The sequence below is a fragment of the Somniosus microcephalus genome, unplaced genomic scaffold (assembly GCF_052327205.1).
Source record: "Somniosus microcephalus isolate GS21.2 unplaced genomic scaffold, FLI_Smic_1.0 unresolved_chr1, whole genome shotgun sequence".
Classification (NCBI taxonomy): Eukaryota; Metazoa; Chordata; class Chondrichthyes; order Squaliformes; family Somniosidae; genus Somniosus; species Somniosus microcephalus.
This window is the reverse complement of record NW_028225179.1, coordinates 24,391,273-24,535,451: the sequence shown is the minus strand read 5'-3', so window position 1 is coordinate 24,535,451 and position 144,179 is coordinate 24,391,273. Positions and strand designations below refer to the sequence as shown.

General features: G+C 49.1%; 1 protein-coding gene across 1 annotated transcript; it reads right to left on the bottom strand.

Moving 5' to 3' along the window:
- Positions 1–63,857: 63,857 nt before the first annotated feature.
- Positions 63,858–135,384, bottom strand: LOC147094288 (uncharacterized). Its single transcript, XM_085974218.1, has 3 exons — positions 135,335–135,384; positions 132,604–134,024; positions 63,858–64,993 (listed from the first exon to the last, which is right to left on the bottom strand). The coding sequence occupies exons 1-3, from the start codon at positions 135,382–135,384 to the stop codon at positions 64,023–64,025; spliced, it is 2,442 nt and encodes an 813-aa protein (XP_085830344.1). The 3' UTR covers positions 63,858–64,022.
- Between the last annotated feature and the right edge of the window lie 8,795 nt (positions 135,385–144,179).

The following is a 144,179-nucleotide window of genomic DNA, read 5'->3' as shown; positions in this document are numbered from 1 at the left end:
GTGACACCAGAGATTAACCTGGCCGTCCGGAGATGGGCGGCATTTGTATTATAGCTTTGTGTTAAGTTACCAATGTTTATAGCTTGCTTTTAAGGTGTTTAAATTTTAAGTTTGGAATGTAACTAGTAGTTTTAAGTTTAAGTTCAAGGTTTAAGTTTATAAGTGTGCCAAATGCTTGTATTTTGGTCCGAGGCCGAGTGACCCGACCATGTCTCCACCTAAGACAGCAGGTCAGTGAGAGACCTGGCTGCATGTCCTTTTAAGTTCTTTTGCAGGAGAGTGGACAAAGGAGCAGCCCTGTTCGCCCAGTCCGAGCTGAGCATCGAATGAAGATATGGTTATACAGAATGTTGGGGATCACCTCGCCACTGGACGAATCTAGGAGGAGACCCCGCAGCGACCTTCGGGAGAAACCGGACAGGGTCCGGAGGAACCTGCCTATTTATCCTACGTGGAAGAGATGGCCCCAGCTGGGTGGGGCATGGCCCCAACCCAGCACTATCCTGACCGAATTTCACTTGCGGGAGACCTCGCTATTGAGGAGTCATGGTGGGGAAGTGCGGGCGCCTTGTCAGATACGGACGCATTCCCCGGGAGTGGGTGGTGGTGGCCCGGGAAAGATTGTAAAGGGGAGGGGTAGACCCAAGAGTCACGTGGGTGCGTTCGGGGAAGGGAGGAACTCACCCAGGGCCCATGGGTAAAGTTGGAGTGTAAGTGTGGCTGGGAAGGATGAGTGGGTGGCCGGATCTGGGATCCAAGTTTGAGTGTGGGGCCAGTGAGAGCCGCCACACAGGCACCCATCATTTTCTGCAGCCAGTCGAGGGAAGACGGGAGGGAGAGGGACTGGGAGTCACAATCCCATACTCCCCGGTCTCGGTCTGTGAAACATGAGGGTTACCCAGCCTCCACAAAGGGACAAGGGAACGGCTCGGGGCTGGTGGATCAGACTGTTCTGTAAAATCCATTCTGTATGTTTTAAAAGCTTAAGACCTTTAAAGGGGGGGTGGAAGGAACATTTACTGCCCGGGTGGGAGGAGCAATACCCACTCGAATTTCGCGACCCATCATTGGCACGTGATGGTCGGGGTTTATTTTCGCGTTTTGTTTCAAATGTTTAATGAAGACTTTTGTATTTTGTTTTACAGTTCCAAGCGGTGCAGAGGCGAAGGACCCTCTCCGTGCTTGGCATCATTTTGATTACATTGTATAACCAAGATTGCAACAGTTTGTAATATGTTATAATGTAACAAGTGGTGCAGGGGTATGACACCCCTTATTGTAACATTTTGTAATTGATGTAACAGTAGATGCCTACCGAACCATGGTTTTTCTCGGATTTGAGGGGAATAGACGGGTCGGGGAATCAGTGATAGGTAGCTATAGGTAAATACAGGGGATGATTGTTTGTGGGGGGTCAGATAATTTGGCTCACTTCTTCAAGAGGATACTACAAGCAAGTTGGAAGTATCGAAGGGGGGAATGTAGGGGTCGCAAAATACCCTCAGCCCCCGAAGATTGGGAAATATTAATCCACATCGTGGACGAAGACTTGTGTGATTTAAATTGTCTCTGGGTTGGACAATGTTTTAAAACATACCCAGAACCGCAAAAGGCTGCGTTAAAAAGCTCGTAAGCTAGGCAGCACTTGGACACTGGAATCAAAGAACTTTGTGAAAATCGCACACTTTAAGATTGTACATTTTATTAAAAGATGTACTCTTGAGTTTTGGACTGTTTAAATTGCCCAGGGCATAAAAATGGCTGAACAGACCTCATGGAAACAGAATTTTAAAAGGCAGCAGAAAAGGACAGACAGGCTGTTAGCATATGAAAAGCTCAGCGCTGCCCTGTAGTAAGTTTGAATGGAGCCCGAGCTGTCAGTTACCCTGTAGTATTGGGCGGGTCCGGTAACCTACAAGCTGCTTGTTTACACTGGGGAGTAGCCCATTTGAATCAGCCAATCATCGGACAGCAAGCACAATGGGTTGTTTACACACATCCATTCACTGAAATTGACTCTACTACGTGATGTCTCCATGTATGAATGGAGGAAGTTAAAAGCCCTTCTCTTGTGTATTTGGACTTTTCGGCGCGAAATTGCGCACGGACCTTTTTGGCGCGAAAGCAGCAGGGACTCCCAGGGTATAAAGATTAAGCCCAGGAAGTCCTCTGCCCCCTTTTTTGTCTCTTACTCTTTGGACTGCAGGTGAGCAAGGTTTTGACCCACTAGCAAGACAATCTAATGAGAAGTAAAGGGGTGGTAATTTAAGGGAAATGTTGCTAAGATTGTAAGGTTAACATTGTAGCCATTTATCCCTCGTTTTTGCCATCTGCCTTCCCCTGTTAAGCAATTTTACCGTGATTACTTTGATCGTGTGGTGTAGTTTCTTTAGTTTTAATAAAATTTCACTTTCTTGCATCCATACCATTTGTCCGTTTTTAATATATCATTAATTATAAGTTCCTCAAGTCAGAACTGGAGGGCGGGGGGGTTAGCGATTCAAAACCGCTGATTGGAATTGGTCACAGTGCAGTGGCAAAGGCTGCCTGACCAGGTAAATTACCGTAAACCAGGTAAAGGATGTTCAGCTTGTGAGGGTGCCAGTCAGTTCCTTTTTGTAACCTCTAGATGGCACCTTCACTTTGTTCCTTTGTTAATTGTCCTAGTCTCTGGTGTTAATTGTTTTTAACCCTGTTAGTCTTAAACAGCCTGTTAGCTGTTTATGGGTGGCACCTGGTTTTCTTGGTATATAAGTTCTGTTGTTGTTTCACTCCGGGCTCAGTCCTCACTAGGGTGAACCAGGGAGTAAGTCTTGACAATGTTCCTTGTCTTGACTAGGTTCTCTGTGTGACTAGCCTTTCCTCTATGGCAGCTTGCCTTCACAAGCTGGCTGCCATAGTTCTCTTGAGCTATGTATCTAAGTCTGTGTTCTAGTTCTCTCGAGTTATGTATCTAAGTCTGTGCCATAGTTCTCTCGAGTTATGTATCTAAGTCTGTGTTCTAGTTCTCTCGAGCTATGTACCTAAGTCTGTGTTCTAGTTCTCTCGAGCGATGTATCTAAGTCTGTGTTCTTGTCTCTGGATATAAGATGTATTTAAGTCGGTTGTTCTGTTAAGTTGCTTGTCTTGGTAAGGTGCTGTTTGGACTAGCGTGTTGCTATGTGGGAGCCGTTGGGATCTTGTCTTGAGTCTTGCATTGATAAGCCGATTACCCTTGGGGTAGCTTGTCTGGAGTTGTGCCTCGGCAAGCCGGTTGCCCCTTGTGGTAGCTTGTCGCAAGCTCAGTATAGACAAGTGGGCTTCCTCATGGAAGCTGTCCTGAGTTCCTATCTTGACTAGCCATCTTGTAACTTGTCTCTAGTTCTCTTGTCTCTAGTTCTTATGTATATTGCTGTGTCCCTTGTGTAAATCTGGTTATGTGTAAATCTAGTAAAGTTCAAACAAAGTACTGTATATTTGTCTCTTGTCTGGTTTCTGCACTTGGGTCCAGATCCTACCTCGCCCGGAGAGCACGGCCTCGTATTTATACGGCCCCGTGGCTCCCCAACCCTGACACAGCTACACCACTGACATTAGACTGATTGGCCTGTAGTTACCAGGTTTATCCCTCTTCCCTTTTTTTAAACAGGGTGTAACATTTGCAATCCTCCAGTCTTCTGGCACCACTCCCATATATCTGAGGGAGATTGAAAGATTGTGGTCGGAGCTTCTGCTATCTCCACCCTAGCTTCCCTCTGCAATCTAGGATACATCCACCTGGACTGGGTGACTTGTTAACTTTGAGTGATGACAACCTATTTAGCACCTCCTTTCTATCCATTTTTATCCAATTTCTCTACTCCCCCCTCCTCTACTGCGACATTAACTTCATCCTCTTCTTTTGTGAAGACAGATGCTAAGTACTCATTCAGTACCTCAGTCATGCCCTCTGCCTCCGTATGATGAGCTCCTATTTAGTCCCTAATCGGCCCCACCATTCCTTTAACTATCCTTTTTACTTTTCATATGTTTATAAAAGATTTTTGGGTTCCCTTTTACATTACCCACTAATCTTTTCTTGTATTCTCTCCCTTGTGCCAGCTGGGGCTCAGTGGGTCGCACTCTCTAGGTGGGAGGGGCTAGGAGTGAGCCAGGTGTGGCTGGTTGCCTAATTGCAGCTGGGTGTTGGAGAAAGTTTTGTAAAAAGTTGGTGGAGGGTTTTGGGGTGTTGTTTTCAGGTTTTAGGGCCTTTTTGGCCCACAAAAAACAGCCAGATGGCTGCTGAGGGGTCCGGAGTGCCGAGCCCCTCAGAGGACAATATTCCCGAGAGGAATTTTATTAGGGAAGAAACTGTGGTGGGAAGGGGAAAAAAAAGGCCCAAAGATTTGGGCCGGGACCTCAGGAGGTTTGGTAAAGAAAATACGGTGGTGGTGCAATGTGAAGATAAGAAGATTCGAGCCTGGGATATAATCCAGGCGGTTCATGAGGACTGTGGTGAGGGAAGCTGTTTTGCCTGCCGACCAAAACCAAATGTGGGATTTGAGGTGACGGTCAGTGGCCGTTAGGAGGTGGAAAAACTGCTGCTCAGTCTGAAAGTTGGGGAGAAATTTTTGGAGGTGACTCTGCTATATTCAAAGGAGGTGGTGGTTTCATTTTTGAACTTGCCTGTGCACATCGAGGACGAAGTGCTGAGCAAAAAGTTGGAGTTGTGGGACATTAAAATCTGTTCCGAAATAAAGAGGAGGTACTATCCGGGAACACGGGTAGCAGACAGAACCCGGTATGTAAAGGTGCGGTTCCCAGAGGGGGTGAGGTCTTTGCCTTACAGTATGAAGTTCGAGACACTGGAAGGAGTACAGTACTTTCGTGTGCTGCACGATAACCAAGTAAAGGTGTGTTACTATTGTGTGGGACATGACCATCTCGTAAGAAACTGTCCTGATTTGTATTGTTACAATTGCGGTGAGTCGGGACATATCGCGCGGAGCTGCAAGGCGGAGAGCTGTGGGGTGTGTCGTAAAGGCCCCACCCGCTGTGAGTGTGTGGCAGAAGGGAGCGAAATGAGTGATGAGATGGGAGAAGGAGCAGGAGAGGAGTGTGGAACGGCCGGAGGTGCGGTGCAGTCGGAGGACACAGCCGGTAAAATGAAGGAAAAAGGAGCACAGGAAGAGGTAGAGGTTGGCGGAGCAGAGATCGAGATGGAGATGGCGGAAAACACGGCGAGTGCTATGGAGGAGAATAAAGACAGCAGCGGGCAGCAAGGGTCGAGTGCAGACTTGAGCCTTAGTGCAGTTCGGCTCCCCCTGGGGAGTCTGGTGTCTGCGGGGGGAGAGGAGGCAGGAGCGGGGTGTGTGGTGGAAGTAAGTGGTCCAGGGAGAGGCGGGGAGTCCCTAATCGGCCCCACCATTCCTTTAACTATCCTTTTACTTTTCATATGTTTATAAAAGATTTTTGGGTTCCCTTTTACATTACCCACTAATCTTTTCTTGTCTTCTCTCCCTTGTGTCGGCTGTGGCTTAGTGGGTAGCACACTTGCTCTCTGAGTCAGAAGGTTGTTCTAGTCCCACTCCAGGGACTTGAGCACATAAAGCTAGGCTGACACTCCAGTGCAGTGCTGAGGGAGTGCTGCACTGTTTCTGATGAGACTTTAAACTGAAGCCCCGTCTGCTCTCAGGTGGATGTAAAAGATCCCATGGCACTCTTTTGAAGAAGAGTAGGGGAGTTATCCCTGGTGTCCTGGCCAATATTTATCCCTCAACCAACATAACAAAAACAGATTACCTGGTTATTATCACAATGCTGTTTGTGGGAGCTTGCTGAGCACAAATTGGCTGCCGTGTTTCCCACATTACAACAATGACTCCACTTCAAAAGTACTTCATTGGCTGTAAAGAGCTTTGAGATGTCTGGTGGTCATGAAAGGTGCTATATAAATGCAGGTCTTTCATATGTCCTTTTTCAATTTCCCCCCACTCTCTGTATTCTCCTGGTTTTTGATTGTAGTCTGTACCTGACAGTTGTCGTAAACCTTTTTCTGTTTTATTCTAACGTCTACATCCTTTGTCATCCAGGGAGCTTGAGCTTTGGACGCCCCATCTTTCCTCCTTATGGGAATATGCTTGGTTTGTACCTGGTGTCAAATCTTGTTTTATAATGCTCCCGTGAAGCATGTTGGGACATTTTACTGCATTAAATACGTTCTATAAATACAAATCATTGTTATTGTCTGAAACTAACAAATTCCACAGAGGAAAAATAACAGTATTTTTACTCCCAAATATTAAATATTTTGTTCCACAAGATTTAACTGCTTTTATTGTTGAATTTAAAAAGTCTCTATTAAAACCTGAGTCAGTGTGTTGTGACACAAAGAGCCTTGTGTCCAATGCGGGGAATAAAGGCCCACAGCCTCCCCGGGCCCCGGGCCCTGAACAAGGGACTGGAGAAACTCGCTGCCCTGCAGATCAGACAATCAGCCAGCGCTAGTCCCGCCCCTCGGGCTCCCCGATTGGTTGGAGGACCCGCCGCCGGCTCGCTCCTCCAGCCCCGCCCATTGGGTGCCGCTAGCCCCGCCCCTCCAGTCCCACCCATTAGGTGCCGCAAGCCACGCCCCTCGGGCTCCCCGATTGGTTGGAGGACCCGCCGCCGGCTCGCTCCTCCAGCCCCGCCCACTGGGTGCCGCTAGTCCCGCCCCTCGGGTTCCCCAATTGGCTGGTTGACCTGCCGCCGGCTCCCTATTGGTCGGAAGCTCCCGTCAATCACCCGGGCAGTGTGAGCTGAGCATGCGCAGACCTTGGCCGCTGACACATCAGGTGAGAGAGCTCAGGGAGCGGGTTAATGAACCCCAGGGGAGGCTGTGAGATTCTCAGCAGCTGAGCTCTGCTCGGTGCTGTGTGAGCGGGCTGCTCCACACCCCGGCTGCTCACGGGGAATGCCAGTGCGGAGGGCCCAGTGCAGAAGGCCCAGGGTGGAAGACCCAGAGGAGAGTGTCCTAGGCGGGAGGCCCAGCACGGAGGACCCCAGGCGGGAGGCCCAGCACGGAGGACCCCAGGCGGGAGGCCCAGCACGGAGGGCCCCAGGCGGGAGGCCCAGCACGGAGGACCCCAGGCGGGAGGCCCAGCACGGAGGACCCCAGGCGGGAGGCCCAGCACGGAGGACCCCAGGCGGGAGGCCCAGCACGGAGGGCCCCAGGCGGGAGGCCCAGCACGGAGGACCCCAGGCGGGAGGCCCAGCACGGAGGACCCCAGGCGGGAGGCCCAGCACGGAGGACCCCAGGCGGGAGGCCCAGCACGGAGGACCCCAGGCGGGAGGCCCAGCACGGAGGACCCCAGGCGGGAGGCCCAGCACGGAGGACCCCAGGCGGGAGGCCCAGCACGGAGGACCCCAGGCGGGAGGCCCAGCACGGAGGACCCCAGGCGGGAGGCCCAGCACGGAGGACCCCAGGCGGGAGGCCCAGCACGGAGGACCCCAGGCGGGAGGCCCAGCACGGAGGACCCCAGGCGGGAGGCCCAGCACGGAGGACCCCAGGCGGGAGGCCCAGCACGGAGGACCCCAGGCGGGAGGCCCAGCACGGAGGACCCCAGGCGGGAGGCCCAGCACGGAGGACCCCAGGCGGGAGGCCCAGCACGGAGGACCCCAGGCGGGAGGCCCAGCACGGAGGACCCCAGGCGGGAGGCCCAGCACGGAGGACCCCAGGCGGGAGGCCCAGCACGGAGGACCCCAGGCGGGAGGCCCAGCACGGAGGACCCCAGGCGGGAGGCCCAGCACGGAGGACCCCAGGCGGGAGGCCCAGCACGGAGGATCCCAGGCGGGTGGCCCAGCACGGAGGACCCAGAAGAGAGTGTCCTAGGCGGGAGGTCCAGCACGGAGGACCCCAGGCGGGAGGCCCAGCACGGAGGACCCCAGGCGCGTGGCCCAGCACGGAGACCCCAAGCGGGAGGCCCAGCACGTTGGACCGCAGGCGGGTGGCCCAGCATGGAGGACCCCAGGCGGGTGGCCCAGCATGGAGGACCCCAGGCGGGAGGCCCAGCATGGAGGACCCCAGGCGGGAGGCCCAGCATGGAGGACCCCAGGCGGGAGGCCCAGCATTGAGGACCCCAGGCGGGGGGCCCAGCATTGAGGACCCCAGGCGGGGGGCCCAGCATTGAGGACCCCAGGCGGGGGGCCCAGCATTGAGGACCCCAGGCGGGGGGCCAAGCACGGAGGACCCAGAGGAGAGTGTCCTAGGCGGGAGGCCCAGCACGGAGGACCCCAGGTGGGGGGCCCAGGGTGGAGGACCACAGGCGGGGGGCCCAGGGCGGAGGACCCCAGGCGGGGGGCCCAGGGCGGAGCGGCTGGTCGACAGAAGCAGAGTCGGGAGATGCTGTGGGTGAGCGTGCTGCACGGTTTCTAAAGTTGAAGAACGGTCTCCGGCCCGAATGAGTTCCAGCGGCCCCGCCTGTGCTTCGTCTGGTGGCAGCTGTGAGGCTTTGTTTCGGTGATGGGATCGGGTTTGTGCGCTGCCATTTTGGTGGAGGAAAGACAGACTGTTCCTATCTATAGTCTGGTGATTGAACAGCCATAAGATGGGAAAAGAGAACGGGATAAAAGTGAAAAAGGAAAATAAAAGACAAAACAAGGTATATCGGCAAGGAATAACCAATGTCTTGATGGCTGGGTCCTGTGAGTGATTACAGCAAGAAGAAGGAAATTTGAGTACTCGTTTTCCTCTTTTACGGGATTTGAGAAAGTGGTCGGCTTCTTTTCTGTGGAATGGTTGAAGACTGTGGATAAGGATTATGACATTATATGGTTGGATAACATCAAGTGAAGACCAGGAGTTATTAGAGTGCCAATAGGACTGGCGTTGAACTGGTATTACTTGTTTTTTGAAGAAGTTTCAGGTTCTGGTTAAAAGTAGTTTACTTGAAGTCTTAAGTGATTTTTTGATATGGTTGTAGGACTTTGTATATTGTGGTGTTATTTAGTGTTAAATCCTTCCTTAATCGAACGAACGAACGTTCTAGTGAACACACGCATGCGGATACAAATATATGCATGTACTGTTAATCATAAAGCTGTTTTTTAAGGCTTAGCCTTATTGTGGTCAATGAATGTAATGGATTTATCATGTAATTGATCAGTTGTAACAAGTACTACCAGATTTAAATAAAAGAGAAAAAATGAACCCCGGGATCCCTGATAGCCAGCCAGGATCTTGTGCTGCTGCTGTGCCAGAAGAGAGGAGAGGAGAGGAGAGGACAGGTGAGGTCTCTCTCTCTGTATCCAGGAGGAGAGACCACATCTGTTGCTGCTGCAGCTACTATTGGGGTGCCAGAGGAGAGGAGAGGAGAGACCAGGAGACCAGACCAGAGCTACCAACAAAGGGAAGCCATTCCATCACTGTTTCCCCAACTGGTCTCCATTACAGGAGAGGGAGAGAGGTGAGAAAAACAAACATCCTACATCTGTTCAGAAGGAGGGAGAACTGTTGGAAAACTTCTACAGGTGGGTGTTTCAGGGTGCACTCTCATAAAGACTTTGTATTTAAGTGGGGGGGAGGAAAGAAGAAGGAGAAGAAAACATCCAGGTGTGTGTGTGAGTGTGTGTGGCTCTTGTAAAAATTAGGGCACACACACCACTAGCAAACACCCCTCCCTATTGCTTGACCTGGGACAGCTGGAGCTGCCCAGGTGAAGTCATCATTTAATTATCACATCATTAAGACCTGGTGGTGGACTGAGCCTGGGCATCTCCAGCTTTATTTTCCCAGGTGAAGACATCTTCTCCCCCCACAAGAAGACCATCAATAGAGACTTATTTTTTGGAGATTGCACCCCTGCGAGCACCCACCCACCATCTTCAGTGGAGGCCGAGCCCCTGCGGCCTCCCTCCTTCCCACCCCCCTTTCTCTCTCTCTTTGCCTCTCTTTGTCTCTCTCTCCATTGAGCACAAGATTCCTGGCTGGCTATCAGGGATCCTGGGGTTCATTTTTTCTCTTTTATTTAAATCTGGTAGTACTTGTTACAACTCATCAATTACATGATAAATCCATTACATTCATTAACCACAATAAGGCTAAGCCTTAAAAAAAAACAGCTTTAAGATTAACAGTACAAATACAATAATAAATTTTTCTAGACAAAAACAATGTCAACAATACAGGTACCCATAGTAAAAAACAATACATACCAGTCCTACTGGCAATCTAGTAACTCGTCATTTTTGCTTGGTATAACCTGTTGTCCTTTTTAAATTTTAACATTCAAGTACAACAGTACTTATACAACTCATCAGTTACATAGTAAATCCATTACATTCATTGACCAATTATGGTCAACAATATAAATACAACAATACATTTTACAGGTAAATCAATATTTACAGTACAAACTGCAACTATTTAATAAACCAAGAATCCGTACACACCAGTCCAACTGGCATCGTTCAATCATTCATTCCTCCATTCGTTCGCTCAAGTGTAAGTTCCATTGTGCATGACTGTGTACATGTCTGCCATTTCTATCTGCGTGCATGCGTGCGTTCGTTCATCCGTCCGGCAGGCTTCATGCTCACCAAGCGGGCCTTCATCCTGGGGAGCGAGGGCCCTTTATTCGGTCGAACGTAAGTTCCATTGTGTATGCGTGCATGCGTGCATATATTTGTATCCGCATGCGTGCGTTCACTAGAGCGTTCGTTCATTCGATTAAGGAAGGCTTTAACACTAAATAACACCACAATATACAAAGTCCTACAACCATATCAAAAAATCACTTAAGACTTCAAGTAAACTACTTTTAACCAGAACCCAAAACTTCTTCAAAAAACAAGTAATACCAGTTCAACGCCAGTCCTATTGGCACTCTAATAACTCCTCCTCGTCACTTGATGTTATCCAACCATATAATGTCATAATCCTTATCCACAGTCTCCAACCTTTCCACAGAAAAGAAGCCGACCACTTTCTCAAATCCCGTAAAAGAGGAAAACGAGTACTCAAATTTCCTTCTTCTTGCTGTTATCACTCACAGGACCCAGCCATCAAGACATTGGTTATTCCTTGCCGATATACCTTGTTTTGTCTTTTATTTTCCTTTTTCACTTGTATCCCGTTCTCTTTTCCCATCTTATGGCTGTTCAAGCACCAGACTATAGATAGGAACAGTCTGTCTTTCCTCCACCAAAATGGCAGCGCACAAACCCGATCCCATCACCGAAACAAAGCCTCACAGCTGCCACCAGACGAAGCACAGGTGGGGCCGCTGGAACTCATTCGGGCCGGAGACCGTTCTTCAACTTTAGAAACCGTGCAGCATGCTCACCCACAGCATCTCCCGACTCCGCTTCTGTCGACCAGCCGCTCCGCCCTGGGCCCCCCGCCTGGGGTCCTCCGTGCTGGGCCCCCCGCCTGGGGTCCTCCGCCCTGGGCCCCCCACCTGGGGTCCTCCGTGCTGGGCCTCCCGCCTAGGACACTCTCCTCTGGTCCTTCCACCCTGGGCCTTCTGCACTGGGCCCTCCGCACTGGCATTCCCCGTGAGCAGTCGGGGTGTGGAGCAGCCCGTTCACACAGCACTGACCAGAGCTGAGCTGCTGCGAATCTCACAGCCTCCCCTGGGGTTCATTAACCCGCTCCCTCAGCTCTCTCACCTGATGTGTCAGCGGCAGCTGCCAAGGTCCGCGCATGCTCAGCTCACAGTGCCCGGGTGATTGACGGGAGCTTCCGACCAATAGGGAGCGAGCGGGGTGGGGCTGGAGGAGCGAGGCGGCGGCGGGTCCTCCAACCAATCCGGGAGCCCGAGGGGCAGGACTAGCGCCGGCTGATTGTCTGATCCGCAGGGCAACGAGTTTCTCCAGTCCCTTGTTCAGGGTCCGGGGCCAGAGGAGGCTGTGGCCCTTTATTCCCCGCATTGGACACAAGGCTCTTTGTCTCACAACACACTGGCTCAGGTTTTAATAGAGACTTTTTAAATTAATCAATAAAAGCAGATAAATCTTGTGGAACAAAATATTTAATATTTGGGAGTAAAAATACTGTTATTTTTCCTCTGTGGAATTTGTTAATTTCAGACAATTACAACAATTTGTATTTATAGAACGTATTTAATGTAGTAAAATGTCCCAACGTGCTTCACGGGAGCGTTATAAAACAAAATTTGACACCAGGTACAAACCAAGCATATTCCCATAAGGAGGAAAGATGGGGCGACCAAAGCTCAAGCTCCCTGGATGACAAAGGATGTAGACGTTAGAATAAAACAGAAAAAGGTTTACGACAAATGTCAGGTACAGAATGCAGTCAAAAACCAGGAGAATACAGAGAGTGGGGGGAAATTGAAAAAGGATATATGAAAGAAAGACTTGCATTTATATAGCGCCTTTCACGGCCACCGGACATCTCAAAGCTCTTTACAGCCAATGAAGTACTTTTGAAGTGGAGTCATTGTTGTAATGTGGGAAACACGGCAGCCAATTTGTGCTCAGCAAGCTCCCACAAACAGCATTGTGATAATAACCAGGTAATCTGTTTTTGTTATGTTGGTTTAGGGATAAATATTGGCCAGGACACCGGGGATAACTCCCCTACTCTTCTTCAAAAGAGTGCCATGGGATCCTTTACATCCACCTGAGAGAGCAGACGGGGCCTCAGTTGAAAGTCTCATCAGAAACAGTGCAGCACTCCCTCAGCACTGCACTGGAGTGTCAGCCTCGCTTTATGTGCTCAAGTCCCTGGAGTGGGACTAGAACCCACAACCTTCTGACTCAGAGAGCAAGTGTGCTGCCCACTGAGCCCCAGCTGACACAAGGGAGAGAATACAAGAAAAGATTAGTGGGTAATGTAAAAGGGAACCCAAAAATCTTTTATAAACATATGAAAAGTAAAAGGATAGTTAAAGGAATGGTGGGGCTGATTAGGGACCAAATAGGAGCTCATCATACGGAGGCAGAGGGCGTGGCTGAGGTACTGAATGAGTACTTAGCATCTGTCTTCACAAAAGAAGAGGATGAAGTTAATGTCGCAGTAGAGGATGGGGGAGTAGAGAAATGGGAAAAAATAGATAGAAAGGAGGTGCTAAATAGGTTGTCATCACTCAAACTTAACAAGTCACCCAGTCCAGGTGGATGCATCCTAGATTGCAGAGGGAAGCTAGGGTGGAGATAGCAGAAGCTCCGACCACAATCTTTCAATCTCCCTCAGATATATGGGAGTGGTGCCAGAAGACTGGAGGATTGCAAATGTTACACCCTGTTTAAAAAAAGGGAAGAGGGATAAACCTGGTAACTACAGGCCAATCAGTCTAATGTCAGTGGTGTAGCTGAGCATCCTTTACCTGGTTTACGGTAATTTACCTGGTCAGGCAGCCTTTGCCACTGCACTGTGACCAATTCCAATCAGCGGTTTTGAATCGCTAAACCCCCCCCCTCCAGTTCTGACTCGAGGAACTTATAATTAATGATATATTAAAAACGGACAAATGGTCTGGATGCAAGAAAGTCAAATTTTATTAAAACTAAAGAAACTACACCACACCATCAAAGTAATCACGGTAAAATTGCTTAACAGGGGAAGGCAGATGGCAAAAACGAGGGATAAATGGCTACAATGTTAACCGTACAATCTTAGCAACATTTCCCTTAAATTACCACACCTTTACTTCTCACTAGATTGTCTTGCTAGTGGGTCAAATCCTTGCTCACCTGCAGTCCAAAGAGTAAGAGACAAAAAAGGGGGCAGAGGACTTCCTGGGCTTAATCTTTATACCCTGAGAGTCCCTGCTGTTTTCGCGCCGAAAAGGTCCGTGCGCAATTTCGCGCCGAAAAGTCCGAATACACAAGAGAAGGGCTTTTAACTTCCTCCATTCATACATGGAGACATCACGTAGTAGTCAATTTCAGTGAATGGATGTGTGTAAACAACCAATTGTGCTTGCTGTCCGATGATTGGCTGATTCAAACGGGCTACTCCCCAGTGTAAACAAGCAGTTTGTAGGTTACCGGACCTACCCAATACCACAGGATGACTGACAGCTCGGTCTCCATTCAAACTTACTACAGGGCAGCGCTGAGCTTTTCATATGCTAACAGCCTGTCTGTCCTTTTCTGCTGCCTTTTAAAATTCTGTTTCCATGAGGTCTGTTCAGCCATTTTTATGCCCTGGGCAATTTAAACAGTCCAAAACTCAAGAGTACATCTTTTAATAAAATGTACAATCTTAAAGTGTGCGATTTTCACAAAGTTCTTTGATTCCAGTGTCCAAGTGCTGCCTAGCTTACGAGCTTTTTAACGCAGCCTTTTGCGGTTCTGGGTATGTTTTGAAACATTGTCCAACCCAGAGACAATTTAAATCACACAAGTCTTCGTCCACGATGTGGATTAATATTTCCCCATCTTCGGGGGCTGAGGGGATTTTGCGACCCCTACAGTGGTGGGTGAACGACTAGAGACCATTGTCAAGGACAAAATTAATTCTCACTTGGAGAAGCGTGGATTAATAAGGGGCAGCCAGGATGGATTTGTTAAAGGTACAGCGTGTCTGATTAACCTGATTGAGTTCTCTGATGAAGTAACAGAGGGTTGATGAAGGTAGTGCAGCAGATGTTGTATATATGGACTTTCAAAAGGCATTTGATAAAATACCACAGAAGAGACTTACTCTGAAAATAGAAGCAGAGGGAATTAAAGGGCTGATGGTAAGTTGGGTATATAATTGGCTGAGGGAGAGGAGGCAGTGAGCAGTGCTGAGGGATGTTTTTCTGACTGGAGGGAAGTATGCAGTGGGCTCCCCCAGGGGTCGGGATTAGGACCATTGCTTTTCTTGTTATATATAAATGACCTGGACTTGGGTATAGGTGAACAATTTCAAAGTTTACGGATGATACTATTTACTATGTTGCCAAGTTTTGTGAGTGTAGTAGTAGCAGACTTCAGAAGGACAGAGACAGAGTGTGAAATGAGCAGACACAAGGCAGATGAAATTAAATGAGGTTAAGTGTGAAGTGATGCACTTTGGGTGAAACAACAGGGAGAGGCCGTATAATCTAAATGGGACTATTTTGAGGGGGTGCAAGAGCAGAGGGACCTGGGGGTCCATATTCACAAGTCTTTGAAAGTGCCACGGCAAGTTGGTGAGGTGGTTCAGAAAGCGTATGGGATACTTGGCTTTGTCAATAGGGCCATTGAATACAAAAACAAGGAAGTTACACTGAACCTTTACAAATCACTAGTTAGGAACATAGGACAGGAGGAGGCCATTCAGCCCCTCGAGCCTGTTCCGCCATTCAATGAGATCATGGCTGATCTGTGACCTAACTCCATACACCCGCCTTTGGCCCATATCCCTTAATACCTTCGGTTAACAAAAACCTATCAATCTCAGATTGAAAATTACCAATTGACCGAGCATCAATTGCTGTTTGTGGAAGAGAGTTCCAAACTTCTACCACCCTTTGTGTGTAGAAGTGTTTCCTAATTTCACTCCTGAAAGGTCTGGCTCTAATTTTTAGACTCTGCCCCCAGTCCTAGAATCCCCAACCAGCGGAAATAGTTTCTCTCTATCTACCCTATCTGTTCCCCTTAATAGCCTGAAAACTTCGATCAGATCACCCCTTAACTTTCTAAATTCCAGGGAATACAACCCTAATTTGTGTAATCCCTCCTCGTAACTTAACCCTTGAAGTCCAGGTATCATTCTGGTAAACCTACGCTGCACTCCCTCCAAGGCCAATATATCCTTCCTAAGGTGCGGTGCCCAGAACTGCTCACAGTGCTCCAGGTGTGGTCTAACCAGGGTTTTGTACAGCTGCAGGCTTTTGGCCTCAGCTGGAGTCTTGTGTACAGTTCTGGGCACCACACTTTAGGAAGGATGTCAAGGCCTTGGAGAGGGTGCAGAGGAGGTTGACCAGGATGGTACCAGGGATGAGGGACTTCAGTTATGTGGAGAGATTGGAGAAGCTGGGATTGTTCCCCTTAGAGCAGAGAAGGTTAAGAGGAGACCTAATAGAGATGTTCAAAATGATGAGGGGATTTGATCGAGCAAGTAGGGAGAAACTGTTCACTTTGGCAAGTGGGTCGGTAACCAAAGGTCACAGATTTAAAATAGTTGCTAAAAGAACTAGAGGGGAAATGAGGAGAATTGTTTTCATACAGAGGGTTGTTAAGATCGGGAACGCACCATCTGAAAGGATGCTGGAATCAGGTTCCACAGGAACTTTCAAACAGTAATTGGACGAGTCCTTGAAGAGGACTAGTTTGCAGAGTTCTGGGGATAAAGCTGGGGTGTGGGACTAAATTGGACAGCTCTTTCAAAGACACAATGGGCCGAATCACCTCCTTCTGTGCTGTTAGATTCTATGATCAGTGTGAAGTCGCTGGTGTCTCTTCAACACCCCGGAGCTTTTAAAGCTCTTCCCACACTCAGAACATTTAAAGGGTCTCTCGTTAGTGTGAACTCTCTGGTGCCCCTTCAGCTCCCCGCAGCTTTTAAAGCTCTTCCCACAGTCAGAACATTTAAAGGGCCTCTCGTCAGTGTGAACTCGCTGATGTGTCAGCAGGTTGGATGACTGAGTGAATCCCTTCCCACACACAGAGCAGGTGAATGGTCTCTCCCCGGCGTGAACTCGCTGATGTACCAGCAGGGTGGTTGACTGAGTGAATCCCTTCCCACACATGGAGCAGGTAAACGGCCTCTCCCCAGTGTGTAGGTGTTGGTGTTTCTTGAGCTCCTCGGAGCTTTTAAAACTCTTCCCACACTCAGAACATTGAAAGAGTCTCTCCCCAGTGTGAACACGCTGGTGACCCTTCAGCTTCCCAGAGCTTTTAAAGCTCATCCCACAGTCAGAACATTTAAAGGGCCTCTCGTCAGTGTGAACTCGCTCGTGTTCCAGCAGGCTGGATGACTGAGTGAATCCCTTCCCACACACGGAGCAGGTGAACGGTCTCTCCCCAGTGTGAACTCGCTGATGTACCATCAGGTGGAATGATTGAATGAATCCCTTCCCACACGCGGAGCAGGTGAATGGCCTCTCCCCAGTGTGTAGGTGTTGGTGTCTCTTCAAACCCCCGGAGCTTTTATAGCTCATCCCACAGTCAGAACATTTAAAGGGTCTCTCGTCAGTGTGAACTCGCTGATGTACCAGCAGGTGGGATGAATCAGTGAATCCCATCCCACACACGGAGCAGGTGAACGGCATCTCCCCAGTGTGTAGCAGCCAGTGTCCCTTCAGCTCCTGGGGGCTTTTAAAGCTCTTCCCACAGTCAGAACATTTAAAGGGTCTCTCATCAGTGTGAATAAGTTGGTGTCGCTTTAGTTCCCTGGGGCCTTTAAAGCTCTTCCCACAGTTAGGACACTGAAATGGTCTCCCATCAGTGTGAACTCCCTGGTGTCCCTTCAGATACCGAGCGCTTTTAAAGCTCTTCCCACAGTCAGAACATTGAAATGGTCTCTCATCAGTGTGGACAAGTTGGTGTAGCTTTAGTTCCCCGGGGCTTTTAAAGCTCTTCCCACAGTCAGAACATTGAAATAGTCTCTCATCAGTGTGGACAAGTTGGTGTTGCTTTAGTTCCACGGGGCTTTTAAAGCTCTTCCCACAGTCAGAACATTGAAATGGTCTCTCATCAGTATGGACAAGTTGGTGTAGCTTTAGTACCTTGGGGCTTTTAAAGCTCTTCCCACAGTCAAAACATTGAAATGGTCTCTCATCAGTGTGAACTCCCTGGTGTCCCTTCAGATACCGAGCGCTTTTAAAGCTCTTCCCACAGTCAGAACATTGAAATGGTCTCTCATCAGTGTGGACAAGTTGGTGTAGCTTTAGTTCCTTGGGGCTTTTAAAGCTCTTCCCACAGTCAGAACATTGAAATGGTCTCTCCTCAGTGTGAACTCGCTGGTGTGTTTGCAGGTGGGATGAACAAACAAATCCCTTTCCACACACGGAGCAGGTGAACAGACTGTCCCTGGTGTGACTGCGCCATTGAACTTCCAATGCAGACGGGGAACTGAAGCCCTTCCCGCCGTCCCCACCTTTACCCGGTTTCTCCCTGGTGTGACGGTGCACGTGTCTCACCAGGTCAGGCGATCGGCTGAATCCGCGTCCACACACTGAACACGTGTGCGGTTTGTCTGCGTTGCGATCCCTGCTCTCTCCTTCCATGTGCAAAGGCCGATGATATTCAGGTCCTGATGAATCCAGCGACTCTGTCAGATCTTGACGTGATGTTTGGTCTGAGCTTCCGGCCTGTGACTGCTCCACTTCTATAACCCTGTAAATTGAGATCAGAAAAGGATCAGAGGCAAACTGTTGTTTAATTTTCCCCTTTCCGAACCTAGGGGCAGTGAAGCCGATTTTCAGGCCCCAGCTGCTGCACAAGTTGGTTGAAAGGATCAGCAGTAATGGCGGCTGTAATACCCACAAGGCCCCGGCTCTGCAGAAAGTGCTCTGTTGACTGAGTCCCGCGCATGTGCTCATGGCCCCGCGCTCTCCCTCCTGCTCTACAATCGCCCGTCCCGATCGGTCCACAACACGCATGCTCAGCACACAAAACCCCGCGGTTGGAACATCGGGCGTGCATGCGGAGCCGCAACATCTGGTACGCGTGAGCGGCTCAGGTGGTGGCGAGTCGGTGTTTCGCCTCAGCCGCCAGGGAGGTGTGCATGCGCAGGACAACCCAACATTCTTCCTGTCAGCAATCACTCCCTCGTTTCTTTAATGAAAACAGAAAATGCTGGAAATACTCAGCAGGTCAGGCAGCATCTGTGAAGAGAGAAACAGAGTTAACGTTTCAGGTCGATGACCATTCATCAGAACTGCTTGCTCTTCAGTGTCAGCCAGTGGCTCAGTGGGTAGCACTCTCACCTCTGAGTCAGAAAGTTGTGGGTTCAAAGTCCCACTCCAGAGACTTGAGCACAAAAATCCAGGCTGACACTCCAGTGCAGTGCTGAGGGAATGCGGCACTGTCGGAGGTGCTGTCTTTTGGATGAGATGTTAAATTGAGGCCCTGTTTGCTCTCTCAGGTGGATGTAAAAGATCCCATGGCAGTATTTCAGGAAAGAAAGACTTGCATTGATATAGTGCCACCAGATATCCTAAAGTGCTTTACAGCCAATGAAGTACTACAATGAAGTAGTCACTGTTGTAATGTGGGAAAGAGCAGGGGAATTATCCCCAGTGTCCGAGCCAATGTTTATCCCTCAATCAACATAAAAAATGATAGATTATCTGGTCATTATCACAGTGCTGTTTGTGGGAGCTTGCTGTGCGCTAATTGACTGCCGCATTTCCTACATTACAACAGTGACTACACTGCAAAAGTACTTCATTGGCTGTAAAGTACTTTGGGACGTCCGGTGGTGGTGAAAGGCGCTATAGAAGTCCAAGTCTTTCTTTCTTCACTGGTCTCACCAGCGACCTCTTCTGGCGGTTGGTTGATTGACAGCCGAGCGTCCGCGCATGCGCACAGGGAGCGGCGTTTTGGGCCGAGTCCGGCACAGCAACCCGTCCCGGTCACCAAGGGCAACAACCGCGCATCCCCAGAGGAGACCAACCCCCCTCCCCCACTCGGAGCTGCACCTGCGCACTCGGATCCTGTCGGACAGAGTCGGCGCGGGGCCATTCCGGGGAAAGGCCTTGGTGTTGGTTCCAGAGTCGCGATCGGTGACGCGAAGTGAGTTTTCTCCGCTCCGATTGGGTGGAGAATCGCGCGGGGTGGATCGGGAGAGAATAAAGAGAGAAATAGAAAAACCTCAGAGTTCGCGAGGACCCGGACCGAGCGGCAGCAGTTGGACGGTCACGTGATCTCCTCGGGGACACGTCACCCGGGCCCGCGGCCTGATTGACGGGAGCTTCCGACCAATAGGGAGCGAGCAGGGCGGGGCTGGAGGAGCGAGCCGGCGGCGTGTCCTCCAACCAATCGGGGAGCCCGAGTGGCGGGACTAGCGGCACCCAGTGGGCGGGGCTGGAGGAGCGAGCGGGCGGCGGGTCCTCCAACCAATCGGGGAGCCCGAGTGGCGGGGCCTGCGGCACGCAGTGGGCGGGGCTGGAGGAGCGAGCCGGCGGCGGGTCCTCCAACCAATCGGGGAGCCCGAGGGGCGGGACTATCGGCACCCAGTGGGCGGGGCTGGAGGAGCAAGCCGGCGGCAGGGCCTCCAACCAATCGGGGAGCCCGAGTGGCGGGACTAGTGCCAGCTGATTGTCTGATCCGCAGGGCGGCGAGTTTCTCCAGTCCCTTGTTCAGGGCCCGTTGCCCGGGGAGGCTGTGGGCCTTTATTCCCCGCATTGGACACAAGGCTCTATCTGAGGCACAGGGTGACGTCACACTGAAACTTTCCGCCCTCCTTTACAAAGATGGCTCTTTGTCTCAGGCATAGGTTGACGTCGCACTGAAGCTTTCCGTCCTCCTTTACAAAGATGGCTGCCGTTAACCTGGGCCTGTAAGGGGAAGAAATCCCCACAACTGCAAACACGGAATCTTCAGCTTATTATTGGGGGCTTGCCTCCTGCACGAGTTGTTTATGAAGCCTCCCCACCCACCTACCGGTCCATTACTCCCTCCGTCGCGATTCTTACCCGCTGCACCATCGCCCTCCCGGCTTCAGCCCCTCTCAATCTCCAGTAACGCACTGCGCATGCTCAATATACCGGCCCCTCCCGCGCCTGCGCGCTGGGCTCTTGTAGTCTGGGTGCGGCACGTGGTCCACCGCGGGGAATGCTGGGTAAAAGACCAGATTAGTGAATGGAACATGATTTACTGTGATCAGATTGAGGACTGAACCATGTTCATTCTAGTAGTCATGGTTTGTTTCTGCTGATCTTAATAACTCCTGTATCTGCGCTGGAGATTAATATTCTGTTTAAATAGTGAATAAATAAAGCTTGAGGAACAGCACCTCATCTTTCGATTAGGCACGTTACAGCCTTCTGGACTCAGCATTGAGTTCAACAATTTCAGACTTTAACCCTTACTCCCATTTTTCATGCTGTATGATTTTGCCATTCCCATTTGCAACATTTTCCAAGACTCGGTTTCACAGCCACATCTCTTTCCTCAGCACCTGTCTCCGGTTCCAACTTATTCCCCGTGGATTTCAACTGAACTTCCACCCTTCGTGTTTCAGATCCACCCAGGATAACCTTCCTGCCTCTTACCTTAGTAATATCTGTTACATCTCCAGCTTTTTCCAGTTCTGATGAAGGGTCCCAGACCTGAAACGTTAACTCTGTTTCTCTCGCCACGGATCCTGCCTGGCCTGCTGAGTATTTCCAGCATTTTCTGTTGTTATTTCAGTGAATAAATAAGCTTTGTTTCAAACACACAGTGTGTCAAATATTTGATTTCTCCATGATAAGAGAAGACGAATTGATGTTCTGTTCCAGACTGTTTAATTTTTGGGCCTTTTCTTACTCGAGATTATTTCCATTCTCATCTCGTTCGCCTTCTACCACATCAAACCCCAAGCTTGATCCGTTTGAGTACACGACTTGTGGGTGTCATAGAATGAACTGTAGTCATAGAGTCATAGAGTTATACAGCACGGAAAGAGGCCCTTCGGCCCATCGCATCCGTGCCGGCCATCAAGCCCTGTCTAACCTAATCCCATTTTCCAGCGTTTGCTCCGTAGCCTTGTATGCTCTGGCATTTCAAGTGCTCGTCCAAATGCTCCTTGAATGTTGTGAGGGTTTCTGCCTCCACCACCCTTTCAGACAGTGAGTTCCAGATTCCAACTACCCTCTGGGTGAAAAAGTTCTTCTTCAAATCCCCTCTAAACCTCCTGCCCCTTACCTTGAATCTATGCCCCCTTGTTATTGACCCCTCTACTAAGGGAAAAAGCTCCTTTCTATCTACCCTATCTATGCCCCTCATAATTTTGTACACCTCAATCAGGTCCCCCCTCAGCCTTCTCTGCTCCAAGGAAAACAAACCCAGCCTGTCCAGTCTCTCTTCATAGCTGAAGCGCTCCAGCCCAGGTAACATCCTGGTGAATCTCCTCTGCACCCTCTCCAAAGCAATCACATCCTTCCTATAGTGTGGCGACCAGAACTGCACACAGTATTCCAGCTGTGGCCTAACCAGCGTTTTATACAGCTCCATCATAACCTCCCTGCTCTTATATTCTATGCCTCGGCTAATGAAGGCAAGTATCCTATATGCCTTTTTAACCACCTTATCCACCTGTTCTGCTGCCTTCAGGGATCTATGTACATGCACACCAAGGTCCCTCTGACCCTCCGCCTTACCTAGGGTCTTAACATTCATTGTGTATTCCCTTGCCTTGTTAGTCCCTCCAAAGTGCATCACCTCACACTTTTCAGGGTTAAATTCCATTTGCCACTGTTCCGCCCATCTGACCAACCCATCTATATCGTCCTGCAGACTGAGGCTACCCTCTTCACTATTTACCACCCCACCAATTTTCGTGTCATCTGCGAACTTACTGATCATACCTTTTACATTCACATCCAAATCATTAATGTAGACCACAAACAGCAAGGGACCCAGCACCGATCCCTGCGTTACCCCACTGGACACAGGCTTCCAGTCACAAAAACAACCTTCCACCATCACCCTCTGCCTTCTGCCACTAAGCCACATCCACTGCACTACCCTCATCCACACACCTAGTCACCCCCTCAAAAAATTCAATCAAATTAGTCAGACATGATCTTCCGTTGACAAAGCCATGCTGACTATCCCTGATTAATTCTTGCCTCTCCAAGTGGAGACTAATTTTGTCCCTCAGAATTTTTTCCAATAATTTCCCTACCACTGATGTTAGGCTCACTGGCCTGTAGTTCCCTGGTTTATCCCTACTACCCTTCTTGAATAATGGTACTACATTAGCTGTTCTCCAGTCCTCCGGCACATCCCCTGTGGCCAGAGAGGTTCTGAAAATTTGTGTTAGAGCCCCTGCAATCTCCTCTTTTGCCTCACACAGCAGCCTGGGATACATCTCGTCCGGGCCTGGGGATTTATCCACTTTTAAGCCTGCTAGAACCGCCAATACCTCCTCCCTCTCGATGCTAATATGTTCGAGTATATCACAGTCCCCCTGCCCTATTTCTATGTTTACATCGTCCTTCTCCATAGTGAAAACAGATGCAAAAAATTCATTTAGAACCCCACCTACATCTTCCGGCTCCACACACAGATTGCCACTTTAGTCCCTAATGGGCCCTACTCTTTCCCTAGTTATCCTCTTACCCTTAATATACATAAAACACCGTAGGATTTTCCTTTATTTTGCTCGCCAGTGTTATTTCATGGCCCCTCCTCGCTCTCCTAATTTCTTTTTTAAGTATCCCCCTGCACTTTTTATACTCCTCTAGGGCTTCCTCTGTCTTTAGTCCTTTGTCTCTGCCAAAAGCCCTCCTTTTTTCCTAATCCACTCCCGTATATCCCTTGACATCCAAGGTTCCCTGGGGTTTTTGGACCCGCCCTTGACCTTTACAGGAACATGTTGATGTGGAAACGTGAATAAAATGGACAATGAATTGGCTTACAAAAATGGTTTGGATTTGGAAATGGGAATAAAATGGGCAATGAATTGGCTCACAAAATGGCTTCACACAAGAAAAGTCTAGATTAGATTAAAAAGCAGCCCCAGCTTTGCAAAGTGCAAAAGCTAGCAGAACAGAGAGAATCTGCCTCAGCCTGAGGCCAAGTGTTAACGAAGTGCTAACGACCAGATCAGGGTCACTGAAAGGGCCTAACTGCTGACTAGAGAATGATTGACTAGCCATTGTTCGGTGCCCACAGCAGTGAGACAAGTCAGGACTTGCCTGCCAGACTGAAGACCAGATCATGGTCAAACCGAAAGGGCTTGAGTGATCCCTTATTGGAGAACGCTTGTTGCCAGGGAAGTGATGTAAGGAAACACTTGTTGCCAGGGAAGTGATGTAGTGACCCTTGTCCAACGGTATAATAGGGGCTTCCCCACCGGTATTCTCTCTCTCTCTTAGCCAGAAGGCGTGTGGAACATCAAGAGGGTCAGACATCTCCCGGGGACGTAAATGCTGGCACCACGTGTCTAACCCGATGTGACCCTCGGGACACGAATGTACTGTCGATATGCTGTATGACCACTCCGAACAGTAATGAATAAAATGATGTTGTTTTAACTCTCCGAACCCTCGAGCCTGGAATTCTTCGTACTACGGAACTCAAGAAGAGGACCAGAAAAACCCGGTTCTTACAACTTGGTGTAGTCACGGCAGGATCGCAAGACATCAAGAAAGGGGAAAAAGGTAAGCACTGGAATTTATTGTGCCCTTTTTGCACCCTGTCTCTGCAATCTTTATTGAACGAACCAACCGGGTAGCGTACCCTTTGGCTGGCGGTTAACGGAGCACAGTGTCCCATTGCTAGCTAGCACGTGGCAGAGTCCGGGACGACTCTAGTCTATTTTAAACTTATTCGTTAAGTCTACGACCTGTGGCAACATGATGGAACCAAGTAGAAAACCAACGACAGAAAAAGGAGGCAGAGCCCCTCCTGAGACCACGTTAGAAGAAATAGTAATCCAACTCAAGCAGTATATAGAAAGTACGTTCAATGTCCCACAACATGAATATAATATCGAACAAAAATTTGGTGCCTCAAAAGGACAATGGTCCCTTGATGATATAAAAAGAGCATGGGGCAAGACCACCCGTATGAAAGGAGGGAAAAGAAAAACGGGCTGGGTATTGGCCACCTTGAAACTGTGTAGGCAGAGAGGGGAAATAACTCGGAAGGCGGCAGAGGCCAAAGTGAAAGAACAAAAAACAGCTCTCCATGAACAGATAACAAAATACAAAACCGAGTTAGAGAAACACCAAAAATGCCTTGAAAAAGCAAACGAAAGAGCAGAAAAGTGGAAGGCAAAAACCAAGAAAGAAAGGGAGATACACAGGGAAAATAGGGAAAATCCCGGAGTGGTGACGACTACTCCAACACCCTTGTATCCTACCTATCCTGCAGCGCCCCCTACAGCCCCTCCGGCATATGAACAGCCCACACTCCAACCCCGATCAAACGAAGCCCATATTGCTAAAATAAATACCCCTCTTACGGACTCATCAGATGAAGAAGATATAACCAAGAAACCACCCCCACGCCTTGCCCCCATCAGGTTACAAAAACATGAAGTAGGCGGCTGAAATCTCCGAATTTATACCTATTACCCGGCCAACCCAAAAGATATAGATCAATGGGCAACTGATATGCCGCACCCAAAGAAAAGCGGAGTAAAAGCCTGGCAGCTCTTGGAACGAAAAAGAACAATCTATAACCTGCACCCATTTGATGGATGCCAGGTTATAGCAGTAGTAGTTAGTGCAAGAGAGTCGGCCGCCCTGACGGCAATAGTAAATATGGCCGTCACCAGACGAGCAAACGCCCTACTTAACGCAGCCAGACAAGCACACCAAGTGGCCTTAGCGGCGCATCAAGCAGCCAACCCACCTCCAGCTGCCGGAGCCGCACTCCCTGCCGTACCACCTCCAGCGCCACCAGTCCTAATAGTCCCCCCTGACCTAGCTCTGGTAGAATCAGAAGCCGATAGGACAGAAGGGTGGACGGCCATTAGGAATTGGCTACAGGAAAGGGGCCCGACCAATCCAGACTGGTCCAAAATAGCCTCCTGTGTCCAAAAAGAAAAAGAAGACCCCAATGACTTCGCCGGTCGTTTCGCCAACCAGTGGGTAGAGTACTCTGGCATGGGACAGAATACCGAAGCAGAGGTGGATGCCTGCACCCATGAACCATTGAAAAACGCCTTTATGAGTGGTTTGAGACCTGACCTGGCAAAATTGGTAAAATTAACAATGGCAAACTGGAAAACAAACGCAGTTTCTTTTGCGGACCTGACCCAACAAGCCGTAACCCAGGATAGAGAACACTGTGCCCAGCTCCGAGCCATGAAACTAAACCCCCCGGAGCGAGTAAACTCTGCACCCCCCTGGGAAAACCCAGATAAGAAACCAGGCAATTGCCACAAATGTGGGAAAGAGGGACACTGGGCTAGAACATGCCGAGTGGGCAACAGGGGTAGAGGAAGAGGTGGGGGAGGACAATGGCAAGGACAGGCAGTCCCAGATAATCAACCCGGCACAAATCCGTGGCAGACCCTGGGCGCCGCCGGCCTGTATGATACCCAGGCAATTACCCCCTCCCCACCGACCCTTAGCCCTGGAGAGATGGCGATGGTAGAAATGTACCGGAACTCAAACTCCACCAGAAGGGAAACCTTCGACAGCATAGCCAGACAGCATTCAAAAAACCAATAGACCCCACCAACGAACCCCCGAAGGTAGAGATACCTTGGCAACTGAGAGCTTTAATCACCCAAGCCAGGGACGGCCTCTATATGACTTCGTTGGTGGGAAAAACAGATAACTCACCCCCACTGGAAGTAGACTGCCTATTGGATACAGGAGCAGAATTGACGGTCCTCCCCACACAATATGCCCAAGACTGCCCGTTAGATGGAAAAACTAAGAAAGCCTTAGGGGCCAGCGGAGAAGACATCATCTTACATAGAACCCACCAAATGACCTTGTGTTTCGGCCCCTATGAAACAAGGGAACATATATGGATTGGGCCCGTCACCGCCCCCATCATAGGCTTGGACATATTGACAAAGCTAGACTTTAGCCTACACTTCACTGGGAATGGAGACATAGGCTGGACGATCCAAAACAGCCCCCGCAGGATAAGAACTGTGAAAGAGAATAGTAAGGATGAGTGGGGCCTGAAGGACCATCCTATCTGGGCGCGAGATAAATATGAGTGCGGAACCCTATGAATGGACCCCGTAACGTTCACAGGGAAGCCGCCACCTTCCACAAAACAGTACCCTATAAGCCCCGCTGCCATCGCCGGCATTTTGCCTATAATCGAACAATTAGAAAAACGAGGGGTGTTAATTAAGACACACTCTGCCTCCAACAGTCCCGCGTGGCCAGTGGAAAAATCCAATGGACAATGGCGACTGACCATTGATTATCGAAAGGCCAACGAGTGCATAGAACAAAAGACCCAATTGGTGGCGGACCCATCAGTTATCTTTAACTCCTTGGGATCTGAGGAAGAAATATTCTCAGTAATAGATATGGCCAATGGCTTTTGGGCCGTACCCTTAGCCAAAGAGGTGCAGCCGTGGTTCGCCTTTACGGTAGACCAACAACAGTACACCTGGACAAGGATGCCACAGGGCTTCCACAGTAGTCCTACGGTGTACCACCGAGCGATACAGAAGGACCTACGAGCACTGCCCTCTCTGGAATCTACGGTGATCCAATATGTAGATGATATCCTTATAGCCTCAAAGACAAAAGAGCAACACCAAAAAGATCTTCTGATAATCCTAGGGCACCTAGAGCGGGCAGGGCACAGAACAACGTGGGATAAAGCACAGATTAATAGAACCACAGTCACATACCTAGGACAACAGATATCCAAGGGAAATAGGGGACTGACGGAGGATAGAAAAAAGGCAATTCAAATGGCCGCATGCCCACGAACCATAAAAGCCCTGAGATCATTTCTAGGCCTGTGTAACTTCGGCCGCCTCTGGATAGAAGCATACAGCCAAAATGCGCAGCCTTTGACCAAACTGCTAAAGGACAATCCGGGTTCCAGGGATCAGATCGCATTAAACCCAGAGCAAATGCGGACGTTCGAAGAACTGAAGCGCGCTCTATGTAGCGCACCGGCTTTAGCCATTCCCGATGCACGGATGCCATTCCGCCTCTATGTACACGAAAAGGACGGCTATATGACAGCAGTACTAACCCAGGCCCACGGAGATAGACACAGGCCCGTAGGATACTATAGTACCCAGTTGGATTTGGTGGCCCAAGGATGGGGTAACTGTCTGAGAGCTATGCAAGCAACCTGCCTAGCAATAGAAGTTACAGCCCCGGTAGTTTTATCACAAAAGCTGGTGGTCCAATGCCCGCACACCGTCCATCCTATGTTAGGAATGAATAAGGTAGCTCAAGTGACCGCCTCTCGATGGACCCGATGGACCCCGATTATGGAAACAGATAATTTGACCATTACTAAATCCGGGCCGGGCAATCCAGCAAGCATGATGCCCCTGACAAACCCCGAAGAACTAGAAAGTGATCACGACTGTGTAAACCTGTTAGACGCCATGCAGCAGAGGGCTGAGACGCAGGAACTACCCTTACACAATCCCGAAATGGTCCTTTACACGGATGGGTCATCCTTTGTGGAAAAAGGAACCCGATTGGCAGGGTGGGCGGTCACAACAGAATTCGCAGTAGTACGAACAGGAAGTATGGGAGGAGGGGCCTCAGCACAACAGGCAGAACTAGTCGCCCTCACCCAAGCCTGTCTCTATGCTCGAGACAAGACGGCCAATATATATATCGATTCTAGGTATGCCTTTGGCATCGCTCATGACTTTGGACAACTATGGAAACAAAGAGGTTTTCTGACAGCTGCAGGTACACTCATAAAAAATGGAAGAGAGGTAACAGCATTAATGGATGCCACCCAGTTACCCGAAGAAGTGGCCATACTAAAATGTAAGGGCCATAACAAAGAAGATACCCCTGAAGCTAGGGGCAACGCTAGGGCAGACGAAGCAGCAAAATACGCCGCCCATACCATTACCGCCCCCAACACCTCAGGTGCGATATATCACGACAAACAACGACCAAGGGGACATCCTACTAATGCAAAGAGAGACCCCAAGGGAGGAACAATGGACATGGTTAGAAAATGGGTTGCAACCCAATAAAGATGGCATATGGCAACATCTCAAAACGGGAGCAGTAGGATGCCCAAAGGAACTGATGCCATTTTTGGCCCAACAAATACACTCGTGTGGACACATAGCCGCACAGCAAATGACAGCCAGATTCCAGAGAAACTGGTGGGCAAAAGGGTTTCGAACTCAAGCCCAAAGAATAGTGGAGCAATGTGTGACATGCCAAAAAGTAAATCCAGGACAAAAAATTGAAGTACCAATGTTAAAAGCACCTGCTCTGGCAGGGCCCTTCCAACATTTGCAGGTCGACTATATTTTCTTGCCAAAATGTCAGGGATATACAGATGTATTGGTGATGGTCGATCGCTTTTCACGATGGATCGAAGCCACCCCAGTTCGAAGCGCCACCGCTGCTGCAACCGCGAAAGTCTTGTGTAAAGATTACATTCCTAGATGGGGCGTGCCCTTATGTATTGACTCAGACCAAGACGCACATTTTACGGGGGAAATAATTAATGAACTTTGTAGACTACTACAAATACAATGGTCATTGCATTGCCCATACCACCCCCAAACATCGGGACAAGTGGAAAGAGCAAACAGGACAATTAAACAACGGATCACTAAGTATCACTCTGAAGGAGTGCCATGGCCTCAGGCCCTACCCCTCGTCCTATGTAGTATTCGAGCCACCCCGAATAGGACCACTGGACTCAGTCACTATGAGGTCGTTACCGGTAGACCAATGTCGCTACCCGGAACAATAGATCTACGTAGCGCTGACATTCATCTTCTAAGTGATACAGTACTAAAGTATTGTAAAGATCTAACAGATGCTGTCAGTTTTGCTTCCCAACAGGTCAGCGCAGCTTGGCAAGAACCCCCACCGGGAGGACACAGTTTAGTCCCCGGGCTACAAGTTTGGGTAAAGAAAATAAAGCCAGCCCCCCTGGAAGACAAGTGGGAAGGTCCGTATGTCATCCTGTTGACCACAGGAGCAGCCGTGAAAGTACAAGGAAAAAAAGCTTGGATACATGCGACACACGTGAAAAGAGATACGACAGGAGCCCCAACAGAAGAATAAATGCATCACAAACGTCAATAGTGAGAAACAAAATATCCAAGACGCTATAGACAAGATTAAAAATCAACTGGCCGACTTCATTGAAGCCGGAGGGGGTGAAGGATGGTTTGCATGGCTGAAAACATTGGGACAGAAATTACTGTATGGTTTGATTGTTATAAGTGGCGTAATTTTGGGAATTATTATTTTTGTAACTATTATCAAATGTTGTATAAGTCGTGCAGGAGCTACTATACTCCCTCGCCTCTCCCGAATTAGGGTAGAAGTAGACGCAGCAGAGGAGGGGAAACCCCCAGAGGAAGCCTGTTCGGTCCTACACAGTTATCTGTAAACTCGAAATTAAAACCCTTTTGGTTGTGTTCATGGCCAGAACACAAACAAAACGGAGCCACGGGGTATGGTCTTGATAAAGTGCACTATCAGGAGGATACCTTGTATATAATGATTCTTGGAGATTGTACAAAGAATCAAAGGGAGGAATGTGGAAATGTGAATAAAATGGACGATGAATTGGCTTACAAAAATGGCTTCGCACAAGGAAAATCTAGATTAGATTAAAGAGCAGCCCCAGCTTTGCAAAGTGCAAAGCTAGCAGAAAAGAGAGACACCTGCCCCAGCCTGCGGCCAAGTGTTAACGAGCAATAAAGGTCACTGAAAGGGCTTAACTGCTAGCTAGAAGATGACTGACTAGCTATTGTGCGGTGCCCAATCACGATCCGGTACTTCAGGAAGGCATATGCAGCAGTGAGACAAGTCAGGACTTGCCCACCAGACTGAAGACCAGATCATGGCCAAACGGAAAGGGCTTAAGTGATCCCCATTGGAGAACGCTTGTTGCCAGGGAAGTGATGTACTGACCCTTGTCCCACTGTATAAAAGGGGCTTCCCTACCAGTATTCGCTCTTAGCCAGAAGACGTGTGGATCATCAAGAGAGTCAGACACCTCCCGGGGACGTAAATGCTGGCAACACGTGCCTAACCCGGTGTGACTCTTGGGACACGAATGTACTGTAAAAGACCTCAGTATACTGTGTGACCAGTGCGAACAGTTGGAAGTAATAAAATGTTGTTTTAACTCACCAAACCCTCGAGCCTGAAATTATTCTTCGTACTACGGAACTCAAGACGAGGACCAGGAAAACCCAGATCTAACAGTGGGGTTACATTAGCTACCCTTCAATCCATGGGAACTGTTCCAGAGTCTACAGAATTTTGGAGGAAATACCTGACCACTCAAATTTAAAAGATCCCGTCAGTGATATACAGACTGAACCAATCACACAGCTCTGGATCAGTATGAATTATTCCTCTCTCCAACCGGTAACTGATGAAACTTGTAACACTGAGGCTGAAATTCCATTTCCGTGATACGGGGGAGCAGGCAGTGCTGGGCACAGAGGGAGCAGCAAACCGGGATCAGAGTGGGCACACTGGCTTTGCCCTTGGCCGGGGTTTTCCGATGAGCATATGCTAGGGCACAAGCTCATTGCCAACGCATGGATTCCAATTCTGCGACAGTACATGGGAATTCTAACCCTGGGACTGGACACGGCGATTCCAACCCTGGGACTGTACATGGGGATTCTAACCCTGGGACTGTACATGGGGATTCTAACCCTGGGACTGTACATGGGGATTCTAACCCTGGGGATGTACATGGGGATTCTAACCCTGGGACTGTACATGGGGACTCTAAACCTGGGACTGTACATGGGGATTCTAACCCTGGGACTGCACATGGGGATTCTAACCCTGGGACTGCACATGGCGATTCTAACCCTGGGACTGTACATGGCGATTCTAATCCCGGGACTGTACATGGGGATTCTAACCCTGGGACTGCACATGGGGATTCTAACCCTGGGACTGTACATGAGGATTCTAACCCTGGGACTGTACATGGGGATTCTAACCCCGGGACTGTACATGGGGATTTTAACACTGGGACTGTACATGGGGGTTCTAACCCTGGGACTGTACATGGGGATTCTAACCCTGGGCTGTACATGGGGATTCTAACCCTGGGACTGGACATGGTGATTCTAACCCTGGAACTGTACAGGGGATTCTAACCCTGGGACTGTACATGGGGATTCTAACCCTGGGAATGTACATGGGGATTCTAACCCTGGGACTGTACATGCTGATTCTAACCCTGGGACTGTACATGGGGATTCTAACCCTGGGACTGCACATGGGGATTCTAACCCTGGGACTGTACATGGGGATTATAACCCTGGGACTGTACATGGGGTTTCTAACCCTGGGACTGTACATATGGGGTTTTCTAACCCTGGGACTGTACATGGGGTTTCTAACCCTGGGACTGAACATGGGGATACTAACCCCGGGGCTGCACATGGGGATTCTAACCCTGGGACTGCACATGGGGATTCTAACCCTGGGACTGTACAGGTGGCTTCTAACACTCGGACTGTACATGGGGATTTTAACCCTGGGACTGTACATGGGGATTCTAACCCTGGGGCTGTACATGGGGATTCTAACCCTGGGACTGTACATGGGGATTCTAATCCTGGGACTGTACATGGGGATTCTAACCCTGGGACTGTACATGGGGATTCTAACCCTGGGACTGTACATGGGGATTCTAACCCTGGGACTGTACATGGGGATTATAAACCTGGGACTGTACATGGGGATTCAAAGCCTGGGACTGCACATGGGGATTCAAAACCTGGAATTGTACATGGGGATTCTAACCCTGGAACCGTACATGGGGATTCTAACCCTGGGACTGTATATGGGGATTCTAACCCTGGGACTGTACATGGGGATTCTAACCCTGGGACTGTACATGGGGATTCTAACCCTGGGACTGTACATGGGGATTCTAACCCTGGGACTGTACATGGGGATTCTAACACTGGGACTGTAAATGGGGATTCTAACTGGGACTGTACATGGGGATTCTAACACTGGGACTGTACATGGGGATTCTAACCCTGGGACTGTACATGGGGATTCTAAACCTGGGACTGTACATGGGGATTCCAACCCTGGGAATGTACATGGGGATTCTAACCCTGGAACTGTACATGGGGATTCTAACCCTGGGACTGTACATGGGGATTCTAACCCTGGGACTGTACATGGTGATTCTAACCCTGGGACTGCACATGGGGATTCCAACCCTGGGACTGTACATGGGGATTCTAACTGCGGGACTGTACATGGTGATTCTAACACTGGGACTGTACATGGGGATTCTAACCCTGTGACTGTACATGGGGTTTCTAACCCTGGGACTGTACATGGGGATTCTAACTCTGGGATTGTACATGGGGTTTCTAAACCTGGGACTGAACATGGCGATTCTAACCCCGGGACTGTACATGGGGATTCTAACCCTGGGACTGTACATGGGGATTCTAACCCTGGGACTGTACAGGTGGATTCTAACACTCGGACTGTACATGGGGATTCTAACCCTGGGACTGCACATGGGGATTCTAACCCTGGGACTGTACATGGGGATTCTAACCCTGGGACTGTACATGGGGTTTCTAACCCAGGGACTGTACATGGGGATTCTAACCCTGGGGCGGTACATGGGGATTCTAACCCTGGGACTGTACATGGGGATTCTAACCCTGTGACTGTACATGGGGATTCTAAACCTAGGACTTTACATGGGGATTCTAACACTGGGGCTGTACATGGGGATTCTAACCCTGGGACTGTACATGCGGATCCTAACCCTGGGACTGTACATGGGGATTCTAACACTGGGATTGTACATGGGGATTCTAAACCTGGGACTGTACATGGGGATTCTAACCCTGGGACTGTACATGGGGATTCTAACCCTTGGTCTGTAAATGGGGATTCTAACCCTGGGACTGTACATGGGTATTCTAACCCTGGGACTGTACATGGGGATCCTAACCCTGGGACTGTACATGGGGATTCTAACCCTGGGATTGTACATGGGGTTTCTAAACCTGGGACTGAACATGGCGATTCTAACCCCGGGACTGTACATGGGGATATTAACCCTGGGACTGTACATGGGGATTCTAACCCTGGGACTGTACATGGGGATTCTAACCCTGGGAATGTACATGGGGTTTCTAACCCAGGGAATGTACATGGGGATTCTAACCCTGGGGCGGGACATGGGGATTCTAACCCTGGGACTGTACATGGGGATTCTAACCCTGGGACTGTACATGGGGATTCTAAACCTAGGACTTTACATGGGGATTCTAACACTGGGGCTGTACATGGGGATTCTAACCCTGGGACAGTACATGGGGATCCTAACCCTGGGACTGTACATGGGGATTCTAACAATGGGATTGTACATGGGGATTCTAACCCTGGGACTGTACATGGGGATTCTAACCCAGGGACTGTACATGGGGATTCTAACCCTGGGTCTGTAAATGGGGATTCTAACCCTGGGACTGTACATGGGGATTCTAACCCTGGGACTGTACATGGGGATCCTAACCCTGGGACTGTACATGGGGATTCTAACCCTGGGATTGTACATGGGGATTCTAACCCTGGGTCTGTACATGGGGATTCTAACCCTGGGACTGTACATGGGGATTCTAACCCTTGGTCTGCACATGGGGATTCTAAACCTGGGACTGCACATGGAGATTCTAACCCTGGGACTGTACATGGGGATTCTAACCCTGGGACTGTACATGGGGATTATAACCCTGGGACTGTACATGGGGTTTCTAACCCTGGGACTGTACATGGGGATTTTAACCCTGGGACTGTACATGGTGATTCAAACCCTGGGACTGTACATGGGGATTATAACCCTGGGACTGTACATGGGGATTCTAACCCTGGGACTGTACATGGTGATTCTAACCCTGGGACTGTACATGGGGATTCGAAACCTGGGACTGTACATGGGGATTCTAACCCTGGGACTGTGCATGGGGATTCTAACCCTGGGACTGTACATGGGGATTCTAACCCTGGGACTGTACATGGGGATTATAAACCTGGGACTGTATATGGGGATTCTAACCCTGGGACTGTACATGGGGATTCTAACCCTGGGACTGTACATGGGGATTCTAACCCTGGGACTGTACATGGGGATTCTAACACAGGACTGTAAATGGGGATTCTAACACTGGGACTGTACATGGGGATTCTAACACTGGGACTGTACATGGGGATTCTAACCCTGGGACTGTACATGGGGATTCTAAACCTGGGACTGTACATGGGGATTCTAACCCTGGGAATGTACATGGGGATTCCAACCCTGGAACTGTACATGGGGATTCCAACCCTGGCACTGTACATGGGGATTCTAACCCCGGGACTGTACATGGGGATTTTAACCCTTGGACTGTACATGGTGATTCAAACCCTGGGACTGTACATGGGGATTATAACCCTGGGACTGTACATGGGGATTCTAACCCTGGGACTGTACATGGTGATTCTAACCCTGGGACTGTACATGGGGATTCGAAACCTGGGACTGTACATGGGGATTCTAACCCTGGGACTGTACATGGGGATTCTAACCCTGGGACTGTACATGGTGATTCTAACCCTGGGACTGTACATGGGGATTCCAACCCATGATCTGGATCAGGGAATTGGATGCAATATTTCCAAATTCGCTGACGACACTAAACTAGGAGGAGGGGTGGGCTCTGATGAGGATGTCAGGAGGCTACAGTGCGATTTGGACAGGTTGGGGGAATGGGCGGATATGTGGCAGATGCACTATAATGTGGATAAATGCGAGGTTATCCACTTTGGGGGTAAAAACAGGAGGGTAGATTATTATCTAAATGGCAATAGATTGGGAGATGGGGAAGTGCAGAGGGACCTGGGTGTTCTTGTGCACCAGTCACTGAAGGAGAGCATGCAGGTGCAACAGGCGATTAAGAAGGCAAATGGTATGTTGGCCTTCATATCAAGGGGGTTCGAGTATAGGAATAGGGATACCTTACTACAGCTGTACAAGGTGCTGGTGAGACCGCATCTGGAGTATTGTGTACAGTTTTGGTCGCCCCATCTGCGGAAGGATGTTCTTGCCATAGAAAGAGTGCAACGGCGATTCACCAGGCTGATACCTGGAATGGCGGGAATGACCTGCGAAGAGAGATTAAATAGTTTGGGCTTGTACTCACTGGAGTTTAGAAGATTGAGAGGGGATCTCATCGAAACATATAAAATTATGGCAGGCCTGGACAGGCTGAATTCAGAGAGAATGTTTCCAATGGCCGGGGAGCACAGAACCAGGGGCCACAGTCTAAAAATAGCGGGCAAATCATTTAAAACAGAGATGAGGAAGAATTTCTTCACTCAAAGAGTGGTGAGCCTGTGGAATTCCCTGCCACAGAGGGCTGTGAAGGCTAATTCAATAAATATTTTCAAGAGAGAATTGGATATATTTCTGAAGGCTAAGGGGATTAAGGGTTACGGAGAAAAGGCGGGGACGGGGTACTGAACTGGTAAGATCAGCTATGATCTCAGACGAAGATCAGCCATGATCTCATTGAATGGCGGAGCAGGCTCGAAGGGCCGAATGGCCTACTCCTGTTCCTATCTCTATGTTTCTATGTTTCTAACTGCGGGACTGTACATGGGGATTCTAACACTGGGACTGTACATGGGGATTCTAACCCTGTGACTGTACATGGGGTTTCTAACCCTGGGACTGTACATGGGGATTCTAACTCTGGGATTGTACATGGGGTTTCTAAACCTGGGACTGAACATGGCGATTCTAACCCCGGGACTGTACATGGGGATTCTAACCCTGGGACTGTACATGGGGATTCTAACCCTGGGACTGTACAGGTGGATTCTAACACTCGGACTGTACATGGGGATTCTAACCCTGGGATTGCACATGGGGATTCTAACCCTGGGACTGTACATGGGGATTCTAACCCTGGGACTGTACATGGGGTTTCTAACCCAGGGGCTGTACATGGGGATTCTAACCCTGGGGCGGTACATGGGGATTCTAACCCTGGGACTGTACATGGGGATTCTAACCCTGTGACTGTACATGGGGATTCCAAACCTAGGACTTTACATGGGGATTCTAACCCTTGGTCTGTAAATGGGGATTCTAACCCTGGGACTGTACATGGGTATTCTAACCCTGGGACTGTACATGGGGGTCCTAACCCTGGGACTGTACATGGGGATTCTAACCCTGGGATTGTACATGGGGTTTCTAAACCTGGGACTGAACATGGCGATTCTAACCCCGGGACTGTACATGGGGATATTAACCCTGGGACTGTACATGGGGATTCTAACCCTGGGACTGTACAGGTGGATTCTAACACTCGGACTGTACATGGGGATTCTAACCTTGGGACTGCACATGGGGATTCTAACCCTGGGACTGTACATGGGGATTCTAACCCTGGGAATGTACATGGGGTTTCTAACCAAGGGAATGTACATGGGGATTCTAACCCTGGGGCGGTACATGGGGTTTCTAACCCTGGGACTGTACATGGGGATTCTAACCCTGGGACTGTACATGGGGATTCTAAACCTAGGACTTTACATGGGGATTCTAACACTGGGGCTGTACATGGGGATTCTAACCCTGGGACTGTACATGGGGATCCTAATCCTGGGACTGTACATGGGGATTCTAACAATGGGATTGTACATGGGGATTCTAACCCTGGGACTGTACATGGGGATTCTAACCCTGGGACTGTACATGGGGATTCTAACCCTGGGTCTGTAAATGGGGATTCTAACCCTGGGACTGCACATGGGGATTCTAACCCTGGGACTGTACATGGGGATCCTAACCCTGGGACTGTACATGGGGATTCTAACCCTGGGATTGTACATGGGGATTCTAACCCTGGGTCTGTACATGGGGATTCTAACCCTGGGTCTGTACATGGGGATTCTAAACCTGGGACTGTACATGGGGATTCTAACCCTGGGACTGTACATGGGGATTCTAACCCTGGGACTGTACATGGGGATTCTAACCCCGGGACTGTACATGGGGATTCTAACCCTGTGACTGTACATGGAAATTCTAAACCTGGGACTGTGCATGGGAATTCTAACCCTGGGACTGTACATGGGGATTCTAACCCTGGGACTGTACATGGGGATTCTAACCCTGGGACTGTACATGGGGATTCTAACCCTGGGACTGTACATGGGGATTCTAATCCTGGGACTGTACATAGGAATTCTAACCCTGGGACTGTACATGGGGATTCTAACCCTGGGACTGTACATGGGGATTCTAACCCTGTGAATGTACATGGGGATTCTAACACTGGGACTGTACATGGGGATGCCAATCCTGGGACTGTACATGGGGATTCTATCCCTGGGACTGTACATGGGGATTCTAACCCTGTGAATGTACATGGGGATTCCAACCATGGGGCTGTACATGGGGATTCTAACCCTGGGACTGTACATGGGGTCTCTAACCCTGGGACTGTACATGGGGATTATAACCCTGGGACTGTACATCGGGATTCTAACCCTGGGACTGTACATGGGGATTCTAACCGTGGGACTGTACATGGGGATTCCAACCCTGGGACAGTACATGGGGATTCCAACCCTAGGACTGTACATGTGGTCTCTAACCCTGGGACTGTACATGGGGATTCTAACACTGGGACTTTACATGTGGATTCTAACCCTGGGACTGTACATGGGGATTCTAACGCTGGGACTCCACATGCGGATTCTAACCCTGGGACTGTACATGGTGATTCTAACCCTGGGACTGTACATGGGGATTCTAATCCTGGGACTGTACATGGGGATTCTAACCCTGGGACTGTACTTGGGAATTCTAACCCTGGGAATGTACATGGGGATTCTAACCCTGGGACTGTACATGGGGATTCTAAAACTGTGAATGTACATGGGGATTCTAACCCTGGGACTGTATATGGGGATTCCAACCCTGGGAATGTACATGGGGATTCTATCCCTGGTACTGTACATGGGGATTCTAACCCTGTGAATGTATATGGGGATTCTAACCCTGGGGCTGTACATGGGGATTCTAACCATGGGACTGTACATGGGGATTCTAACCTGGGACTGTACATGGGGATACTAACCCTGGGACTGTACATGGGGATTCTAACTCTGGGACTGTACATGGGGATTTTAACCCTGGGACTGTACATGGGAATTCAACCCCTGGGACTGTACATGGGGATTCTAATCCTGGGACTGTTCATGGGGATTCTAAACCTGGGATTGTACATGGGGATTCTAACCCTGGGACTGTACATGGGGATTCTAACCCTGGGACTGTACATGGGAATTCTATCCCTGGGACTGTACATGGGGATTCTTACCCTGGGACTGTACATGGGGAATCTAACCCTGGGACTGTACATGGGGATTCTAACCATGGGACTGTACATGGCGATTCTAACCCTGGGACTGTACATGGGGATTCTAGCTCTGGGACTGCACATGGGGATTCTAATCCTGGGACTGTACATGGGGATTCAAACCCTGGGAATGTACATGTAGATTCTAACCCTGGGACAGTACATGGGGATTCTAACCCTGGGACTGCACATGGGGATTCTAAACCTGCGATTGTACATGGGGATTCTAACCCTGGGACTGTACATGGGGATTATAACCCTGGGATTGTAAATGGGGATTCTAACCCTGGGACTGTACATGGCGATTCTAACCCTGGGACTGTACATGGGGATTCTAGCTCTGGGACTACACATGGGGATTCTAACCCTGGGACTGTACATGGGGATTCTAACCCTGGGAATGTACATGTAGATTCTAACCCTGGGACTGTACATGGGGATTCTAACCCTGGGACTGCACATGGGGATTCTAAACCTGCGATTGTACATGGGGATTCTAACCCTGGGACTGTACATGGGGATTCTAACCCTGGGACTGTACATGGGGATTCTAACCGTGGGACTGTACATGGGGATTCTAGCCCTGGGATTGTACATGGGGATTCTAACCCTGGGACTGTACATGGGGATTCTAACCCTGGGATTGTACATGGGGATTCTAAACCTGGGACTGTACATGGCGATTCTAACCCTGGGGCTGTACATGGGGATTCTAACCCTGGGACTGTATATGGGGATTCTAACCCTGGGACTGTACATGTGGATTCTAATCCTGAGACTGTACATGAGGATTCTAACCCTGGGGCTGTACATGGGGATTCTAACCATGGGACTGTACATGGGGATTCTAACCCTGGGATTGTACATGGGGATTCTACCCCCGGGACTCTGCATGAGGATTCCAAACCTGAGACTGTGCATGGGAATTCTAACCCTTGGACTGTACATGGGGATTCTAACCCTGGGACTGTACATGGGGATACTAACCCTGGGACTGTACATGGGGATTCTAACCCTGGGAATGTACATGGGGATTCTAACACTGGGACTGTACATGGAGATTCTAATCCTGAGACTCTACATAGGGATTATAACCCTGGGACTGTACATGGGGATTCTTACCCTGGGACTATACATGGGGATTGTAACCCTGGGACTGTACATGGGGATTCTAACCCTGGGACTGCACATGGAGATTCTAACCATGAGACTGCACATGGGGATTCTAACCCTGGGACTGTACATGGGGATTCTAACCCTGGGACTGTACATGGGGATTCTAACCCTGGGACTGTACATGGGGATTCTAAGCCTGGGACTGTACATTGGGATTCTAACCCTGGGACTGTACATGGGTATTCTAACCCTGGGACTGTACATGGGGATTCTAACCCTGGGACTGTACATGGGGATTCTAAGCCTGGGACTGTACATGGGGATCCTAACCCAGGGACTGTACATGGGGATTCTAACCCTGGCACTGTACATGGGGATGATAACCCTGGGACTGTACATGGTGATTCTAACCCTGGGACTGTACATGGGGATTCTAATACTGGGACTGTACATGGGGATTCTAACCCTGGGACTGTACATGGGGATTGTAACCCTGGGACTGTACATGGGGGTGCTAACCCTGGGACTGTACATGGGGATTCTTACCCTGGGACAGTGCATGGGGGTTCTAACCCTCGGACTGTACATGGGGATTCTAACACTGGGATTCTACATGGGGATTCTAACCCTGGGACTGTAGATGGAGATTCTAACCCTGGGAATGTGCATGGGGATTCTAACCCTGGGACTGTACATGGGGATTCTAACCCTGGGATTGTACATGGGGATTCTAACCCTGGGACTGTACATGGGGATTCTAACCCTGGGACTGTACATGGGGAATCTAACCCTGGGACAGTACATGGGGATTGTAACCGTGGGATTGTACATGGGGATTCTAACGCTGGGATTGTAAATGGGGATTCTAATCCTGGAACTGTACATGGGGATTCTAACCCTGGGACTGTACATGGGGATTCTAACCCTGGGACTGTACATGGGGATTCTTTCCCTGGGACTGTACATGGGGATTCTAACCCTGTGACTGTACATGGGGATTCTAACCCTGGGACTGTACATGGGGATTCTAACCCTTGGACTGTACATGGGGATTCTAACCCTGGGGCTGTACATGGGGATTCTAACCCTGGGACTGTACATGGTGATTCTAATCCTGGGACTGTATATGGGGATTCTAACCCTGGGACTGTACATGGGGATTCTAACCCTGGGACTGTACATGGGGATTCTAACCATGGAACTGTACGTGGGGATTCTAACCCTGGGACTGTACATGGGGATTCTAAGCCTGGGACTGTATATGGTGATTCAAATCCTTGGACTGTACATGGGCATTCTAACCCTGGAACTGTACATAGGGATTCTAACCCTGGGACTTTATATGGGGATTCTAACCCTGGGACTGTACATGGGGATTCTAACCCTGGGACTGTACATGGGGATTCTAACCCTGGGACTGTACATGGGGATTCTAACACTGGGACTGTACATGGGGATTCTATCCCTGGGAGTGTACATGGGGATTCTAACACTGGGACTGTACAAGGGGATTCTAACCCTGGGACTGTACATGGTGATTCTAACCCTGGGACTGTACATGGGGATTCTAACCCTGGGAATGTACATGGGGATTCTAACCCTGGGACTGTACATGGGGATTCCAACCCTGGGACTGTACATGGGGATTCTAACCCCGGGACTGTATGTGGGGATTCTAACCCTGGGACTGTACATGGCGATTATAACCCTGGGACTGTACATGGTGATTCTAACCCTGGGACTGTACATGGGGTTTCTAACCCCGGGACTGCACATGGGGATTCTAACCCTGGGACTGTACATGGGGTTTCTAACCCTGGGACTGAGCATGGCGATTCTAACCCCAGGACTGTACATGGGGATTCTAACCCTAGGACTATACATGGGGATTCTAACCCTGGGACTGTACAGGTGGATTCTAACCCTCGGACTGTACATGGGGATTCTAACACTGGGATTGTACATGGGGAATCTAACGCTGGGACTGTACATGGAGATTCTAACCCTGGGACTGTACAGGCGGATTCTAACCCTCGGACTGTACATGGGGATTCTAACACTGGGATTGTACATGGGGAATCTAACGCTGGGAATGTACATGGAGATTCTATCCCTGGGACTGTACATGGGGATTCTAACCCCGGGACTGCACATGGGGATTCTAACCCTGGGACTGTACATGGGGTTTCTAACCCTGGGACTGAGCATGGCGATTCTAACCCCAGGACTGTACATGGGGATTCTAACCCTAGGACTATACATGGGGATTCTAACCCTGGGACTGTACAGGTGGATTCTAACCCTCGGACTGTACATGGGGATTCTAACACTGGGATTGTACATGGGGAATCTAACGCTGGGACTGTACATGGAGATTCTAACCCTGGGACTGTACAGGCGGATTCTAACCCTCGGACTGTACATGGGGATTCTAACACTGGGATTGTACATGGGGAATCTAACGCTGGGAATGTACATGGAGATTCTATCCCTGGGACTGTACATGGGGATTCTAACCCTCGGTCTGTACATGGGGATTCTAAACCTAGGACTGTACATGGGGATTCTAACCCTGGGACTGTACATGAGGATCCTAACCCTGGGACTGTACATGGGGATTCTGTCCCTGGGATTGTACATGGGGATTCTATCCCTGGCTCTGTACATGGGGATTCTAACCCTGGGACTGTACATAGGGATTCTAACCCTGGGTCTGTACATGGGATTCTAATCCTGGGACTGTACATCGGGATTCTAACCCTGGGACTGTTCATGGGGATTCTAACCCTGGGACTGTACATGGGGATTCTAACCCTGGGACTGTACATGGGGATTCTAACCCTGGGACTGTACATGGGGATTCTAACCCTGGGAATGTACATGGGGATTCTAACCCTGGGATCGTACATGGGGATTCTAATCCTGGGACTGTACATGGGGATTCTAACCCTGGGACTGTACATGGGGATTCGAACCCTGGGACTGTACATGGGTATTCTAACCTTGGAACTGTACATGTGGATTCTAACCCTGGAACTGTACATGGGGATTCTAAGCCTGGGACTGTATATGGTAATTCAAATCCTTGGACTGTACATGGGGATTCTATCCCTTGAACTGTACATAGAGATTCTAACCCTGGGACTTTATATGGGGATTCTAACCCTGGGACTGTACATGGGGATTCTAACCCTGGGACTGTACATGGGGATTCTATCCCTGGGACTGTACATGGGGATTCTAACACTGGGACTGTACATGGGGATTCTAACCCTGGGACTGTACATGGGGAATCTAACCCTGGGACAGTACATGGGGATTGTAACCGTGGGATTGTACATGGGGATTCTAACGCTGGGATTGTACATGGGGATTCTAACCCTGGAACTGTACATGGGGATTCTAACCCTGGGACTGTACATGGGGATTCTAACCCTGGGACTGTACATGGGGATTCTTTCCCTGGGACTGTACATGGGGATTCTAACCCTGTGACTGTACATGGGGATTCTAACCCTGGGACTGTACATGGGGATTCTAACCCTGGGACTGTACATGGGGATTCTAACCCTGGGGCTGTACATGGGGATTCTAACCCTGTGACTGTACATGGTGATTCTAATCCTGGGACTGTACATGGGGATTCTAACCCTGGGACTGTACATGGGGATTCTAACCCTGGGACTGTACATGGGGATTCTAACCATGGAACTGTTCATGGGGATTCTAACCCTGGGACTGTACATGGGGATTCTAAGCCTGGGACTGTATATGGTGATTCAAATCCTTGGACTGTACATGGGGATTTTAACCCTGGAACTGTACATAGGGATTCTAACCCTGGGACTTTATATGGGGATTCTTACCCTGGGACTGTACATGGGGATTCTAACCCTGGGACTGTACATGGGGATTCTAACCCTGGGACTGTACATGGGGATTCTAACACTGGGACTGTACATGGGGATTCTATCCCTGGGACTGTACAAGGGGATTCTAACACTGGGACTGTACATGGGATTCTAACCCTGGGACTGTACATGGGGATTCTAACCCTGGGACTGTACATGGGGATTCTAACCCTGGGAATGCACATGGGGATTCTAACCCTGGGACTGTACATGGGGATTCCAACCCTGGGACTGTACATGGGGATTCTAACCCCGGGACTGTACGTGGGGATTCTAACCCTGGGACTGTACATGGCGATTATAACCCTGGGACTGTACATGGTGATTCTAACCCTGGGACTGTACATGGGGATTCTAACCCCGGGACTGCACATGGGGATTCTAACCCTGGGACTGTACATGGGGTTTCTAACCCTGGGACTGAGCATGGCGATTCTAACCCTGGGACTGTACATGGGGATTCTAACCCTCGGTCTGTACATGGGGATTCTAAACCTGGGACTGTACATGGGGATTCTAACCCTGGGACTGTACATGAGGATCCTAACCCTGGGACTGTACATGGGGATTCTGTCCCTGGGATTGTACATGGGGATTCTATCCCTGGGTCTGTACATGGGGATTCTAACCCTGGGACTGCACATAGGGATTCTAACCCTGGGTCTGTACATGGGATTCTAATCCTGGGACTGTACATCGGGATTCTAACCCTGGGACTGTTCATGGGGATTCTAACCCTGGGACTGTACATGGGGATTCTATCCCTGGGACTGTACATGGGTATTCTAACACTGGGACTGTACATGGGGATTCTAACCCTGGGACTGTACATGGGGATTCTAACCCTGGGACTGTACATGGGGATTCTAACCCTGGGAATGTACATGGGATTCTAACCCTGGCACTGTACATGGGGATTCCAACCCTGGGACTGTACATGGGGTTTCTAACCCCGGAGCTGTACGTGGGGATTCTAACCCTGGGACTGTACATGGCGATTATAACCCTGGGACTGTACATGGTGATTCTAACCCTGGGACTGTACATGGGGATTATAACCCTGGGACTGTACATGGGGATTATAACCCTGGGACTGTACATGGGGATTATAACCCTGGGACTGTACATGGTGATTCTAACCCTGGGACTGTACATGGGGATTCTAACCCTTGGACTGTACATGGGGATTCTAACCCTAGGACTGTACATGGGGATTCTAACCCTGGGACTGTACATGGTGATTCTAACCCTGGGACTGTACATGGGGATTCTAACCCTGGGACTATACATGTGGATTCTAACCCCGGGACTGCACATGGGGATTCTAACACTGGGACTGTACATGGGGACTCTAACCCTGGGACTGTACATGGGGTTTCTAACCCTGGGACTGTACATGGGGATTCTAACCCTCGGTCTGTACATGGGGATTCTAAACCTGGGACTGTACATGGGGATTCTAACCCTGGGACTGTACATGAGGATCCTAACCCTGGGACTGTACATGGGGATTCTGTCCCTGGGATTGTACATGGGGATTCTATCCCTGGGTCTGTACATGGGGATTCTAACCCTGGGACTGTACATAGGGATTCTAACCCTGGGTCTGTACATGGGATTCTAATCCTGGGACTGTACATCGGGATTCTAACCCTGGGACTGTTCATGGGGATTCTAACCCTGGGACTGTACATGGGGATTCTAACCCTGGGACTGTACATGGGGATTCTAACCCTGGGACTGTACATGGGGATTCGAACCCTGGGAATGTACATGGGGATTCTAACCCTGGGAGTGTACATGGGGATTCTAATCCTGGGACTGTACATGGGGATTCTAACCCTGGGACTGTACATGGGGATTCGAACCCTGGGAGTGTACATGGGGATTCTAACCTTGGAACTGTACATGGGGATTCTAACCCTGGGACTGTACATGGGGATTCTAAGCCTGGGACTGTATATGGTAATTCAAATCCTTGGATTGTACATGGGGATTCTAACCCTGGGACTGTACATGTGGATTCTAACCCTGGGACTGTACATGGGTATTCTAACCCTCGGTCTGTACATGGGGATTCTAACCCTGGGACTGTACATGGGGATTCTAACCCTGGGACTGTACATGGGGATTCTAACCCTGGGACTATATATGGGGCTTCTAACTCTGGGACTGTACATGGGGATTCTAACCCTGGGACTGTACATGGGGATTCTAACCCTGGGACTGTACATGTGGATTCTAACCCTGGGACTGTACATGGGTATTCTAACCCTCGGTCTGTACATGGGGATTCTAACCCTGGGACTGTACATGGGTATTCTAACCCTCGGTCTGTACATGGGGATTCTAACCCTGGGACTGTACATGGGGATTCTAACCCTGGGACTGTACATGGGGATTCTAACCCTGGGACTATATATGGGGCTTCTAACTCTGGGACTGTACATGGGGATTCTAACCCTGGGACTGTACATGGGGATTCTAACCCTGGGACTTTTTTAAAATATATTTTTGGGATCTGAGCATCGCTGGCAAGGCCAGCATTTATTGCCCATCCCTAGTTGCCCTTGAGAAGGTGGTGGTGAGCCGCCTTCTTGAACCGCTGCAATCCGTGTGGTGATGGTGCTCCCATAGTGCTGTTAGGGAGGGAGTTCTAGGATTTTGACCCAGCGACGATAAAGAATGGGCGATATATTTCCTTGGAGGTTAACTTGGAGGTGGTGGTGTTCCCATGCAGCTGCTGCCCTTGTCCTTCTATGTGAAAGAGTTCGTGAGTTTGGGAGGTGCTGCTGAAGATGCCTTGGCGAGTTGCTGCAGTGCATCTTGTAGATGGTACACACTGCAGCCACGGTACGCCGGTGGTGGAGTGAATGTTTAAGGTGGTGGATGGGGTGCCAATCAAGTGGGCTGCTTTTTCCCGAATGGTGTCGAGCCTCTTGAGTGTTGTTGCAGCTGCACTCCTCCAGGCTAGTGGACAGTATTCCATCACACTCCTTACTTGTGCCTTGTAAATGGTGTAAAGGCTTTGGAGAATCAGGATTTAATTTTAATTTGGAGTTGATTGTTTGTGCCCCTTTAAAAAGGGGGCCCTCTCAGTAATGTGACATCGATTGATGACAATATCATTCTAATTGGCATTTTAAAAGAGTTGAACATCCTTTCATGCCTCCCAGGCTTGGCAATTATCAAAGTCTGAGTTCATGGATACAGCTTGTTAGATTATGAGTCTTGCTATATAACTGTAAAATTGTAAGAATATTACAATATGTATTCCTTTGTAGCATCTCCCATATGAATCAGACTGGAGGAGATTGGTGTCAGTGACTGTGGGGTTGGTTTACATTGGACAGGAGGAGATTGGTGTCAGTGACTGTGGGGCTGGTTTATATCAGACAGGAGGAGATTGGTGTCAGTGACTGTGGGGTTGATTTATATCAGACAGGAGGAGATTGGTGTCTGACTGTGGGGTTGGTTTATGTCAGACTGGAGGAGATTGGTGTCAGTGGCTGTGGGGGGGTTATATCAGACAGGAGGAGATTGGTGTCAGTGACTGTCGGGTTGGTTTATATCAGACAGGGGAGATTGGTGTCAGTGACTGTGGGGGCTGGTTTATATCAGACAGGAGGAGATTGGTGTCAGTGACTGTCGGGTTGGTTTATATCAGACAGGAGGAGATTGGTGTCAGTGACTGTGGGGTTGGTTTATATCGGACAGGAGGAGATTGGTGTCAGTGACTGTGGTTGGTTTATATCAGACAGGAGGAGATTGGTGTCAGTGACTGTAGGGTTGATTTATATCAGACAGGAGGAGATTGGTGTCAGTGACTGGGGTTGGTTTACATCAGACTGGAGGAGATTGGAGTCAGTGACTGTGGGGTTGATTTATATCAGACAGGAGGAGATTGGTGTCAGTGACTGTGGGGTTGATTTATATCAGACAGGAGGAGATTGGTGTCAGTGACTGTGGGGGCTGGTTTATATCAGACAGGAGGAGATTGGTGTCAGTGACTGTGGGCTTGGTTTATATCAGACAGGAGGAGATTGGTGTCAGTGACTGTGGGGTTGGTTTATATCAGACTGGAGGAGATTGGTGTCAGTGACTGTGGGGCTGGTTTATATCAGACTGGAGGAGATTGGTGTCAGTGACTGTGGGGTTGGTTTATATCAGACTGGAGGAGATTGGTGTCAGTGACTGTGGGGAGTTTATATCAGACAGGAGGAGATTGGTGTCAGTGACTGTGGGGTTGGTTTATGTCAGACTGGAGGAGATTGGTGTCAGTGACTGTGGGGGGGGGGTTATATCAGACAGGAGGAGATTGGTGTCAGTGACTGTGAGGTTGGTTTACATCGGACAGGAGGAGATTGGTGTCAGTGACTGTGGGGTTGGTTTATATCAGACAGGAGGAGATTGGTGTCAGTGACTGTGGGGTTGGTTTATATCAGACAGGAGGAGATTGGTGTCAGTGACTGTGGGGTTGCTTTATATCAGACAGGAGGAGATTGGTGTCAGTGACTGTGGGGTTGGTTTATATCAGACTGGAGGAGATTGGTGTCAGTGACTGTGGGGTTGGTTTATATCAGACAGGAGGAGATTGGTGTCTGACTGTGGGGTTGGTTTATATCAGACAGGAGGAGATTGGTGTCAGTGACTGGGGTTGGTTTACATCGGACAGGAGGAGATTGGTGTCAGTGACTGTGGGGTTGGTTTATATCAGACAGGAGGAGATTGGTGTCAGTGACTGTGAGGCTGGTTTATATCAGACAGGAGGAGATTGGTGTCAGTGACTGTGGGGTTGGTTTATATCAGACAGGAGGAGATTGGTGTCAGTGACTGTGAGGTTGGTTTACATCGGACAGGAGGAGATTGGTGTCAGTGACTGTGGGGAGTTTATATCAGACAGGAGGAGATTGGTGTCAGTGACTGTGGGGTTGGTTTATATCAGACAGGAGGAGATTGGTGTCAGTGACTGTGGGGTTGATTTATATCAGACAGGAGGAGATTGGTGTCAGTGACTGTGGGGTTGGTTTACATCAGACTGGAGGAGATTGGTGTCAGTGACTGTGGGGTTGGTTTATATCAGACAGGAGGAGATTGGTGTCAGTGACTGTGGGGTTGGTTTACATCGGACAGGAGGAGATTGGTGTCAGTGACTGTGGTTGGTTTACATCAGACTGGAGGAGATTGGTGTCAGTGACTGTGGGGTTGGTTTATATCAGACAGGAGGAGATTGGTGTCAGTGACTGTGGGGTTGGTTTATATCAGACAGGAGGAGATTGGTGTCAGTGACTGGGGTTGGTTTACATCAGACTGGAGGAGATTGGTGTCAGTGACTGTGGGGTTGGTTTATATCAGACAGGAGGAGATTGGTGTCAGTGACTGTGGGGTTGGTTTATATCAGACTGGAGGAGATTGGTGTCAGTGACTGTGGGGGCTGGTTTATATCAGACAGGAGGAGATTGGTGTCAGTGACTGGGGTTGGTTTACATCAGACTGGAGGAGATTGGTGTCAGTGACTGTGGGGTTGGTTTATATCAGACAGGAGGAGATTGGTGTCAGTGACTGTCATAAACCGCAACTTCTACAAGAAGTACTACTGAACGGCCAGCTGAGGGCGCCGCCCGATGTGTGTAAAAACTCAGGCGTGGGCCCACCTTGGCCAGAGACAGTCTGGAAACAGGAAGCTAGTGACTACTAACTAAACCTCCATGTTTTGTTACAAGTGGATTAAAGCCTTGCTTTATGTACAACCAAGTGCGTAGTGAGTCTTTAATACATCAGTGACTATCTAACACATACTGTACTTGCCCTGGGAGTGTTTGATGGGACAGTGTAGAGGGAGTTTTACTCTGTATCTAACCCTGTGCTGTACCTGCCCTGGGAGTGTTTGATGGGACAGTGTAGAGGGAGCTTTACTCTGTATCTAACCCGTGCTGTACCTGCCCTGGGAGTGTTTGATGGGACAGTGTACAGGGAGCTTTACTCTGTATCAACCCGTGCTGTACCTGCCCTGGGAGTGTTTGATGGGACAGTGTAGAGGGAGCTTTACTCTGTATCTAACCCGTGCTGTACCTGCCCTGGGAGTGTTTGATGGGACAGTGTAGAGGGAGCTTTACTCTGTATCTAACCCTGTGCTGTACCTGCCCTGGGAGTGTTTGATGGGACAGTGTAGAGGGAGCTTTACTCTGTATCTAACCCGTGCTGTACCTGCCCTGGGAGTGTTTGATGGGACAGTGTAGAGGGAGCTTTAATATGTATCTAACCCATGCTGTACCTGCCCTGGGAGTGTTTGATGGGACCGTGTAGAGGGAGCTTTACTCTGTATCTAACCCGTGTTGTACCTGCCCTGGGAGTGTTTGATGGGACACTGTAGAGGGAGCTTTACTCTGTATCTAACCCGTGCTGTACCTGCCCTGGGAGTGTTTGATGGGACTGTGTAGAGGGAGCTTTACTCTGTATCTAACACATACTGTACCTGCCCTGGGAGTGTTTGATGGGACAGTGTAGAGGGAGCTTTACTCTGTATCTAACCCGTGCTTTACCTGCCCTGGGAGTGTTTGATGGGACAGTGTAGAGGGAGCTTTACTCTGTATCTAACCCTGTGCTGTACCTGTCCTGGGAGTGTTTGATGGGACAGTGTAGAGGGAGCTTTACTCTGTATCTAACCCTGTGCTGTACCTGCCCTGGGAGTGTTTGATGGGACAGTGTAGAGGGAGCTTTACTCTGTATCTCACCCTGTGCTGTACCTGCCCTGGGAGTGTTTGATGGGACAGTGTAGAGGGAGCTTTACTCTGTATCTAACCCTGTGCTGTACCTGCCCTGGGAGTGTTTGATGGGACAGTGTAGAGGGAGCTTTACTCTGTATCAACCCGTGCTGTACCTGCCCTGGGAGTGTTTGATGGGACAGTGTAGAGGGAGCTTTACTCTGTATCTAACCCTGTGCTGTACCTGCCCTGGGAGTGTTTGATGGGACAGTGTAGAGGGAGCTTTACTCTGTATCAACCCGTGCTGTACCTGCCCTGGGAGTGTTTGATGGAACAGTGTAGAGGAAGCTTTACTCTGTATCTAACCCGTGCTGTACATGCCCTGCGAGTGTTTGATGGGACAGTGTAGAGGGAGCTTTACTCTGTATCTAACCCGTGCTGTACCTGCCCTGGGAGTGTTTGATGGGACAGTGTAGAGGGAGCTTTACTCTGTATCTAACCCGTGCTGTACCTGCCCTGGGAGTGTTTGATGGGACAGTGTAGAGGGAGCTTTACTCTGTATCTAACACATACTGTACCTGCCCTGGGAGTGTTTGATGGGACAGTGCAGAGGGTGCTTTACTATGTATCTAACCCGTGCTGTACTTGCCCTGAGAGTGTTTGATGGGACACTGCAGAGGGTACTTTGCTCTGTATCTAACCCGTGCTGTAGCTGCCCTGGGAGTGTTTGATGGGACAGTGTAGAGGGAGCTTTACTCTGTATCTAACCTGTGCTGTACATGCCCTGCGAGTGTTTGATGGGACAGTGTAGAGGGAGCTTTACTCTGTATCTAACCTGTGCTGTACCTGCCCTGCGAGTGTTTGATGGGACAGTGTAGAGGGAGCTTTACTCTGTATCTAACCCGTGCTGTCCCCGCACTGGGAGTGTTTGATGGGACAGTGTAGAGGGAGCTTTACTCTTTATCTAACCCATGCTGTACCTGCCCTGTGAGTGTTTGATGGGACAGTGTAGAGGGAGCTTTACTCTGTATCTAACCCGTGCTGTATCTACACTGGGAGTGTTTGATGGGACAGTGTAGAAGGAGCTTTACTCTGTATCTACCCCATGCTGTACCTGTCCTGGGAGTGTTTGATGGGACAGTGTAGAGGGAGCTTTACTCTGTATCTAACCCGTGCTGCACCTGCCCTGGGATTGTTTGATGGAACAGTGTAGAGGGAGCTTTACTCTGTATCTAACCCATGCTGTACCCAACTTGAGATAGTTTGATGGGATACGTGGTGTTTGCCTCGATGACCACTTTAACCCAAAGCCGATGTGATATAAACGCATCAGCTTCTTAATAGAGTATTAAAGTTGGTGACACTGGACACCTGAACCTGCTAATTAATAGGGCAAGGGGTTCGCTCGAATCTCACCTCCCAAGACTCTCTTCTCTGCTCCTTTCTAAGTTTTACCATTTGATGCATATTTTTTAGATTTTAGCGGGAAGAAAAATGTATCAGCTCACATTTCTCTGCATTAAACTGCATCTGCCATCTCCCTGCCCCATTTATAACTTGTGTATGCACTGAAGTCACTGACAGGCCTTTCACAGTTGGCCAATGTCCCTTTTTTGGCATCATCTAGAGATTTTGATCTTGCCCCATAAACTCAAGCCCAGAACATTTCTCTATATTGAGAAGAGCCATGGTGCCAACACTGACCCTGGGGGACACCACTGTTTACATCCCTCCAGTCTGAAGAACATCCACTAACCACTACTCTCTGTTTTCTGCCCTTTACGCAACTTCCTATCCATGCTGCCCCACTCCCTTTAATACCGTGAGCCTTAATTTGATCAACAAGCCTCCGGCCCTCACCCGTGTTGTTGATGAGGAATAGCCGCTCCGGAGGTCCGTCCTGGTCCTGGTCCTGGCCACCTGATCGAGCTCTGCACCCACGGCACCGGCTCTGCCTCGCTGAGCTTGGCTTCCACACGACTCACCCTCAACCCGCTGCCCAACAGAGCCGTTGCTTCCAGCACCTGGCGCTCCACCTCCCGCAGGTCATCCCCGGACCTGGCCATCAGCACCAGGTGGGAGCCAGCCCGCAGCCTGGGAGCCAGCACCAGGGACAGCCTCTTCCCCAGACCCCTCGAGGCGCCCATGATGATGCACAGGCTCTTGCCGAGGACCCTCAGTCCTCCATCCATCCTCGATGCTTCCTTTTACATCAGATCCGACTCCTGCTGATCTGTATCTTGTCAGCACCAGCCATCTGCACTTTGATCAGATTGGGCAACTGGTCTGTATTGTTGCAGTCTTGAATTTTTTTTTCATTCATTCTCAAGATGTGGGCGTCACTGGAAAAGCCAGTATTTATTGCCCATCCCTGGAGGTTGAAGGCTCTGTAACCCTGTCAGGAGCACTCCTGCCACAGGACTCAATATCCACCCCCTCCACCACTGCTGCACTATGTCTGCAGTGTGTACGATCGACAAGATGACCACGGTCAGGCCGTGTGGAGTCAAGGGCCAGGTAACAGAATGGATGGACAGATCGCAACAAACTTCCCTTGACTCCAACCCTCTGATTTCTGTTTTGTAGCCATCTTTCCATCCATTCTGCTGCCTGGCTCTTCACTCCACACGGCCTGACCTGGGTCATCTTGTCGATCTTACAGACTGTTTATGGATCGCAAGCTGGTTACAAAACAGAAAACAGAGAGTAGGGGTTGGGAATAGCTACTCAGAATGGGAAAAGGTGGGAAGTGGTGTTCCACAGGGATCGGTGCTGGGATCACTGTTGTTCATAAATGATTTGGACTCGGGAATCAGAAGAACAATTTCAAAATTTGTCGAGGACACCAAATTGGGAGGTAAATACTGAGGAAGACAAAATGCAAGAAGATATTAATAAATTTCAGAATGGGCGTGTAATTGGCAAATGAATTTCACTATAGATCAGTGTGAGGTGGTGTGTTAAAGAATTTCACTATAGATCAGTGTGAGGTGGTGTTAATGAATTTCACTATAGATCAGTGTGAGATGGTGTGTTAATGAATTTCACTATAGATCAGTGTGAGGCGGTGTGTTAATGAATTTCACTATAGATCAGTGTGAGGTGGTGTGTTAATGAATTTCACTGCAGATCAGTATGAGGGGGTGTGTTTTGGTGGGAAGAATAAGGAGGCCACACACTATTTGGACAAGGGGGTGAAATTGGGTTCCTTTGGCCTCCCGCGATATTCAGCGGGAGGTTAGCGGTGGAGGTAGTCGGTAGCTCCCTGCGACACTGCACCTCCGGCAATTACGTCATCACCATGCGCAGCACCCCAGCTGCAACCTTGGGTTGCGACCCCTGACCTATCGCTGGACGATATGTCCGACAGGGTCAGGGGTCATTTCTGCAGCCGCGGCAACGCCACTTAAAAGGGCAGGTGTCGGGCGGCAACTTTTTATTTTGGCCGACTGCCAGCACCTGCCCCCTTTCTTCTTCGGGGTGCCAGCCGTGATTGCACAGCCCGGCGCTCCTCTTGATCGACACATAAGAACATAAGAAATAGGAGCAGGAGTAGGCCATACGGCCCCTCAGGCCTGCTCCGCAATTCAATAGGATCATGGCTGATCTGAATCTAGACTCACGTCCACTTCCCTGCCCTCTCCCCGTAACCCCTAATTCCCTTATCTGCTAGGAAAATGTTTATCTCCATTTTAAATTTATTTAATGTTGCAGCTTCCACAGCTCTCTGGGGTAGCAAATTCCATAGATTTACTACCCTCTGAGTGAAGAAGTTTCTCCTCATCTCAGTTTTGAAAGGGCAGCCCCTTATTCTAAGATTATGCCCCCTAGTTCTAATCTCACCTATCAGTGGAAACATTCTCACTGCATCCACCCAATCAAGCCCCCTCACAATCTTATATGTTTCGATAAGATCGCCTCTCATTCTTCTGAACTCCAATGAGTAGAGTCCCAACCTACTCAACCTTTCCTCATAAGTCAACACCCTCATCTCTGGAATCAACCGAGTGAACCTTCTCTGAACCGCCTCGAGGGCAAGTATATCTTTTCTTAACTATGGAAACCAAAACTGCACGCAGTATTCCAGGTGTGGCCTCACCAATACCCTGTATAACTGCAGCAAGACTTCCCTGTTTTTATACTCCATCCCCCTTGCAATAAAAGCCAAGATTCTATTGGCCTTCCTGATCACCTGCTGCACCTGCATACTAACTTTTTGTGTTTCATGCACCAGGTCCCCCAGATCCCTTTGTACTGTAGCACTTTGCAGTTTCTCTCCATTTAGATAATAACTTGCTCTTTGATTTTTTCTGCCAAAGTGCATAACCTCACACTTTCCAACATTATATTGCATCTGCCAAATCTCTGCCCACTCACTTAACCTGTCTATGTCCTTTTGCAGGTTTTTATGTCCTCCTCACTCACTGCTTTCCCTCCCATCTTTGTATCGTCGGCAAACTTGGATATGTTGCACTCGGTCCCTTCCTCCAAATCGTTAATACAGATTGTAAAGAGTTGGGGTCCCAGCACTGACCCCTGCAGAACACCACTAGTTACTGATTGCCAGCCCGAGAACGAACCATTTATCCCAACTCTTTGTTTTCTGTTAGATAGCCAATCTTCCACCTATGCCAGTATATTAGCCCAATCCCGTGATTTTTTTATCTTGATCAGTAATCTTTTGTGTGGAACCTTGTCAAATGCCTTTTGGAAGTCCAAATACACTATATCCACTGGTTCCCCTTTATCCACCCTGTATGTTACATCCTCAAAGAATTCGAGCAAATTTGTCAAACATGACTTCCCCTTTGTAAAACCATGCTGACTCTGTCCTATTAAATTATGTTTATCCAAATGCTCTGTTACTGTATCCTTAATAATGGACTCCAACATTTTGCCAACCACAGATGTTAGGCTAACTGGTCTATAGTTTCCAGCTTTTTGTCTACTTCCCTTCTTAAATAAGGGTGTTACATTAGCAGTTTTCCAATCTGCCGGGACCTTTCCTGAGTCCAGGGAGTTCTGGAAAATGATCACCAATGCATCCACAATCCCTACCGCCACTTCTCTCAAGACCCTAGGATGTAGGCCATCAGGTCCGGGGGATTTATCCACCTTAAGTCCCATTATTTTACTGAGTGCCATCTCCTTAGTGATTTTAATCGTGTTTAGCTCCCCCCCCCCGCCCATTGCCCCCTGTTTGTCCAGTGTTGGGATATTTTTAGTGTCTGTGGTGATTATTTCCTATGTTTAATAAGAAGTATTGTGATTGGTGAATGGAGTGGTTGTTCTCTGTGTTAGTAAGAAGTATTGTAATTGGTTGTTTGTTTCTACCTTGAGATATATGCTGTAAACTCATTGGTAGTGGATGTCAGGTGATTTGTGGTGGCCATCTTAAATTCAGTTCTCTCCAGTCATGGTGAGAGACTGGTGTTGAAAGATGTGCTACTGGATTTTTAAAGTTAATAAAGCCTAGATTAGATAGGCAAATCTATTCTTTATTTCAATTTATTAACTTTTTATCAGAATGGAGCGATATCTTCAACCGGAACGATTCAATGCTGACCCTAATTCTGCAGGAGTGGATGATAAATGGAAACATTGGTATTGTACATTTACAAACGTTTTGGGTGTGTTGGAACAAGAGTCTCTGAATAAGCTGAATATGCTGATCAACTACATTGCTCCGGATGTGTATAAGTATATTTTGGACTGTAAAACTTACGAATTGGCTATTTCTATATTGGAGAAGATTTTTGTTAAACCAAAGAATGAGGTATTTGCACGTTACCTTCTATCTGCCCGTAGGCAGCAGGTGGGAGAATCTTTGGATACTTATTTACAAACACTTCGGCACCTTAGTGCTAACTGTAATTATAAAGCCGTGACGGCCGAAGAATATAAGGAAGAATCGGTACGGGATGCTTTTATTAATGGACTACTGTCTAGATCAATTCGTCAGCGGTTGTTAGAAAATAAGACTTTGGATCTCAAGAGTGCTTTCGAGCATGCTTCTACATTGGATATGGCTCAGAGAAGTTCGGATTCTTATGCTCTTTCTAATCGGTCTGCGACTGTGGTTTCGGCAGTTCTGGATGAAAAGGAATTAGGTGGACTTAATGGGAGTGGTTAACTAGATTCTGAAACAGTTTCTACTTCGGCGGCTGTTGCCTCTAGGATTCAGAAGTGTTATTTTTGTGGGAACGTCCGGCATCCTCGTTTGAAGTGTCCTGCCCGGGAGGCTGTGTGTAGTAAATGCGGCAAGAGAGGCCATTATGCACGTGTTTGTAAATCATTAGGTTCAATTACCTCCTCTTCTGCGACTATTCAACCTGTAGAGAGGGCGTTTATTGCATCAATTTCTGCTGCATTTGCTCATGGCCTAAACAAAGCTATAGTTATGGCTCAAGTTAATGGGTTAGAAGTGAAGGCTCTCATAGATACGGGCAGTACCGAGAGTTTTATAAGTCTTCAGTTTGCGAAGGAAAAGTGTTTGAAAATCTTGCCTGTTACTTATCAGGTGTGTATGGCTCAGACGACCCTTACTTCACAAGTAGCTGGTTGTTGCCTTGTGAAATTGATTCTTCTAGGTAATACGTATACTGATATATGCCTATCTGTTTTGCCTAATCTTTGTGCGGATATTTTGCTTGGTCATGATGTGCTTAAATTACACGAGTCTCTCAGTCTTTCGTTTGGAGGGACTAAGCCACCCTTATCCATTTGTGGATTAACTTCTTTATCCATTTCTCCATTATCACTTTTTTCCAATTTGATGCCGGATTGTAAGCCAATTGCTACCAAGTCAAGAAGGTATAGCAGTCAGGGTAGAGAATTTATTAATTCTGAAGTCCAACGTCTTTTATTGGAAGGAATCATTGAACCTAGTTGTTCGCCTTGGCGGACTCAGGTAGTTGTCACCACTAACGAGAGGCATAAGAAACGAATGGTGATAGACTACTCTCAAACTATTAATAGGTATACTCAATTAGATGCGTACCCTTTGCCTAAGATTGATGAGCTTATCAACAAAGTATCTCAGTATAAGTTTTTTAGCACTATTGATTTAAAGAGTGCTTATCATCAGATTCCTATTGTTAAGAGGGATCAACCATATACAGCCTTTGAGGCTGGTGGAAAGCTGTATCAGTTTTGCCGAATACCATTTGGTTTTACTAATGGTGTTGCTTGTTTTCAACGGGCAATGGATGCTTTTATAAGTGATAACTCTCTCTCTGACACCTTTTCATATTTAGATGATATCACGGTGTGTGGTAAATCAAGGGTGGAGCATGATTCTAATTTAGAAAGATTCCTTCAAGCTGCGGAAAAAGTTGGTTTAACTTTTAATAAAGAGAAGTGTATCTTTTCGACTACTGAGGTAAATCTACTGGGGTATATTATCTCGGGAAATAAGATTAAACCAGATCCAGAACGTCTGCGACCATTGGTTGATTTACCTTATCCTACTAATTCTAAGGCTTTGCAACGAGTTGTTGGACTGTTTTCTTACTATTCTAATTGGATTGCAAACTTTTCGCAGAAGATCCGGCCCCTTATACGGGTTACGACATATCCTCTATCATGGGAGGCCAGGACATGTTTTGATAAATTTAAAAAGGATATCCGAGGAGCAGTTGTGCATTCTATTGATGAGCAGGTTCCCTTTGTGATTGAGATGGATGCTTCTGATTTTGCAATTGGGGCTACTCTGAACCAAAATGGAAGACCTGTGGCCTTTTTCTCACGTACTTTGAACAATAGTGAAAAAAGACATTCTTCAATAGAAAAAGAGGCATATGCAATAGTAGAAGCACTGCGTAAATGGAGACATTATTTATCGGGGCGACATTTCACGTTGGTAACTGATCAAAAATCTGTGTCCTTTATGTTTGATGTTAAACATTTTGGAAAGATCAAAAATGATAAAATAATGAGGTGGAGGATTGAGTTGGCATGTTACCATTTTGATAGTTTATCGTCCAGGGAAGGATAATGTTGCTGCTGATGCACTGTCGAGGGCTTACTGTTCTGTGATTCACGGAGATACGCTTATTAATCTTCATAATGCCTTATGTCATCCTGGGGTTACGAGGATGATACACTTCGTACGCAGTAAGAATTTGCCCTTTTCAGTTGAAGACGTCAAACGGATGACTTCATCATGTTCTATCTGAGCTCAGTGTAAACCGAATTTCTTTAAGCCTCAACGAGCTCATCTTATAAAGGCTACTTCTCCTTTTGAACGTCTGAGCGTTGATTTTAAGGGGCCTCTTCCTTCAACAACTCAAAATCGATACATATTTACTGTTGTGGATGAGTTTTCAAGGTTTCATTTTGCTTTTCCTTGCGCAGATGTATCAGCTGCTACAGTTATCAAATGTCTGACTCAACTTTTTGTCATCTTTGGGATGCCTGTGTATATCCATTCGGATCAGGGAAGTTCTTTTATGTCTTCCCAGTTGAAGGAATACCTTCAGAGTCGGGGAATTTCTACTAGTAGAACTACCCCGTATAACCCCCAGGGTAATGGACAGTGCGAACGATACAATGGGGTGATCTGGAAGGCAGTTATGTTGGCTTTGACATCCCAGAACCTTAAGAATACACAGTGGGAAATGGTACTGCCTGATGCCCTGCATTCCATTAGATCATTGCTTTCAACGGCTACTAATGTGACCCCCCATGAAAGGTTCTTTAATTACCCGCGGAGATCTACTACGGGATATTCGGTACCTTCATGGCTTACTATGCAGGGACCTGTGCTGCTTCGACGCCATGTTAGATTGTCAAAGTATGATCCTTTAGTGGAGGAGGTGGAGCTGTTGGAGGCAAATTCCCAATATGCTCATATTCGATTCCAAGATGGGAAAGAAAGTACTGTTTCAATTAAAGACTTGGCTCCTTGTGGTGGCCAGCCCTCTTCCAAGGATACTAATAATAGTCATGATTCAGATAATGCGGATGTTGTTATAGATACTACGAATGTTTCCAATCCTATTGTAGATAATTATACTTCTATTAGTCAGCCTTTGATGGATGTTCATGACCGTCCTAGTTTACTTCCTGATGGGATTTCCAATCCGGAAACCGTTGATAATCGGGATATGGATAGCCTTCCTGCAGAAGATACTTCGGTGTCTCCGGGTGTGGAAGAAGGAATTTCACCAAGGTTAAGAAGGTCGACACGAACAAGATATCCGGTCGACCGATTGAAAATGGACTTTTAAATTGATAATAATGTTTTAAAATTGTTGAAATATTATATTTGTATTTTAGTTGTAAATAAATTAATTATAAATTGTAAAGGTTATTTAGGTTGGAGCATGTTTTAAAAGGAGGGGTGAATGTGGTGATTATTTACTATGTTTAATAAGAAGTATTGTGATTGGTGAATGGGGTGGTTGTTCTCTGTGTTAGTAAGAAGTATTGTAATTGGTTGTTTGTTTCTACCTTGAGATATATGCTGTAAACTCATTGGTAGTGGATGTCAGGTGATTTGTGGTGGCCATCTTAAATTCAGTTCTCTCCAGTCATGGTGGGAGACTGGTGTTGAAAGATGTGCTGCTGGATTTTTAAAGTTAATAAAGCCTAGATTAGAAAGGCAAATCTATTCTTTATTTCAGTGTCCTCTACTGTAAAGACTGATACAAAATATTTGTTCAGCGTCTTTGCCATCTCCATGTTCCCCACCATTAGTTTCCCAGTCCCATCCTCTAAGGGACCAACGTTCACTTTAGCCACCCTTTTTCTTTTTATATAACTGTAGAAACTCTTGCTATCTGTTTTTATATTTTTTGCTAGTTTACTTTCATAATCTATCTTCCCTTTCTTAATTAATCTTTTAGTTATTCTTTGCTGGCTTTTAAATGCTTCCCAATCTTCTATCCTCCCACTAGATTTGGCTAATTTATATGCCCTTGTTTTCAGTCAAATACTATCCTTTATTACTTTACAAAGCCACGGATGGCTGTCTTTTCTGTTACTCCCCTTTTTCCTCAGTGGAATATATTTATCTTGAAAGATGTGAAATATCTCCTTGAATGTAGACCACAGCTCTTGTACCGTCTTACACTTTAATCTGTTTTCCCAGTCCACTTCAGTCAATTCTACTCTCATACCTTCATAGTCTCCTTTATTTAAGCTTAGTATGCTGGTTTGAGATCCAACTCTCTCACCCTCAAAATGAATTTGGAATTCAACCATATTATGGTCACTCATTCCAAGGGGATCCTTTACTAGGACATTTTTTATTAATCCTGTCTCATTACACAGGACCACATCTAAGATTGCCTGCCCCTGGTTGGTTCAGTTACATACTGCTCAGGGAACCCGTCCCTAATACACTCTATGAACTCTTCCTCAATGCTGCCATGCCCAATTTGATTAGTCCAGTCAATATGAAAGTTAAAATCCCCCATGATTATAGCTGTTCCCTTATTACAAGCCCCAACTATTTCCAGATTTATACTCTGACCAACAGAGTTGCAACTGTTAGGAGGCCTATAGACTACACCCACTAGTGACTTTTTCCCTATTATTCCTTATCTCCACCCAAACTGTTTCACTGTCCTGATCCTTTAACCCAATATAATTTCTGACTAATGCAGTGATTCCATCCTTGATTAACATAGCAACCCCACCTCCCTTTCCTTCCTGTCTGTCTTTCCTAATTCTCAAATACCCTTGTATGTTTAGTTCCCATTCATGTTATCTTGCAGCCATGTTTCCGTAATGGCTACCAGATCATACCCATGTGTAGTTATTTGCACCGTCAACGCATCAATTTTGTTACGAATGCTGCATGCATTCAGATAAAGAACTTTCAAGTATGTTTTCTGACAATTTATTCCTGCTTTTACCCCTTTTACTACTTTACCTTTATCATTATACATTCTGTCCCTTCCTGACACGCTCTGGTTTTTAATTCCCCCACTGCTACCTTGCTCTATTGCCTTCTCTGCTGTCATTTTTATTTTTCGCTCTCTTAAAACCTCCCCCCCCACTAATTAGTTTAAAGCCCTCTCTACAGCCCTAGTTATTCAATTCACCAGGATTCTAGTCCCAGCACTGGACAAGTGAAGTCCGTCCCAATGGAACAGCTCTCTCCTGTCCCAGTACTGATGCCAGTGTCCCAGGAAGCAAAACCCATTTCTCCCACACCAGTCTTTGAGCCACGCATTTAACTCTCTGATTTTATTTACCCTAGCCAAATTTGCACGTGGGTCAGGTAGTAATCCAGAGATTATTACCCTTGTGGTTCTGCTTTTTAATTTGGCCCCTAGCTGCTCAAACTCCCTCAGCAGAACCTCCTTCCTTGTCCTATCTATGTCGTTGGTACCAACATGGACCACGACAACTGGATCCTCCCCCTCCCACTCCAAGTTTCTCTCTAGCCCAGAGGAGATGTCCTTAACCCTGGCACCGGGCAGGCAACACAGCCTTCGGGACTCTCGCTCTCGGCTGCAAAGAACTCTATCTATCCCCCTAACGATACTATCCCCTACCACTGCAACATTTCTTTTAACTCCCCCACTTGAATGGCCCCCCGCTCCACGGTGCTGTGGCCAGGTTGCTCATCCTCCCCGCAGTCCCTGTTCCCATCCTCACAGGGAGTAAGAGCCTCAAACCTGTTGGACAAGAGCAAGGGCTGCAGCTCCTCCAACACTACCTCCTGGATCCCCGTACCTGCCTCACTTCTAGTCACACCATCCTGACCCTGGCCATGGACTACATCTGAATTAATTAATCTAATTGGCGTGACTACCTCCTGATACACAGAGTCCAGGTAACTCTCCCCCTCCCTGATGTGTCTCAGTGTTTGAAGCTCGGACTCCAGCTCTTCAACACGGAGCCGGAATTCCTCGAGCAGCCAACACTTACTGCAAATGTGATCACCGTGAGCATCAATGGTGTCCACCAGCTCCCACATATTGCAGCAGCAACACATCACCTGATCTCCCATTCTATGTAATTAATTAAACTTATTAATATTATTTTTAAATACCCTCTGCCCCGATTCTAGATGATGAATATCGCACCTTAGAAACTATAAACCACAGAGTTTAAGCTTAAAAAGAGAGAAATACTTACCAACCAATCACTTACCCGCTTTCTGGTGACGTCACACTTGGATTACTTTTTACCTCTCTCCTTCCCTCTGACTTCGGAGACTGGAGATTGGTAGGCCTTACCTGGGTCTCTGAAGCCTTTTTAAGCTTCCCGCTCGCGCCTCCCGCCGACACCCACGGTCTGAGGCCTTACCTGGGTCTCTGAAGCCTTTTTAAGCTTCCCGCTCACACCCCACTCCCCGGTGGTCCAGAAGGGCCCCGGTGTACGCAGTGCTGGGCTCCTCCCCTTTAATCAGGGAGGGAGGTCAGCCATGACGCGGTGATATGTGCCAATGGGCGTGACGCTATTACACAAAGCGCCGTGAAATTCACTGGTAGCACCTCAAGAGGGAGGAGCGCACTTCCAGTAGCACCCCGCCTCCTGCCTGGGGCGCTACCACTGAAATTAATGTGCAGGGGCGCTAAATTTTTCAGAGGGCTAAAATTAGCCCCGGTGATGTTAGCGACCCAAAGCGGGCGCCACCGAATTTCCCCCAAGTGTCTAAATGGACTGGAGGAGCAGAGGGATCCAGGGATACAGTTACACAATCACTAAGAGTAGCGACACACATTAATAAGGCCATTAAAAAAAAAGCACTGGGGTACATTCCTAAAGGAGCCTTCTGTTCTGTGCCTAGGAGATCTGAACCATGGCAGAGCGCGGTTGGGACACGTTTCTCACACCCTCGAGATTAACCCGCATGGCAACTTTGCTGTCAGTGAAGAGAGACAAGAAAGACCAAAGTGCCGTTTGCCCCTCTCAGTGTGGCCCTGAAGGACTGTGTCCAGGCTGGAGTTCTGTTCCCGCCGTACGATCCTCCCCCAGATTGTCCTTTGAGCTCCAGCCAGGTGATGCTAAACACTCAGGTGGGAAAGAAGAAAATCTACAATAATGTGTTTAAAACAAAATTGATTTATTGGACATACATCCAAAATATTAAACTCCAGCCCAGATCCCGGAGTTATTAACATCAGCAGAAACAAACCCAACTGTCAGAATGAACATGGTTCAGTCCTGGATGTGATTAACAGCAGCAACAGAATCCACCCCCTGCAGTCACTTGTGAACTCGCTGGTGTGTCAGGAGGTTGGATGAACGAGTGAATCCCTTCCCACACACGGAGCAGGTGAACGGCCTCTCCCCAGTGTGAACTCGCTGGTGTACAATGAGGTCAGATGATTGCCTGAACCCAGTCCCACAGTGAGAGCACCTGAACGGTCTCTCCCCAGTGTGAACACGTTGATGGCATGTCAGTTCCCAGGAACTTTTAAAGCACTTCCCACAGTCCAAGCAGTTAAAAGGTCTGTCAGTGTGAACTCGCTGGTGTTTCTGAAGGTCAGATGACTGAGTGAATCCCTTCCCACACTCAGAGCAGGTGAACGGCCTCTCCCCAGTGTGAACTCTCTGGTGTCTCAGTAGGTGGGATGAATTAGTGAATCCCTTCCCACACTCAGAGCAGGTGAACGGCCTCTCACCGGTGTGAACTCGCTGGTGTGTCAGTAGGTGGATTGACTGAGTGAATCCCTTCCCACACTCGGAGCAGGTGAACGACCTCTCCCCGGTGTGAACACGCTGGTGTGTCTGAATTTCAGATGACTGAGTGAATCCCTTCCCACACTCAGAGCAGGTGAACGGCCTCTCCCCAGTGTGAACTCGCTCGTGCTTCAGCAGGTTGGATGACTGAGTGAATCCCTTCCCACACTCGGAGCAGGTGAACGGTCTCTCTCCAGTGTGAACTCGCTGGTGTCTCAGTAGGTGGGATAACTGAGTGAATCCCTTCCCACACTCCGAGCAGGTGAACGGCCTCTCCCCGGTGTGAACTCGCTGGTGTGTCAGTAGGTGGGTTGACTGAGTGAATCCCTTCCCACACTCTGAGCAGGTGAACGGCCTCTCCCCAGTGTGAGCACGCTGGTGATTCACCAGGTTGGATGAATTAGTGAATCCCTTCCCACACTCAGAGCATGTGAATGGCCTCTCCCCAATGTGAATGCGCTTGTGTCTCGATAGGCCAGAGGATTGGTTGAAGCCTCGTCCACACACAGAACACATGTATGGTTTCTCCCCGCTGTGAACGGTGCTTTTTGCTTCCATGTTCAGAGGCCGATGATATTCAGATCCGATGAGTCGAGTGACTGTCAGATCTTGAAGCGATGTTGGGTTTGAGCTTACCATCTGTAAATCCTCCCCTTCCAGTGCCCTGTAAAATTAATATAAAACAGGGAGCGTGAGAGACAACCCACAAGAAAACAAAGGCAGGTTGTGAAATTGAGCTCAATGAATCTGGTCAATTGTGGGGCCGGCACTAGAAAAAAGTGAGCATGAAAGCTGCCGGATTGACATAAAAACCCAACTGGTTCACTGATGTCCTTCAGGGAAGGGAATCCGCCACCTGGTCTGGGCCTACACAAGACTCTGGCCTCTATGGGAGGAGAGAGAGAGAGGTGGGAGTGGGAGGGGGCGAAGGAAAGGAACTTTATACATCTGCAACCCGACCAGAACTTTGATAGAACCTCCAAAACCCACAACCTCCACCACCTAGAAGGACAAGGGCAGCTGTTGTATGGGAGCACCATCACCTCCAAGTTCCCCTCCAAGTCACACACCATCCTGACTCAGATATATTCATCGTTGCTGGGTCATAATCCTGGAACTCCTCACCGAACAACATTGTGGGAATACCTTCACTACACGGACTGCAGTAGTTCAAGAAGGTGACTCACCAGCCCCTTCTCAACGGGAAACTGGGGATTGGCAATATTTGCTGCTCTTGCGAGCTACGCCCACATCCCAAGAATGAATTAAAAGAAATCTGTAGCTGTAAACTGGATTAAAAGCCTGTACAGAAATACTTGTTTCTAAAACAATATTCTTTTACATTGTGCGGACAGTGTCTGTGTAACAACCTAATCTCCCTCAAAATCCACCTCCCTTGACAGTCTCACATTGGAAATCGTTGGGTCCTCCTGGGCTCAGAAGTACTGGGGGATAAACCCAGCAGCTTCTCCTCCATCTCCACTCCAGCTCAAACTGATGCACCAGGAAACACCTGCACAGGCGGCCAGGGACCGACTTCCGCATCCAGCGCCCGCCCTGATACAAACCGGCTCTGGATTGGCGGCTCTGGTGTCGATCCAGTTGTGGTTTCTGCTGTCTGGGGGAGGCGCTGCACCCTGGGTTTCCTGGTGCCAGGGCCCTGGCCGCACGTCCACCGGGCCCGGCCGCTCTGATGCTGATTGAGTTTTTTGATGAGGTAACAGAGAGGGTTGATGAGGGCAATGCGGTTAACGTGGTGTACATGGATTTCCAAAAAGGCGTTCAACAAAGTGCCACATAATAGGCTTGCCAGCAAAGTTGAAGGCCATGGAATAAAAGGGACAGTGGCAGCATGGACAGGGAATTGGCAAAGTGACAGAAAACAGAGAGTAGTGGTGAACGGTTGTGTTTCGGACTGGAGGAAGGTACACAGTGGTGTTCCCCAGGGACCACTGCTTTTCTTGATATATATTAATGACTTTGACTTGGACAGAGGACATAGACAGGCTGGTGGAATGGGCAGACACGTGGCAGATGAAATTTAGCGCAGAAACGTGCGAAGTGATACATTTTGGTAGGAAGAACGAGGAGAGGCAATATAAACTAAAGGTTACAATCCTAAAAGGTGGCAGGGCAGATTGAGAAAGTGGATAAAAATGCATACAGGATCCTGTATAAATAGAGGCATAGAGTCCAAAAGCAAGGAGGTTATGATGAACCTTTATAAAACACTGGATCGGCCTCAACTGCACTTTATGAAGAATGTGAAGGCTTTTGAGAGGGTGCAGAAAAGATTTACAAGAATGGTTCCAGGGATAAGGGATGAGGGACTTCAGTTTGGTGGATAGACTGGAGAAGCTGGGGTGGTTCTCCTTAGAGCAGAGAAGGTAGAGAGGAGATTTGATAGAGGTGTTCAAAATCATGAGGTGTTCTGGACAGAGTAGATAGAAACTGTTCCCATTGGCGGAAGGCTCGAGAACCAGAGGACACAGATTTAAGGTGATTGGCAGAGGAACCAAAGGCGACATGAGGAAAAACTTTTTCATGCAGCGAGTGGTTAGGATCTGGAATGCACTGCCTGAAAGGGTGGTGGAGGCAGATTCAATCACCGCTTTCAAAAGGGAATTGGATAAGTACCTGAATGAAAAAGAATTGCAGGGTTACGGGGAAAGGGCGGGGAGTGGGACTAGCTGAAGTGGTCTTGCAGAGAGCCGGCACGGGCTCGACGGGCTGAATGGCCTCCTTCTGTGCTGTAACCATTTTATGATTCTATAAAATATTAGAAAGTTTGTTCCACAGAAGCACGAGGTTTATCTGCTTTTATTGATGAATTTAAAAAGTCTCAATTAAAACCTGAGCCAGTGTGTTGTGAGCCAAAGAGCCTTGTGTCCAATGCGGGGAATAAAGGCCCACAGCCTCCCCTGGCCCCGGGTCCTGAACAAGGGACTGGAGAAACTCGCTGCCCTGCGGATCAGACAATCAGCCGGCGCTAGTCCCGCCCCTCGGGCTCCCCGATTGGTTGGAGGACCCGCCGCCGGCTCGCTCCTCCAGCCCCGCCCCGCTCGCTCCCTATTGGTCGGAAGCTCCCGTCAATCAGGCCCTGGGGCCAGGTCACATTTCCCAGGAGATCACGTGCTCTGTCCAACTGACGCCGCTCGGTCCGGGGCCTCGCGGACTCTCGGGTTTTTCTATTTCTCTTTATTCTCTCCCGATCCACCCCTCCCCCCCACCCCGCGCGATTTTCCACCCAATTGGAGCGGAGAAAACTCACTTTGCGTCACCGATCGAGACTCTGGACCCGACACCAAGGCCTTTCCCCGGAATGGCCTGCGCCAACTCCGTCCAGCAGGATCCGAGTGCGCAGGCGCAGCTCCGAGTGGGGGAGGGGGGTTGGCCCCCTCTGGGCATGCGCGGTTGTTGCCCTTGGTGACCGGGAGGGGTCACTGTGCCGGACTCGGTCCGAACCGCCGCTCCCTGTGTGCATGCACGGACTATCGTCTGTCAATCAACCATCAGCCAGAAGAGGTCGCTGGTGAGACCAGTGAAGAAAGAAACACTTGCATTTCTATAGCGCCTTTCACCACCACCGGACGTCCCAAAGTGCTTTACAGCCAATGAAGTACTTTTGAAGTGTAGTCACTGGTGTAATGTAGGAAATGCGGCAGTCAAATAGTGCACAGCAAGCTCCCACAAACAGCAATGTGATAATGACCAGATAATCTATCTTTTTGTTAACTCTGTTTCTCTCTCTACGGATGTTGCCTGGCCTGCTGAGTGTTTCCAGCATTTCCTGTTGTTATTTCAGATTTCCAGCATCCACAGTATTTTGCTATTATCCTTTTGTTACATTGATTGAGGGATAAACATTGGCTAGGACACCGGGGATATTTCTCCTGCTCTTTCCCACATTACAACAGTGACTACACCTCAAAAGTACTTCATTGGCTGTAAAGCACTTCAAGACGTCTGCTGGTCATGAAAGCACTATATAAATGCAAGTCTTTCTTTCTCAAAATAGTGTCATGGGATCTTTTACATCCACCTGAGAGAGCAGACAGGGCCTCAGTTTAATGTCTCATCCGAAAGACGCCACCTCTGACAGTGCCTCAGTACTGCACTGGAGTGTCAGCCTGGATTTTTGTGCTCGAGTCTCTGGAGTGGGACTTGAACCCACAACCTTATGCCTCAGAGGCAAGAGTGCTACCATAGAGTCATAGATTTATACAGCACAGAAAGAGGCCCTTCGGCCCATCGTGTCCGCGCCGGCCATCAAGCCCTGTCTATTCTAATCCCATTTTCCATCACTTGGTCCGTAGCCTTGTATGCTATGGTGCTTCAAGTGCTCATCTAAATGCTTCTTGAATGTTGTGAGGGTTCCTGCCTCTACCACCCTTTCAGGCAGTGAGTTCCAGATTCCAACCACCCTCTGGGTGAAAAAGTTTTTCCTCAAATCCCCTCTAAACCTCCTGCCCCTTACCTTGAAACTATGCCCCCTTGTTATTGACCCCTCTACTAAGGGGAAAAGTTCCTTTCTATCTACCCTATGCCCCTCATAATTTTGTACACCTCAATCAGGTCCCCCCTCAGCCTTCTCTGCTCTAAGGAAAACAACCCCAGCCTGCCCAGTCTCTCTTCATAGCTGAAGCGCTCCAGCCCAGGTAACACCCTGGTGAATCTCCTCTGCACCCTCTCCAATGCAATCACATTCTTCCTATAGTGTGGCAACCAGAACTGCACACAGTATTCCAGCTGTGGCCTAACTAGCGTTTTGTACAGCTCCATCATAACCTCCCTGCTCTTGCCTTCATTAGCCGAGGCATAGAATATAAGTATCCCATATGCCTTCTTAACCACCCTATCTAGCTGTCCTGCTGCCCTAAGGGATCTATGTACATGCACACCAAGGTCCCTCTGATCCTCTGTCCTTCCTAGGGTTCTACCATTCATTGTGTATTCCCTTGTTAGTCCTCCCAAAATGCATCACCTCACACTTTTCAGGGTTAAATTCCATTTGCCACTGTGCTGCCCATCTAACCAACCCGTCTATATTTTCCTGTAGCCTGAGGCTTCCCTCCTCGCTATTTACCACTCCACCAATTTTCGTGTCATCTGCGAACTTACTGATCAAACCTCCTACATTCATATCTAAATCATTAATGTACACTACAAACAGCAAAGGACCCAGCACCGATCCCTGCGGTAACCCACTGGACACAGGCTTCCAGTCACAAAACAACCTTTGACCATCACCCTCTGCCTCCTGCCACTAAGCCAATTTTGGATCCAATGTGCCAAATTGCCCTGGATCCCATGGGCTCTTACCTTCTTGACCAGTCTCCCATGTGGGACTTTGTCAAAAGCCTTACTGAAGTCCATGTAGACTACATCAACTGGACTGCCCTCATCCACACACCTCGTCACCCCCATTGAAAAATTCAATCAAATTGGTTGGACATGATCTCCCCCTGACAAAGCCATGCTGACTATCCTTGATTAATCCTTGCCTCTCCAAGTGGAGACTAATTCTGTCCCTCAGAATTTTTTCCAATAATTTCCCTACCACTGATGTTCGGCTCACTGGCCTGTAATTCCCTGGTTTATCCCTACTACTACCCTTCTTGAATAATGGTACTACGTTAGCTGTTCTCCAGTCCTCTGGCACCTCCCCTGTGGTCAGAGAGGTTCTGAAAATTTGTGTCAGAGCCCCTGCAATCTCCTCCCTTGCCTCACACAGCAGCCTGGGATACATCTCGTCTGGGCCTGGGGGTTTATCCACTTTTAAGCCCGCTAAAACCACTAGTACCTCCTCCCTCTCAATACTAATTTGTTCGAGTATATCACAATCCCCCTGCCTGATTTCTATGCCTGCATCGTCCTTCTCCATAGTGAACACAGATGCAAAATATTAATTTAAAACCTCACCTACATCTTCTGGCTCTACACACAGATTGCCACCTTGGTCCCTAATGGGCTCTACTCTTTCCCTGGTTATCCTCTTGCCCTTAATATACTAATAAAACACCTTGGGATTTTCCTTTATTTTGCCTACCAGTGTTTTTTCATGACCCCTCTTCGTTCTAATTTCTTTTTTAAGTACCCCCCTGCACCTTCTGTACTCCTCTAGGGCTTCCACTGTTTTTAGTCCTTTGTATCTGCCAAAAGCCTCCCTTTTTTTCCTAAACCATTCTTGTATGTCCCTTGATGACATCCAGGGTTGCCTGGGCTTGTTGGTCCCACCCTTGACCTTTACGGGAACATGTTGGCGTTGTACTCTCTCTATTTCCTTTCTGAAAGACTCCCACTGCTCTGATGTGGATTTTCCTACAAGTAGCTGATCCCAGTCCACTTTGGCCAGATCCTGCCTTATCATATTAAAATCGGCCTTCCCCCAATTTAGACCCTTTATTTCCGGTCCATCTTTGTCCTTTGCCATAACTACTTTAAATCTCACCAAATTATGGTCACTGTCACCAAAATGCTCTCCTACTAACCCTTCTACCACTTCCCCTGCTACATTCCCTCGAATTAGGTCCAGTACCGCCCCCTCTCTTGTAGGACTTTCTACATGTTGGCTGAAAAAGCTCTCCTGGATGCACTTTAAGAATTCTGCACCCTCTAAGCCTTTCACACTCTGACTATACCAGTTAATATTGGGGAGGTTGAAATCCCCAACAATTATTACCCTATTATTTCTACACTTCTGAGATTTGCCTACATATCTGTTCCTCTATCTCCCCCTTACTGTTTGGGGGCCGATAGTACACTCCCAGCAAAGTGCTTGCCCCCTTTTTGTTTTTAAGTTCTACCCATATGGCCTCATCAGAGGAACCTGCTAAGGTATCATCCCTCCTTACAGCAGAAATTGACTCCTTGATTAATATTACTAACCTGATTATTGGTCAACTCTTGGAGCATTCACATTTAATAAATCTCCGGGAGAAGGAGTCGCTTCACTTGCACTGGTTCCTGGGGCGTGATCACCTTCCCCAGGAGCAGGGCCTTGACCCTGACTTTGTTCACTTGCACTGGTTCCTGGGGCCTGATCACCTTCCCCAGGAGCAGGGCCTTGATTCTGGGGGTGTTTTATTGCACCACTTGGTGTACTTGAGAAGAGCCCCATCAGGGCGAGTGCGGGAGAGTCAGGGGGTGAGTGCGGGAGGGTCAGGGGGTGAGTGCGGGAGGGTCAGGGGGCGAGTGCGGGAGGGTCAGGGGGCGAGTGCGGGAGGGTCAGGGGGCGAGTGCGGGAGGGTCAGGGGGCGAGTGCGGGAGGGTCAGGGGGCGAGTGCGGGAGCGTCCATCTCCAGGACCAGTGTGTATCTGAGTCAATTGGACTCTCTCTGACCTTTCTCCCCAGTCCATCTCCAGGCCCAGTGTGTATCTGAGTCAATGGGACTCTCTCTGACCTTTCTCCCCAGTCCATCTCCAGGACCAGTGTGTATCTGAGTCAATGGGACTCTCTCTGACCTTTCTCCCCGGTCTATCTCCAGGACCAGTGTGTATCTGAGTCAATGGGACTCTCTCTGACCTTTCTCCCCAGTCCATCTCCAGGACCAGTGTGTATCTGAGTCAATGGGACTCTCTCTAACCTTTCTCACCCGTCCATCTCCTGGACCAGTGTGTATCTGAGTCAATGGGACTCTCTCTGACCTTTCTCCCCAGTCCATCTCCAGGACCAGTGTGTGTCTGAGTCAATGGGACTCTCTCTGACCTTTCTCCCCAGTCCATCTCCAGGACCAGTGTAAATCACAGCGTCAGCGGGAATCTCGAGCGGCAGAGCGGGGCTATAAAAGGCCCCAGAGACCAGGTAAGGCCTCACAGCGTCGGCGGGAATCTCGAGCGGCAGAGCGGGGCTATAAAAGGCCCCAGAGACCAAGTGAGGCCTCACAGCATCGGAGGGAATCTCGAGCGGCAGAGCGGGGCTATAAAAGGCCCCAGAGACCAGGTAAGGCCTCTCAGTGTTGGCGGGAATCTCGAGCAGCAGCGGAGCTATAAAAGGTTCCAGATACCAGGTAAGGCCTCAGTGTCGGCGGGAATCTCGAGCGGCAGAGCGGGGCTATAAAAGGCCCCAGAGACCAGGTAAGGCCTCAGTGTCGGCAGGAATCTCGAGCGGCAGAGCGGGGCTATAAAAGGCCCCAGAGACCAGGTAAGGCCTCAGAGCGTTGGCGGGAAACTCGAGCGGCAGAGCGGGGTATAAAAGGCCCCAGAGACCAGGTAAGGTCTCAGAGCGTTGGCGGGAAACTCGAGCGGCAGAGCGGGGTATAAAAGGCCCCAGAGACCAGGTAAGGCCTCACAGCATCGGCGGGAAACTCGAGCGGCAGAGCGGGGCTATAAAAGGCCCCAGAGACCAGGTAAGGCCTCAGTGTCGGCAGGAATCTCGAGCGGCAGAGCGGGGCTATAAAAGGCCCCAGAGACCAGGTAAGGCCTCACAGCGTCGGCGGGAATCTCGAGCGGCAGAGCGGGACTATAAAAGGCCCCAGAGACCAGGTAAGGCCTCACAGTGTCGGCGGGAATCTCGAGCGGCAGAGCGGGGCTATAAAAGGCCCCAGAGACCAGGTAAGGCCTCACAGCGTCGGCGGGAATCTCGAGCGGCAGAGCGGGGCTATAAAAGGCCCCAGAGACCAGGTAAGGCCTCACAGTGTCGGCGGGAATCTCGAGCGGCAGAGCGGGGCTATAAAAGTCCCCAGAGACCAGGTAAGGCATCACAGCGTCGGCGGGAATCTCGAGCGGCAGAGCGGGGCTATAAAAGGCCCCAGAGTCCCAGGTAAGGTCTCACAGTGTCGGCGGGAATCTCGAGCGGCAGAGCGGGGCTATAAAAGGCCCCAGAGACCAGGTAAGGCCTCACAGCGTCGGTGGGAATCTCGAGCGGCAGAGCGGGGCTATAAAAGTCCCAGAGACCAGGTAAGGCCTCACAGCGTCGGCGGGAATCTCGAGCGGCAGAGCGGGGCTATAAAAGGCCCCAGAGACCAGGTAAGGCCTCACACCGTCGGTGGGAATCTCGAGCGGCAGAGCGGGGCTATAAAAGTCCCAGAGACCAGGTAAGGCCTCACAGTGTCGGCGGGAATCTCGAGCGGCAGAGCGGGGCTATAAAAGGCCCCAGAGACCAGGTAAGGTTTACCAGTCTCCGAACTCGGAACTCGGAGGGAAGGAGAGAGGTAAAAAGTAATCCAAGTGTGACATCACCAGAAAGCAGGTAAGTGATTGGTTGGTGAGTATTTCTCCCTTTTTAAGCTTAAATCTCTTTGGTTTATAGTATCTAAGGTGTGATATTCACCATCTACAATCGGGGCAGAGTGTATTTAAGAATAATATTAATAAATGTAATTAATTACATAGAATGGGAGATCAGGTGATGTGTTGCTGCTGCAATATGTGGGAGCTGGTGGACACCATTGATGCTCACAGTGATCACATTTGCAGTAAGTGTTGGCTGCTCGAGGAATTCCAGCTCCGTGTTGAAGAGCTGGAGTCCGAGCTTCAAACACTGAGACACATCAGGGAGGGGGAGAGTTACCTGGACTCTGTGTATCACGAGGTATTCACACCAATTAGATTAATTAATTCAGATGCAGTCCGTGGCCAGGGTCAGGATGGTGTGACTAGAAGTGAGGCAGGTACGGGGATCCAGGAGGTAGTGTTGGAGGAGCCGCAGCCCTTGCTCTTGTCCAACAGGTTCGAGGCTCTTACTCCCTGTGAGGATGGGAACAGGGACTGCGGGGAGGATGAGCAACCTGGCCACAGCACCGCGGAGCGGGGGGCCATTCAAGTGGGGGGAGTTAAAAGAAATGATGTAGTGGTAGGGGATAGTATTGTTAGGGGGATAGATAGAGTTCTTTGCAGCCGAGAGCGAGAGTCCCGAAGGCTGTGTTGCCTGCCCGGTGCCAGGGTTAAGGACATCTCCTCTGGGCTAGAGAGAAACTTGGAGTGGGAGGGGGAGGATCCAGTTGTCGTGGTCCATGTTGGTACCAACGACATAGATAGGACAAGGAAGGAGGTTCTGCTGAGGGAGTTTGAGCAGCTAGGGGCCAAATTAAAAAGCAGAGCCACAAGGGTAATAATCTCTGGATTACTGCCTGAGCCACGTGCAAATTTGGCTAGGGTAAATAAAATCAAGAGAGTTAAATGCGTGGCTCAAAGACTGGTGTGGGAGAAATGGGTTTTGCTTCCTGAGACACTGGCATCAGTACTGGGACAGGAGAGAGCTGTTCCGTTGGGACGGACTTCACTTGGCCAGTGCTGGGACTAGAATCCTGGTGAATCGAATAACTAGGGCTGTAGAGAGGGCTTTAAACTAATTAGTGGGGGGGGAGGTTTAAAGAGAGCGAAAAATAAAAATGACAGCGGAGAAGGCAATAGAGCAAGGTAGCAGTGGGGGAATTAAAAACCAGAGCGTGTCAGGAAGGGACAGAATGTATAATGAAAAGGTAAAGTAGTAAAAGGGGTAAAAGCAGGAATAAATTGTCAGAAAACATATTTGAAAGTTCTTTATCTGAATGCATGCAGCATTCGTAACAAAATTGATGAGTTGACGGTGCAAATAACTACACATGGGTATGATCTGGTGGCCATTACGGAAACATGGCTGCAAGATAATCATGACTGGGAACTAAACATACAAGGGTATTTGACAATTAGGAAGGACAGACAGGAAGGAAAGGGAGGTGGGGTTGCTATGTTAATCAAGGATGGAATCGCTGCAATAGTCAGAAATGATATTGGGTCAAAGGATCAGGATAGTGAAACAGTTTGGGTGGAGATAAGGAATAATAAGAGGAAAAAGTCACTAGTGGGCGTAGTCTATAGGCCTCCTAACAGTTGCAACTCTGTTGGTCGGAGTATAAATCAGGAAATAGTTGGGGCTTGTAATAAGGGAACAGCTATAATCATGGGGGATTTTAACTTTCATATTGACTGGACTAATCAAATTGGGCATGGCAGCATTGAGGAAGAGTTCATAGAGTGTATTAGGGACGGGTTCCTTGAGCAGTATGTAACTGAACCAACCAGGGGGCAGGCAATCTTAGATCGGGTCCTATGTAATGAGACAGGATTAATAAAAAATGTCCTAGTAAAGGATCCCCTTGGACTGAGTGACCATAATATGGTTGATTTCCAAATTCAGTTTGAGGGTGAGAGAGTTGGAACTCAAACCAGCGTGCTAAGCTTAAATAAAGGAGACTATGAAGGTATGAGAGTAGAATTGACTAAAGTGGACTGGGAAAACAGATTAAAGTGTAAGACGGTACAAGAGCAGTGGTCTACATTCAAGGAGACATTTCACATCTTTCAAGATAAATATATTCCACTGAGGAAAAAGGGGAGTAAAAGAAAAGACAGCCATCCGTGGCTTAGTAAAGTAATAAAGGATAGTATCCGACTGAAAACAAGGGCATATAAAGTAGCCAAATCTAGTGGGAGGATAGAAGATTGGGAAGCATTTAAAAGCCAGCAAACAATATCTAAAAGATTAATTAAGAAAGGGAAGATAGATTATGAAAGTAAACTAGCAAAAAATATAAAAACAGATAGCAAGAGTTTCTACAGCTATATAAAAAGAAAAAGGGTTGCTAAAGTGAACGTTGGTCCCTTAGAGGATGGGACCGGGAAACTAGTGGTGGGGAACATGGAGATGGCAAAGACGCTAAACAAATATTTTATATCAGTCTTTACAGTAGAGGACACTAAAAATATCCCAACACTGGACAAACAGGGGGCAATGGGGGGGCAGGAGCTAAACACGATTAAAATCACTAAGGAGATGGTACTCAGTAAAATAATGGGAGTTAAGGCGGATAAATCCCCCGGACCTGATGGCCTACATCCTAGGGTCTTGAGAGAAGTGGCGGTAGGGATTGTGGATGCATTGGTGATCATTTTCCAGAACTCCCTGGACTCAGGAAAGGTCCCGGCAGATTGGAAAACTGCTAATGTAACACCCTTATTCAAGAAGGGAAGTAGACAAAAAGCTGGAAACTATAGACCAGTTAGCCTAACATCTGTGGTTGGCAAAATGTTGGAGTCCATTATTAAGGAAACAGTAACAGAGCATTTGGATAAACATAATTTAATAGGACAGAGTCAGCATGGTTTTACGAAGGGGAAGTCATGTTTGACAAATTTGCTCGAATTCTTTGAGGATGTAACATACAGGGTGGATAAAGGGGAACCAGTGGATGTAGTGTATTTGGACTTCTAAAAGGCATTTGACAAGGTTCCACACAAAAGATTAATGATCAAGATAAGAAATCACGGGATTGGGGGTAATATACTGGCATGGGTGGAAGATTGGCTATCTAACAGAAAACAAAGAGTTGGGATAAATGGTTCGTTCTCGGGCTGGCAATCAGTAACTAGTGGTGTTCTGCAGGGGTCAGTGCTGGGACCCCAACTCTTTACAATCTATATTAACGATTTGGAGGAAGGGACCGAGTGCAACATATCCAAGTTTGCCGACAATACAAAGATGGGAGGGAAAGCAGTGAGTGAGGCGGACATAAAAAACCTGCAAAAGGACATAGACAGGTTAAGTGAGTGGGCAGATGCAATATAATGTTGGAAAGTGTGAGGTTATGCACTTTGGCAGAAAAAATCAAAGAGCAAGTTATTATCTAAATGGAGAGAAACTGCAAAGTACTACAGTACAAAGGGATCTGGCGGTCCTGGTGCATGAAACACAAAAAGTTAGTATGCAGGTGCAGCAGGTGATCAGGAAGGCCAATGGAATCTTGGCTTTTATTGCAAGGGGGATGGAGTATAAAAACAGGGAAGTCTTGCTGCAGTTATACAGGGTATTGGTGAGGCCACACCTGGAATACTGCGTGCAGTTTTGGTTTCCATATTTAAGAAAAGATATACTTGCTCTTGAGGCGGTTCAGAGAAGGTTCACTCGGTTGATTCCGGAGATGAGGGGGTTGACTTATGAGGAAAGGTTGAGTAGATTGGGACTCTACTCATTGGAGTTCAGAAGAATGAGAGGCGAACTTATCGAAACATATAAGATTGTGAGGGGGCTTGATCGGGTGGATGCAGTGAGGATGTTTCCACTGATGGGTGAGACTAGAACTAGGGGGCATAATCTTAGAATAAGGGGCTGCCCTTTCAAAACTTAGATGAGGAGAAACTTCTTCACTCAGAGGGTAGTAAATCTATGGAATTTGCTACCTCAGACAGCTGTGGAAGCTGCAACATTAAATAAATTTAAAACGGAGATAGACATTTTCCTAGCAGATAAGGGAATTAGAGGTTACGGGGAGAGGGCAGGGAAGTGGACGTGAGTCTAAGTTCAGATCAGCCATGATCCTATTGAATGGCGAAGCAGGCCCGAGGGGCTGTATGGCCTACTCCTGCTTCTTATGTTCTTAATAGGACTCTCTCTGACCTTTCTCGCCAGTCCATCTCCAGGACCAGTGTGTATCTGAGTCAATGGGACTCTCTCTGACCTTTCTCCCCAGTCCATCACCAGGACCAGTGTGTATCTGAGTCAATGGGACTCTCTCTGACCTTTCTCCCCAGTCCATCACCAGGACCAGTGTGTATCTGAGTCAATTGGACTTTCTCTGACCTTTCTCCCCAGTCCATCTCCAGGACCAGTGTGTACCTGAGTCAATGGGACTTTCTCTGACCTTTCTCCCCAGTCCATCTCCAGGACCAGTGTGTACCTGAGTCAATGGGTCTCTCTGACCTTTCTCCCCAGTCCATCTCCAGGACCAGTGTGTATCTGAGTCAATGAGACTCTCTCTGACCTTTCTCCCCAGTCCATCTCCAGGACCAGTGTGTATCTGAGTCAATGGGACTTTCTCTTACCTTGCTCCCCAGTCGATCTCTGGAAGCTCTTTGAATCGGAAGGGTTCTCTCCGGTTGGTGCTCACAATCCTGTGCTGGTTAACCGGCTGTTGTTCCTCAGTCGACAATCCCTGTTTACTTCGAGGTGAGCACCTTCGTCAATCACACCATCATTCACCGGGAAATCTAATTGTGGCAAAGCAGAAAATAAGAACAATATTGAAAGCGTGAAATAATGTAATGTAGACTTTTAATCTGCTTACTAATAATCCAATGTGAAGGCGGAGTATTTGTTTGAATTTGTGCCTTTGCTCAGATCCCCAGTTGCGGGGCTGTGTGTTTAGTTTGGAGATTTTGCTCAGATCCCCAGTTGCGGGGCTGTGTGTTTAGTTTGGAGATTTTGCTCACAGTAAATTTCCGGCCTCCTGAGACTCCCCCATTCTCACTGCTCTGGGCGGAAATGCGCCATTTTCTGTGCGGAGTTACTGCCCGGAGCGGTGACCCTCCCGCGCTGTGATCTAAACTCGGGGCTGAGTAGCCGCTGTCGGGCCGAGTTCCCTCAGTCACAGAACGGGCTCTGTAACCCGGGCAACCAGCCTGTGTCTGACCCTCACACACCGATCAAACCGCGCCGCCCGGCCCAGCACACAGCAGGGGAGCGGCACTGTGCCTGCCCGGAGTGCAGGGGAGCGGCATTGCGCCTGCGCCGGAGTGCAGGGGAGCGGCACTGCGCCAGCGCCGGAGGGCAGGGGAGCGGGACTGCGCCTGCGCCGGAGTGCAGTGGAGCGGCACTACGCCTGCGCCGGAGGGCAGGGGAGCGGCACTGCGCCTGTGCCGGAGGGCAGGGGAGCGGCACTGCGCCTGTGCCGGAGGGCAGGGGAGCGGCACTGCGCCTTCGCCGGAGGGCAGGGGAGCAGCACTGCGCCTGCGCCGGACGGCAGGGGAGCGGCACTGCGCCTGCGCGCGAGGGGGAGCAAGGGAGCGGCACTGCGCCTGCGGGCAGGGCAGCGGCACTGCACCTGCGCGGGAGAGAGCAAGGGAGCGGCACTGCGCCTGCGCGGGGGGAGTAAGGGAGCGGTACTGCGCCTGCGCCGGAGGGCAGGGGAGCGGCACTGCGCCTGCGCGGGAGGGAGGGGGAGAGAGGAAAGGGAGCGGTACTGCGCCTGCGCGGTAGAGCTATGTCGCACGAACGCATCACTGTCGCTCCCAGTGGTGGGAGGACTACATCGGAACATATACAGGCCCAGGTTAACGGCAGCCATCTTTGTAAAGGAGGGAGGAAAGTTTCAGTGCGACGTCACCATATGCCTGAGACAAAGAGCCTTGTGTCCAATGCGGGGAATAAAGGCCCACAGCCGCCCCGGGCCCTGAACAAGGGACTGGAGAAACTCGCTGCCCTGCGGATCAGACAATCAGCCGGCGCTAGTCCCGCCCCTCGGGCTCCCCGATTGGTTGCAGGACCCGCCGCCGGCTCGCACCTCCAGCCCCGCCCACTGGGTGCCGCAAGCCCCGCCCCTCAGTCTGCGGCCGGACCTGCTGTGATTTCCAGCCAAAAAAAATGTTTCTTGTCTTTTTTTGTTTTTCATACAGACCCCAGCATCTGCAATATTTGACCCCTTGTGACCCCACCTCATTGTTCTTTGATGTAATGTTTCCCTGACTGACCTGTTTGGACACCATTCACACCTTTGACTGCTGTGATTATCTCTCTGCCGAGGTGTGATAAATGGCAGTTGGAAAGGTTACCTGTAAACATCTGACATGATTCTCTGACTATATAAGCTGTGTCTTTATGCATTTCTCCACTTCACCTGAAGAAGGAGCAGCGCTCCGAAAGCTTGTGATTTCAAATAAAGCTGTTGGACTATAACCTGGTGTTGTGTGACTTCTTACAATTACCCTTGGTGACCGGGCGGGGTCGCTGTGCCGGACTCGGCCCAAACCGCCGCTCCGTGTGCGCATGCGCGGGCTCTCGGCTGTCAATCCACCAACCGCCAGAAGAGGTCGCTGGTGAGACCAGTGAAGGAAGAAAGACTTGCATTTATATAGCGCCTTTCACCACCACCGGACGTCCCAAAGTGCTTTGCAGCTAATGAAGTACTTTTGCAGTGTAGTCACTGTTGTAATGTAGGAAATGCGGCAGTCAGTTAGCGCACAGCAAGATCCCACAAACAGCAATGTGATAATGACCAGATAATCTATCATTTTTTATGTCGATTGAGGGATAAACATTGACTCGGACACTGGGGATAATTCCCCTGCTCTTTCCCACATTACAACAGTGACTACTTCATTGTAGTACTTCATTGGCTGTAAAGCACTTTAGGATATCTGGTGGCACTATATAAATGCAAGTCTTTCTTTCCTGAAATAATGCCATGGGATCTTTTACATCCACCTGAGAGAGCAAACAGGGCCTCAATTTAACATCTCATCCGAAAGACGGCACCTCCGACAGTGCCGCACTCCCTCAGCACTGCACTGGAGTGTCAGCCTGGATTTTTGTGCTCAAGTCTCTGGAGTGGGACTATGAACCCACAACTTTCTGACTCCGAGGCGAGAGTGCTGCCCACTGAGCCACTGGCTGACACTAAAGAGCAAGCAGTTCTGACGAATGGTCATCGACCTGAAACGTTAACTCTGTTTCTCTCTCCACAGATGCTGCCTGACCTGCTGAGTATTTCCAGCATTTTCTGTTTTTATTAAAGAAACGAGGGAGTGATTGCTGACGGGAAGAATGTTGGGTCGTCCTGCATATGCGCACCTCCCTGGCGGCTGAGGGGAAACACCGACTCGCCCCCACCTGAGCCGCTCACGCGTACCAGATGTTGCGGCTCCGCATGCACGCCCGATGTTCCAACCGCGGGGTTTTGTGTGCTGAGCATGCGTGTTGCGGACCGATCGGGACGGGCGATTGTGGAGCAGGAGGGAGAGCGCGGGGCCATGAGCACATGCGTGGGACTCAGTCAACAGAGCGCTTTCTGGAACGCGGGGGCTTGTGGGTATTACAGCCGCCATTACTGCTGATCCTTTCAACCAACCTGTGCAGCAGCTGGGGCCTGAAAATCAGCTTCACTGCCCCTAGGTTCGGAAAGGGGAAAATTAAACAACAGTTTGCCTCTGATCCTTTTCTGATCTCAATTTACAGGGTTATAGAAGTGGAGCAGTTACAGGCGGGAAGCTCATAACCAAACATCACGTCAAGATCTGACAGAGTCGCTGGATTCATCAGGACCTGAATATCATCGGCCTTTGCACATGGAAGGAGAGAGCAGGGATCACAACGCAGACAAACCGCACACGTGTTCAGTGTGTGGACGCGGATTCAGCCGATGGCCTGACCTGGTGAGACACATGCACCGTCACACTGGGGAGAAACCGGGTAAAGGTGGGGATGGCGGGAAGGGCTTCAGTTCCCCGTCTGCATTGAAAGTTCAACGGCGCAGTCACACCAGGGACAGTCTGTTCACCTGCTCCGTGTGTGGAAAGGGATTTGTTTGTTCATCGCACCTGCAAACACACCAGGGAGTTCACACTGGGGAGAGACCATTTCAGTGTCCTGACTGTGGGAAGAGCTTTAAAAGCGCTCAGTATCTGAAGGGACACCAGCTTGTTCACACTGATAAGAGACCATTTCAATGTTCTGACTGTGGGAAGAGCTTTAAAAGCCCCCAGGAGCTGAAGAAACACTGTTTCCTACACACTGGGGAGAGGCCGTGCACCTGCTCCATGTGTGGGAAGGGATTCGCTTGGTCATCCAACCTGCTGGAACATCAGCGAGTTCACACTGGGGAGAGGCCGTTCACCTGCTCTGTGTGTGGGAAGGGATTCACTCAGTCATCCAACCTGCTGGTACATGAGTGAGTTCACACTGACGAGAGGCCCTTTAAATGTTCTGACTGTGGGAAGAGCTTTAAAAGCTCCGGGGAGCTGAAGGGACACCAACACCTGCACACTGGGGAGAGGCCGTTCAGCTGCTCCGTGTGTGGGAAGGGATTCACTCGGTCATCCCACCTGCTGGTACATCAGCGAGTTCACACTAGGGAGAGACCATTCACCTGCTCCGTGTGTGGGAAGGGATTCACTCAGTCATCCAACCTGCTGGTACATGAGCGAGTTCACACTGACGAGAGGCCCTTTAAATGTTCTGACTGTAGGAAGAGTTTTAAAAGCTCCGGGGAGCTGAAGGGACACCAGCGAGTTCACACTGACGAGAGGCCCTTTAAATGTTCTGACTGTGGGAAGAGTTTTAAAAGCTCCCAGGTGCTCAAGAAACACAAACACCGACACATTGGGAGAGGCCGTTCAGCTGCGCTGTGTGTGGGAAGGGATTCGCTGATTCATCCTACCTGCTGGTACATCAGCGAGGTCACACTGGGGAGACGCCGTTCACCTGCTCTGTGTGTGGGAAGGGATTCACTCATTTATCCAACCTGCTGACACATCAGTGAGTTCACACTGACGAGAGGCCCTTTAAATGTTCTGACTGTGGGAAGAGCTTTAAAAGCTCCAGGGAGCTGAGGGTACACCAGCGAGTTCACACTGGGGAGAGACCGTTCAGCTGCTCCGTGTGTGGGAAGGGATTCACTCGGTCATCCCACCTGCTGACACACCAGCGACTTCACACTGATCATAGAATCTAACAGCACAGAAGGAGGTGATTCGGCCCATCGTGTTTGTTGGAGGAAAATTTAAAATGGCACCGTAGTGCCTGCTGAAATACTTGACATTTATTGACATTTTGCAGACAATGGCATAACAGACAGCTGACTTGATCTGCTTGCACCAACTTGTGATATCACTTGTACAGACGTAAGACAGGAACGGCTAGTCAACTGTTGGGGTAAAACTGTAAGAGCGAAAAATGATGTTTTGGAAGAACAAGGGAGGTAAAGGGTGTTTAAGGGCGGGGTTACGCAACTGGCAGGACATAGGTATCACTGTATCACTTTATCTGTGAAAGGGTTGTGTACTGTTCAGCTATTCACGTTTATAAACAGGACATGTAGAACCGTAGGGATAGGATGTGAGAATAGGGTTGCGAAATACCAACATGTCACATGAAAGAAGCCAGCTAACAGTAATATAATTAAATTGTTTGTGAAAGAAGCTAGCTAATGGTATAATAATATAATTAACTTGTTTTTGACAGAATGTGATTAAGGGTTGCTAAGGTATCGGATTGGCCAAAGTTGAAGGATGCTAAAGTACCAGATTGGCCAAGGAATTAATGTAATAACTGCTGATCTGGTACCTTTCCTGTTTTTAAACTGTATAAAAGAAGCTCGGCTACTATTGTAAAACCAAGAAGCTGGCAGCTGAGACCGCGGGGTCCACTGTTCTTCTTCTCCCAGAGCGCTCTGTACATGAAACTGTGCATTTTTACTTCTCTCAAACTATTTGGTTGTGTGAGTTTATTCACATAAGTCTAAGTTGGGTAATGCGTCGACCTCGTATATCACTTGGCCCGCTCAGGCTCCAATTAGACCCTAACAAATTGGCGTAGTCGGCAGGATCAGCTCGGAGGGCGCCGGAGCACCCAGAGGTGATCTCGGGCGAGTAGTCAAATTTTTGACCGTCCATCAATTAGCGACGCTAGACGGGTGACACCGGAGCACCGACTGATCAAAAGAACAAAAAGGGGTTTGACGAGAGGTGAGAATTCACAGTTAACCAAAGGTTTGTGGTATTCTTTGTTTGTTTGTATCTCGTAGGGCATTTATAAGGATCATAAGGTAAAACTCGTAGACGTCGCTTACTACCTTCGGGGTTGGACTGGCAGAAGGTCCCGGGGAACCACCGATACATAGGTTGCACGTACGCTCGCTTCTCTTCATGAGGAGGACGTACCTCTGACAACACAGGGTAAGGAGAGGATTTACAAGATGACAGTTAAGGGTCAAACATGGGGACCTTCGGGCTCCCTTAGTAATCAGTATATGGCTGATAGGAGAACCCTGATTTAAAAAATGCGGAGAGATGGATGGGATACGAGTCAGACATTGGGAGCACAAAGGGAATGGTGGGAAAAGGAGAAACAGGACAAGACTAAAAAGGCAGGAATACTCTTGGTCCACCAATTGGTTGGCTTACAAGAAGCCGTTGAAAAATGTAAGATTGGAATAAAAGAAAGAGATAGTAAGTTAGAAGCCAAAGACGTCAAAATTAGGGAACTAGAGAAGAAACTCGAGTATTTAGAATCAAGTAAAAATACGTATGGAATGATGCCAGTATTGGGAGATATGGGAGAACCCGTCCCACCCTATGAAGAAAAAACAGCCGCCACGGCCCCAAGTACGGGGGAAGAGGCAGGAATTGAAACATTTGCCATGGCCCCTGTGGCACGGGGAGGCACGATAGCCGCCCCCTCTGCAAAATGGACACCATTCACACCCGGTGATAGACAACAGATAATGCAATTTTGGGGATCATTAAAACCCCGTAGCAATAATACAGAGTTCTGGAAAAACTTAGAACGAACATGGCAAAGTCACCAATTACATACTAGAGATGTACATCAATTAGTGAGAGCAGCCTGTCCCGTGGACAGATGGAGACTTATGGGGCAGGGAGCCGCACCACCTACCCAATTTAGGGATGACCATTGGGCACTCCAATTGCCTCACACTACTGAAGTAAATGCATTGCAGGCAATTTTTATACCATTTAAGGCAGAAGTACAAAGGGTGTTGGGGGCAGCACAGACAAACTGGAATAAAATCACAGCTTGTAGACAACAAAAAGGAGAAGGGTCTTCTGAATTTGGTGAACGATTGTTTACGATATACGAAGAGAGTTCGGGCCAAATTAACCCCCAAATGGAAGACCCTGCCTTTGTACAATTATTTAAAGATGGGTTAACAACTGAACACCAAAGGATCCTAAAAATGGGAGTTGTGGCTGCTAATACCTAGGATGCAGTTGTCCAATGGGCATGCTCTGTAGATGCCCTGGAGGCCCAACAATCCCACGCAGTCCGTATCAAGCAAGAAAAGGTAGCAGCCATACAAGGAAACGGCCAGGAAGCACGACCCAAAACGAAGGGAAATTGTCACAATTGTGGGAAACAAGGACACTTTGCTAAAGAATGTAGAGCCCCGCGACAGGAATGCTCATTTTGTAAAAAGAGAGGTCACACATGGGAAAAATGTTATCGTAGATTAAATCCAGAACCGGGAAAAATGACCAGTGATGAATACCGAGAACTCCAAGCCTTTAGGGATGCTCGGGACGGAGGGCACTGACATGCAGCGGCCCCCGTAATTAAAGATAAGGGAGATAGTAGAATTTATGTGTCCGCACTAGTAGGGGGCCGACAGTGTAACATGCTAGTGGACACTGGCGCATCGATGTCTATAACCGATTTACCTTTACCCATCACACAAACTAACATTTATTTGACCGGATTAGGGGGAACAAAGACCCCCGCCTTTTTAAGTACAGTACAAGTGGTCGAATCAGATGGCCATTTGATCCCAATGAGATTTTATGTGTGTAAAAATAATGAAGGAACTATAATGGGAAATGACCTTATGAGGGAATATAAAATCCTGATTGACTGTCATAAAGGAAAATTGATCTGGCCTAGACAGGATGGAAGTAAAACTAAAGTAAACCAATATGCTGCAAATTGCACTAAAATAGCAACTGCTAAACCTCTTTTCCGGGATTGGAAATTAGAAACTGGTAATTTTGGAACAATATGTAATGCCGTAAAAGGCGTATGGGCAGAGGATAAATTAGATACCGGAAAAGTAAGAATGGAACCAATTAAAATCCCTGGACCAGAGCATAAACCGCATAGACAATGCCCAATAAAACCCGAAGCTAAGAAAGCAATTACGGAAATAATTAAAACATTGGAAGAACAGGGAGTAGTGCGTAAAATGGAAAGCACAACCAATTCCCCTACCTGGCCGGTAGGAAAACCCGATGGAACTTGGAGATTAACTATTGACTATACCGCTTTAAATAAAGTAACACCAAAGTTACATCCTATTGTAGCAAGTCCAGCGACAATATTAAATGGGTTAAGCGCAGAACATAAAGTTTTCACAGTATTAGATATTGCAAATGGATTCTGGTCATTACCTTTGGACCCAGAATCCCAGGAGAAATTTGCGTTCACTGTAGGAGATATGCAATACACATGGACCCGCTTGCTACAAGGGTTCCATAACAGTCCAGCTATATTCCATAGAGTCATGCAGTCTCTACTGGAGACAGTTGACCTCCCGAAGGGAAGTACTATTCCACAATATGTGGATGACCTCCTCATTGCTTCAGAGAAGGAGGAAGACCACAATTGTGCACTCTATTTGGTGTTACGAGCACTAAATAGTAAAGGGTTTAAAGTGAACCCCAAAAAAGCGCAAGTTGGGAAATCAGAAGTAACCTATTTGGGCCATAAAATTTCGCAAGGAACTAAAACAATGCCAGAAGATAGAAAAGCGGCTATACGGGCTATGCCCAGACCCAGTACAGTTAGAGGAGTTAGGAAAGTATTAGGACTCTTTAACTATAGTAGGAACTTCATCCCCAACTTTGCTAAAATAGCGGAGCCAATACAAAGATTAGTAAAAGGAGGGAAAGCGGCCCTCGATCAGATAGAATGGGGATCGGAACAAGAAAATGCATATACCGAACTAAAAACTGCCTTAACATTAGCTCCAGGATTAGGATTACCCAATATAGGTAAGCCATTTCACATCTATTGTGAAAATGAAGGAGGCTTCTACGCTGCGGTAGTCACTCAAGACCACGGGGGTGATAATAGACCGGTAGCCTATTATTCCACACCACGATGTCCGGCAGCAGCCGGACTTTCTCGGTGTGTAGCTGCCCTGGATTGTGCAGCATGGGCGGTAAAGGTTAGTGAGCCCATCGTAATGACAGGAGAAATTATCCTCCATGCCAAACACACCTTGGTAGAAATGTTAAATACCGGAAGATTAAGGTCAGTTTCAAATATGAGGAGGGCAAGATGGGAAGCCGTATTAGTACCAGCGGATAAATCAGTACGAATAATTCGGGACACCGGAGTTAACCCAGCCGCAGGAATGTTAAACGAAGGAGAACCACATAAGTGTGGGGATATAGATGAGGAAGCTGAGGAAAGTTGGATTAAGGAAGAAGCTTTGGAACAGACAGAAGAGGTCTTCTATGTAGATGGATCCCGCAAACATATTAACGGCTTACCTAGAACAGGCTGGGCAATAGTGGACAATACTCTTAAAACAGTAAAATCCGGGCGATTAGAAGGAGGACTATCCGCACAGGTTGCGGAGATAGTCGCCCTAACCAAAGCCCTTGAATTAGTAGAAGGAAAAACTGTCAGTATTTATACAGATAGCCGGTAGGCCTTTGGGGTAGTACACGACTATATGACAGCCTGGGGAAGACGTGGATTTGTAACCACTACTGGGGAACCTATTAAACATCAACAACGAATAAGAGCCTTATTAGATGCGGCAGCAAAACCAAGTAAGGTAGCCGTTATAAAAATAAAGGCACACCAGAAGGCCCCAGAACAGGGTAACCCTGACTGGCTAAAGCAACAGGGTAATCAGGCGGCCGATTTGGGGGCCAAGGCAGCTCTAGAATTAGAGGAAGAGGAAGACAGTTATCCCGTAGGGAGCATACAAATGGAAGAAATTGAAATACAGAAATTGCAGAAAGATACCCCGCCAGTAGAAAAGGATGAATGGAAACAGAAAGGGGCAGTACAAGGATCCGATGGAATCTGGAGGAAGGATACTAAAGTATTAGCACCAGAGTGTGTAAGGTTAACGTTACTGGATCTGCATCATGGCCTGACGCATTCAGGACGAGATGCCATGCAGGAAGCTCGCTCAAGAGATTGGTGGTGGCCTGGAATGGGAAGAGATATAGCAAAACACTGTCACCGGTGTGTGATGTGTGCACAATATAATCCAGGCAGGCCTGTAAAAATTAGAATGGCACATCAGCCTTGACCTAGGGGACCTTGGGAACACTTCCAAATTGACTTTACTGGCCCCCTGCCATCATCACACGGAAAAATATATTGTTTAGTAATAATTGATCAGTTTACAAGGTGGGTCGAGGCTTTTCCTACCCGAAATTGTACCGCATTAACAGTTGCGCGTCTTTTGGCAGAAGAAGTTATCCCAAGGTGGAGAGTACCATTGCAAATAGATTCTGATCAAGGAACACACTTTACTGGAACAGTGGTAAAAACCATTTGCAAATTGATGGGAATCAAACAGAAATTCCACATACCCTACCACCCCGAAAGCTCCGGGATGGTAGAGAGAATGAACAGAACTTTGAAATTAGCTCTGGCCAAAGCTATAGCTGAAACTGGAAAAACATGGGTGGAGGTGTTACCCATAATATTAATGAAGTTGAGAGCAACTTCCAATCGTACCACTGGACTAACCCCTTATGAACTAATGACAGGACGAGCAATGCAATTACCAGAAGGCATTATAACAGGTGGAGCAGATGTAGGGCCCTTAAAAGACAGGCTAAAACGATATGTGTTGGAACTAAGTAACCAACTAAAAGAAATGAGGGCGGGGGTGAGGAACCGTCAACAGGAAAGGGACGAGGAGCTGAAATTACAAATGCTCCCCGAGGTTCCACACGCTGGATCTAAGGTAATGTTAAAAAACTTACCTGGAAAACCGGGATTTGCCCCAAAATGGTCTGGACCCTATGAGGTTATAATCAGTGGAGACACCTGTGCCTGTCTGGACATAAGGGGTGTAGGAAAGTGGAAACATTGGACCCAATTAAAAGTCTATAACCCATAAATTGTTCCCGAGAGAAAAAAACCATGTAATTTAAAACTACAGATTGAATACTGCAAGCAAAAGGTGACAGCCCCAAAACAACATGAGGCTGTTAAGTGTTTTATGTATAGTTGCGTTAATTGGTATTGTCACGGAAGGTATACTTAACTCCCGCAAGAAAAGAGAGCTGCATGTAAATACGTTTTTATATATGTCATATAAGTAATCCAAACTGAGTGGGATAGATGCCTGTTCGGTATGTAGCCATACTCCCACTCATGCGAAAGGAGGGATACCCTTGCGACCAATACCCTTGAACCTCACAGATATGGCAGAATGGATAATTAATAAAAATCATACGAAACAGAAAAATACCACCTTATCCACCTTCGGAAAAACCTGGGAACAGAAATGGACCAGCCTAAGGAATGAGTTCCGGGGGGGAGGATATTCATTAGAAAATTTTAAAGAATGGTATAAGCCAACATATGATTATACGAAAGAACCCCCCTTTTTAGTCCTTACCAATACGTCAGGAAAGGGCCAGCCGATCCCAGAGATATGTTGGGAGCGTGGTACAGAACAGACTGAAGGGATCAGAATTGATGTGGGGAAAAGTCATTGTATACAAAATTTTACCACATATAATGCAGGAAATTCCATGGAAAGCTGGTGGTTCAATACTACCAATTTGATGAATTTGACCAATAATAAACCATGGAATGGGACCAGGCGAACAGATACTGACAACCAGATGGGTTTTACCGTCTTCCGCGCCAACATAAACCCCGAACAACCGGGACAGATAATGACAGCCTATAATGGGACATACTTCATATGCGGTCATAGAGCATACCCCTGGCTACCAGAGAATTGGGCAGGATCATGCTATTTGGGGTATGTAGTACCATATATACACCACGTAAAGGAATTGAAAGACCACCACAAGCATAGTCGTACTAAAAGAGAACTTCCCACCTGGCAGGTGGTACTAGGAGCTATGTTCCCCACGGCTGGAATAGTGTTTACTTCTCAAGAAATATAGTTATTGGCAACCATAATTGAGGGAGTAGCCAATGACATGGCTGAATCCCTGAGAGAGATGAGTGCCGAAATGGTAGCCCTAAGAACTGTTGCCCTACAAAATAGAATGGCACTAGATTACCTACTAGCTGCACAGGGAGGTACACGTGCCATGATCGGAGCAGAATGCTGTACATACATCCCAGACAGTTCTGAAAATATTACCAACCTAGCGGACCATATTCAAAAACAAGTAGCTTTGCTCCATCAATCCAATATTGGAGGTGGATGGTTTGATTGGTTACTGGGAGGATCAGGCTGGGGTGCTTGGCTAATGCAAATGATATTGATCATGGTTGTGATATGTATACTGCTGTGCTGTGCATTGAGTATCATTAAAATGTGCTGTCAAACTGCTGTGAAAGCTGTGCTGCCAGTAGCTTCTGTCGAAGAATACACCGACCTCCTGCCCAGAAATACGGGTGAAGAAGAAGAAACGTATGATGACGTGGCCGGAACAGCCGGTTCTCACGAGATGAGTCAGTGGTTGTAAACCAACCCTGTGAAGAAACGAAGAACGATGGTCATCTGGGAGCAAGAGGATCGTGCTCCAGGACCAAAAGGAGGGGCTGTTGGAGGACAATTTAAAATGGCACCGTAGTGCCTGCTGAAATACTTGACATTTATTGACATTTTGCAGACACTGGCATAACAGACAGCTGACTTGATCTGCTTGCACCAACTTGTGATATCACTTGTACAGACGTAAGACAGGAACGGCTAGTCAACTGTTGGGGTAAAACTGTAAGAGCGAAAAATTATGTTTAGGAAGAAGAAGGGAGGTAAAGGGTGTTTAAGGGCGGGGTTACGCAACTGGCAGGTCATAGGTATCACTGAGAATAGGGTTGCGAAATACCAACATGTCACATGAAAGAAGCTAGCTAACATTAATATAATTAAGTTGTTTGTGAAAGAAGATAGCTAACGGTATAATAATATAATTAACTTGTTTTTGACAGAATGTGATTAAGGGTTGCTAAGGTATCGGATTGGCCAAAGTTGAAGGATGCTAAAGTACCAGATTGGCCAAGGAATTAATGTAATAACTGCTGATATGCTACCTTTCCTGTTTTTAAACTGTATAAAAGAAGCTACTATTGTAAAACCGAGAAGCTGGCAGCTGAGACCGCAGGGTCTACTGCTCTTCTTCTCCCAGAGCGCTCTCTACATTAAACTGTGCATTTTTACTTCTCTCAAACTATTTGGTTGTGTGAGTTTATTCACATAAGTCTAAGTTGGGTAACGTGTCGACCTCGTATATCACTTGGCCTGCTCAGGCTCCAATTAGACCCGAACCCCAATCCTAACCAATAACCACTAGCCCCAACAACTAACCCCAATCCTAACCAATAACCACTAACCCCCAATCCTAACCAATAACCACTAGCCCCAACCACTAACCCCAATCCTAACCAATAACCACTAACCCCAACCACTAACCCCCAATCCTAACCAATAACCACTAGCCCCAACCACTAACCCCAATCCTAACCAATAACCACTAACCCCAACCACTAACCCCAATCCTAATCAATAACCACTAACCCCAACCACTAACCCCAATCCTAACCAATAACCACTAACCCCAACCACTAACCCCAATCCTAACCAATAACCACTAACCCCAACCACTAACCCCCAATCCTAATCAATAACCACTAACCCCAACCACTAACCCCAATCCTAATCAATAACCACTAACCCCAACCACTAACCCCCAATCCTAACCAATAACCACTAACCCCAACCACTAACCCCCAATCCTAATCAATAACCACTGGCTCCAACCACTAACCCCAATCCTAACCAATAACCACTAACCCCAACCACTAACCCCAATCCTAACCAATAACCACTGGCCACAACCACTAACCCCAATCCTAACCAATAACCACTAACCCCAACCACTAACCCCCAATCCTAATCAATAACCACTAACCCCAACCACTAACCCCAATCCTAACCAATAACCACTAACCCCAACCACTAACCCCAATCCTAATCAATAACCACTAACCCCAACCACTAACCCCCAATCCTAACCAATAACCACTAACCCCAACCACTAACCCCCAATCCTAATCAATAACCACTGGCTCCAACCACTAACCCCAATCCTAACCAATAACCACTAACCCCAACCACTAACCCCAATCCTAACCAATAACCACTAGCCCCAATCCTAACCACTAACCCCTAAGCCTACACCCTAACCCCAGCCCCTAACAAAGGACCATTGACAGGGATCAATGGAGGAGCTAAAGTCCTGATAATGGAAGTATTTGAAATAATTATCTCAATGAAAGAAATAGTGCAAGGTATGTTAGTAACAAGAGATTAAATCAACTGGACCATCAAGCTCAGAAATTACCACTGCAAAGATCAGAACCTTTCAAAGGTTCTCACGTGCAGTCCGTGTGGAGGAGTTTTACTAAATGATACAGGTAATAACAGATTTCAAAACTTATGCAAGATAGTTCTATAAAGCTATGGTTCAAAGGAATTGCAGCTGAGTGTGCTCTTTTGTGTTAACAAATAAACTGTAGCTTAATTTAAAACATTAAAGGAAACTTAACAATTCAATTAACATTTCATTACCTGTGGTGATAAGCACTCCAGTCCCTGCGGTGTGCAGATGAGTTTACTCTTTTGTAGGGACCATAACCAAATAAACTGTAGCTTAATAAACCATTAAATGAAACTTAACAAATTAAATTAAAATTTCGTTGGCCGGGGTGATGATGCACTCCAGTCCCCGCAGCGCCCACCGGTCGCGGAAGGCCTCGAGCCTGCCGGCGGACACCACGTGCTCCATCTCCAGGGCCACCGGAAGAGAGGCAGGCAGTCGGGCCAAACGACCCCCTCGACCGCCCGCTGCCTGTACCAGTTGATGGCAGTTGAGTGTAAGTGAGACACTACAGTTCAGTCTATGACACCCACAAGTTGTGTACTCAAACGGAGCAAGTTTGGGGTTTGATGTGGTAGAAGGCGAACGAGATGAGAACGGAAATAATCTAGAGTAAGAAAAGGCCCGAAAATTAAACAGTCTGGAACAGAACATCAATTCGTCTTCTCTTATCATGGAGAAATCAAATATTTGACACACAGTGTGTTTGAAACAAAGCTTATTTATTCACTGAAATAACAACAGAAAATGCTGGAAATACTCAGCAGGCCAGGCAGGATCCGTGGAGAGAGAAACAGAGTTAACGTTTCAGGTCTGGGACCCTTCATCAGAACTGGAAAAAGCTGGAGATGTAACAGATATTACTAAGGTAAGAGGCAGGAAAGTTATCCTGGGTGGATCTGAAACACGAAGGGTGGAAGTTCAGTTGAAATCCACGGGGAATAAGTTGGAACTGGAGACAGTTGCTGAGGAAAGAGATGTGGCTGTGAAACCGAGTCTTGGAAAATGTTGCAAATGGGGATGGCAAAATCATACAGCATGAAAAATGGGAGTAAGTGTTAAAGTCTGAAATTGTTGAACTCAATGTTGAGTCCAGAAGGCTGTAAAGTGCCGAATCGAAAGATGAGGTGCTGTTCCTCGAGCTTTATTTATTCACTATTTAAACAGAATATTAATCTCCAGCGCAGATACAGGAGTTATTAAGATCAGCAGAAACAAACCATGACTACTACAATGAACATGGTTCAGTCCTCAATCTGAACAGCTGGGGTCCTGATCACAGTAAATCATGTTCCATTCACTAATCTGGTGAGGAGGAACTGAAAGAAATCAGTATTTGTAGGGAAATGGTGTTAGGAAAATTGATGGGACTGAAGGCTGATAAATCCCTCGGGCCTGATGGTCTACATCCCAGGGTACTTAAGGAAGTGGCCCGAGAGATAGTAGATGCATTGCTGGTCATCTTCCAGAACTCGATCGACTCTGGAACGGTACCCATGGATTGGAGGGTAGTTAATGTTACCCCACTATTCAAAAAGGTGGTAGAGAAAAAGCGGGGAATTATAGACCGGTAAGCCTGACATCGGTAGTGGGGAAAATGCTGGAGTCTATTATAAAAGATGTAATAGCAGAGCACTTGGAAAGCAGTGACAGGATCGGACAAAGTCAACATGGATTTACAAAAGGTAAATCATGCTCGACTAATCTACTGGAATTTTTTGAGGATGTAACTGGTAAAATAGATAAGGGAGAACCAGTGGATGTGGTGTATTTGGACTTTCAGAAGGCTTTCGATAAGGTCCCACATAAGAGATTAGCGTGCAAAATTAAGGCACATGGGATTGGGGGTAAGGTATTGACTTGGATAGAGAACTGGTTGGCGGACAGAAAGCAAAGAGTTGGAATAAACGGGTCGTTTTCCGAGTGGCAGGCAGTGACTAGTGGGGTACCGCAAGGATCGGTCCTAGGACCCCAGCTGTTCACAATATATATTAATGATCTGGATGAGGGAATTGGATGTAATATCTCCAAATTTGCAGATGACACAAAGCTAGGTGGGAGGGTCAGCTGTGAGGAGGATGTCGTGAAACTCCAGTACGATTTGGACAGGTTGGGTGATTGGGCAGAAACATGGCAAATGCACTATAATGTGGATAAATGTGAGGTTATCCACTTTGGTGGCAAAAACAGGAAGGCAGATTATTATTTGAATGGCAATAGATTGGGAGAAGGGGAAGTGCAACGAGACCTGGGTGTTATTGTGCACCAGTCGCTGAAGGTAAGCATGCAGGTGCAGCAGGCAGTTAAGGCGGCAAATGGTATGCTGGCCTTCGTAGCAAGAGGGTTCGAGTACAGGAACAAGGATGTATTGCTACAGTTGTACAGGGCCTTGGTGAGACCGCACCGTGAGTATTGTGTGCAGTTTTGGTCACCTTACCTGAGGAAGGATGTTCTTGCCATGGAGGGAGTGCAGCGAAGATTCATCAGGCTGATACCTGGGATGGCAGGAATGATGTATGAGGAGAGATTGTGTCAATTGGGCTTATACTCACTGGAGTTTAGAAGATTGAGAGGGGATCTCATCGAAACCTATAAAATTCTGTCAGGTCTGGACAGACTACATGCAGATAGGATGTTTATGATGGCCAGGGAGTCCAGAACCAGGGGTCACAGTCTAAGGATAAGGGGTAAGCCATTTAGGACTGAAATGAGGAGGAGCTTCTTCACCCAGAGAGTGGTGAAGCTGTGGAATTCTCTGCCACAGAGTGCGGTGGAGGCCAGTTCATTAAATATATTCAAAAAAGAGTTGGATATATTTCTTAAGGCTAAAGGGATCAAGGGATATGGGGAGAAGGCAGGGACAGGGTACTGAATTTGGATGATCAGCCATGATCTCATTGAATGGTGGAGCAGGCTTGAGGGGCCGAATGGCCTACTCCTGCTCCTATCTTCTATGTTTCTATGTCTTTTACCCAGCACTCCCCGCGGTGGACCACATGCCGCACCCAGACTACAAGAGCCCAGCGCGCAGGCGCAGCAGGGGCCGGTATAGTGAGCATGCGCAGTGCGTTACCGGAGTTGGAGAGGAGCTGAAGCCGGGAGGGCAACGGAGGGGAGTAATGGACCGGTAGGTGGGTGGGGAGGCTTCATAAACAACTCGTGCAGGAGGCAAGTCCCGAATAATAACCTGAAGATCCCGTGTTTGCAGTTGCGGGGATTTCTTCCCCATACAGGCCCAGGTTAACGGCAGCCATCTTTGTAAAGGACAGCGGAAAGTTTCAGTGCGACGTCACCCTATGCCTGAGACAAAGAGCCTTGTGTCCAATGTGGGGAATAAAGGCCCACAGCCTCCCCTGGCCCCGAACAAGGGACTGGAGAAACTCGCTGCCCTGCGGTTCAGACAATCAGCCGGCGCTAGTCCCGCCCCTCGGGCTCCCCGATTGCTTGGAGGACCCGCCGCCGGCTCGCTCCTCCAGCCCCGCCCACTGGGTGCCGCTAGTCCCGCCCCTCGGGCTCCCCGATTGGTTGGAGGACTCGCCGCCGGCTCTCTCCACCAGCCCCGCCCACTGGGTGCAGCTAGTCCCGCCCCTCGGGCTCCCCGATTGGTTGGAGGACCCGCCGCCGGCTCGCTCCACCAGCCCCGCCCCGCTCGCTCCCTATTGGTGGGAAGCTGCCGTCAATCAGGCCGCGGGCCCGGGTGACGTGTCCCCGAGGAGATCACGTGAACCGTCCAAGTGCCGCCGCTCGGTCCGGGGCCTCGCGGACTCTGAGGTTTTTCTATTTCTCTCGATTCTCTCCCGATCCACCCCGCGCCATTCTCCACCCAATCAGAGCGGAGAAAACTCACTTCGCGTCACCGATCGCGACTCTGGAACCGACACCAAGGCCTTTTCCCGGAATGGCCCCGCGCCGACACCGTCCGGCAGGATCCGAGTGCGCAGGCGCAGCTCCGAGTGGGGGAGGGGGTTTTGGTCTCCTCTGGGCATGCGCGGTCATTACCCTTGGTGACCGGGAGGGGTCGCTGTGCCGGACACGGCCCAAACCGCCGCTCCCTGTGCGCATGCGCGGGCTTTCGGCTGTCAATCCACCAACCGCCAGAAGAGGTCGCTGGTGAGACCAGTGAAGAAAGAAAGACTTGCATTTATATAGCGCCTTTCACCACCACCGGACGTCCCAAAGTACTTTACAGCCAATGAAGTACTTTTGAAGTGTAGTCACTGTTGTAATGTAGGAAATGCGGCAGTCAGTTAGCGCACAGCAAGCTCCCACAGATTATCTGGTCATTATCACATTGCTGTCTATCATTTTTTATGTTGATTGAGGGATAAACATTGGCTCGGACACTGGGGATAATTCCCCTGCTCTTTCCCACATTACAACAGTGACTACTTCATTGTAGTACTTCATTGGCTGTAAAGCACTTTAGGATATCTGGTGGCACTATATAAATGCAAGTCTTTCTTTCCTGAAATAATGCCATGGGATCTTTTACATCCACCTGAGAGAGCAAACAGGGCCTCAGTTTAACATCTCATCCGAAAGACGGCACCTCCGACAGTGCAGCACTCCCTCAGCACTGCACTGGAGTGTCAGCCTGGATTTTTGTGCTCAAGTCTCTGGAGTGGGACTATGAACCCACAACTTTCTGACTCAGAGGCGAGAGTGCTGCCCACTGAGCCACTGGCTGACACTAAAGAGCAAGCAGTTCTGACGAATGGTCATCGACCTGAAACGTTAACTCTGTTTCTCTCTTCACAGATGCTGCCTGACCTGCTGAGTATTTCCAGCATTTTCTGTTTTTATTAAAGAAACGAGGGAGTGATTGCTGACAGGAAGAATGTTGGGTCATCCTGCGCATGCGCACCTCCCTGGCGGCTGAGGCGAAACACCGACTCGCCCGCACCTGAGCCGCTCACGCGTACCAGATGTTGCGGCTCCGTATGCACGCCCGATGGTCCAACCGCAGGGTTTTGTGTGCTGAGCATACGTGTTGCAGACCGATCGGGACGGGCGATTTTAGAGCAGGAGGGAGAGCGCGGGGGCCATGAGCACATGCGCGGGACTCAGAGTCAACAGAGCACTTTCTGCAGAGCCGGGGCCTTGTGGGTATTACAGCCGCCATTACTGCTGATCCTTTCAACCAACCTGTGCAGCAGCTGGGGCCTGAAAATCAGCTTCACTGCCCCTAGGTTCGGAAAGGGGAAAATTAAACAACAGTTTGCCTCTGATCCTTTTCTGATCTCAATTTACAGGGTTATAGAAGTGGAGCAGTTACAGGCGGGAAGCTCAGACCAAACATCACGTCAAGATCTGACAGAGTCGCTGGATTCATCAGGACCTGAATATCATCGGCCTTTGCACATGGAAGGAGAGAGCAGGGATCGCAGCGATGACAAACCGCACACGTGTTCAGTGTGTGGACGCGGATTCAGCCGATCGCCTGACCTGGTGAGACACGTGCACCGTCACACCGGGGAGAAACCGGGTAAAGGTGGGGACGGCGGGAAGGGCTTCAGTTCCCCGTCTGCATTGGAGGTTCAATGGCGCAGTCACACCAGGGACAGTCTGTTCACCTGCTCCGTGTGTGGAAAGGGATTTGTTTGTTCATCCCACCTGCAAACACACCAACGAGTTCACACTGATGAGAGACCATTTCAATGTTCTGACTGTGGGAAGAGCTTTAAAAGCCCCAAGGAACTAAAGCTACACCAACTTGTCCACACTGATGAGAGACCATTTCAATGTTCTGACTGTGGGAAGAGCTTTAAAAGCCCCGCGGAGCTAAAGCTACACCAACTTGTCCACACTGATGAGAGACCATTTCAATGTTCTGACTGTGGGAAGAGCTTTAAAAGCGCTCGGTATCTGAAGGGACACCAGCTTGTTCACACTCATGAGAGACCATTTCAATGTTCTGACTGTGGGAAGAGCTTTAAAAGCCTCAGGGAACTGAAGGGACACCAGGGAGTTCACACTGATGGGAGACCATTTCAGTGTCCTAACTGTGGGAAGAGCTTTAAAAGCCCCGGGGAACTAAAGCAACACCAACTTATTCACACTGACGAGAGACCCTTTAAATGTTCTGTCTGTGGGAAGAGCTTTAAAAGCCCCCAGCAGCTGAAGGGACACTGGCTCCTACACACTGGGGACAGGCCGTTCACCTGCTCCGTGTGTGGTAAGGGATTCACTAATTCATCCCACCTGCTGGTACATCAGCGAGTTCACACTGGGGAGACGCCGTTCACCTGCTCCGTGTGTGGGAAGGGATTCACTGATTCATCCCAACTGCTGGTACATCAGCGAGTTCACAGTGACGAGAGACCCTTTAAATGTTCTGACTGTGGGATGAGCTTTAAAAGCTCCGGGGGTTTGAAGAGACACCAACACCTACACACTGGGGAGAGGCCATTCACCTGCTCTGTGTGTGGGAAGGGATTCATTCAGTCATTCCAGCTGATGGTACATCAGCGAGTTCACACTGGGGACAGACCGTTCACCTGCTCCGTGTGTGGGAAGGGATTCGCTCGGCCCTCCAGCCTGCTGGTACACCAGCGAGTTCACACTGACGAGAGACCCTTTCAATGTTCTGACTGTGGGAAGAGCTTTAAAAGCTCTGGGGAGCTGAAGGGACACCAGCGCGTTCACACTGGGGAGAGACTCTTTCAATGTTCTGAGTGTGGGAAGAGTTTTAAAAGCTCCGGGGAGCTCAAGAAACACCAACACCTACACACTGGGGAGAGGCCGTTCACCTGCTCCATGTGTGGGAAGGGATTCACTCAGTCATCCAATCTGCTGATACATCAGCGAGTTCACACTGGGGAGAGACAGTTCACCTGCTCTGTGTGTGGGAAGGGATTCACCCAGTTATCCAACCTGCTGACACATCAGCGAGTTCACACTGATGAGAGGCCCTTTAAATGTTCTGACTGTGGGAAGAGCTTTAAAAGCTCCGGGGAGCTGAAGGGGCACCAGCGAGTTCACACTAACGAGAGACCCTTTAAATGTTCTGAGTGTGGGAAGAGTTTTAAAAGGTCCGGGGACCTCAAGCTACACCAACACCTACACACTGGGGAGAGGCCGTTCAGCTGCTCTGTGTGTGGGAAGGGATTCACTGATTCATCCAACCTGCTGGCACATCGGCGAGTTCACACTGGGGAGAGACCGTTCACTTGCTCCGTGTGTGGGAAGGGATTCACTCAGTCATCCAACCTGCTGACACATCAGCGAGTTCACACTGACGAGAGGCCCTTTAAATGTTCTGACTGTGGGAAGAGCTTTAAAAGCTCCGGGGAGTTGAAGAGACACCAGCGACTTCACACTGATCATAGAATCTAACAGCACAGAAGGAGGTGATTCGGCCCATCGTGTGTTTGAATGATCTGTCCAATTTAGTCCCACACCCCAGCTTTATCCCCAGAACTCTGCAAACTAGTCCTCTTCAAGGACTCGTCCAATTACTGTTTGAAAGTTCCTGTGGAACCTGATTCCAGCATCCTTTCAGATGGTGCGTTCCAGATCTTAACAACCCTCTGTATGAAAACAATTCTCCTCATTTCCCCTCTAGTTCTTTTAGTAACTATTTTAAATCTGTGACCTTTGGTTACCGACCCACTTGCCAGAGTGAACAGTTTCTCCCTACTTGCTCGATCAAATCCCCTCATCATTTTGAACACCTCTATTAGGTCCCCTCTTAACCTTCTCTGCTCTAAGGGGAACAATCCCAGCTTCTCCAATCTCTCCACATAACTGAAGTCCCTCATCCCTGGTACCATCCTGGTCAACCTCCTCTGCACCCTCTCCAAGGCCTTGACATCCTTCCTAAAGTGTGGTGCCCAGAACTGTACACAAGACTCCAGCTGAGGCCAAAACCCTGCAGCTGTACAAAACCCTGGTTAGACCACACCTGGAGCACTGTGAGCAGTTCTGGGCACCACACCTTAGGAAGGATATATTGGCCTTGGAGGGAGTGCAGCGTAGGTTTACCAGAATGATACCTGGACTTCAAGGGTTAAGTTACGAGGAGCGATTACACAAATTAGGGTTGTATTCCCTGGAATTTAGAAAGTTAAGGGGTCATCTGATCGAAGTTTTCAGGATATTAAGGGGAACAGATAGGATAGATAGAGAAACTATTTCCGCTGGTTGGGGATTCTAGGACTGGGGGCAGAGTCTAAAAATTAGAGCCAGACCTTTCAGGAGTGAAATTAGGAAACATTTCTACACACAAAGGGTGGTAGAAGTTTGGAACACTCTTCCACAAACAGCAATTGATGCTCGATCAATTGTTAATTTTAAATCTGAGATTGATAGGTTTTTGTTAACCAAAGGTATTAAGGGATATGGGCCAAAGGCGGGTGTATGGAGTTAGGTCGCAGATCAGCCATGATCTCATTGAATGGCGGAACAGGCTCGAGGGGCTGAATGGCCTCCTCCTGTCCTATGTTCCCAACTAGTGATTTGTAAAAGTTTAGTGTAACTTCCTTGTTTTTGTATTCAATGGCCCTATTTACAAAGCCAAGTATCCCATACGCTTTCTGAACCACCTCACCAAGTTGCCGTGGCACTTTCAAAGACTTGTGAATATGGACCCCCAGGTCCCTCTGCTCTTGCACCCCCTCAAAATAGTCCCATTTAGATTATACGGCCTCTCCCTGTTGTTTCTCCCAAAGTGCATCACTTCACACTTATCCTCATTTAATGTCCTCTGCCTTGTGTCTGCTCATTTCACAGTCTGTCTCTGTCCTTCTGAAGTCTGCTACTACTACACTCACAAAACTTGGCATCATCATAAATAGTATCATCCGTAAACTTTGAAATTGTTCACCTATTCCCAATTCCAGGTCATTTATATCTAACAAGAAAAGCAATGGTCCTAATCCCGACCCCTGGGGGAGCCCACTGCATACTTCCCTCCAGTCAGAAAAACATCCCTCAGCACTGCTCACTGCCTCCTCTCCCTTAGCCAATTATATACCCAAATTACCATCAGCCCTTTAATTCCCTCTGCTTCTATTTTCAGAGTAAGTCTCTTATGTGGTATTTTATCAAATGCCTTTTGAAAGTCCATATATACAACATCTACTGCACTACCTTCATCAACCCTCTGTCACTTCATCAGAGAACTCAATCAGGTTAATCAGACACGATTTACCTTTAATAAATCCATACTGGCTGCCCCTTATTAATCCATGCTTCTCCAAGTGAGAATTAATTTTGTCCTTGACAATGGTCTCTAGTCGTTCACCCACCACTGTGGGGGTCGCAAAATCCCCTCAGCCCCCGAAGATCGGGAAATATTAATCCACATCGTGGACGAAGACTTGTGTGATTTAAATTGTCTCTGGGTTGGACAATGTTTTAAAACATACCCAGAACCGCAAAAGGCTGCGTTAAAAAGCTCGTAAGCTAGGCAGCACTTGGACACTGGAATCAAAGAACGTTGTGAAAATTGCACACTTTAAGATTGTACATTTTATTAAAAGCTGTAATCTTGAGTTTTGGACTGTTTAAATTGCCCAGGGCATAAAAATGGCTGAACAGACCTCATGGAAACAGAATTTTAAAAGGCAGCAGAAAAGGACAGACAGGCTGTTAGCATATGAAAAGCTCAGCACTGCCCTGTAGTAAGTTTGAATGGAGCCCGAGCTGTCGGTCACCCTGTGGTATTGGGTGGGTCTGGTAACCTACAAGCTGCTTGTTTACACTGGGGAGTGGCCCATTTGAATCAGCCAATCATCGGACGGCAAGCACAATGGGTTGCTAACACACATCCATTCACTGAAATTGACTACTACGTGATGTCTCCATGTATGAATGGAGGAAGTTAAAAGCCATTCTCTTGTGTATTCGGACTTTTCGGCACGAAATTGCGCACGGACCTTTTCGGCGCGAAAACAGCAGGGACTCCCAGGGTATAAAGATTAAGCCCAGGAAGTCCTCTGCCCCCTTTTTTGTCTCTTTTACTCTTTGGACTGCAGGTGAGCAAGGCTTCTGACCCACTAGCAAGACAATCTAGGGAGAAGTAAAGCGGTGGTAACTTAAGGGAAATGTTGCTAAGATTGTACGGTTAACATTGTAGCCATTTATCCCTCATTTTTGCCGTCTGCCTTCCCCTGTTAAGCAATTTTACCGTGATTACTTTGATTGTGTGGTGTAGTTTCTTTAGTTTTAATAAAATTTGACCTTCTTGCATCCAGACTATTTGTCCGTTTTTAATATATCATTAATTATAAGTTCCTCCAGTCAGAACTGGAGTTTATTTTAGCAATTTGAAACCGCTGATTGAAATTGGTCACAGGGCAGTGGCAAAGGCAGCCTGACCAGGTAAATTACTGTAAACCAGGTAAAGGATGCCCACCTACAAATTGGCGACCACGGCAGGACTGGAGGAAGTTTTTGAAAGGATAAGTGGTCTGGATCTAGAGAAAGCATCAGCTCTTGCTTTTCTTGCTTTCAGTCTGTGGGTAGCCCTGCAGAAGTTAGCGGCAGCATGTAAGCTGACCTATTATAGTATAGGTGGCTGGGTTAAGAAGGGTGAGATGAGGGTGCGGGAGGAGGTTACAGAGGCCAAGAATCGGGAGTCAGTGTTTGAAAAATGCCAGGCGGACGTAGAACGCCTCATAAGAGAGGTGAATGAGGCCAGAGATAGTGGGATGAGGGTGTGGGAAGAAAATGCACGCCTCACACTAGAGGTCACAAAATGCCAGGCAGAGATAGAGCGCCTTGTGCAGGAAGTCACAGAGGCTAGGGACAGTGAGATGAGGCTACAGGAGGAAAACGCACATCTCACCCAAGAAGCTACTGAGGGCAAAAGCCACACGAGGCACAAGATAGAGTTCCTAAAGTGCCAAATTACAGAAGCAAAGAGTAACGAGATGAGACTGCGGGAAGAGAATGCCCACCTCACCTCAGAAGTAACAGCAGGAGGAAAAGGTTAGGGAGGTAAAGGCAGCTTATAAGCTGGCCTGCGACCAAAGATTTAGTGGAGCAGATCATACCCCATGTAACAGACAGATAGAGAGTTTGGGTATGGAGTTATTAAGGACTAAAGGGATGATATGTCTCATAAGTCTGAAGGGAAGTCCGTCGGACAGTACCAGCAGCCCAAATCAAACTGCCCCACAGGCAGCACCCAGAACAGAGCTGGCTAGGGAATTAGAGAGCCCAAGACCGCAGCCCACAGCTCCGAGTTTTGAGGAGCTCTGGCAGCAAGAAGGGGTGGACAATGGGGTGGTAGGAGAATGCCAGCAAGTCCCACTAGGCAGGCGGGGACCAGGACCAGTGTACCCCCTCCGACAACGGAGGTATGGTCTGCCCGTGAACGATAATGACCCAGGGGCTGTTCAGCATACCTATCTGGTACCCTATGATACCCAACAGCTCAGAGGCCTGGTGAAACATATTCCCCTGCTCTCCGAAAAGGGAAACCCTGAATGCACTTCCAAGAGATAGAACAGGCAGCCTGTGTTAACGGCTGTGATGACGAAGAGAAAGCCAAAATGTTGCTTTTCTCTGTAGATAGTAAGCTCTATCAGACCCTTTCAGATGAGGCTAAGAGAGGGCAGAAGGGTTTTGAGGACCTAAAGGAGGAAACACTGGAAGCCATGGGTGCGAACGACGGCAGTCCATTCGATCGCATAGGGAAAACTCTGCAGAAGGAAGGGGAGACCCCACAGGCATTTGCAGACAGGCTGTGGCCAGTCTACAACAGTGCGTGTACAGGGGGACAAGATAGGGCACACCTGAACCAGCGGCAGCGGACCCAATGGCTTCGTTGCCTGGTGTCCAATTGCCTGCCCCAGATAAAAGCAAAGGCTGATACTTGGTTTGACCACCGAGACCCCCTAGCAACCGAAGAGACTGTAATCCGGCAGCTCATGGTAGCATATAGGAACGGTCGGAATAGTGGGACCCCCCAGCAAAAGGGTAAGGTCCACGAGGTTAAACCTGGGGCTCAAAACAAGAAAGAGTGGCGCCAGGAGGGGAGCCGTCCCTCCCAGAACAAGGTCACTTGTTACAGGTGTGGGGAGGATGGCCACTGGCACAGGGATTGTGAAAAGCCTGGGAGAGATGATAAAGCCAGGACCCCCGCAGCCCAACTCAGAAGGCAGAGACAGAAACTTCTCCCGATACAGTCGAGTCCATCATGGAGTCGATAAAATCTTTCCTCAGGGCCAATCAGGGAAAGGTAGCAGCAATCAGTGGTGCTACAGCCCCCTCGCCCACCTCTGCCTCCCCACAATGACTGGAGCCCGCGCAGCCTGTCCGTCTGTGTAATCTCCGGTACGATGAATGGAAGAGACCGCTTGTACAGATGGAGACAGAGAAGGTTACAGGGACTTATCTATTGGATACGGGGGCATCATGCACCGTGATCCATATGGATAATCCCACCACCTCACCTCTGTCTAACGGGGTTCCATACATACTATCGGGATTCACCGGTCAGGAGCAGGCGGGGGTAATTTATGGGCAGGCAGCAGACAGCATGGGGAAGCAGCTTCGGAATAACCGGCCGCTGCTCGAGCCTAGCAAGAGCCACCAGTGGGAGATAGGAGACCTAGTGATGGTAAGAAACTATTCCCAGGTGGGAAGTTTAGAGCCACTCTACATGGGACCCTATAGTATAGTTGATAGGGCCAGCCCCATGGTCTATGCAGTAAAACTACCCCGGTGCACAAAGTGGTTCCAAGCCAACCAATGTAAATTGTATAAATCTGACCATACAAGTTCAAGTTCACAGGCTGTAAAGACAGGCGCTGTGGCTTGTTTCAAGGGAAAAGTTGTCCGGCCTACCAATTGGGACACTTCCCCGCCCCAGTGGGACCTAAGTTTTGGCCAAAGTTTAAATTTGAAGTAGTTATTTAGTTCAGAAACAGAGAAACCGCAGCCTGAGAGTAGAAATCTGCAGGCTGCTGCGAGTTCATTCACAGAAAATCGCTTGGGGGGCTCCAGGGAGGAGCCGCCTTTTGAAGAGACTGCCTGCTCATGCGTAGTCGCCGGTCTGGAGACAGGAATTCCCCAGTCTTTTGAACGGCCTGTTCGCGCAGGTGCAGTTCCCCAGCCCGTGACCACAGCGGCTCCTCTTCAGTTTTCTCGCGCAGGCGCAGTCGCCTGGTTAAAGGGACAAGCTTCCCAGCCAGCTTCTAGAGTGGTTCCCCCTATGGTGTGGGACTCTGGGAGGAAGGGATAGCAATTCCTCTTGCAGGGGACATATGGAAGGAGCTGGTACCAGGTTTTGGACCTGGAGAGGAAAATTTTCAGCCACCAGCAGCGGGTGGTGAGGGGATACCTGCCCCCAGTACAGGAGTGGGTAGGGAAAAAGAGACAAACCCGGATTACTGGCAGGCTGCCAGGTATATTAAACAGTGCGGGCTGTTTGCATCAGGGGGAGAAGGCTCCCAGCCAGCTAGGGCTGTGACCCAAGCTCAGGGTCCGTCAGCCAAAGTTTCCCCCACAGAGACGCCCCTCAGAAGGTCTCAGTGGGTCCACAAGCCCAAGATAAGATGGTCACCAGAGTACCCGCCACAAGGAGCAATCTCCCGAGCCCGGGAGGAAACTGATCACAGAGGTCCCCAACTAGCAGCCATAAGCTGCCAGGGACCAGAAGCAGGAGGCAGTCCAGCTTTGCTGCAGGCAGCGGTAATCTGCGACAGTGACACCAGAGATTAACCTGGCCGTCCGGAGATGGGCGGCATTTGTATTATAGCTTTGTGTTAAGTTACCAATGTTTATAGCTTGCTTTTAAGGTGTTTAAATTTTAAGTTTAGAATGTAACTAGTAGTTTTGAGTTTAAGTTCAAGGTTTAAGTTCAAGGTTTAAGTTTATAAGTGAGCCAAATGCTTGTATTTTGGTCCGAGGTCGAGGGACCCGACCATGTCTCCACCTAAGACAGCAGGTCAGTGAGAGACCTGGCTGCATTTTAAGTTCTTTTGCAGGAGAGTGGACAAAGGAGCAGCCCTGTTCGCTCAGCCCGAGCTGGGCATCGAATGAAGGTATAGTTATACAGAATGTTGGGGATCACCTCGCCACTGGATGAATCCAGGAGGAGAACCCGCAGCGACCTTCGGGAGAAACCGGACAGGGTCTGGAGGAACCTGCCTATTCATCCTACGTGGAAGAGATGGCCCCAGCTGGGTGGGGCACGGCCCCAACCCAGCACTATCCTGACCGAATTTCACTTGCGGGAGACCTCGCTATTGAGGAGTCATGGTGGGGAAGTGCGGGCGCCTTGTCAGATAGGGACGCGTTCCCCGGGAGTGGGTGGTGGTGGCCCGGGAAAGATTGTAAAGGGGAGAGGTAGACCCAGGAGTCGTGTGGGTGTGTTCGGGGAAGGGAGGAACTCACCCGGGGCCCACGGGTAAAGTTAGAGTGTAAGTGTGGCTGGGAAGGGTGAGTGGGTGGCCGGATCTGGGATCCAAGTTTGAGTGTGGGGCCAGTGAGAGCCGCCACACAGGCACCCATCATTTTCTGCAGCCAGTCGAGGGAAGACGGGAGGGGGAGGGACTGGGAGTCACAGTCCCATACTCCCCTGTCTCGGTCTGTGAAACATGAGGGGTACCCCGCCTCCACAAAGGGACAAGGGAACGGCTCGGGGCTGGCAGATCAGACTGTTCTGTAAAATCCATTCTGTATATTTTAAAAGTTTAAGACCATTAAAGGGGGGATGGATGGAACATTTACTGCCAGGGTGGGAGGAGCAATACCCACTCGAATTTCGCGACCCATCATTGGCACGTGATGGTTGGGGTTTATTTCAGCATTTTGTTTCAAATGTTTAATGAAGATTTTCTATTTTGTTTTACAGTTCCAAGCACTGCAGAGGCGTTGGACCCTCTCCGTGCTTGGGATCATTTTGATTACATTGTATAACCAAGATTGCAACATTTTGTAATATGTTATAATGTAACAAGTGGTGCAGGGGTATGAGACCCCTTATTGTAACATTTTGTAATTGATGTATCTGTAGATGCCTACCGTACCATGGTTTTTCTCGGATTTGAGGGTAATAGACGGGTCGGGGAATCAGTGATAGGTAGCTATAGGTAAATACAGGGGATGATTGTTTGTGGGGGGGGTCAGAAAATTTTGCTCACTTCTTCAAGAGGATACTACAAGCAAGTTGGAAGTATCCAAGTGGGGAAATGTAGGGGTCGCAAAATCCCCCCAGCCCCCGAAGATTGGGAAATATTAACCCACATCGTGGACGACGACTTGTGTGATTTAAATTGTCTCTGGGTTGGACAATGTTTTAAAACATACCCAGAACTGCAAAAGGCTGTGTTAAAAAGCTCGTAAGCTAGGCAGCACTTGGACACTGGAATCAAAGAACTTTGTGAAAATCGCACACTTTAAGATTGTACATTTTATTAAAAGATGTACTCTTGAGTTTTGGACTGTTTAAATTGCCCAGGGCATAAAAATGGCTGAACAGACCTCATGGAAACCGAATTTTAAAAGGCAGCAGAAAAGGACAGACAGGCTGTTAGCATATGAAAAGCTCAGCACTGCCCTGTAGTAAGTTTGAATGGAGCCCGAGCTGTCAGTCACCCTGTGGTATTGGGCGGGTCCGGTAACCTACAAGCTGCTTGTTTACACTGGGGAGTAGCCCGTTTGAATCAGCCAATCATCGGACAGCAAGCACAATGGGTTGTTTACACACATCCATTCACAGAAATTGACTCTACTACGTGATGTCTCCATGTATGAATGGAGGAAGTTAAAAGCCCTTCTCTTGTGTATTCGGACTTTTCGGCGCGAAATTGCGCACGGACCTTTTCTGTGCAAAAACAGCAGGGACTCCCAGGGTATAAAGATTAAGCCCAGGAATTCCTCTGCCCCCTTTTTTGTCTCTTACTCTTTGGACTGCAGGTAAGCAAGGTTTTGACCCACTAGCAAGACAACCTAGTGAGAAGGGGTGGTAATTTAAGGGAAATGTTGCCAAGATTGTACGGTTAACATTGTAGCCATTTATCCCTCGTTTTTGCCGTCTGCATTCCCCTGTTAAGCAATTTTACCGTGATTACTTTGATCGTGTGGTGTAGTTTCTTTAGTTATAATAAAATGTGACTTTCTTGCATCCAGACCATTTGTCCGTTTTTAATATATCATTAATTATAAGGTCCTCAAGTCAGAACTGGAGGGGGGGGTTATCGATTCAAAACCGCTGATTGGAATTGGTCACAGTGCAGTGGCAAAGGCTGCCTGACCAGGTAAATTACCGTAAACCAGGTAAAGGATGCTCAGCTGCACCACTGACATTAGACTGATTGGCCTGTAGTTACCAGGTTTATCCCTCTTCCCTTTTTTTAAACAGGGTGTAACATTTGCAATCCTCCAGTCATCTGGCACCACTCCCATATATCTGAGGGAGATTGAAAGATTGTGGTCGGAGCTTCTGCTATCTCCACCCTAGCTTCCCTCTGCAATCTAGGATGCATCCACCTGGACTGGGTGACTTGTTAACTTTGAGTGATGACAACCTATTTAGCACCTCCTTTCTATCCATTTTTATCCAATTTCTCTACTCCCCCTCCTCTACTGCGACATTAACTTCATCCTCTTCTTTTGTGAAGACAGATGCTAAGTACTCATTCAGTACCTCCACCACGCCCACTGCCTCTGTATGATGAGCTCCTATTTGGTCCCTAATCGGCCCCACCATTCCTTTAACTATCCTTTTACTTTTCATATGTTTATAAAAGATTTTTGGGTTCTCTTTTACATTACCCACTAATCTTTTCTTGTATTCTCTCCCTTGTGTCAGCTGTGGCTCTCTGAGTCAGAAGGTTGTTCTAGTCCCACTCCAGGGACTTGAGCACATAAAGCTAGGCTGACACTCCAGTGCAGTGCTGAGGGAGTGCTGCACTCTTTCTGATGAGACTTTAAACTGAGGCCCTGTCTGCTCTCTCAGGTGGATGTAAAAGATCCCACGGCACTCTTTTGAAGAAGAGTAGGGGAGTTATCCCCGGTGTCCAGGCCAATATTTATCCCTCAACCAACAGAACAAAAACAGATTACCTGGTTATTATCACAATGCTGTTTGTGGGAGCTTGCTGAGCACATATTGGCTGCCGTGTTTCCCACATTACAACAATGACTCCACTTCAAAAGTACTTCATTGGCTGTAAAGAGCTTTGAGATGTTTGGTGGTCGTGAAAGGCGCTATATCAATGCAAGTCTTTCTTTCATATATCCTTTTTCAATTTCCCCCCACTCTCTGTATTCTCCTGGTTTTTGACTTTATTCTGTACCTGACATTTGTCATAAACTTCCTTTTTCTGTTTTATTCTTACCTCGATATCCTTTGTCATCCAGGGAGCTCGAGCTTTGGACGCCCCATCTTTCCTCCTTATGGGAATATGCTTGGTTTGTACCTGGTGTCAAATTTTGTTTTGTAACGCTCCCGTGAAGCACGTTGGGACATTTTACTACATTAAATACGTTCTATAAATACAAGTTGTTGTTATTGTCTGAAACTAACAAATTCCACAGAGGAAAAATAACAGTATTTTCACTCCCAAATATTAAATATTTTGTTCAACGAGATTTATCTGCTTTTAGTGATGAATTTAAAAAGTCTCTATTAAAACCTGAGAAAGTGTGTTGTGAGACAAAGAGCCTTGTGTCCAATGTGGGGAATAAAGGCCCACAGCCTCCCAGGGCCCCGAACAAGGGACTGGAGAAACTCGCTGTCCTGCAGATCAGACAATCAGCCGGCGCTAGTCCCGCCCCTCGGGCTCCCCAATTGGTTGGAGGACCCGCCACCGGCTCGCTCCTCCAGCCCTGCCCCGCTCGCTCCCTATTGGTCGGAAGCTCCCGGCAATCACCCGGGCAGTGTGAGCTGAGCGTGCGCGGACCTTGGCAGCTGCTGCTGACACATCAGATGAGAGAGCTCAGGGAGCGGGTTAATGAACCCCAGGGGAGGCTGCGAGATTCTTAGCAGCTCAGCTCTGCTCGGTGCTGTGTGAACGGGCTGCTCCACACCCCGGCTGCTCACAGGGAATGTCAGTGCGGAGCACCCAGTGCAGAAGGCCCAGGGTGGAAGTCCCAGAGAGTGTCCTCGGCGGGAGGCCCAGCACGGAGGACCCCAGGTGGGAGGCCCAACACGGAGGACCCAGTGGAGAGTGTCCTAGGCGGGTGGCCCAGCACGGAGGATCCCAGGCAGGGGGCCCAGCATGGAGGACCCCAGGTGGGGGGCCCAGCATGGAGGACCCCAGGTGGGGGGCCCAGCGCGGAGGACCCCAGGCGTGGGGCCCAGCGCGGAGGACCCCAGGTGGGGGGCCCAGGGCGGAGGACCCCAGGTGGGGGGCCCAGCGCGGAGGACCCCAGGCAGGGGGCCCAGCGCGGAGGACCCCAGGCGGGGGGCCCAGTGCAGAGGACCCCAGGCGGGGGCCCAGGGCGGAGGACCCCAGGCGGGGGGGCCCAGAGTGGAGGACCCCAGGCGGGGGGCCCAGCACGGAGGACCCCAGGCGGGGGGCCCAGGGCGGAGGACCCCAGGCGGTGGGCCCAGGGCGGAGCGGCTGGTCGACAGAAGCGGAGTCGGGAGATGCTGTGGGTGAGCATGCTGCACGGTTTCTAAAGTTGAAGAACGGTCTCCGGCCCGAATGAGTTCCAGCGGCCCCGCCTGTGCTTCGTCTGGTGGCAGCTGTGAGGCTTTGTTTCGGTGATGGGATCGGGTTTGTGTGCTGCCATTTTGGTGGAGGAAAGACAGACTGTTCCTATCTATAGTCTGGTGCTTGAACAGCCATAAGATGGGAAAAGAGAACGGGATACAAGTGAAAAAGGAAAAAAGGAAAATAAAAGACAAAACAAGGTATATCGGCAAGGAATAACCAATGTCTTGATGGCTGGGTCCTGTGAGTGATAACAGCAAGAAGAAGGAAATTTGAGTACTCGTTTTCCTCTTTTACGGGATTTGAGAAAGTGGTCGGCTTCTTTTCTGTGGAAAGGTTGAAGGCTGTGGATAAGGATTATGACATTATATGGTTGGATAACATCAAGTGAAGACCAGGAGTTATTAGAGTGCCAATAGGACTGGCGTTGAACTGGTATTACTTGTTTTTTGAAGAAGTTTCGGGTTCTGGTTAAAAATAGTTTACTTGAAGTCTTAAGTGATTTTTTGATGTGGTTGTAGGACTTTGTATATTGTGGTGTTATTTAGTGTTAAAGCCTTCCTTAATCGAATGAACGAACGCTCTAGTGAACGCACGCATGCAGATACAAATATATGCACGCACACACGCATACACAATGGAACTTACGTTCGACCGAATGAAGGGCCCTCGCTCCCCAGGACGGGGGTCACTCGGTGAGTGTGAGGCCTGCTGGACGGATGAACAAACGCACGCATGCACACAGGTAGACAAATGATACGCACACATACACAGTGGAACTTACGTTCAGCCGAATGAAGGGCCCGCTCTCCAGGACGGGGGTCGCTCGGTGAGTGTGAGGCCTGCCGGACGGATGAACGAACGCACGCATGCACACAGGTAGACAAATGATATGCACGCATACACAATGGAACTTACGTTCGACTGAATGAAGGGCCCTTGCTCCCCAGGATGAAGGCCTGCTTGGTGAGCACGAAGCCTGCCGGACGGATGAACGAACACACGCATGCACACAGATAGAAATGGCACACATGTACACGGTCATGCACAATGGAACTTACGCTTGAGCGAACGAACGTACGAATGGAGGAATGAATGATTGAACGATGCCAGTTGGACTGGTGTGTACGGATTCTTGGTTTATTAAATAGTTGCAGTTTGTACTGTAAATATTATTGATTTACCTGTAAAATTTATTGTTGTATTTATATTGTTGACCATAATTGGTCAATGAATGCAATGGATTGACTATGTAACTGATGAGTTGTGTAAGTACTGTTGTACTTGAATGTTAAAATTTTAAAAAGGACAACAGGTTATACCAAGCAAAAATGAAGAGTTACTAGATTGCCAGTAGGACTGGGATGTATTGTTTTTTACTACGGGTACCTGTATTGTTGACATTGGTTTTGCCTGGAAAAATTTATTATTGTATTTGTACTGTTAATCTAAAAGCTGTTTTTTTTTAAGGCTTAGCCTTATTGTGGTTAATGAATGTAATGGATTTATCATGTAATTGATGAGCTGTAACAAGTACTACCAGATTTAAATAAAAGAGAAAAAATGAACCCCGGGATCCCTGATAGCCAGCCAGGAATCTTGTGCTGCTGCTGTGCCAGAAGAGAAGAGAGAGGAGAGGACAGGACAGGTGAGGTCTCTCTCTCTCTCTGTGTCCAGGAGGAGAGACCACATCTGTTGCTGCTGCAGCTACTATTGGGGTGCCAGAGGAGAGGAGAGGAGAGACCAGGAGACCAGACCAGAGCTAACAACAAAGGGAAGCCATTCCATCACTGTTTCCCCAACTGGTCTCCATTACAGGAGAGGGAGAGAGGTGAGAAAAACGAACATCCTACATCTGTTCAGAAGGAGGGAGAGCCATTGGAAAACTTCTACAGGTGGGTGTTTCATGGTGCACTCTCATAAAGACTTTGTATTTAAGTGGGGGGGAGGAAAGAAGAAGGAGAAGAAAACATCTAGGGGTGTGTGTGAGTGTGTGTGGCTCTTGTAAAAACTAGGCCACACACACCACTAGCAAACACCCTGTGGTAAACCACTGTTATAGTTATCACTGTATATTGTTCTCACTGTTCTCACTGTCACATCACTACACGAGGTCGCCTCTTGTCGCACTGTTATACCTGGGCTGACCACCTCCGACTCCGCCCATTACCTGCCCAGGTATAAAGGTAGCTGACTGGCTAGTATTCCTCCCTGTTGGATCGGATCACCCACGAGGGTGGGCTCTGTTATTTAGCCAATAAAAACCTTCAGTTACGTTCTTAACTCGTCGCCTTTTATTGGACTAATTGATAGGCATATCAATTTTATTGGCTAAATTTTAAAGATGTCTGATAATGAACAGCAACAGCAAGGAGCTCACCCAGCAGCACAGCAACAGCAGCCTCCAGACAACGGGCCACACCAGCCGGCTTGGCTGCAAGCCTTGAAACCACCATACCTGGATCTAAACCCACAGGCACCAAACTCAGCCAACGACTTCAAACACTGGCTGGACTGCTTCGAATCGTACCTGGAGGAAGCCGTCGTCCCTCAGAGATCCAAACTAAGAGTCCTGAAAGCCCAAGCGAGCCCGAGAGTATATACACTCATCCAGGACATGACTACGTACGACGACGCCATCAACCTACTGAAACAGCAGTACCGGAGCCCGGTAAACTACATGTACACTAGGCATCTCTTAAGATCTCGCCAGCAACAGCCAGGAGAATCGATAGCTGAATTTTCACGAGCGCTGAGACAACTCGGCAGGAACTGTGACTTTAAAGCGGTGACGGCTACTGCGAACATGGAAGACAATGTCCGCGACGCCTTGGTGAGAGGCCTACGTTCCGACTACACACGGCAAAGACTGCTTGAAGCTAAGGACATAGACCTGGACAAGGCCGAAGCCCTCGCCCTCACCCTAGAGGCCACCCAGCAAGACCAGGAAGCGTTTGCCAGGTACTATTCGCGACCCTGGGACTCGGGCCCGACCCCCACCCCACCACCCTTCACAGCGCTGCCCCCGGGACCTACCTCAGCGTCTGCATCACGGATCCGACCGGGCCCGCTAGCCCCGGTACCGGCCCCGACATCAGGCAACCCCGATCGGGCCGCTGGCTGCTTCTTTTGCGGCCAGGAGAAGCATCCGAGGTCGCGCTGCCCAGCCAAAAACTCGACCTGCAAAACCTGCCTCAAGAAAGGCCACTTCTCCAAGGCCTGCAGAAGCAAATCCTCAGAAGCCAGCAGTGCCTCATGCGAACCCTGGGGGCGGCCATCTTTGTGCGGGGCAGCCGAAGCCTGCAGAGCCTCATGGGAAAACCAGGGGCGGCCATCTTTGTGCGGGGCAGCCGAAGCCTGCAGAGCCTCATGGGAAAACCAGGGGCGGCCATCTTTGTGCGGGGCAGCCGAAGCCTGCAGAGCCTCATGGGAACAGCAGGGGCGGCCATCTTTGTGCGGGGCAAACGATTTAAACAGAGCCTCATGTGAACTACGGGGGCCGCCATCTTCGCCGCCATCTTGTCATGACAACGACGCGCTCATCTACACCCTAGCTTCCGTGACCCTGGATCAGGCCCGCCCGCACCACCTGGCCAGCTCAATGATGGACATCAAAGTCAACGGCCACGCCACGACCTGCCTGTTCGACAGCGGAAGCACGGAGAGCTTCATCCACCCAGACACGGTGAGCCACTACTCCCTCCCCGTCCTGCCAACGCGCAGCCGCATCTCGATGGCATCGAGGTCGCACGCCACAGACATCAGCGGCTACTGTGTCGTGACATTGTCGGTTAAAGGGACAGAGTATAAAAATTTTAAACTCCTCGTACTCCCCCAGCTGTGCGCTGCCGTCATACTAGGGCTGGACTTCCAATCCCACCTCCAAAGTGTAACCCTAGCATACGGTGGACCCCTCCCCCCACTCACAGTCGACAACCAGTGAAAGTTAAACCGCCCACCGCGTAACACCTGCAGCCTATCCACCCTCAAGGTACCGCCACCTTCCCTGTTCGCTAACCTCACCCCCGACTGCAAACCTGTCGCTACTAAGAGCAGGCGGTACAGCGCTGGGGACAGAGCCTTCATTAGCTCTGAGGTGCAGCGACTCCTGAAAGAGGGCATTATTGAGGGGAGCAGCAGCCCCTGGCGTGCCCAGGTGGTGGTAGTCAAGACCGGCGACAAAAATCGCCTGGTTATCGACTACAGCCAGACCATAAACAGATACACCCAGCTGGACGCATACCCCCTCCCCCGCATATCGGACATGGTCAATGAGATTGCACAATACCGCGTATTCTCGACCATCGACCTCAAGTCGGCCTACCACCAACTCCCCATCAGCCCGGAGGACAGCCAGTACACCGCCTTCGAGGCGAATGGCCGCCTCTACCAATTCCTTAGGGTCCCCTTTGGTGTCACCAACGGGGTCTCGGTTTTCCAACGGGAGATGGACCGGATGGTTGACCAGAACGGACTACAGGCCACTTTCCCCTATCTCGATAACGTCACCATCTGCGGCCGCAACCGGCAGGACCATGACGTGAATCTGGAGAAATTCCTCCGTACGGCCCAACGGCTGAACCTCACCTACAATAAGGAGAAATGCGTGTTTAACACAGCGCGCCTTGCCATCCTTGGCTGTGTAGTAGAGAACGGAGTCATCGGCCCCGACCCCGAAAGAATGCGCCCCCTCATGGAGCTACCCCTCCCCCACTGTCCAAAAGCACTTAGGAGAACCCTGGGGCTTTTCGCCTACTATGCCCAATGGGTACCCAATTATGCGGACAAAGCCAGACCCCTCCTGAAAACCACATCCTTCCCCCTCACGGAAGAGGCGTGCGCGGCCTTCTCCCTCATTAAGGGAGACATAGCCAAGGCCACAATGCACGCAGTGGATGAGTCAATCCCCTTCCAAGTGGAGAGCGATGCATCCGACTTCGCCCTAGCCGCTACCCTTAACCAGGAGGGTAGGCCGGTAGCCTTCTTCTCAAGGACCCTACAGGGCCCCGAGACCCGACACTCGTCGGTCGAGAAGGAAGCCCAGGCAATTGTGGAGGCAGTACGGCGCTGGAGGCACTACTTGGCAGGCAAACGATTTACCCTCCTCACCGACCAACGCTCGGTTGCCTTCATGTTTAATAACAAGCTGAGGGGCAAGATCAAGAACGACAAAATCTTGAGGTGGAGAATCGAGCTTTCCACCTATGATTATGAGATCTTGTACCGGCCCGGTAAACTGAACGACCCCCCTGATGCTCTTTCACGCATTACATGCGCCAGCGCGCAAAGTGATAGACTTCAGACCCTCCACAATGACCTCTGCCACCCCGGAGTCACCAGACTCTACCATTTCATTAAGGCCCGCAACCTGCCATACTCCATCGAGGAGGTCAGGACCATGACCAGGAACTGCCAGATCTGTGCTGAGTGCAAACCGCACTTCTATAAGCCGGACAGAGCAAGCCTGATCAAGGCCACCCGCCCCTTCGAGCGTCTGAGCATCGACTTCAAGGGGCCCCTACCGTCATCCGACCGTAATGTGTACTTCCTCAACATCGTTGATGAGTACTCCCGTTTCCCCTTTGCCTTCCCCTGCCCAGACATGACCAGTAACACGGTCATTAAATGCCTGAACAAACTCTTCGCCTTGTTCGGGTTCCCAAACTATATACATAGTGACCGGGGCGCCTCCTTCATGAGCGAGGAACTCCGTCAGTTCCTATTGGAGAGGGGTATTGCAGCAAGCAGGACCACCAGCTACAACCCCCGAGGGAACGGCCAGGTGGAAAGAGAGAACGCGACGGTATGGAAGGCCACCCTCTTAGCCTTAAAGTCTAAGGGCCTCCCAACCTCCCGCTGGCAAGAGGTCCTCCCGATTGCGCTGCACTCCATCCGGTCACTACTTTGCACTGCCATTAACACCACCCCCCATGCTCGAATGTTTGTCTTCCCCAGGAAGTCGACTACGGGAACCACCCTACCAACCTGGCTGACCTCTCCGGGACCCGTCTTGCTGCGAAAGCACGTGAGGGCCCATAAAACGGACCCCCTGGTCGAGAAGGTGAACCTCCTGCACGCCAACCCCCAGTACGCCTATGTGGCTTACCCAGACGGACGGGAGGACACTGTCTCCTTACGAGACCTCGCACCCTCACCCCCCCTCCCAACCCCCCGAGTCCAGCCGAGGTAGACGGCATGCCGGAACCCCACGAGCCTTTGCCGACTACGCAGACACCAGCTTTAACACCGGATAATGTAACACCGCCGCTGCGACGATCGGAGAGGCTAACGAAGCCTCCGGACAGACTGACATACCAGAGCTGGTAATACACTTCACCCCGCCGGACTCTAATCTAAACAAGGGGTGAATGTGGTAAACCACTGTTATAGTTATCACTGTATATTGTTCTCACTGTTCTCACTGTCACATCACTACACGAGGTCGCCTCTTGTCGCACTGTTATACCTGGGCTGACCACCTCCGACTCCGCCCATTACCTGCCCAGGTATAAAGGTAGCTGACTGGCTAGTATTCCTCCCTGTTGGATCGGATCACCCACGAGGGTGGGCTCTGTTATTTAGCCAATAAAAACCTTCAGTTACGTTCTTAACTCGTCGCCTTTTATTGGACTAATTGATAGGCATATCACACCCCTCCCTATTGCTTGGCCTGGGACAGCTGGAGCTGCCCAGGCAAAGTCATCATTTAATTATCACATTGTTAAGACCTGGTGGTGGACTGAGCCTGGGCATCTCCAGCTTTATTTTCCCAGGTGAAGACATCTTCTCCCCCACAAGACCATCAATAGAGACTTATTTTTCAGAGAGTGCACCCCTGCGAGCACCCACCCACCATCTTGAGTGGAGACCCAGCCCCTGCGGCCTCCCTCCTTCCCACCCCCCTTTCTCTCTCTCTTTGCCTCTCTCTTTGTCTCTCTCTAAAGAGGCACCTCATATCCATTAATTGCCCGTTGAGCAGAGGAGAGAAGGCCCCTCTCCCAATTTAATCAACAAGGGGAGAGGTGTGCCTTCACTTTTAAAGCTCCCGCTGCTCAGGGAAAACAACCACTGAGGCCATTAACATCACCAGGCCTGTGACTTGGGTGGGTGTAGCCCTTTATAATAAGCACCCCACGATGGCGACCACATCATCGCTGGTGATGGGGCCAGCAAGATCATACACAAGTGTGGCAGCCATGGCCACGGCTGCTCCCGCTGCTTCTGCTGCCCCGTCACCATTCCGCCTCATCACTAAAAAACACAGGGTGAAGAGCTACACTCACCCCAACATGACTATCGAGGCATGCGTGAAGGCCATGGCTGGGGTTGTCGGCCCTTCAGCCATCGCCGCCGCCTCGAAAATGTATGGCAAGGCGGTGTTCTTCCTGGCATTGGAGTGGGCGGTGTCCCTGGCTGTAATCAATGGGCTCACCATGGGCGGCACCTTCCTGCTGGTGGATCCTCTCGAGGCCACCGCGCAAAGGATCCTCTTGTCAAACGTCCCGCCCTTTGTTTTGGCTGAGCTCCTCCTCCCCCCACCTACGTCAACTGGGGGAGTTGAGGTCGGGGATCACACCCATCCCGCTCGGATGCAGGGAGGCCAGCCTCCGGCATGTCTTCTCCTTCCAGCACCAGCTTTTTGTTCAGCTGGCCCGGGAGGAGGACACCGAGGGCGCTTTTATCATGTGCCACGAGGAGGCTGCCCACCGCGTCTTTTCGACGTCGGACAGTGTGCAGTGCCATGCCTGTAAGGAGGTGGGGCACGTATGAAAGTACTGCCCTGCCTCCAAGGCCCTAGACAGATGGTCGGATCTGGTGCTGCTCGTCGGCTCCGTACATGCCACTGTCAAATCCATGGGCGGGATGAGGGCGCGGGGCCACGGGAGCAGCGTCGGATCAACAAGTTCCTCGCTGGGCTGCTGAGGGAGTGGCAGTCGAATAGCGGCCGCTCTCCCTCCTCCCGTTAGGTTGAGGTTGCACTATGCTCTTGTCATGAAGATATCCATAGCCAGCCTCAACATCAACGGCAGCAGAGATGCGCGCCGTAGATTTAATAACTTCTCGGTCCTCCGGGACGGGAGGTATGCGGTGTGCTTCCTGCAAGAAACCCACACCGTTCCGGAGGACGAGGCCATGTGGCTCCTGGAGTGGCAAGGAGGGGTCAGCATGAGTCACCTCTCCAACTATTCCAGCGGGGTGGCTATCTTGCTGGCCCTGCATTTTAGGCTGGTTATCTTGTTGGTCAAGGAGCACGTGCCGGGCCGCTTGCGTCAGGTCACTGCAGCCGGTGCGCAGCAAGTGTGCTTCTTTGAAGAGGTGTCCGCTCTTCTGGGCTCCATCAACGTCGGCGAGTGCGTCATCCTCGGGGGAGATTTTAATTGCACCCTCGAGGCGAGGGACCGTTCGGGTCCCCCGCACAGCCTGGTGTTGGTGGAGAAGTTGAGGGACCTGGTCGGGTCCTTCGACTTGGTGGACATCTGGCGAAATCTCCATCCTGACTCCAGCACCTTCACTTACGTGAGGTCTGGAGGAGGAAGGTCCAGAATTGACCGCCTTTACATTTCCCGGGCGTACGTCTCCTGCGTCCCAGCGGGATCCCTGATAGCCAGCCAGGAATCTTGTGCTCAACGGGCAATTGATGGATATGAGATGCCTCTTTAGAGAGAGAGACAAAGAGAGAGGCCTAGTTTTTACAAGAGCCACACACACTCACACACACCCCTAGATGTTCTCTTCTCCTTCTTCTTTCCTCGCCCCCACTTAAATACAAAGTCTTTATCAGAGTGCACCATGAAACACCCACCTGTAGAAGTTTTCCAACGGCTCTCCCACCTTCTGAACAGATGTAGGATGTTCGTTTTTCTCACCTCTCTCCCTCTCCTGTAATGGAGACCATTTGGGGAAACAGTGATGGAATGGCTTCCCTTTGTTGTTAGCTCTGGTCTGGTCTCCTGGTCTCTCCTCTCGTCTGGCACCCCAATAGTAGCTGCAGCAGCAACAGATGTGGTCTCTCCTCCTGGACAGAGAGAGAGAGACCTCACCTGTCCTGTCCTCTCCTCTCCTCTCTTCTCTTCTGGCACAGCAGCAGCACAAGATTCCTGGCTGGCTATCAGGGATCCCGAGGTTCATTTTTTCTCTTTTATTTAAATCTGGTAGTACTTGTTACAACTCATCAATTACATGATAAATCCATTACATTCATTAACCACAATAAGGCTAAGCCTTAAAAAACAGCTTTAAGATTAACAGTACAAATACAATAATACATTTTTCCAGACAAAACCAATGTCAACAATACAGGTACCAGTAGTAAAAAACAATACATACCAGTCCTACTGGCAATCTAGTAACTCGTTATTTTTGCTTGTTATAACCTGTTGTCCTTTTTAAAATGTTAACATTCAAGTACAACAGTACTTATACAACTCATCAGTTACATAGTAAATCCATTACATTCATTGACCAATTATGGTCAACAATATAAATACAACAATAAATTTTACAGGTAAATCAATAATATTTACAGTACAAACTGCAACTATTTAATAAACCAAGAATCCGTACACACCAGTCCAACTGGCATCGTTCAATCATTCATTCCTCCATTCGTCCGTTCGTTCGCTCAAGCGAAAGTTCCATTGTGCATGACCGTGTACATGTGTGCCATTTCTGTCTGTGTGCATGCGTGCGTTCGTTCATCCGTCCGGCAGTCTTCACGCTCACCAAGCGGGCCTTCATCCTGGGGAACGAGGGCCCTTCATTCGATCGAACGTAAGTTCCATTGTGTATGCGTGCGTATCATTTGTCTACCTGTTCACTAGAGCATTCGTTCATTCGATTAAGGAAGGCTTTAACACTAAATAACACCACAATATACAAAGTCCTACAACCATATCAAAAAATCACTTAAGACTTCAAGTAAACTACTTTTAACCAGAACCTGAAACTTCTTCAAAAAACAAGTAATACCAGTTCAACGCCAGCCCTATTGCCACTCTAATAACTCCTGGTCTTCACTTGATGTTATCCAACCATATAATGTCATAATCCTTATCCACAGTCTTCAACCTTTCCACAGAAAAGAAGCCGACCACTTTCTCAAATCCCGTAAAAGAGGAAAACGAGTACTCAAATTTCCTTCTTCTTGCTGTAATCACTCACAGGACCCAGCCATCAAGACATTGGTTATTCCTTGCCGATATACCTTGTTTTGTCTTTTATTTTCCTTTTTTCCTTTTTCACTTGTATCCCGTTCTCTTTTCCCATCTTATGGCTGTTCAAGCACCAGACTATAGATAGGAACAGTCTGTCTTTCCTCCACCAAAATGGCAGTGCACAAACCCGATCCCATCACCGAAACAAAGCCTCACAGCTGCCACCAGACGAAGCACAGGCGGGGCCGCTGGAACTCATTCGGGCCGGAGACCGTTCTTCAACTTTAGAAACCGTGCAGCATGCTCACCCACAGCATCTCCCGACTCCGCTTCTGTCGACCAGCCGCTCCGCCCTGGGCCCCCCGCCTGGGGTCCTCCATGCTGGGCCTTCCGCCTGGGGTCCTCCATGCTGGGCCCACCGCCTGGGACCCTCCGTGCTGGCCCTCCCGCCTTGGGTCCTCCGTGCTGGGCCACCCACCTGGGGTCCTCCATGCTGGGCCCCCCACCTGGGGTCCTCCGTGCTGGGCCTCCTGCCTGGGACACTCTCCTCTGGGTCTTCCACCCTGGGCCTTCTGCACTGGGTCCTCCGCACTGACATTCCCCGTGAGCAGCCGGGGTGTGGAGCAGCCCGTTCACACAGCACCGAGCAGGGCTGAGCTGCTGAGAATCTCGCAGCCTCCCCTGGGGTTCATTAACCCGCTCCCTGAGCTCTCTCACCTGATGTGTCAGCGGCAGCTGCCAAGGTCTGCGCATGCTCAGCTCACACTGCCCGGGTGATTGACGGGAGCTTCCGACCAATAGGGAGCGAGCGGGGCGGGGCTGGAGGAGCGAGCCGGCGGCGGGTCCTCCAACCAATCGGGGAGCCTGAGAGGCAGGACTAGCGCCGGCTGATTGTCTGATCCGCAGGGCAGCGAGTTTCTCCAGTCCCTTGTTCAGGGCCCGGGGCCCGGGGAGGCTGTGGGCCTTTATTCCCCGCATTGGACACAAGGCTCTTTGTCTCACAACACACTGGCTCAGGTTTAAATAGAGACTTTTTAAATTCATCAATAAAAGCAGATAAATCTCGTGGAACAAAATATTTAATATTTGGGAGTAAAAATACTGTTATTTTTCCTCTGTGGAATTTGTTAATTTCAGACAATAACAACTACTTGTATTTATAGAACGTATTTAAGGTAGTAAAATGTCCCAACGTGCTTCACGGGAGCGTTACAAAACAAAATTTGACACCAGGTACAAACCAAGCACATTCCCATAAGGAGGAAAGGTGGGGCGTCCAAAGCTCAAGCTCCCTGGATGACAAAGGATGTAGACGTTAGAATAAAACAGAAAAAGGATGTTTACGACAAATGTCAGGTACAGAATACAGTCAAAAACCAGGAGAATACAGAGAGTGGGGGGGAAATTGAAAAAGGATATATGAAAGAAAGACTTGCATTTATATAGCGCCTTTCACGACCACCAGACATCTCAAAGCTCTTTACAGCCAATGAAGTACTTCTGAAGTGGAGTCATTGTTGTAATGTGGGAAACACGGCAGCCAATTTGTGCTCAGCAAGCTCCCACAAACAGCATTGTGATAATAACCAGGTAATCTGTTTTTGTTATGTTGGTTGAGGGATAAATATTGTCCAGGACACCGGGGATAACTCCCCTACTCTTCTTCAAAAGAGTGCCATGGGATCTTTTACATCCACCTGAGAGCAGACGGGGCCTCAGTTTAAAGTCTCATCAGAAACAGTGCAGCACTCCCTCAGCACTGCACTGGAGTGTCAGCCTAGCTTTATGTGCTCAAGTCCCTGGAGTGGGACTTGAACCCACAACCTTCTGACTCAGAGAGCAAGTGTGCTACCCACTTTTTTTTTATGATACTTTATTGAACATTAAGAACATTTACAACATCGTGATCATTTCATTGTATGATACAAATCAATTCCACCGCCCTGCACAGCCATTCCGCCATCACATTTTAACATCAAAACCTGAAGTTTAATTTGTCACCTGTAACATATATTAATCGATTGTACTTTAAAAATTGGTTGTAAAATACTGTCCTTAAATTCCTTTCTGAATAAAACATCCACAGAGCCTTATAATGGTCTTTTAGCTTATATTTAAATTAAAATACTCTTTTAGATTGGTTCTCCTCCCCTTAAAAAACAGAGCATTCCTTCTTTGCACAATCACGAATCTAGCCAAATTGAACATTAAATTAATTGCCACTCCGCTAGACTCTGGCAGACTCTCCTGCAATCCCCATCTCAAAATTGAGTCCCACGGGATTCCCATTCTCGCTGTTCGGTCCCCACCCAGCAAAAAAGCTTCACACAACTGTCGAACATAGTACTTAAAGTCATTTAACTGTGGACATAACACCAGTAAATGGGACAGAGTCTCATCCTGTGTCCTACACATTGGGCAAGTTGCCGCCTCCACTCGTCCAATCTTGCACAAGACCGTCATGGTAAAAATCCAGTTATGAGCCAATTTGAAATCCAGTTCAACCCATTCTGGGCATTTAAAATTCGCCCACACTCCCTTCCAAATCCTGTTGAAGTCCAGCTGTGGGTATATACTCTGCCAAAACTCCTGACCAGCAGGTGTCTTGAATCTCCATTCTCTGAATACCTCATAGAAATCTCGAGTATTACAGATGTCAAATTGAACTAACTCTCCCCCTTTCTCCAGTACAAAGCTTGGAAAAGCAGGACGCATTTTACTTCCTTTGGAGATTTCCGCATTTATTTCTTCCATCCAATCCTGTGGCATTGCCCTCACAATCTTCTCATACATGATTCCTATTGCTTTTCCTTCTACCTCCTGATCCTCCTCCCACACCATGTCCCTCACTATCGCTTCCGGCAACCAACCTGGAATCACCTCGTATAATACATCTTTCACCGATATAATCCCAGCTTTTATAAAAGCTTGATTAAATAAAACCTCTCCTTCGATGTTGACCCACCTGTTCAAAAATAAGGGCTGTTCTAAAAATTCCTCAGCCCCCTTGGGCATAAACTGCACACTTTTTAAAAATTGAGCCCAAGTCTCTACAACCCCCTTATAGAACCTAGGGAGAAGCTTAATCGATTTCAAAAACATATTATTGTATTCCACATACAATATCCCCTGCCCTCCTATCCCACTTTGTTTTAAAAAATGCTCAAAACAACTCTTCCAAAAACTTGAATTTGACTTCTGAAGAAATCTCTTCACCCATTTGATTCTAAAGGATTTTTTCTTCAAATCAATATCTGGGAAGTTGAGTCCTCCCTGATTTCTCCGTCCAATTATGGTATTGTAAGCCACCAAGGCTGGTTTCCCTTCCCATAAAAACCTCACACAAGCCTCTCAGATGGACTTTTCTGCCCACTCAGGAATATCCTCCACCGTCAATAAGTACCATAGCTTAGATAGCAGGAGAGCAGACACCACTGTTGCTCTTCCTTGCACTTTCAACCACCTTCTTTCCCATCTTCCCAAAATCTTTTTAATTTTCATAACCTTCGGTTCCCAATATAATCGATCCACTTCTTCCCTGTCTTTCTTGCACCCATATGCACCCCCAGAACTTCCAAAACCTCCACCACCTTAAAGGGACATTCCCCCAACCATTCCCCCCTACCCCTCCCTGCAACCAGGCATTGGGACTTACTATAATTCACTCTGGCTCCTGAGCTCTACAATATTCCTCCACTACCTCCATAGCTTTCCTCACTGACTCCCCATTTCTCAATGTTAAGGTTGTGTCATCTGCATATTGGTGTATCACCGGCACCAGCCCGGAACTGGGTACCACAATCCCAACTACACCTTGTTTCTTTCGCATCATGTAACCTAATGGTTCTGCTACCAATGTGTACAGCAGTGGGAATAGGGGACAACCCTGTCTCACTGATCTCTGTATTGGAAAATACTTAGATAAAAAACCATTACATTTAACACAGCTAAATATGTTTGAATAAAAAATCCTTATCCGCTGAATGAAATTTTCCTTGAAACCAAATGCTTCCAAAACCTTCAATAAAAACTCATGACAGACCCTATCAAAGGCCTTCTCTTGATCTATCTTTAATACATAAGCCTCCCTCCCACTCTCTTCCATGAGCTTTATCGCATCTCGGATTGAGACCACAGCGTCTGCGATGTCCCGGCCTATGACTCCATAGGACTGAGAGGGCCAAACTATCTCCGGTAACACCTCCTTCAAACGATTTGCCATAACCCTCGCCAAGATCTTATAATCCGCATTTAATAGTGTGATGGGCCTCCAATTCTTCAGATCCTGTCTATCCCCTTTATTTTTATAAGCTAAGCTTATGATACCTCTCCTCATAGATGGGGCCAGGCTTCCCTCAATTTTAATTTCCTTAAAAACTTCTAAGAGCAATGGACTTAAAATCTCAAAAAATTCCTTATAAAATTCTGCACTTAGTCCATCGGACCCTGGGCTTTTCCCCCCCTTCATTCCACTTATTGCTATTTTTATTTCCGCTAATCCTACTTCTTTATCACACATGCTTCTCTCATCCTCCTTTAAACCCTTTTCAATAAAAGCTGTAACCTTCTCCATCTCCAAATTGGAAATGTCTTCTTTTGTATATAGCTCTTGATAAAAGCTGCTAGCCGCCTCCAAAATCTCCTCACTTTCATGAATGATCTTCTCCCCAACCTTCAACTCCTCAATTAACGATAATCTCTGTCGCAGCTTCTCTTGCTCTAGAAAATATCTAGTGCATCTTTCGCCCACCAATGCATCTCTCGCCTTTGCATGGAGAATGGCCCCCTTGCATTTTTCAGCTTGCAATAATTCCCACTCTTCCTTTAGCACCTGGAACTTAGTCTCTGCTCCCTTATCCCCTCTGTCAACTGCTTTACAGACATCCGTAAACCTTTTGTTTATATTCTCTTTTCGATGCCGGTTAGCTGCCGCCCTCTTTTTCCCATAACGTACCGAAAAAACCTTTACCTCATATTTGAAATTATCCCACCAAACTCTTCTTTCTTTCAAGAACAGAAGTTCCTTCCAAGCATTCCTTATTATATTTATAATCCCTTCTTTATAAGCACTTTCATTCAGGTATTGATTGTTTAAAATCCACACCCCTGAACCGATCTTAACTCTGCTGTTCCTAATTCTAAGAACCAAAGCCGAGTGATCGCTAAAAAATACTTTTTTATAATAAATCTCCATCACCTCTGAACTTAACCCTTCCCGCATTAACACAAAATCTATTTGGCTCTGTTTTAAAACATCACCCACCCAACCTGCTCTGGAGAACTCCCTTTTTATGGGGTTCCGGTCCCTCCATAAGTCTCTCAAATTTAAATTTGCCATCATTTTTATAATCATCCCTCTGGAGTTATCCTCTTTAAAGGTCATCTGGGCTGAAATGTCCATCCAAGATAAAAATACATTAAAATCCCCCACTATACAAGGATTTTCCACCTCTGCCACTTCAGTGAATAACCCCCGAAAAAACTCGCGATGCTTGCAATGGTCGTTCGGTGCATAGATATTAAAAAGATCACAATTAAATCCCTCCAATTTTACCCTTAGCCGTAAAAACCTCCCCTCAGTGTCCTTGTCCACCAAGGCAACGTTCTCTTCAATGGACGGACTCACCAAAACAGCCACCCCTCTACGGTTATTGTTTGCACAACTTGCAAACACCTCTCCCTTCCAAACCTTCTGAACTCTTTCGAGAATATCCTCATCCCAAAAGGTTTCTTGCAGACACAACAAGTCCATGCCTTTAAAACCCTGCAACAACTGCTGTAAATTCTTCTCACCCCTCAGTCCGTTCACATTGATCGAGACCAATGTAACCATGGCTCCAAAGAAGGGAAGTATGCCCAATAATCTCCCCATCATTTAATCTCTGGCTCTTCCCTCCTCTCATGCTCCTTCTCAACTTTTCGGGCAGCTGTTGCTTTTTCCTGTAGCCTCCGGCTCTTTTTCCCCTCCTGTTTGACCCCTCCCTGCTGTTTCAGGCTCTTCCTTGCCTTAAGTTTGGACCCAGGAGCTGCCCTTTCTCCCTCCTTCTGCCCCTCACTAACCTTTCCCTTTCCACATGATGCCACCCCATCCCCGACTTCCATGTCTCTGTCCCCCTGTGCCTGCTCCCCATCAGATACATAATCCTGCTCCCCGTCAGATACTTCATCTCCCATAGAGTCTTCCTGCTATCGCAGTTTCTCCCACTGTGCCGCCCCCTTCGACCACATCTCTACCTCTGACCCTTGCACCTTGTTCCCTCACTCCATGGGACAATGGCACACCTAAATTGTTCCCTTCTGATGTCTCTATCTCGCCGATCCCATTCTGCTGTCCCTTTAAGGCTCCTGCCTCTTGCACCCTCTCCCCGCCCTGCCTCCTCCCGCTCACCAAAATATCCGACTCCCTGCCTCTCCCCGGAGCACTCACTTCCACCACACACCCCGCTCCTGCCTCCTCTCCCCCCGCAGACACCAGACTCCCCAGGGGGAGCCGAACTGCACTAAGGCTCGAGTCTGCACTCGACCCTTGCTGCCCGCTCCTGTCTTTGTTCCCCTCCATAGCACTCGCCGTGGTTTCTGCCAACTCCATCTCGATCTCCGCCAACCTCTGCCTCGTCCTGTGCTCCTTTTTCCTTCATTTTACCGGCTGTGTCCTCCGACTGCACCGCACCTCCGGCCGTTCCACACTCCTCTCCTGCTCCTTCTCCCATCTCCTCATCACACATTTTGCTCCCTTCTGCCACACACTCACAGCAGGTGGGGCCTTTACAACACACCCCACAGCTCTCCGTCTTGCAGCTCTGCGCGATATGTCCCGACTCACCGCAATTGTAACAATACAAATCTGGACAGTTTCTTACGAGATGGTCATGTCCCAGACAATAGTAACACACCTTTACTTGGTTATCGTGCAGCACACGATAGTACTGCACTCCTTTCAGTGTCTCGAACTTCATACTGTAAGGCAAAGACCTCACCCCCTCTGGGAACTGCACCTTTACATACCGGGTTCCGTCTGCTACCCGTGTTCCCGGATAGTACCTCCTCTTTATTTCGGAACAGATTTTAATGTCCCACGACTCCAACTTTTTGCTCAGCACTTCGTCCTCGATGTACACAGGCAAGTTCAAAAATGAAACCACCACCTCCTCTGAATATAGCAGAGTCACCTCCAAAAATTTCTCCCCAACTTTCAGACTGAGCAGCAGTTTTTCCACCTCCTCACGGCCACTGACCGTCACCTCAAATCCCACATTTGGTTTTGGTCGGCAGGCAAAACAGCTTCCCTCACCACAGTCCTCATGAACCGCCTGGATTATATCCCAGGCTCGAATCTTCTTATCTTCACATTGCACCACCACCGTATTTTCTTTACCAAACCTCCTGAGGTCCCGGCCCAAATCTTTGGGTCTTTTTTTCCCCCTTCCCACCACAGTTTCTTCCCTAATAAAATTCCTCTCGGGAATATTGTCCTCTGAGGGGCCCGGCCCTCCAGACCCCTCAGCAGCCATCTGGCTGTTTTTTGTGGGCCAAAAAGGCCCTAAAACCTGAAAACAACCCAAAACCCTCCACCAACTTTTTACAAAACTTCCTCCAACACCCAGCTGCAATTAGGCACCAGTCACACCTGGCTCACTCCTAGCCCCTCCCACCTAGAGAGTGCTACCCACTGAGCCACAGCTGGCACAAGGGAGAGAATACAAGAAAAGATTAGTGGGTAATGTAAAAGGGAACCCAAAAATCTTTTATAAACATCTGAAAAGTAAAAGGATAGTTAAAGGAATGGTGGGGCCGATTAGGGACCAAATAGGAGCTCATCATACGGAGGCAGAGGGCGTGGCTGAGGTACTGAATGAGTACTTAGCATCTGTCTTCACAAAAGAAGAGGATGAAGTTAATGTCACAGTAGAGGAGGGGGGAGTAGAGAAATTGGATAAAAATGGATAGAAAGGAGGTGCTAAATAGGTTGTCATCACTCAAAGTTAACAAGTCACCCAGTCCAGGCGGATGCAGCCTAGATTGCAGAGGGAAGCTAGGGTGGAGATAGCAGAAGCTCCGACCACAATCTTTCAATCTCCCTCAGATATATGGGAGTGGTGCCAGATGACTGGAGGATTGCAAATGTTACACCCTGTTTAAAAAAAGGGAAGAGGGATAAACCTGGTAACTACAGGCCAATCAGTCTAATGTCAGTGGTGTAGGTGGGCATCCTTTACCTGGTTCACGGCAATTTACCTTTGCCACTGCACTGTGACCAATTCCAATCAGCGGTTTCGAATCGTTAAACCCCCCCCCCCCCCAGTTCTGACTGGAGGAACTTATAATTAATGATATATTAAAAACGGACAAATGGTCTGGATGCAAGAAAGTCAAATTTTATTAAAACTAAAGAAACTACACCACACCATCAAAGTAATCACGGTAAAATTGCTTAACAGGGGAAGGCAGACGGCAAAAACGAGGGATAAATGGCTACAATGTTAATCTTACAATCTTAGCAACATTTCCCTTAAATTACCACCCCTTTACTTCTCACTAGATTGTCTTGCTAGTGGGTCAAAGCCTTGATCACCTGCAGTCCAAAGAGTAAAAGAGACAAAAAAGGGGCAGAGAACTTCCTGGGCTTAATCTTTATACCCTGAGAGTCCCTGCTGTTTTCGCACCGAAAAGGTCCGTGCGTAATTTTGCACCGAAAAGTCCGAATACACAAGAGAAGGGCTTTTAACTTCCTCCATTCATACATGGAGACATCACGTAGTAGAGTCAACTTCAGTGAATGGATGTGTGTTAACAACCCATTGTGCTTGCCGTCCGATGATTGGTTGATTCAAACGGGCTACTCCCCAGTGTAAACAAGCAGCTTATAGGTTACCGGACCCACCCAATACCACAGAGTGACTGACAGCTCGGGCTCCATTTAAACTTACTACAGGGCAGCGCTGAGCTTTTCATATGCTAACAGCCTGTCTGTCCTTTTCCGCTGCCTTTTAAAATTCTGTTTCCATGAGGTCTGTTCAGCCATTTTTATGCCCTGGGCAATTTAAACAGTCCAAAACTCAAGAGTACATCTTTTAATAAAATGTACAATCTTCAAGTGTGCGATTTTCACAAAGTTCTTTGATTCCAGTGTCCAAGTGCTGCCTAGCTTACGAGCTTTTTAACGCAGCCTTTTCCGGTTCTGGGTATGTTTTAAAACATTGTCCAACCCAGAGACAATTTAAATCACACAAGTCTTCATCCATGATGTGGATTAATATTTCCCGATCTTCGGGGGCTGAGGGGATTTTGCGACCCCTACAGTGGTAGGTGAACGACTAGAGACCATTGTCAAGGACAAAATTAATTCTCACTTGGAGAAGCATGGATTAATAAGGGGCAGCCAGTATGGATTTGTTAAAGGTAAATCGTGTCTGATTAACCTGATTGAGTTCTCGGATGAAGTAACAGAGGGTTGATGAAGGTAGTGCAGCAGATGTTGTATATATGGACTTTCAAAAGGCATTTGATAAAATACCACATAAGAGACTTACTCTGAAAATAGAAGCAGAGGGAATTAAAGGGCTGATGGTAATTTGGGTATATAATTGGCTAAGGGAGAGGAGGCAGTGAGCAGTGCTGAGGGATGTTTTTCTGACTGGAGGGAAGTATGCAGTGGGCTCCCCCAGGGGTCGGGATTAGGACCATTGCTTTTCTTGTTATATATAACTGACCTGGACTTGGGTATAGGTGAACAATTTCAAAGTTTACGGATGATACTATTTACTATGTTGCCAAGTTTTGTGAGTGTAGTAGTAGCAGACTTCAGAAGGACAGAGACAGACTGTGAAATGAGCAGACACAAGGCAGATGACATTAAATGAGGATGTGTGAAGTGATGCACTTTGGGAGAAACAACAGGGAGAGGCCGTATAATCTAAATGGGACTAGTTTGAGGGGGTGCAAGAGCAGAGGGACCTGGGGGCCCATATTCACAAGTCTTTGAAAGTGCCACGGCAAGTTGGTGAGGCGGTTCAGAAAGTGTGTGGGATACTTGGCTTTGTAAATAGGGCCATTGAATACAAAAACAAGGAAGTTACACTAAACCTTCACTAATCACTAGTTAGGAACATAGGACAGGAGGAGGCCATTCAGCCCCTCGAGCCTGTTCCACCATTCAATGAGATCATGGCTGATCTGTGACCTAACTCCATACACCCGCCTTTGGCCCATATCCCTTAATACCTTTGGGTAACAAAAACCTATCAATCTCAGATTGAAAATTAACAATTGATCGAGCATCAATTGCTGTTTGCGGAAGAGAGTTCCAAACCTCTACCACCCTTTGTGTGTAGAAGTGTTTCCTAATTTCACTCCTGAAAGGTCTGGCTCTAATTTTTAGACTCTGTCCCCAGTCCTAGAATCCCCAACCAGCGGAAATAGTTTCTCTCTATCTACCCTATCTGTTCCCCTTAATATCCTGAAAACTTCGATCAGATCACCCCTTAACTTTCTAAATTCCAGGGAATACAACCCTAATTTGTGTAATCCCTCCTCGTAACTTAACCCTTGAAGTCCAGGTATCATTCTGGTAAACCTACGCTGCACTCCCTCCAAGGCCAATATATCCTTCCTAAGGTGTGGTGCCCAGAACTGCTCACAGTGCGCCAGGTGTGGTCTAACCAGGGCTTTGTACAGCTGCAGGGTTTTGGCCTCAGCTGGAGTCTTGTGTACAGTTCTGGGCACCACACTTTAGGAAGGATGTCAAGGCCTTGGAGAGGGTGCAGAGGAGGTTGACCAGGATGGTACCAGGGATGAGGGACTTCAGTTATGTGGAGAGACTGGAGAAGCTGGGATTGTTCCCCTTAGAGCAGAGAAGGTTAAGAGGAGACCTAATAGAGGTGTTCAAAATGATGAGGGGTTTTGATCGAGCAAGTAGAGAGAAACTGTTCACTCTGGCAAGTGGGTCGGTAACCAAAGGTCACAGATTTAAAATAGTTACTAAAAGAACTATAAGTGAAATGAGGAGAATTGTTTTCACACAGAGGGTTGTTCAGATCTGGAACGCACCATCTGAAAGGATGCTGGAATCAGGTTCCACAGGAACTTTCAAACAGTAATTGGACGAGTCCTTGAAGAGGACTAGTTTGCAGAGTTCTGGGGCTAAAGCTGGGGTGTGGGGCTAAATTGGACAGCTCTTTCAAAGACATGATGGGCACAGACACGATGGGCCAAATCACCTCCTTCTGTGCTGTTAGATTCTATGATCGCTGTGAAGTCGCTGGTGTCCCTTAAGGATGTTAGAGCTTTTAAAGCTCTTCCCACAGTCAGAACATTTAAAGGGCCTCTCGTCAGTGTGAACTCGCTGATGTACCAGCAGGTTGGATGACTGAGTGAATCCCTTCCCACACACGGAGCAGGTGAACGGTCTCTCCCCAGTGTGAACTCGCTGATGTCCCAGCAGGTTGGATGACCGAGCAAATCCCTTCCCACACACGGAGCAGGTGAACGGCCTCTCCCCAGTGTGTAGGTGTTGGTGTTGCTTGAGCTCCCTGGAGCTTTTAAAACTCTTCCCACACTCAGAACATTTAAAGGGCCTCTCGTCAGTGTGAACTCGCTGGTGTCCCTTCAGCTTCCCCGAGCTTTTAAAGCTCTTCCCACAGTCAGAACATTTAAAGGGCCTCTCGTCAGTGTGAACTCGCTGGTGTCCCTTCAGCGTCCCAGAGCTTTTAAAGCTCTTCCCACAGTCAGAACATTGAAAGGGCCTCTCGTCAGTGTGAACTCGCTGGTGTACCAGCAGGTTGGAGGGCCGAGCGAATCCCTTCCCACACACGGAGCAGGTGAACAGCCTCTCCCCAGTGTGTAAGTGTTGGTGTTGCTTGAGCTCCCCGGAGCTTTTAAAACTCTTCCCACACTCAGAACATTGAAAGGGTCTCTCCCCAGTGTGAACTCGCTGGTGTACCAGCAGGCTGGAGGGCCGAGCGAATCCCTTCGCACACACAGAGCAGGTGAACAGCCTCTCCCCAGTGTGTAAGTGTTCATGTTGCTTAAGCTCCCCGGAGTTTTTAAAGCTCATCCCACAGTCAGAACATTTAAAGGGCCTCTCATCAGTGTGAACTCGCTGATGGGTCAGCAGCTTGGATGACTGAGTGAATCCCTTCCCACACACAGAGCAGGTGAACGGCCTCTCCCCAGTGTGTAGGTGTTGGTGTAGCTTGAGCTCCCCGGACCTTTTAAAGCTCATCCTACAGTCAGAACATTTAAAGGGTCTCTCCCCAGTGTGAACTCGCTGATGTACCAGCAGGTGGCATGAATGAATGAATCCCTTCCCACACACGGAGCAGGTGAACGGCCTCTCCCCAGTGTGTAGGAGCCAGTGTCCCTTCAGCTCCTGGGGGCTTGTAAAGCTCTTCCCACAGTCAGAACATTGAAATGGTCTCTCATCAGTGTGAACAAGCTGGTGACCCTTCAGATACTGAGCGCTTTTAAAGCTCTTCCCACAGTCAGAACATTGAAATGGTCTCTCCTCAGTGTGAACTCGCTGGTGTGTTTGCAGGTGGGATGAACAAACAAATCCCTTTCCACACACGGAGCAGGTGAACAGACTGTCCCTGGTGTGACTGCGCCATTGAACTTCCAATGCAGACGGGGAACTGAATCCCTTCCCGCCGTCCCCACCTTTACCCGGTTTCACCCCGGTGTGACGGTGCACGTGTCTCACCAGGTCAGGCGATTGGCTGAATCCGAGTCCACACACCGAACACGTGTGCGGTTTGTCTGCGTTGCGATCCCTGCTCTCTCCTTCCATGTGCAAAGGCTGATGATATTCAGGTCCTGATGAATCCAGCGACTCTGTCAGATCTTGACGTGATGTTTGGTCTGAGCTTCCCGCCCGTAACTGCTCCACTTCTATAACCCTGTAAATTGAGATCAGAAAAGGATCAGAGGCAAACTGTTGTTTAATTTTCCCCTTTCCGAACCTAGGGGCAGTGAAGCTGATTTTCAGGCCCCAGCTGCTGCACAGGTAGGTTGAAAGGATCAGCAGTAATGGCGGCTGTAATACCCACAAGTCCGCTCGCTCCAGGAACCACTCTGTTGACTCTGAGTCCCGCGCATGTGCTCATGGCCCCTGCGCTCTCCCTCCTGCTCTACAATCGCCCGTCCCGATCGGTCCGCAACACGCATGCTCAGCACACAAAACCCTGCGGTTGGAACATCGGGCGTGCATGTGGAGCTGCAACATCTGGTACGTGTGAGCGGCTCAGGTGGGGGTGAGTCGGTGTTTCCCCTCAGCCGCCAGGGAGGTGCGCATGCGCAGGACGACCCAACATTCTTCCCGTCAGCAATCACTCCCTCGTTTCTTTAATAAAAACAGAAAATGCTGGAAATACTCAGCAGGTCAGGCAGCATCTGTGGAGAGAGAAACAGAGTTAACGTTTCAGGTCGATGACCATTCGTCAGAACTGCTTGCTCTTTAGTGTCAGCCAGTGGCTCAGTGGGCAGCACTCGCGCCTCTGAGTCAGAAAGTTGTGGGTTCATAGTCCCACTCCGGAGACTTGAGCACAAAAATACAGGCTGACACTCCAGTGCAGTGCGGCACTGTCGGAGGGGCCGTCTTTCAGATGAGATGTTAAATTGAGGCCCTGTTTTCTCTCTCAGGTGGATGTAAAAGATCCCATGGCATTATTTCAGGAAAGAAAGACTTGCATTTATATAGTGCCACCAGATATCCTAAAGTGCTTTACAGCCAATGAAGTACTACAATGAAGTAGTCACTGTTGTAATGTAGGAAAGAGCAGGGGAATTATCCCCAGTGTCCGAGCCAATGTTTATCCCTCAATCAACATAAAAAATGATAGATTATCTGGTCATTATCACATTGCTGTTTGTGGGAGCTTGCTGTGCGCTAACTGACTGCCGCATTTCCTACATTACAACAGTGACTACACTGCAAAAGTACTTCATTGGCTGTAAAGCACTTTGGGACGTCCGGTGCTGGAGAAAGGCGCTATATAAATGCAAGTCTTTCTTTCTTCACTGCTCTCACCAGCGACCTCTTCTGGCGGTTGGATGATTGACAGATTGGAGCCCGCGCATGCGCACAGGGAGCGGCGGTTTGGGCCGAGTCCGGCACAGCGACCCCTCCCGGTCACCGAGGGTAATGACGGCGCATGCCCAGAGGAGACCAAATCCCCCTCCCCCACTCGGAGCTGCGCCTGCGCACTCGGATCCTGCCGGACGGAGTCGGCGCGGGGCCATTCCGGGGAAAGGCCTTGGTGTCGGTTCCAGAGTCGCGATCGGTGACGCGAAGTTAGTTTTCTCCGCTCCGATTGGGTGGAGAATGGCGCGGGGTGGATCGGGAGAGAATCGAGAGAAATAGAAAAACCTCAGAGTCCGCGAGGCCCCGGACCGAGCGGCGGCACTTAGAGGGTGCACGTGATCTCCTCGGGGACACGTCACCCGGGCCCGCCGCCTGATTGACGGCAGCTTCCCATCAATAGGGAGCGAGCGGGGCGGGGTTGGAGGAGCGAGCCGGCGGCGGGTCCTCCAACCAATCGGGGAGCCCGAGGGGCGGGACTAGCTGCACCCAGTGGGCGGGGCTGGAGGAGCAAGCCGGCGGCGGATCCTCCAACCAATCGGGGAGCCCGAGGGGCGGGACTAGCGGCACCCAGTGGGCGGGTCCTCCAACCAATCGGGGAGCCCGAGGGGCGGGGCTAGCGGCAACCAGTGGGCGGGGCTGGAGGAGAGAGCCGGCGGCGGGTCCTCGAACCAATCGGGGAGCCCGAGGGGCGGGACTAGCGGCACCCAGTGGGCGGGGCTGGAGGCGCGAGCCGGCGGCGGGTCCTCCAACCAATCGGGGAGCCCGAGGGACGGGGCTTGCGGCACTCAGTGGGCGGGGCTGGAGGATCGAGCCGGCGGCGGGTCCTCCAACTAATCGGGGAGCCCGAGGGGCGGGACTAGCGGCACCCAGTGGGCGGGGCTGGAGGAGCGAGCCGGCGACGGGTCCTCCAACCAATCGGGGAGCCCGAGGGGCGGGGCTTGCGGCACCCAGTGGGCGGTGCTGGAGGAGCGAGCCGGCGGCGTTTCCTCCAACCAATCGGAGAGCCCGAGGCGCGGTACTAGCGGCACCCAGTGGGCGGGGCTGGAGGAGCGCGCCGGCGGGTCCTCCAAGCAATCGGAGAGCCCGAAGGGCGGGGCTTGCGCCGGCTGAGTGGGACAGAGGAGGCTGACGGGAGATTTAATTTAAATGAATTTAATTTCCCGCCTGCTCCAACCGCCCACCGTGGAACGTCACGACGTCGCCGGCGTGCACCGACTGACACTGAGCTCTCCACCAATGAGCGAGGGGAGGCGGAGCCTTGGTCCTCCAACCAATCGCGGCGAAGGAGGAGGCGGGGCCTGGGATCGGTCCGCCGCCATTTTGTAAAGCGGCCTGGTCAGAATCTGTGAGCCTGGGAAAGTTTATTTTTAATGTTCCTTTCCCATTTTACAGCTCAAACTAATTTTATTTTGCAGAAGATACTTGTTTTAAACAGAGAAACATAGAAGATAGGAGCAGGAGTCGGCCATTCGGCCCCTTCGAGCCTGCTCCACCATTCAATGTGATCATGGCTGATCATAAAAAAAGCAGTTCGTTTTTAAATTGATGGAACAGAAACAAGAAACCCTGTGGAGCAAATGTGAGTGAAAATATTTTTTCTCCCTGAATTAATTTTTTAAATATTAATTTTCTGCGTTTTTAAGTACTAATTTCAAGCAGTTTAAGAGAATATGGAAGTGGTGGGGGTTCTCTTAAAAGGGACAGGCGCTCTCTTTTTTTATGAGTTTTCATTAAAGGGACCGCATCCCCGTGGATGACCGATTTTAAAGGGACCGCGTCTCCCTTTTTATCTATATATATAAAGCGGCTCTTCTGTCTGTCCCGATGTGTCTGTCTGTGTTCTATACGTTTGAAAGTTACAGAGCGTACCGACGCGCGCGTCGCCTCAAAAGAAAGCTTGCGATTCCGGACCGGTCATAGGCGTATTTACCTTTTGGCCGGACAAAAACCGCGCCCGCGGTATCCGAAAAACGTTCAGCGTTCCGCTCATTAGCATCTCCTTAGCGACCGTGTGACGTCGAGGTCGACCAATCGGACGGCGGGTTCCTGGCGCGTGCCGTCCTACAGTTGAGTGTCGAGTGACTCGACGATTGACCAATCCTACGCTTCAGTGACCTGACCGGTCGACCAATCAGTGCGTGTGTGGGCGGGCCTTATCCTTCTGAACCGAGGTGAGTGGCCGCCATCTTGATTTTTCACGATTTTTTTCCCCACACTTTCTGTGTGTTAGGGAACTAATGTAAATATTTGAATTATGTGTTAGGGAATTAAATAACAATTTATTTGAGTTTTAAATTGTGTTTAGCAACAATAGGAAATGAAGTGATCCCCTAACCGCCGTCCCCAAACCGGCGTTTTTAAAAATCAAAAAATTTCTCTCTCTCTCCCCTCTCTCCTTCTCCTCTTCCCTCTCTCCCTCTCCTTCTCTCCTCTTCCCTCTCTCTGTCTCTCCTTCTCCTCTTCCCTCTCTCTCTCTCTACTTCCCCCTCTCAGGTTTCACGGTTTCGGGGCCGTAGCGCGGGCGGGCCGCCCGATGTTTCCCGCTCGCTAACGGCCGCCAGGCCGCCTCGTGCCGGCCCGCACTGACCGCGCATGCGCCGCCCGCACTGACCGCGCATGCGCCGCCCGCGAGAGCCCGCTCCCGGCGGCGGCCGCCACTCAGCATTCCTCGTCTGTGCTGAGTTAGCTGTTCCCAGCTGGTGGGGGAGCAAGATCGGTGTCCTTGATGGAGACGGGGTCGGGGGGGGGGGTGGTGTGGGGTGGGGAGGGGGGGGAGTGGGGGGAGACAGTGATTACACGGGGGGAGACAGTGATTACACGGGGGGGGAGACAGTGATTACACGGGGGGGAGACAGTGATTACACGGTGGGGAGACAGTGATTACACGGGGGGGGGGGAGACAGTGATTACACGGGGGGGAGACAGTGATTACACGGAGGGGGGGGGGGAGTGTGAGGGAGAGGGGGCAGGGAGTGTCAGGGGGGTAGTGTGAGGGAGAGGGGGGGAGTGTGAGGGAGGGGGGGGGAGTGAGGGAGAGGGGGGGGGAGAGTGAGGGAGAGGGAGAGCTCTCTTCCCCCCCCAGTCTCGCTCTCTCTTTCCCCCCCACTCGCTCTCGCTCTCTCTCCCCCCCAGTCTCTCTCTCTCTCCCCCCAGTCTCTCTCGCTCTCTCTCTCCCCCCAGTCTCTCTCGCTCTCTCTCTCCCCCCAGTCTCTCTCGCTCTCTCTCTCTCCCCAGTCTCTCTCGCTCTCTCTCTCCCCCCACTCTCTCTTGCTCTCTCCTCCCCCAGTCTCTCTCTCTCTCCCTCCAGTCTCTCTCGCTCTCTCTCTCCCCCCAGTCTCTCTCGCTCTCTCTGTCCCCCCAGTCTCTCTCGCTCTCCCCCCAGTCTCTCTCGCTCTCTCTCTCTCCCCAGTCTCTCTCGCTCTCTCTCTCCCCCCAGTCGCTCTCTCTCTTCCCCCCCAGTCGCTCTCTCTCTTCCCCCCCAGTCGCTCTCTCTCTTCCCCCCCCAGTCGCTCTCTCTCTTCCCCCCCAGTCGCTCTCTCTCTCCCCCCCCAGTCGCTCTCTCTCTCCCCCCCCAGTCGCTCTCTCTCTCCCCCCCAGTCGCTCTCTCTCTTCCCCCCCCAGTCGCTCTCTCTCTTCCCCCCGTCGCTCTCTCTCTTCCCCCCCAGTCGCTCTCTCTCTTCCCCCCCAGTCGCTCTCTCTCTTCCCCCCCCACTCGCTCTCTCTTCCCCCCAGTCGCTCTCTCTCTCCCCCCCCAGTCGCTCTCTCTCTCCCCCCAGTCGCTCTCTCTCTTCCCCCCCCAGTCGCTCTCTCTCTTCCCCCCCCATCGCTCTCTCTCTTCCCCCCCAGTCGCTCTCTCTCTTCCCCCCCAGTCGCTCTCTCTCTTCCCCCCCCACTCGCTCTCTCTCTTCCCCCCCAGTCGCTCTCTCTCTTCCCCCCCCAGTCGCGCTCTCTCTTTCCCCCCCCAGTCGCTCTCTCTCTTCCCCCCCCCCAGTCGCTCTCTCTCTCTCTTCCCACAACAACATGCCCTCGAAAAAGCCTCGGCAATGCCGGGCTCACCCCAGCTAGTTAATGTATATTTAAGAGACTGACATTTAAAGTAGGGCAAATCCCCTGCTCCCGTGAGTGCTTGGTGAGAAATCAGGTGCTGTTTGCTCTCGCCCCCTCCCGATTTTCTGCCAAGGGACAGAAAGCAGAGAGTAGTGGTGAGCGGTTTCTTTTCAGACTGGAGGGAGGTAAACAGTGATGTTCCCCAGGGGTCGGTATTAGGACCAATGTTCCCTCTTTTTTTGAGGTGCGTGTCCCCTTTAACGGGCTGCACGGCCCATTCAAATTTCCACGCATGCGCGTTTATTCCATTTATAGAGCGGTGAGCCGGCTGCGCGGGACCTCCAGACCGCTGCGTGGCCGCGCAACTTAACGTGAACATTGATTCAGACCACTGCTTTTTTTTGATATATATTAATGACCTGGACTTGGGGATCCAGGGCAAAATTTCAAAATTTACAGATGACACGAAACTCGGAAATGTGGCAAACAATGAGGATAGTAACAGACTTCAGGAGGATGTAGCCAGACTGGTGAAATGGGCAGAAACGTGGCAGATTAAATTTAATGTGGAGAAGTGTGAAGTGATTCACTTTGGTAGGAAGAATGAGGAGAGGCAATATAAACTAAATGGTCCAGTTTTCAACAGGGTGCAGGAACAGAGAGGCCTCGGGGGGTATGTACACAAATCTTAGAAGGTGGCAGGACAAGTTGAGAAGGCTGTTAATAAAGCAAACAGGATCCTTGACTTTATTAATAGAGGAATAGAGTACAAAAGCAAGGAAGTTATGCTAAGCCTTTATAAAACACTGGCTAGGCTTCCGCTGGGCACCACACTTTAGGAAGGATGTCAAGGCCTTGGAGAGGGTGGAGAAGAAATTGACGAGAATGGGACCAGGGATGAGGGACCTGAGTTACGTGGAGAGACGGGAGAAGCTGGGGTTGTTCTCCTTAGAGCAGAGAAGATTAAGAGGAGATTTAATAGAGTTGTTCAAAATCAGGATGGATTTTGAGAGAGTAAATAAGGAGAAACCGTTTCCAATGGCTGAAGGGACAGAAACCAGATTTAAGGCGATTGGCAAAAGAACCAGAGGTGCCATGAGGAAACAGATTTTTACACCAAGTTGTTGTGATCTGGAATGCACTGCCTGAAAGGGCGGTGGAAGCAGATTCAATATTATAATTCAAAAGAGATTGAGGTAAATACTTGAAGGGAAAACATTTACAGGGCTTTGGGGAAAGAGCAGGGGGAGTGGGATTAATTGGATCCCTCTTTCAAAGAGCCGGCACAGGCACGATGGGCCGAATGGCCTCCTTCTGTACTGTATCATTCTATGATGCTATTCTACACAGACACACACACATACAGTCAGACAGACACACAGACACAGATACTCACTAAAATACAGTCAGACACACACTCACATTTTTTCTGCATGAACTTTTATTATTACTTTCAAAGACTTTACGAAAAAGGCGAGAATGGTGGGCGGAGGGCTCTTAAAGGGACAGGGACTCTTCTTTTCAAAGTGATTTTCATTAAAGGGACCGAGTCCCTCCTTGCCTGTGGAGGGCCAATTTTAAAAGGACAGTGTCTCGAAATCAGGTGCTGTCTGCGTGTGAACCACCTCCTCCCAATTTCCTGCCAAGCGATCCCTGCGGGCACCACTCCACTCTAGGAGTGGCTCCTAGAATCATACAGCACAGAAGGAGGCCATTCAGCCCATCGTGCCTGTGCCGGCTCTTTGAAAGAGCTCTCCATTTAGTCCCACTCCCCTGCTCTGTCCCCATAGCCCTGAAAATGTTTCCCCTTCAAGTGTTTATCCAATTCCCCAGTGAACGTTATTATTGACTCTGCTTCCACCGCCCTTTCAGGCAGCGCATTCCAGATCACAACAACTCGCTGCGTCAATAAAATTCTCCTCACCTCGCCTCTGGTTCTTTTGTCAATGACCTTAAATCTGTGTCTTCTGGTTACCGACCCTCCTGCCACTGCAACCAGTTTCTCCTTATAAGCTACAGCTATACAAAGCCCTGGTTAGACCCCAGAGAGTCATAACGGCACAGAAGGAGGCCATTCGGTCCATCGAGTCCGTGCCGGCTCTCTGTAGAGCAATCCAGTCAATCCCATTCCCCCGCTCTATCCCCGTAGCCCTGCAAGTTTATTTCCCTCAAGTGCCTATCCAGTCTCCCCTTGAAAACATTGAGTGTCTCCACTTCCACCACTTCCATCGGCAGCGAGTTCCAGGTCATCACCACTGGCTGCATAAAAAAGTTTTTCCTCACATCCCCCCTGTATCTCTGTATCAAGGGATATGGGGAAAAGGCAGGGACAGGGTGCTGAATTTGGATGATCAGCCATGATCTCACTGAATGGCGGAGCAGCTCGAGGGGCCGAATGGCCGACTCCTGCTCCTATCTTCTATGTTTCTATGAATTCTCTACCACAGAAGGCAGTTGAGGCCAATTCATTAAATATATTCAAGAAGGAGTTGGATATATTTCTTAAGGCTAAAGGGATCAAGGGATATGGGGAGAAAGCAGGAACAGGGTACTGAATTTGGATGATCAGCCATGATCTCATTGAATGGCGGAGCAGGCTCGAGGGGCCGAATGGCCGACTCCTGCTCCTATCTTCTATGTTTCTATGTATTCAATCTTTCCTTGCAGCTGAAATTCTCTAGTCCTGGCAACATCCTCGTAAATCTCCCGTCTCGAGCAGTCTCATCTTTCCTGCAATGGGGACGACCAGAACTGCACGCGGTGGCCTAACTGGTGTTCTTGTAAAGTTCAAGCAGAACCTCCCTGCTCTTACATGATACAAAAAGAGAGAGGCACTGCCCCTTTAAATACCTGGGGACACATAGAAACATAGAAGATGGGAGCAGGAGTAGGCCATTCGGCCCCTCGAGCCTGCTCCGCGATTCAACGAGATCATGGCTGATCATCCAAATTCAGTACCCTGTCCCTGCCTTCTCTCCATATCCCTTTAGCCTTAAGAAATATATCTAACTCCTTCTTGAGTATATTTAATGAATTGGCCTCCACCGCCCTCTGTGGCAGAGAATTCCACAGGTTCACCACTCTCTGGGTGAAGAAATTCCTCCTCATCTCAGTCCTAAATGGCTTACCCCTTATCCTTAGACTGTGACCCCTGGTTCTGGACTCCCCGACCATCGGGAACGTCCTTCCTGCATCTAGTCTGTCTAGTCCTGTTAGAATTTTATAAGTTTCAATGAGATCCCCTCTCATTCTTCTAAACTCCAGCAAGTACAAGCCCAATCGACCCAATCTCTCCTCATACGTCATTCCTGCCATCCCAGATATCAGTCTGGTGAATCTTCGCTGCACTCCTTCCATGGCAAGAACATCCTTCCTCAGATAAGGCGACCAAAACTGCACACAATACTCAAGGTGTGGTCTCACCAAGGCCCTGTACAACTGCAGCAAGACATCCTTGTTCCTGTACTCAAACCCTCTCGCTACGAAGGCCAACATACCATTTGCCTTCTTAACCGCCTGCTGCACCTGCATGCTTACCTTCAGCGACTGGTGCACAAGAACACCCAGGTCTCATTGCACTTCCCCTTCTCCCAATCTAGTGCCATTCAGATAATAATCTGCCTTCCTGTTTTTGACACCAAAGTGGATAACCTCGCATTTATCCACGTTATATTGCATCTGCCATGCTTCTGCCCAATCACCCTACTTGTCCAAATCATACTGGAGTTTCTCGGCATCCTCCTCACAGCACACACGCCCACCCAGCTTTGTGTCAGCTGCAAACTTGGAGATATTACATCTAGTTCCCTTGTCTAGATCATTAATATATATTGTGAATAGCTGGGGTCCAAGGACCGATCCCTGCGGTACCCCACTACTCACTGCCTGCCACTCGGAAAAAGACCCGCTTATTCCAATCCCATGAGCCGCCGCTTCCCGGTTTCTTCAGCCGGTTCCACCAAGTCCGACTCAGGACAAAGGACAGGAGCCAGGCTCCCAGAATGGCCCACGGCCCCGGGGAGCATGCGCACTCTCAGCGGGGAAATCAGCACGTTGCATAGAGTGGTTTCTGGGGCTCGGGGAATTGTGGGTGCTGCTGCCGCCATTAGTCAGGTGCTGTCAGGAAGAGTTTTATTGCAGGTGATGGAAGTCGGTCCCTGGCCGCCTGTGTAGGTCTTTTTGTTGCAGCAGTTTGAGCTGGAGTGGAGATGGAGGAGAAGCTGCTGGGTTTTCGATGGAATCTGGAACAGTAGCCATGGATTGGAGGGTAGCTAATGTTACCCCACTATTTTAAAAAGGTGGTAGAGAGAAAACGGGGAATTACAGACCGGTCAGCCTGACATCGGTAGTGGGGAAAATGCTAGAGTCCATTATAAAAGATGTAATAGCAGAGCACTTGGAAAACAGTGACAGGATCGGACAAAGTCAACATGGATTTACAACAGGTAAATCGTGCTTGACTAATCTACTGGAATTTTTTGAGGATGTAACTAGCAAAATAGATAAGGGCGAACCAGTGGATGTGGTGTATTTGGACTTTCAGAAGGCTTTCGATAAGGTCCCACATAAGAGATTAGCATGTAAAGTTAAGGCACATGGGATTGGGGGGCAAGGTATTGACTTGGATAGAGAACTGGTTGGCAGATAGAAAGCAAAGAGTTGGAATAAACGGGTCTTTTTCCGAGTGGCAGGCAGTGACTAGTGGGGTATCGCAGGGATCGGTCCTTGTGTGCAGTTTTCGTCG

Coding starts and splice junctions, on each gene's coding strand:
- LOC147094288 (XM_085974218.1), bottom strand. CDS start 135,384: ATGCGCGGGCTCCAATCTGTCAATCATCCAACCGCCAGAAGAGGTCGC. Junction 134,025..135,334: donor ACCGCCAGAAGAGGTCGCTG/GTGAGAGCAGTG, acceptor ACTCGGATTCAG/CCAATCGCCTGACCTGGTGA. Junction 64,994..132,603: donor ATGTTCTGACTGTGGGAAGA/GCTTTAAAAGCT, acceptor TGTGTGGACGAG/GCTTCAACCAATCCTCTGGC.